This window comes from Lutra lutra, chromosome 17 (genome assembly GCF_902655055.1).
Source record: "Lutra lutra chromosome 17, mLutLut1.2, whole genome shotgun sequence".
In the NCBI taxonomy this organism is placed as follows: Eukaryota; Metazoa; Chordata; class Mammalia; order Carnivora; family Mustelidae; genus Lutra; species Lutra lutra.
The window spans coordinates 40,957,433-41,060,128 of record NC_062294.1 but is presented as its reverse complement, the minus strand read 5'-3'; the positions used below and the strand labels follow the sequence as shown (position 1 = coordinate 41,060,128).

General features: G+C 46.1%; 4 protein-coding genes, 1 long non-coding RNA gene and 1 other non-coding gene across 6 annotated transcripts; 1 reads left to right on the top strand and 5 right to left on the bottom strand.

The window, feature by feature from the left end:
- Positions 1–3,350: 3,350 nt before the first annotated feature.
- On the bottom strand, positions 3,351–3,457 carry LOC125090043 (U6 spliceosomal RNA). Its single transcript, XR_007124153.1, has one exon. It is a non-coding gene; the product is annotated as a U6 spliceosomal RNA (small nuclear RNA).
- Positions 3,458–8,231: 4,774 nt separating this feature from the next.
- On the bottom strand, positions 8,232–14,322 carry NUDT19 (nudix hydrolase 19). The gene is made up of 3 exons (XM_047711105.1): positions 13,470–14,322; positions 10,669–10,876; positions 8,232–9,759 (listed from the first exon to the last, which is right to left on the bottom strand). Exons 1-3 carry the CDS (start codon positions 14,169–14,171, stop codon positions 9,554–9,556), a joined length of 1,116 nt encoding a protein of 371 aa, XP_047567061.1. The 5' UTR covers positions 14,172–14,322; the 3' UTR covers positions 8,232–9,553.
- A 7,540-nt stretch (positions 14,323–21,862) lies between these two features.
- On the bottom strand, positions 21,863–24,533 carry RGS9BP (regulator of G protein signaling 9 binding protein). Its single transcript, XM_047711552.1, has one exon. It carries the CDS (start codon positions 24,119–24,121, stop codon positions 23,408–23,410), a length of 714 nt encoding a protein of 237 aa, XP_047567508.1. The 5' UTR covers positions 24,122–24,533; the 3' UTR covers positions 21,863–23,407.
- A 640-nt stretch (positions 24,534–25,173) lies between these two features.
- ANKRD27 (ankyrin repeat domain 27) lies at positions 25,174–78,387 on the top strand. Its single transcript, XM_047710871.1, is given in 30 exon segments — positions 25,174–25,309; positions 33,837–33,968; positions 41,512–41,622; positions 44,125–44,281; positions 45,019–45,050; positions 45,052–45,174; positions 45,605–45,664; positions 45,757–45,810; positions 45,931–45,996; positions 46,087–46,163; positions 47,219–47,340; positions 48,733–48,811; positions 49,291–49,423; positions 54,678–54,770; positions 55,751–55,878; positions 56,676–56,758; positions 57,248–57,363; positions 57,764–57,856; positions 59,226–59,423; positions 61,064–61,123; positions 61,223–61,342; positions 62,352–62,396; positions 65,296–65,418; positions 70,601–70,798; positions 72,662–72,781; positions 73,090–73,251; positions 74,237–74,348; positions 75,729–75,807; positions 75,983–76,055; positions 77,044–78,387. Coding segments are annotated over 29 exon segments (3,147 nt in total). The 5' UTR covers positions 25,174–25,309; positions 33,837–33,866; the 3' UTR covers positions 77,272–78,387.
- A 1,177-nt stretch (positions 78,388–79,564) lies between these two features.
- On the bottom strand, positions 79,565–80,344 carry LOC125089067 (uncharacterized). The gene is made up of 2 exons (XR_007123843.1): positions 80,172–80,344; positions 79,565–79,957 (listed from the first exon to the last, which is right to left on the bottom strand). It is a non-coding gene; the product is annotated as an uncharacterized LOC125089067 (long non-coding RNA).
- Positions 80,345–81,213: 869 nt separating this feature from the next.
- On the bottom strand, positions 81,214–87,321 carry PDCD5 (programmed cell death 5). The gene is made up of 6 exons (XM_047710872.1): positions 87,154–87,321; positions 86,261–86,298; positions 83,534–83,595; positions 82,711–82,802; positions 81,711–81,782; positions 81,214–81,395 (listed from the first exon to the last, which is right to left on the bottom strand). Exons 1-6 carry the CDS (start codon positions 87,217–87,219, stop codon positions 81,348–81,350), a joined length of 378 nt encoding a protein of 125 aa, XP_047566828.1. The 5' UTR covers positions 87,220–87,321; the 3' UTR covers positions 81,214–81,347.
- Between the last annotated feature and the right edge of the window lie 15,375 nt (positions 87,322–102,696).

Genomic DNA, 102,696 nt, shown 5'->3' with positions numbered 1-102,696 from the left:
ACATTTACATATGGATAGGATATAAGAATATTATACTGTTTCGCCTTTTCCCTAACCGTTCATCCATCTATGGACAGGTTGTCTCCATGTCCTAGCTATTATAAATAATGCTGTAATAAACATAGGGGTGCAGATATCTCTTCAGGATAGATTTCATTTCCTTTGGATATACCCCCAAGAGTGGGATTGCTGCATCATGTGGTTCTACTTCTAATTTTTCAGAAATCTCCATGCTGTTTTCCTTAGTGGCTGTGTCAGTTTACATTCCCACCAACAGGGAAAAAAAACCCAGCACAGGGTTTCCCTTTTCTCCACCTCTTCACCAACACTTGTTATTTGCTTTTCTAATGAGAACCATTCCACCGGGTGTGAGGGGGTATCTCATTGTGGTTTTGATTTCCTATTAATTAAACTTTCCTATTAATTACTGATGCTGAACATTTTTTCATGTACCTGCTGCCTATCTGAATATCTTCTTTGGAAAAATGTCTTTTCAGATCCTTTGTCCATTTTGGATTTTTCTGGATAAGTGAGTTTCTTATGTATTTTGGATATTAATAATATCAGATATGTGGCTTGCCTTTTCATTCTGCTGACTGGTTCTTTCGCTGTGCAGATTTTCAGTTTGTTGCTAACATCCATGTCAATAAGCCTTTTCTCTACGTCTTCTTTTAGGAGTTTTATGGTTTCAGGTCTCACATTTAGTAAAGCTTTTTATATGTTCCTAGTTCATTTTTTAAAAAAAAAATTTTAAAGATTTTATTTATTTACTTGACAGAGAGAGAGATCACAAGGAGGCAAAGAGGGAGGCAGAGAGAGAGGAGGAAGCAGGCTCCCTGCTGAGCAGAGAGCCCGATGTGGGGCTCAATCCCAGGACCCTGGGACCATGACCTGAGCTGAAGGCAGAGGCTTTAACCCACTGAGCCACCCAGGCACCCCCCCTACTTCATTTTTATGAGTGATATAACACAGGGGTCTAGTTTCATCCTTTGGCATGAGAGTATCTGATTTTCCTGACACCATTTATTGAAGACACTAGGTTTTCTCCACTTAGTATTCTTGGCTCTTTTATCAAATATTAGTTGACTGTATATGCATAGGTTTATTTCTGAGCTCTTGATTCTATTCCATTTGTCTGTGTGTCTGCTAATATGCCAGTACCATACCTTTCCAATTCTACTGTGATAGCTTTGCAATATAGTTTGAAGTAGGAAGTGTAATGCCTCCAGCTTTGCTTTCCTTTCTCAGGACTGCTTTTGTTATTTGGGGTCAGTCTTTTATGGTTCCTCATGAATTTTAACATTGTTTTTTCTTTCTATTTCTGCAAAAAAAAAAAAGTCCTTGAAATTTTCATAGGGGTTGATTGAATGGAAACATGATATGGGATTGTATGGACATTTTAACAATATTAATTCTTCCAATCCATGAACAGAGGTTGTCTTCTCCATTTGTGTTTTCTTCAGTTTTCTTCATCCACGTCTTACAGTTTTGGTGTAGAGATCTTTCATCTCCATGGTTAAACTTATTCCTAAGTATTTCATTATTTTTGATGCTCTTATACATGAGATTGTTTTCTTTTTTAGATAGTTCATTTTAGTGTATGGAAATGCTACTGATTTTTGTATGTTTGATTTTGTATCCTACAGCTTTACTGAATTTATTGATTAGATCTAAGTTTCTCGGTGGGATATTTAGGAGTTTTTACATATATTTTTCTATGTATATAAAATCGTGCCACCTGCAAACAGAGACAATTTTACTTTGTCCTTTCCAATTGTAATGTCTTTTACTTCTTTTTCTTGCCCGATTGCTCTGCCTAGGATTTCTAGTATTGTGTTGAATAGGAGTTGTGGGACTGACCACCCTTGTCTTGTTCCTGATTTTAGAGAAAAATATTTCATCCTTTCACTACTGAGTATGATGTTGGCTGTAAGCTTGTCATCTATGGCTTTTGTCATGTTGAGGTACATTCCTTCTATACCTAATTTATTGAGTTTTTATCATGAATAGATGTTGAATTTTATCAAATGTTTTCCTGCATCTATTGAGATAATCAGGTGATTTTTGTCTTTTATTCTTTTAATATGATATATTACACTTATTGATTTGCATATGTTGAACCATCCTTGCATCCCAGGGATGAATCCCTCTTGATCATGGTATATGATCCTTTTAATGTGCTGCTGAATTCAGTTTGCTAGTATTTTGTTTAGAATTTTTGCATCTATATTCATCAGAGATACTGTCCTGTAGTCTTTTCTTGTAGTGTCCTTATATGGCTTGGCTATCTGGGTACTCTTGGCCTTATAAGCTTGTGAATATTCCTCTTCTTCAATTTTTGGAATTGTTTGAGAAGGATTGGTGATAAGTCTTCTTTAAATGTTTTGTAAAATTCACTAGTAAATTTATCTGGTCCTGAGTTTTTCATTTTGGGGAGCTTTTTTATTACTGATTCAATCTTATCCCTTATTGGTCTGTTCAGACTTTTTTATTTCTTCCTGATTCAGTTTTGGTAGGTTTTATGTTTCTAGAAATTTATCCTTTTCTTTAAGTTACCCAGTTTGTTGGCATATAGTTGTTCATAGTAGTTTCTTATGATCCATTCTATTTCTTTGATGTCTTTTGTAATGTCTCCCCTTTCATTTATAAATTTATTGATTTGGGTCCTCTTTTCTTGTTTAGTCTAGCTAAAGTCTTGTTAATTTTTTTTTAATCTCTTCAAGAGCAAACCTTAGTTTTCTTAACCTTTTCTATTATTTTCCTGTCTCTTCATTGATTTTTGCTGTAATCACTATTTCCCTTGATCTACTAATTTTGAGCTTAGCTTGTTCTTTTTCTAGTTAATTAGGCTTTAATTACACTTAATCTGAGAGTTTTCATATATGAATAAATTTAACCCATTTTTATATATTGTCATGGTTGACATTGTTCCTACTTGAATCATTTCACTATAAGCCTTTGGCTTTTGTTTCATTGCCACTTAAACTGTTTTCTTCTTTTTTTTTTTAAGATTTTATTTATTTTACAGAGAGAGTGTGAGCGAGTGAGTGAGAGAGAGAGAGAGAGGGAGAAGCAGACTCCCTGCTGAGCAGGGAGCATGACATGGGGCTCGATCCCAGGACCCCTGAGATCATGACCTGAGCTGAAGGCACTTAACCTGAGCCACCCAGGCGCCCCTGAAACTGTTTTCTATCTTTTGCATTAGGGGTTATGTTTTGTTTTTGGCTGATTTGAAAAGTGACCTTCCTATTTTTAATTCTACTAGCTATTTTTGCTTTTAAAAACACGCATTTTTTAAAGTTCTTATTTTAATCACCTCGTGCTCCTCACAAGTGAGCTCCCTAATCCCCGCAAATATGGAATGCTCTATGAATCTATGTGTCATCTTTGCACAGAGGCCATGCTAATCTTCTCTGTATTGTTCCAATTTTAGTATATATGCTGACAAAGTGAGTACTTACACAGGTATTTGTTATCACAAAACCATATATACCACCATATAATATATAATATATATACCACCTCTTCTTTATCCGTTCATCAATTGATGGACGTTTGGGCTCTTTGCATAGTTTGGCTATTGTAGATAATGTACCTATAAATATCGGGGTGCATGTATGTGCCCCTTCAAATCAGTATTTTTGTTACTTTTGAATAAATACCTAGTAGTACAATTGCTGGATTATAGGGTAATTCTATTTTCAACTTTTTGAGGACCCTCCATACTGTTTCCCAGAGTGGCTGCACCAGTTTGCATTCCCACCAACTGTGTCAGAGGGTTCCCCTTTCTCCACATCCTTGCAGTCATCTGTTGTTTCCTGTGTTGTTAATTTTAACCATTTTGACTGGTGTTAAGGTCGCATCTCATCATGGTTTTGATTTGTATTTCCCTGACGATGAGTGATATTGAGCATCTTTTCATGTGTCTGTCAGCCATGTGAATGTCTTCTTTGGAGAAATGTCTATTCATGTCTTCTGCCCATTTCTTATCTGGATTATTTGTTTTTTTGGGGTGTTGAGTTTGATGAGTTCTTTATGGATTTTGGATACTCTCTCTCTTTTTTTAAAAGATTTTATTTATTTGACAGAGAGAGAGAGAGAGAGAGCATAGCAGGGGGAGAAGCAGGCAGAGGGAGACAGAGAAGCAGGCTTCCTACCAAGCAGGGAGCCCAATGCGGGGCTCGATCCCAGGACTCTGGGATCATGACTAGAGCTGAAGGCAGAGGCTTAACAACTGAGCCATCCAGGCACCCTGGATACTCTTTTATCAGATATGTCATTTGCAAAGATCTCCTCCCATTCAGTAGTCTGCCTTTTAGTTTTGATTGTTTTCTTCACTGTGTAGAAAACTTTTATCTTGATGAAGTCTGAACAGTTCATTTTTGCTTTTGTTTCCCTTGTCTTTGGAATGGGTCTAGCAAGAAGTTGCTATGGCTGAGATGAAAGGGATTGTTGCCTATGTTCTCCTCTAGGATTTTGATGGTTTCCTTTCTCACATTTAAGTCTTTCATCCATTTTAAATTTATAAAATATGTCTTTCAAAACATTTACAGTGCTTTATAGTCATATTATTCACATTTAAATATACTTCCTATATTTAATTGATTTCCACACTCACCGTTAGGACTTCTACCACCTACTTCTACTTTAAATGTTTTTGATTAATCTGTTATCCACGATATTTCTATCAATTGAATTTTTTCAGAACATGTGGGATTTTCAGAGCCCATATGTAAATGAAAATTGTATGTGACTTTCACACAATAGAACTATTGACTACACCATCCTTTTCCCCTGCTCAGTATATCCTGTTACTCCGTGACACACACTCAGAGGCCTGATTTTCTACCTTTGTGAGCAATCTTCTCTTTTTCTTCCTGAAAATCTGCATTCTTTATCACTGAAATTCAAAATATCATCCAGATATTGGGCAATTTTTGTTTTCCTTTGACAGCAACAAGGTCTTTTTACCCGAAGATCAACATTTTTATCTCAAGCAAATTTTTTATTTTTTTTAAGATTTTATTTATTTATTTGTTAGAGAGAGAGAGAGCATGAGCACAGGCAGACAGAGTGGTAGGCAGAGGCAGAGGGAGAAGCAGGCTCCCCGCTGAGCAAGGAGCCCGATGTGGGACTCGATCTCAGGATGCTGGGATCATGACCTGAGCCGAAGGCAGCCGCTTAACCAACTGAGCCACCCAGGCGTCCCATATCTCAAGCAAATTTTATTCTCTTCTCTAAATAATGCTTTTCTTCCCTTTGCCCTGGAATCTTCTTTTATACATGCCAACAATCCACATGTCCTCATCTGTTTTCCTGACACAGTGGTAACAGCGACTCAAGAACAAAAATACAACTAGAGATCCGGTTTGCTTCAAGGCAAACAGTATGTGCAAAGATCCTGAGGTGGGAAGGAACTTTGAGTAATCAGGGAACAGAAAGAAGACCCTTCTCATGGGAGTGTAGAAGGAGAAGGAGGTATGAAATTAGAGAGAAAGGTAGGGCCTTGCAGGCCACAGTAAATTCAGCTTTTAAATGTAAAGAAAAGCCACTGAAGGGTTTTAATGAAGGCAGTGATGGGACATGGCTTACATTTGGATATCGAGAGCACTTTTCCTGTTCAATAGGAGAGAATGTGTCATGAGGTTAAGAATGAAGATGGAGAGGGGCACCTGGGTGGCTCAGTGGATTAAGCCGCTGCCTTCGGTTCAGGTCGTGATCTCAGGGTCCTGGGATCGAGTCCTGTATCCTGCTCTCTGCTCAGCAGGGTGCCTGCTTCCCTCTCTCTCTCTGCCTGCCTCTCCATCTACTTGTGATCTCTCTCTGTCAAATAAATAAATTAAATCTTTAAACAAAAAAAAAGAATGAAGATGGAGAGACTAGCTCTTACATTTGTTACAGGGCTGATAGTGTCTAGGTAAAATATAACTGGGGCTCAACTAAGGTGATGGCAGTGGAGAGGACAAAAGATGGGAAATTCAGGGTGCCTGGGTGGCTCAGTGGATTAAGCCTCTGCCTTCGCCTCAGGTCATGATCCCAGAGTCCTGGGATTGAGCCCCACATCTGGCTCTCTGCTCAGCAGGGAGTCTGCTCCCACCACCACCTCTTCTGCCTGCCTCTCTGCCTACTTGTGATCTCTGTCAAATAAATAAATAAAATCTTAAAAAAAAAAAAAAAAGATGGGAAATTCAAGGTAATTGTAGGCAACAGAATCAACAGGACCTGCTAGTCCCCTAGGTATAAAGCAAAAGGAAGAGTCAAGAATGACTAATATTTTTAGCTTACATAACTGGTAGATTTCTGATATATGGAAGACTGTGCTGAGGGACCCTGCTTTAAAGGGAAAATTGTAGGTTAGGAAACAAGCTTAACTCTTTTAACAAAGAGACCCCAAAATATAGTGGCTTTTATTTTCTTTCACGTAGCAAGCAAGAGGTGAGCAGTCCAAGTCTGGCAGGCAGTTGTGTCCTAACACCTGGCTTCTGTGTCTGGGTCCCAGGAAGCTGCTCCAGTGGTCACAACTTTTAGCCACTGAGAAGGGGAAAAGACAAAATGGAGGGCAAGCAGTTTTCTTTTTCAAGGATGTAACCTGGAAGTTGCTTACCTCACCCAAGGACCGAATAAGGTATGCGAACAGGTAATGAGGGCTCTAAGAGCTAAAGGTCAGTTAGAGGAGAAGTTACAGAGAAAGAGGACAAGTGGTTGAAAAGTTGCAGAGAAGTTAAAAACAAAATAGAGGCTTGGGGCGCCTGGGTGGCTCAGTGGGTTAAAGCCTCTGCCTTTGGGCTCTGGTCATCATCTCAGGGTCCTGGGATCAAGCCCCGCATCCGGCTCTCTGCTCTGCAGGGAGCCTGCTCCCTGCCCCCCCCCCCACCTGCTTGTGATCTCTGTCAAATAAATAAATAAAATCTTTAAAAAAAAAAAAAACAGGTTTGAGAAGAGTCAGTAAATAACTACATATGCCCAAATGTGAGGGTACCCCTCTCAAAATCCCTCAGAAGAGATGTCCCCTCATACCTGAGCCCTTTGTGTCTCCCACAGGATAGGGCATGCTTATTTTTATTAACAAGGGAACTGTGAGGATGAGACACGTTAACTTGAAATGCTGATGCCCGTGCAGTTTTGGATTCTCGTGGAAGTCATTCAAAGGAATCAACAAAAGAAGGTAGGTAATGGAAACGAACACTGACTTTGTATTTATTCCTGAATATTAACTTTGGTTTCAAGAGACTGCATAGTATTATAGAAAGTGAGTTTTCCTGGCTGCGTCCTGGTGGAGATGACATGGAGTGGGGATGCCAGCATGGGCAGGAAGGGGTCTAGAAGAGGAGTAGGGACACGTGATCTGCCCTATTATTTTGTATTGGGGCCCTAGGGTATCACAACAGGTAGGAAGTCAAGTGAGTCTTCCAAAAGTAGTTCTTGGAAGACAAGGTTTCATTCAGATGAAAAAGACAAAAATATATTGTTATGAAGAAAACTCTGTCAAATTACTTTGTCACTTCTCCTAAAATCATCCACTGAACCACATAACTCCAGCAAAAAGGGTGCAGGGCTAAAAGGGTTGGGAAAGGCAGTGCTGTGCAGTTTTCCCCTCTGTCTCCCAGCCACGGAAGTGAGCCTGGAACATTCCACTACCAACAGAGTCTTCACAGCCTGTGCTGGCCTCATCGCCTTCTGTGGGATGTCTTTCTCCGTTTCAGACTCAATGTTGTCCTCCTTTGCTCTGCGTAAGCGCTTGCATCCCAGGACACCTGGCCAATCCCGTGACTGTATCTGTCCACTGCAGGGGGAGCACCTGGTGGCCGTGGGGGCCTGATCTTAACTGCTGGAACCGATTCTGCCCTGCCTCTTCTCCATGTGAACACAACATTATTCCACCAGTGCTTGGCTGTGCTGTGGCTTCTCTGGTGACTATGATACCAAGACGTGGTGGGCCAAATTGTTCCCATTTCTGCTTTCGGTAGTAGGTGACAGATGTCACTTGCTTGTCAAAGCATCGGGTTCTACTCTTAGCTATGGCACTGATGAGCTGTGTGAAGCTGTCTCTGTTTTCTAATTGGCAAAATAATGGTGTCCAGTGAGTTCTCTTCCAGCTGTAACATTCTGTTTTCTGTGAGAATGAAAGAGTATTATGCCCAAAGCCAAATCAGTAAGGAGAACTTCTGTAGGTCCAGAAGCCAGAGGGAATACAGTATATGGTTCTCAAAATGTACACATAGCACCATTCATCGAAGAAAAGCGATTTTACTTTAGATCAGTGTTTCTGAACCTTGACAAGATAATTGTTGTGGACCGCTGTCCTATTTCTGTAGGATATTTAACCACATCCCTGGGCTCTCTCCACTAGGTGGTAGAAGCAGCTCAGACTCACAACCAATAATGTTTTCAGACACTGCCAAACGTCCCCTGAGCAAAAGTGCTCTGGGTGGAGAACCACTAATCTCGATGTATTCCTCCAGCCAAGATTAAGTAATACACATATACCTTATTCATCAATACCTTGATTTTATAGGTAGGAAAATTAAGACATTTCATGAAAAATAAAATACACTGTATTATGGATGATACAGTCAAGCATCTGAAACTGAATTGATGTCTTAGCCATTTCCAATCTTTAATCAAAATAGTATTCCTCTTAAAGTAACATGAAAAAATAACCCATATTAAAAATATTGAAAATAAGCATCATTAATAAAACACCAATGAATGATGACTAGTTCTACGTCCCTCTAACCTCATTGTATTCATTAGCTACAGCTCCAGAGTAAAAATAATTATGGCTTTTGTTATGGCTTCTAGCCTTTAAAATAGGTTTCCCATCTGGTAAGCCTAACAACTAAGGCCTTTTAGTATTAAACAGAATTGAAGGTTAATCATCAAGCTAAAGACATAACAAGAAAATAATGACCCTGTCACCTGAAGGTCGTCTCAGTTTACTGTTCCCTGTGTAATCAGACACCTTAAACTAATTCCAGCAGCACGTCTAAGGGAGTCACAGATCCAGCTCCCAAGCACATCAAGGAAAGTGCTAGTACACCAGACAATGGCAGGAGAATGTCTTAGTTAAACTTTTGATAATAAAATAATACAAAAATAATACAGAAGTGGAAACCCTTGTGAGAGGATTTTTTCCCCTCAATCTGGGAACAAGATCATTATACTTGTGTGAGACTCTAAGTTTTTTGTTTTTGTTTTTGATGATTGTATTTATTTGAGAGAGAGACAGTGAGAGAGAGCATGAGAGGGCAAGTCAGAGGAAGAAGCAGACTCCCCTTGGAGCTGGGTGCCCGGTATGGGACTCGATCCTGAGACTCCGGGATCATGACCTGAGCTGAAGGCAGTTGTTTAACCAACTGAGCCACCCAGGCGCCCCGACTGTAAGTTTTGCAGAATGAAATAAGCTGGAAGTGCTGTAATACGGTTGAAATGTGGAAGACTGTACTGTAACTTCCAGGCAGGTCCTTGCGCTCTAAGCAGGTCTAGTCAACCCTCCCTATCTCCATAGGACAACTTCAAGCAGTCAACCAAGCAAGTACAAATATGCAGTGCTCTACAAATGGCTCTTACTTATTATATAGGTCTTAGGATAAACATGTTTATACTTTGACTGGATAGTCACGTGGAGATGATACACATGGCGGCTGTGTAAAACGAGTCGGTGAAATATCTTGCCTTCCTTCATGATTTCTTCAGTCTTTTTTCCAGTGGACATAACATTTTCTAAAAATTCTGAATCTTCTAAGTACAGCTCGTCTCCTGAAAAATAGTATTTTGATTCCGCAGTGTTATAAAACATAACAAAACGTTAGTGACATACACTGGTATTTATTTTCACCTGTCGTGTCTAGAACAGAGACAGGTGTTAAATAACTCTAATTTTATGAGCTTACCTAAATTTCTTTCCTTCCCCACAGTCCCATTCCCCAGCCAAGAATTTTCTTTGGGCACAAAAGTATTTATGATTGGTATTTTTTCATCACAAACTATCAGTTTTAGACTGGCCCATGACTTGTTTATCCTAGTCAATATCACTATTGGCCTTGATATCCATATATTGTTGCGTTTTAATGTGGGCTGTTCTAATAATTTTAAGGTTAAATAATCGAAATTGTCTTTACACATCAAGACCACTAAACTATCCCACTCTAGGATGAGGAACAAATATTTTCACTGTTCTGAGAACTGAGCCAAGTAGCTGCGAGACAGGTCACAAAACCCCACTCTAAACTGCCATAAAACCCCTACCTGGCACTTGTCCAACAACTGACCACTAACAAACTCCCTAATTCAAATAAATTGACAATTGCTCATAATTCAAGTTCTTAATAGAATGTACTTGAAAACAGAAGTTTTCAACTTCATACTTTATTCTCATAATTCAAAATTATAATGTAAAAATATGAGAATATATAAGAAAGAACTTTGTCAAGATCTAGTAAACATTTAAATAAATGTATATGTGTGTGTATAAAGCGAAATATTCAGAACTTTTGGTTAAAATAAACACTATGGATATTTTATAGAATTAGACCTTACTTAATAAACTGCTGTATTGTGTAAAACGACAGTAATTCATGTCTCCGTGCTGGGCAATACTTCCATACAGCCCCGTGCATTAAACGTGAATACTAAATGTGAAAAAGCACTGGTACTTCACTGACTTACCTGGTAAAAGCTCGAGCATTCCATCAGCAGTTAAAAATGTGATTGGCAGCCATCTTTCCATTCCTTCTGACGCACCATCCAAACAAAACTTGTGCAAGTCAGAGAGAGAGGCAAAATTTCCCAGTCTTCTTATTTCATAGAATTGTGGAGGTGCAAACCAAATTTCCTTTGATATGAAACTCTCAGTTGCCTCTGATGGAGATGACCACTGTGGAAGACAAAGGTTGGGGCTCCTAAGGTTTATTCCAGAGGCAATCAAAGATTCGAAATCGTTAGGTTAGTACGCAAATCTAATTGAAGTTGTAAAATTAATTCATTAATGTGACTTGCTAGATTCCTCTGAGACAACATGAAAATTTTGGTAACAATATCTGGGTTGACCCCCCGCCCCCAAGAGGTTGGTTAATGAAAAGTTTCTGAAATGAAAAATACACAGGACAGAGAGGCACCTGGGTGGCTCAGTGAGTTAAAGCCTCTGCCTTCAGCTCCAGTCATGATCCCAGGGTCCCAGGGTCTGCTCAGCGGGGAGCCTGCTTCCCCCTCTCTCTCTCTGCCTGCCTCTCTACCTGCTTGTGATCTGTCTGTCAAATAAATAAAGTAAAAAAAAAAAAAAATACATAGGGCAGATAAAAAACTAAAAGCAAAATGATAGATTTGAACTAAATATAAATACTTAAATATATAGACATATATAAATGATCTAAACACCCCAACTGAAAGGTGGAACTTGTGCTATTGATTTAAAAAAAAAAAAAAAAAAAAGGCGAGAGCATATATTGTCTACAAGAAACATACGTTAAATATAAAGACAGGGGCACCTGGGTGGCTCAGTGGGTTAAAGCCTCGTCCTTCGGCCCGGGTCGTGATCCAGGGTCCTGGGATCAAGCCCCACGTCGGGCTCTCTGCTCAGCGGAGAGCCTGCTTCCTCCTCTCTCCCTGCCTGCCTCTTTGCCTACTTGTGGTCTTTGTCTGTCAAATAAATAAATAAAATCTTTATAAATAAATAAATAAATAAATAAAAAGACAGAGGGGTGTCTGGGTGGTACAGTTGGTGAAGCCCTCCCACTCATGGTCTTTCTCTCTGAAATGAATAAATAAATCTTCTAAAAAATAAAACAAAAGTAAAGATACAGACAAGTTAAAATTAAAGGCTGGGAAAAGATACTATGCTCTTGCTAATCAAATAAAAGGGAGAGTGGCTATATTAACATTAGAGGAAATTTCAGATCTCAGGATAAGGAATATTGCCAGGGATAAAGAAGCTCATTTCAAAATAATTAAAGGGTTAATCCATCAAACTTTAACAGTCCTAAATGTCTAGTCCTAAATGTCTATGCAGCATCTTACGAGGGAGCTTCAAAATACATGACAAAAAACCTGACAGAACTAAAAGAGGAAAAGACTAATCCATAATTACTCATTAAAAATTTCACCATTCCTGGGACACCTAGCTCGCTCAGGCAGTAGAGCATGCGGCTCTTGATCTCAGGGTTCTGAATACGAGCCCCATGTTGGCTGTAGAGAGTATTTTATTTTTTTATTTTTTTAAAAGATTTTATTCATTTGACAGAGAGAGATCACAAGTAGACAGAGAGGCAGGCAGAGAAAGAGAGAGAGAGAGAGAGAGAAGCAGGCTCCCTGCTGAGCAGAGAGCCCATGCGGGACTCGATCCCAGGACCCTGAGATCATGACCTGAGCCAAAGGCAGCTGCTCAACGCCCTGAGCCACCCAGGCGCCCCTGTAGGGACTATTTTAAAAAAATCTTTAAAAAAAATTTTTCAGCATTCCTGTCAATATCTGATAGAACAAGGAAATGGCAAAGAACTGAAAGTCACTACCAACAAATTTAACCTAATTGACATTTTTACAAACACTCCATCAAACATAGCATTCTTCTTTTTAGGTGCAAAGAGAACATTCACCAAGACAGACCCATATTGGTGGCCATAAAACGAGTCTCCATGAATTTAAGACTGAAACCACATAAAGGATGTTCTCTGAGGGCATAATTAACTGTTGTGGGCATGAAATGAATTCACGCAGGTAAAGTGCTCAGAAAGGAGCCTGGTACATGAGCAGCACTGCACATTCCGGGGATCTTCCTCGGGTGAGAACCATGGAGAACCATGGGAGAGGCAGAGTGAGGCCTGGACTGTGAAGCTGGGGAAAGCAGAGAGCACTTCACCAAGGTCCTGGCTTTGGCCTGTAGGGCTAAGGGCTGGACTTCCTGGGTGCCATGCCCTCTCTGTGGGCTCTATGGCTCTGAGGAAGCTACATCGACCGGACTTTGGTTCAGTTTACAATTTCGAAAACTTAGGACTCTGCAAAAGCCATATGCATTCAGTAGAAACGTTACTTTTGAATTTTGAGCTTTCCCCCCAGCTAGCTACTCACTACTGGTAACCCTGGGCAGGAGCAATGAGCAAACTCTCAGTCAGGCATGAGATCATGAAGGTAAACCAAAGACATGCTTACACGCATACTGTTGCTCACTTCCAGTATTCAATAAATTATATGAGATAAGTCAATCCTTCGTTATAAAACAGCCTTCGTATTAGGGGATTTTGCCCAGCAGAAGACTAATATAAGGGCTCTGAGCACCATTAAGGTAGGCCAGGCTAAGCCATGATCTTAGGTAGATAAGGTCCACCAGCTGGAGCCCCATCATAGTTGGGAGAACACCTGTCATCAGCCTCTCTATCCTGGGCTTATCGGGAGGTTCCAGGCGGGCCTTGGCTACCGGCCGGGGGCCCTCATTCTCAAGTTCGGGTGGGTCCCCACTCCGGCCCAGCACGCCCTACCTGGCAGTTCACCACCTCGGTCAAGTCTGGGTAGACCGGCGGCGGCTCGCTCAGGCAGCACAAGAAGAAGGCCGTGTCGTAGCGGCGGCCGCCGGGGCGCGTGAACGGCGTGAGCCAGCCGCCCCAGTCGTGCAGCGCCCAGATGTCGGGCGTGCAGTCGAGGTGCGCACACAGGCTCAGGAAGTGGCGCGGGTCGCGGCGGACGCGGTCGCGCCAAGCGTCCAGGCCCGGTGGCGGAGCGAGCGCCCGGCCCAACTTGGGAGCGGCGGGCTGGGCGGCCCGAGGCCGCAGCAGCAACACGCCCGCCTCCTCGAAGGTCTCGCGGATGGCGCAGATGCGGGAGGCGACGTCATCCGGCAGCGCCGCGGCGTCCCCGTCGGCGGCGGCGGGGGCGTCCGGCAGCCCCGGGAAGGAGGCTGGCCGAGACCATGCGGGCCCCAGGCCGAAGCGCGGCGGCCGGTGATGCGGAGCGAAGAGGCGCAGCCAGTCCGCCGAGCTGTCTGCGGAGCTCGTCAGGCCTCCCGGGAAGACGTGCGCACTGGGCAGGAAGCCTTGGCTCCTGGAGCGCTGCAGCAGCAGCAGCCGGAAGCCCTCGGGGGGCAGCGACGGGGCGGCAGGGCTCGGGCGCGCCCAGCCGGCCGCCAGCACGACGGTGGCTGCCCGCCGCCAGCTGCTGGAGCGCGGCCGCAGGGAGCCGTTCATGGCGGGCGGCGGCGGGTGGCTACCAAGCTCGGGGCTGCGTCACGGCGGGAGCTGTCGCGCACCGATCTTACCGCCCCCAGCGGTTGTCCAGGGCTTGGGGACCCACGCCGGTGTCTTACTGAACGAGCTTGAGGTGTGGCGAGCGCACTGGACGCCGGGTGAATTCGGGCTGTTTGGCCTCGGTCCGCGCCTGCCTCGGAGGGGGCGGGGGGCGTGGCGGCGAGGCGGGCCGGCGCCGCCTCTAGTGCTTAGTTCCCAGTCCGGTCACCGGTAGGACTAAGGCTCTCACTTTCCCCGGCGAGGAATTGTCTTGTCGTTCACAGCCACCTGAAAGGAGGACCTCCTTGTCCCCACTCAGGACACGTGGACTCAGACTTTAGAAGCAATAAGGGAAAAAATATTTCCTGGACATTCTGTCCATATTTATAACTTCATTATGACAAAGAAGAGCCTAAGAAAGTCTAGGACATAATAAACCGGGAATATGATCAGTAACGCCTGTCACAAAGGATCAAGCCTCCCAACTGTGTGGGAAAATGGGCAAGAAAAGAGGTCAGTGATTTTTTAAAAGTCACAGCCAGCAAGTGTTGGAAAGAGTCTCCAAACCTATTGGCATAGTCTCAGAGTTCCCTGCCCAGGCCTGTCCTGCGAGGGGCACAGTGCCAGCTGCTCCAGGTCACACAGTGTGCACAGCGATCCCCTAGTAGCTCTAGGAGTTACATGTGCCACTTGGCATGAGAGAGTGAGTCACTTTGTTTGACACAGTTGCTTACTTCATAGCTAAAGGCAGCTGACTCTTCATTCTTAAAGATTTTTTTTTTTTTTAATTTAACAGAGAGATCACAAGTAGGCAGAGAGGCAAGCTCCCCGCTGAGCAGAGAGCCCCATTAGGGGCTGGATCCCAGGACCCTGAGATCATGACCTGAGCCTAAGGCAGAGGCTTTACCCTGAGCCACCCAGGCGCCCTAATTGAGTCTTCATTCTTATGTTCTTCTAGTCCTGCTAGCTTTACTTAAAATTGAGAAAGTCCTTATTTGATTAGAACATGGTAGGCCTTGGGGAAAAAAAAATCTTTCCCCATGTTTCCTGTTGCTTCTCACCTATAGCTGTGTGCAGTCTTTTAGTTCGGTCTCGAGTTCAGCAAGCCCAAATTCATTTCTGTTATCCATTATTTATCAGGCTTTTCAGTTTAAAATGGAAAGAAAGGGGTTCCTCGGTGGCTTAGTCGATTGGGCATCTGCCTTCAGCTCAGGTCATGATCTGGTCCTGGGATGGAGCCCTGCATCAGGCTCCCTCCTCAGTGGGGAGCCTGCTTCTCCCTCTTCCTCTGACTGCCTCTCCCCCTGCTCGTACTCTCTCTCTGTGTCAAATAAATAAAATCTTAAAAAAACAAAACAAAACCGGAAAGAAAGAGAATGTGATCTATGGGGCTAGCCACAAAAGAAAACTTGAGCTTGGACACTCCATGGTATCAGGAAAACCTGTTCAGCCTTCCTAGGAGCCAAGGCATGTCACCTGGGTTAAACAAAATACACCTGTGATTAACCAGTACCATCCTGTGCCTCCTGAATCACCATAGAAAAATTATGTCTCGAAATGTTCATTGAAAAGAGTTTTAAAAAGTTTCACAGCATTGTTTTCTCAAATATGTATGGATTCCATTTATGGGACATTTTGGAAAAGGCAAAACTGTAGGGACAGAAACGAAGTCAGTGGTTGCCAGAGCCTGGGGCAGAAGTAAAGGATTGACTAGGAAAGCACGTGGCCAGAGGTTGGGGCGGGGCGGGGGAGAGGGGACCGTTGAAAATGTCTTGTTTGCAGTGTGGTTACATGATTGCATCCCTTTGTCAAAACTCAAAACCGTTCACCTGAGAAGGGCAAAAATTACTGTATTGAACTTAAACCTCAACGGATTTGACCTTAAAAATGCATAGATTGCAACTGCCAGATAAGCCATCTGTACTTGATCCTTTGTAGCGTAAGGGCATATTTAGCCAGAGCCATTCATCCGGTTAAACAGTGATTTTGTTGTTTATACAGTAAAACTTAAACTGACCCTGCCCCCCTACCCCCCTCAGGGAACTTACTTAAAAGCAAGTCCGGGAGGGGTGCCTGGGTGGCTCAGTGGGTTAAAGCCTCTGCCTTCGGCTCAGGTCATGATCCCAGCGTCCTGGGATTGAGCCCCGCATCGGCAGGGAGCCTGCTTCCTCCTCTCTCTGCCTGACTCTCTGCTTACCTGTGATCTCTGTGTGTTAAATAAATAAATAAAATCTTAAAAAAAAAAACAAAAAAACAAAAAAGGCAAGTCCGGGAAACCAGTCCCAGGTAACAAAGCCCAAATACAAGGGTGGGTCAGGCCAGGTGGAGACATCCAATCAGTGGGGGCGCTACCGTCTCGCTAGCTACCAAAGAGTGTGGGCCTCGCCTTTTGGGCGCCAATTCTGACCAAGATGATAGGCAAGTTCAAATAGCTACTATGGGGTGAATTGTAATTCAATTGGCTACCCGCGTGTGACCTAGCATGACTGTGCAGCTTTCTCTGTGTGTTACAATCTCATTGGCTGCCTGTGTGTGGCCAGGCTCAACCACATGGCCTTTGCTCTATAAAAGTTAGGCTGTAAAGCAGGGAGGGGTCGCCTCTTTGTACGAGACCGCTTGGGCCAGTCGGTTTGAATCTTGATGCTTGGCGCAAAATAAAGCTTTGCTTGACCTTCGCTATGTATCAGTCTCACTCCTTTGATCAAGGACCCATTATTGGGGGACCTAACAGTATTACCTCCTGTCATTTTGACAAGTGTATCTAATTTTAACCTTCAAATTGGTTTTTGGCAGATTTTACCTAAGTTAATGGTGTAAATGGTTTCATATGGTTTCTTTTCCCCAATTATCCGATGTTGGGACTTCTAAAGTAGTTTGATAAATAACAACTGTGGCAGCCAACATTTATTGAGCCCTGTGCCTGGAAAAAGTCTTATCTCAATATCCTTATGAAGTATACCTTCACACCATTGCAAAGATAAAGATATTGAGGTCAGAGACATTGAAAGTCTTCAGTGAGATCGGATCTGAACTCCCGTGTACCTTATTCCATACTCAGTGCTCTTAACCTCAAGGCTACAGCGTCTTGATACTAAATTTCAAAACTTCCGATTCCCTGGGGTAGGATTATTCCAAAACTGTTTTGCTTTGCTTTTAGGGGAGAAGGTTCTGAAATTGTTTCTCATTATGCTTTGGGACCCTCACTGTTAAAATTTATATTTTAATAACACTATTATTTTCTGGATGATAAAAGCATTTAGAATTTTATTGTTATATTGTAAAAACAATATAACATTGAATTATTAAAAAATTCGTAATTCCCCCACCTTCACAAATATTTTCATTTCTGTATATTTCCTTGTAGATCTCTAGATGTCTAACAATCCATACAGGCAGGGGACATTCAACTTTGCTTTCTGGCAACAGCATATTAAAAGGAATCTTCAAAATCATTTTGCCGGGGCGCCTGGGTGGCTCAGTGGGTTAAGCCGCTGCCTTCGGCTCAGGTCATGATCCCAGGTCCTGGGTTCGAGCCCCACATCGGGCTTTCTGCTCAGCAGGGAGCCTGCTTCCTCCTCTCTCTCTGCCTGCCTCTCTGCCTACTTGTGATTTCTCTCTGTTAAATAAATAAATAAAATCTTAAAAAAAAAACAAAAAAACAAAATCATTTTGCCAATGGGAGTTGTCATTTGGCTTGTTCACCTTTGTTATATTAGCCTAAGGTTATACACACCAACAGACAAGGGTGCCCAAGATCTCATAGTACTGCAATGAAAACACCCAGACTCCTCCGTAAGAATGAGATGAAAATAAGTAAATGAAAAGAAAGCTTTTTGAGAACTCCATGTTGTCCCTGGGGACACAGGGCTGCAGCATGTGGTCAGTCCCTGCACCTTCAGTCAGTTTTTAAGAACCAAAGGTATACTATTTGAATGTGACTTTGATCTGTGTTGACCACAGCCAGAGATCACTCATGTGGACACCTACTGTCCTTCCTGGTTCCCTCCTGCATTACAAGACAAGTATAATCATACTGTACAGAAGCACTTGGGGATTTATAATCCTGGAGAATTTCTGAATATCTCTTTATGTAATGAAATCTGTGAAGGATATCAATGTTGATCAGGACCTTCACTTCAAATGGGCATAAAAAAGATTAAGAATATATATATTTTTAAATCACAGGAGTCGGGACGCCTGGGTGGCTCAGTTGGTTAAGCGGCTGCCTTCGGCTCAGGTCATGATCCCAGTGTCCTGGGATCGAGTCCCACATCGGGCTCCTTGCTCGGCAGGGAAACTGCTTCTCCCTCTGCTTCTGCCTGCCTCTCTGTCTGCCTGTGCTCGCTCGGTCTCTCTCCCTCTGTCCCTGACAAATAAATAAAATCTTTAAAAAAAAAATCACAAGAGTCAATAGCTGAATTATTTGAGGGTGTCTTTTCCAACTAAGTTATAAATGCTGCATGTTACTTTTGATTTTTTTTTATTTAATAAACAATTTCAGGTAGATGAACAGTTGACATGAAGCCTTTAATTCCACTTTGGATCTGATGCCACATACAAAACCACCCATGCTGTGCTCATGTTTCCTGATAGCAGGCAGCCAATGTGGTCATGGTTCTGAAGGCTCCAGGTTACTCACAGAATAGGATTTTCCCAGCCTCCATGATAAATGAGAGTTTCACATCTATAATTTCCCAGAATTAGTTTAGGTAGCCCGATTGCTGGGTAAAACCAACTGTTTAATCAATAGTAAGCTTTCTTGGACTCGGACTTACAGTCTGAATTTAAATTCCTAATCTAATTGAAGTACTGTAAATAAGTAGCATTTATACAAATTTGCTTTTAAGTCCATCCACTAATTCTGATATGGACTAATATCACAGTAAGTTCAGTTCATTCTGATTTTTTAAATTTATATGGAATCTTAGATAATAACCATCAAACTGTAACATTTCATTTTGATATGTATCCAAACCAACAATAGCTACCAAAAAATCCCATAGAAACAGAATAATCCTTTCCTGTTTAACTGCATTCTACTAAATGTTTTAAACTCTGGAAGGGACCTTTGAGTCCATTGGTCAGGGCTCCCTCCCTATTTCACCATGGAGGGAACCCAGGCACAGGAAGGTCAATGACTTCTCTGAGGTACTTGGAGAAAGAGGCAGAGCCCCTGTCCATCACAGCTGATCTGGCCTTGAGGGAGGAGGCACTCCCCAAAGGAAGACAGAGGCGAGTCTTAACATTTCTTTACTTCTCAGGCTAACACACAGGCTCTCAATGCAGGGCTCACACCCTTAACAAGCAAGCATTCATTACAGAAGGGAGAGCTATCTCTGAAATGCAACTGAGTAGCTAAAAATGTACCAATGTGCAGGTAGAAACAGACCATGCAGCATCACCAGGATCCTCACGCAAACCAAAACACTCTTTAACCAAAACGACTTGTCATTTGACATCACACATCTCTTATGCAGCTTACTGTAAACCTTAAGTAAACCATGCAGGTTATGCTCTAATTTTCTTTATCAAAAATCTTTCCTTTGCAGCTTTTAAAAGCATTAAGTTCTTCAAGCACACAAAAAATGAATTTGCCAGGAATTTTTTTTCTCCTGTAAGTATTAGTGTTTCCTTTTTTTTCCATTACTAGCAATAGTTCAAAGTTTCCGTAAGTGCCTTGACGTTCCAATTGTTTGTCTTCTCCAAATCAGATAAAATAGTACCGTTTTCCCAAAAGGGAAGTCAGGGATATTTTCTCTTTACAGGTATTTATCATAGCATTTAATTTCAGATATAAAGATCTATCCTTTAACTTGTATCTTTAATATGGGAAACTAGTTGTGGGTTTTTTTTTTTTTTTTTTTTTTTGGCCATAGACCCTAACTTTGACCTCATCATATATATCCTATGTTAAATATCCTGAAAAATTTCCCTGTACTTGTATCATGGTATAAAATCATACCGAATGTTTTTAGAAAATTAATGACTTTGATATCAAACACCTAAATAGAATCAGGTTTCTATCAGAAAGCAATGTCTTGAATTATATACATAGGAATGAGAGCAGAGAGATATAGTGACAACAGCCTATTGCTCAAGCAGAAGCTGATTCTTCTTGCATCACACAGCGAAAGTTCTAGTAGGCAATGTTAGAACTCTGAATAATACCAAATAGTCCTAATGCTTAAAACTTTCAAACAGAGTTGTTTAGGTTAATAGGTCCACAGGATAAATATGTTCATTGTAATTCAGCTTTTTTGTGTGTGTGGGTGCAACATTTTTCTTTTAAAGATTTTATTTATTTGGTAGAGATTACAAGTAGTCAGAGAGGCAGGCAGAGAGAGAGAAAGAGAGGAGGAAGCAGGCTCCCCGCTAAGCAGAGAGCCCTATGCGGGGCTCGATCCCAGGACTCTGAGATCATGACCCGAGCTGAAGGCAGAGGCCTCAACCCACTGAGCCACCCAGGCGCCCCGGGTGCAACATTTTTTTAAAAAGATTTTATTTATTTATTTGATTGAGAGAGAGAGAGAGAGAGATCACAAGTAGGCAGAGCCCCAGGCAGAGAGAGACAGAGGAAAGCAGGCTCCTCCTTGAGCAGAGCCCGATGTGGGGTTCAAGCCCAAGACCCCAGGATCACGACCTGAGCCTAAGGCAGACATTTAACCGACTGAGCCACCCTGGCACCCCTATGTGCACGTGCAACATTTTACCCCTAATTTCAGTGACTCGGAATTAGGTACACATCTGATTGCACATACAATTAAATACCCAAGGGTCTGCCAAGTGGGTGGAAAGGGTGACAACAAAGACATTTGTCCCAACTGCTCTCTGTGGATTATACAACATCTCATGGGCTTTTTTCAATAGATTCTGCTGAACAATTTTTTGTTGTCGTTATGAACCAAAACAACTTGATAAGAACAGAAGAGTCACTGTATTAGAAACAAGAGAATATAATTAGGGCGTGGTGCTAAAGGATAGTTTCCAACACTGGGTCACAAAAAGCCCAGCCTCCTCTCTTCTGGGAAAACTGAGATTTGGGGAAGGGAATGGAGATTCTGTATTGCAATGTTTATGGGAGGGGAATGAGGGCATGAGGGGAGTTCGAAAAATTTTATGTCATCTCTGAAGTTACCCTGAGCAGGCTGGTGCAAAAGAATTTGAAGTGGTTTCCATTCAGATGAGGCAGAAGGTGTTTCTTTTATTAGTTAAGGTCATAAAACTTTTAATCAGCTTAAGCCCTTGTGGGTGTTTTAAAACCATTATCACAGACACACACGGAGATCCCATATTTTCATCCGGAGGTACTGTAATCTGTGTGCTGAGGAGGAGGGGAAGTGAGCCGGGCTAGAAGGGTGGACCTCAGGACTGGGCACCATGGCTGCACCCCTCCTATTTGCCCTCCGAGCTCCCTTTGTGAAACTGTCATTTCCCTCCTCCTGGTCCTCTTTCCCACTTTTAGGATAAAAAATGAAAAAAAAAAAAAACCTTGTCATTTTCAGCCAAAGTCTCTGGGTTTTATGGTTTTATTCCAAATTACCCCCCCCCCCTTTTTTTGAGATTTTATTTATTCATGAGAGACAGAGAGAGGGGGAGAAGGAGGCTCCCCACTGAGCAGGGAGCCTGCCCAATGGGGGACTCGATCCCAGAAACCCGGGATCATGACCTGAGCCGAAGGCAGGCACCCAACCATCTGAGCCACCTAGGTGCCCCGAAATTACCTTTTGACAGGTAAATATGTTTTCCCCAGCTATGTTCTTTTTGCAAAACAGGCGGCCGGTGGTGGCACTGCTCAGCCTGGGACCCAGGGGTTTCCACCTTCTTTACTCACTGAGCAACAGAAGCAGGAGTCACCCAACCTCTGTTATGTACACCGTGGTTCCACTAGTTTATGCTATGACCTCCTGCCTTCAAGAAGGTCTATTTTCATAATAGATGTGTATTTACTAACTTAAGGGTGTAAGTAAAAGACCACTGTGTTTGACTCATTGGCACGTATGACTTCGTGGCCAAATGTCCTCTATAAGAAGCTGGCTTTGATAGGGCAACATATGGTTATATGGTTTTTCTTCCTCAATGATTCTTGTTTCTAAAATGCCGCTGAAATTTCCAAGTGGAAGTTGTTGCCTTCTAACCCAGTTCCAGGGCTAATCCGGTCCCATGGCATGCAGCAGTGAGGTTTACCCTCTCAGGGGTCAGTGTGAGGGTCAGGGAGCTGTGGGGCTTCCTCCAAAGCCAGCTCTCCTACTGGCCAGCAGGCAAATTCCAAGGGATAGAAAGGATTAACGGCTACAAAGAGGATTCTGCAGCCCTCCCCCCAAGGAGGATCTAAAACTCTGGTCTAGTTCTGGAACAAACAAAAGCCCCTGCAAAGGAGAAAGTGCCTGTTTGAATAGCATATGTCCTTCCCAAAGCTTGTGTGCCCTCCAGGCTGACGGGGAAGAGCCCCTTGCAATAGGCAAGTGGGGGCAGTTTCAATGTCTGGTTTCCTAAGTAGGGTCAGCACTTGTTGGGGAAGGTCACCGAACCCCAAACCCAAACGTCTTCTAGCTGCTTTTGGTAACTGATTGACGAACTCTGCCAAGAAGCTCAATGGCGTTCCATAGAGAAAGCACTTTGCACAGACTTCGCTTTGCACGCTATCCTAAACTTAGGCCCCAAAGGATTAAGGTAATATAACCTGCTTACATCTTCCTAGTTTTGTCCAGGAAACCAAATCACCACCCACACAGCAAAACAACTCCCCCGGCCCGACTTCATTTCACCTCACCCCCCTTTCAAACTAACCCACGCAGAGAGTGGGAATCTCTGGTAGCGGTGGGGGCACCAAACTCAGACTCCGTGTAAACACGCCCCAGCAGCACACGTGGTCACCCATTAACTCGGAGGAATCTGGGGTCACCGTGGGACGGTTTTCTATTAATAGGGGATAAAGCTGGGCATACATTAGCGGTAATGCCCTGGATACCCGCGCAAAATTAACTCCTCCCCGGCCAGCAAGAGGAACCATGTTCTGCTTAAGCAGATGTGTGCTTGAAACATGCATGTGCACACGCACACACACACACGGGGTTTTAGAACCCCTTCCCTTAAACGTGCCAAATCCCACTCCCATCCCCAGTCCAGGCAATTGCCGTCATTCCCGAGGGATGTCTCCCGGGAGGGAGCGGTAGTGGCAGGAGAAAGTCGTGTGTCGGTCAGCTCAGTTTCGCCACGCAGACTGCCAGGGCCACAGCCACCAGCAGCACGGCGCTGAAAACGGTGGCGGCCAGGGCCTTGTTCGGGTCGCAGGGCCCCGTGCGCTCCTGGACGGACATGGCGCCCACCGAGGAGACGCGTACGCTGGCGCTGGACAGGAGCTCGGCGCCCGCCGTTTGCCGGGCCTGCACCGTCCAGCGGGGCACGTTGACCTTCATCTCCATTTCTTGGATCATCTCGCTCACCTGAAGGATCTCGTGCTCCAGCTCGCGCAGGTCGTCAACGTCGAAGTTGCCCTCCGCCTCGTGCCGCAAGCTGCGGACGCTCAGGGCGCGCGCTGCTACGCCCGCCGAGCCGCCCGCCACGCCTGTGCGCACCAGCGGCCGCCGTGGCGCGTGCAGGGGGAACGCAGTGCCCAGGGCCAGTGCGCGCCGCATGTCGGCTTCCAGCAGGTCCAGGCAGCCGGAGAAGGCCACCCAGAGGCGCTCGAACTCGGCGCGCTCCTCGGCGCCCAGGCCCCGGTCGCGCAGCGCCGCCGTCAGCTGGGCGCGGGTGGCCACCGCCAGCTCCTGCGCCTTCCGGCGCGTCTTCTGTAGTTCCTCACGCAGGTTCTGCGAGTCCGCCGAGCCGCCCACGGTCAGCACCAGGTGGTGGTAGCATGCGGTCGCCTTGTTGAGAGCGTCCAGCAGTGCCTTGCACTCCTCCCTCGCCATGGCTGTGCGCTCTGGCGCAGCCCGGCCGCCCGCGCCCTTCTCCGTTCCACGCCCTCAGCGCAGCGGGACGCTGCCAGCCCCGACGGCGGCTCCCGGCCGAGCGGCCTGAGCGCTCCTCATGGCCCGAGACTGGCTCGGCGCTGCCGATGTTGTCGACGAAGCCTCTGGAGACCCGCGACGTGAGCCTCTGCGGACCCGACGCAGAGAGACAGCCCAGTTAGCTATCTCCCATCCCCTCATCCATCCTCCCCCGATTTGCTCGGAGTCACACGCCTAGTCTCTGCACCGCCCTCGCCTCCACGGAGGCTCTCTGCGAAGCCCGGGTTGCGGTCCCCATCCTTCTCCGGTGCCGTCGCCAGGGCTAGCCGGCCGCCGAGCCGCGCGCTCCGCCTTAGCCGCTGCCCAGGGCTGCGGGGTCGGGTTTCTTAGGATCCGCCTACCCCCTCCCGTCCTCCGAGGGCGCTTCCATCCCTTAGACAGTGGATGGGCGGGGCCCCGCGCGGGGAGGTCACGTGTAGGTTCCCCCATCTCCCCCTTCTCCTCTCCCCGTTACAGTTCGGGAATACTAGGGCTCGGCAGTTCCAACACTCCGGTATCGTAAAGACTGGGAAACGGAGGCTAAGGTTAAAAAAAGTGGGGGGCCTAGGGCACGCGATGTCCATGTGAGTGAGGGAATTCGAACTCAGGGACCCTAACTCCCAGACCCTGCCAGCGACGGAGTGGTGTGCCTCGTAGGACTGGGCACCTCCGTCCTCCAAAGCCAGCAGTAAAGGGCAGTTCGCAGGGCGGGACGGCTCCCGGATCTCTCCATCGGGATCCAACCCACTTTCCCGGACCAAGCTTGGACCCCACCTCTAGTGTCAGATCACCTTCGGCCCCGCCCCCTCCCGTTCCGGGCACGCGCAGTCGGCGACTCAAGGCTGAGTAGGAAGCACCGTGCGCCGCCTGAACCCCACCCCGGCTGGGCGGACTCAATGATTGCTCTGCGCACACGTCACTCTGGATAAGGACGGCCGCTCATTGGGCTGACCAGGTGCGGCTCCGCCCAACGGCGGAGTAAAGAGGTGGGCGGTGGAGCAGAACCGCTGTGCTGGGGTGGTGGGTACCGAGGTCCGAGTCCGGGGCACGGGAGGCGTCGCCGCTGCTCCGAAGAGGACAGGGACTGAAATTATGTAGCCTTTTAAGTAAGTGTCCTTCCTCCTGTCTCATCTCGCGCCTCCCTTCTCTCGGGACGGCTGCGCCTCGGGGCCTAGAGGCCGGGCGGGGCCCGGGAGCTGGAAGGGGGAGGGGCTCTTTCCTCTCCGCGGCCAGCGCCCCGCGGCGCCCCCAGGCTGGGCTGGCTGCCCCTGGGCGGCACCCTTAGACCCTAGCTCCTCGCTGGCTGGATCACCCCGCCCGCGCTTTGCGGGTCCCGTCGTCCGCCGGGCTCTCTCTGCCCCTGGAGTGCGGGGTGGCAAAGAATGTGCCCTCTGACCCCCGCGATTACAGGACCGGCCAGAGGATGCGGGGTCCTGGGAGCTCGGACTTGGGGGCAGTGGGCGGGGCAGTCGTTCAAGAGCTGAGTGGCCTAGGTGGTTTGCGGACTGCCAGGCGGGGCCGCTGGAGGGGGAGGATGTGGGTGGGGGTCCGGAGCTTCAGTCCATGTGGTCCCTGGGGGTGGTGAAGGCGCAGGGGAGGGAGGAGGGAATCCCTGCTTGCCAGCCTCTTGAAGGGCCGGTCTCCTGCTGGGTAAAAATTACTCCAGGAAAACTTAAGCACCAACAGATATTCCGGACTCTGGGTCTATTCAGTTCTTTTCGTTGCACATAGACTGCTCAAGGTGGGCGAGCTAGGCATGGACCTTGGAGATGTTAGGGACTTGGGCACTAGCAGCCGGTGCTGGGCCACTGAGCAAATGACGCGTCTTCATTGAGGATTTAGGACATTCAGGGAAGGAGGGGCTGGTGAGATTCAGAGGGTCTACTAGTTTGCATGCGAGCTGGGGGTTTCCAGGTTTATGGGGTTCATGGGCAGAGGCTCATATTTTGATTAGCTCACTTTCCCACCAGTCCCAGAGAAGAGCAGGGGTTCTTAGTGGGATATTAGCGTTTGAGTTCACCTTCCCGGGCATGGTATTGAGGCGTTTCAGAAGATCCAGAGCGCTGGGCCCCAGGGCTGCATCTCACTTTGTGCTCTGTCCTTTAATCTATAGATTTGGGGCTATTTGTGGCCGGGATTTGGATGTTCCAGGCCTTGGCCATTCTCCGTGGCGGAGGGTCTTCGCCACCCACTGACCAGATGGGGGCCTTAACAGGGAAAGTGTAGTTTTCAAGACAAAATGGTTAGAAGGAGGGAGAACTCATTGCTTTGGGGAGCTTTAAGGACAGCGGAGGGATATGAAGCTACAGAGATGGGTGGAAGGCGGAGTGAGAGTCCCTTAATGCCAGGAAGAGAAACTGAGAGTTCATCTAGAAGGGAGTGGAGGGGAAGTCCTGGAAGAATATAGTAGCCCACCCTTTAGTCCATGGGGAATGTGTTCCAAGACCCCCAGTGGAGTACCAAACCCTATACTTCGTTTTTTTACCCCCTATACCTGCGTACCTGTGATGTTTAATATTTGAAGTAGGCGGAGTAACAAAAATAACAAAATAGAACCATTATTAACAATATAGTGTGATAAAAGTTAAATAAATGTGGACTCTTTCTCTCTCAAAATATCTTATTGTGCTGTACTCACCTTTCTTGTGATGATGTGAGACGATTCAGTGCCTCGGTGATGAGATGGAGTGAGGTGACCGATATAGGTATTGTCATATAATGTTAGCTGCTATTGACTTCGTGACTCTGTGTCAGAAGGAGGACCATCTGTTCCAGACCCCAGTTGACCATAGAGAAATGAAACTGTAAAGCAAAACTGAGCATAAGGGGGACTGCTGCCCCACAGTAGACCTTTGTGTTGGAAAGATCGCTTTGTCGTCTTTCCTGTGGACCAGTCCCAGTAAGATCAGGAGGGCAGAGGCCTCTGAAGGAGAAGCGCAGGACGGGAGTAGGGACAGATACTTGTGTCTAGCCTCCGTGGCAGGAGAGCAGCTGGTTCTGATGTTGAGCAGATCCCGTGGGTGAGCTCTCTTCACTCTGGCTTGTCACCGGGAATCACCCTGCTAGGCAGCTTCACTGGGAGAGCCAACAGTGCTGTCTGCATAGGGCCTGGGGTCAAGGTCTTGGTTGTGTCTCCTTGTGGCTCTTGGACTGTGTTGGCCTCACGAGGGCAACTACTGGGTCTTTGTTATTCACACATCTGTGCACTATTAGTGTTTCTGTGGGGCCCTCCTTTTGTTTATGAATTGCCAGGATTAGGTTGGTGTCCCGTCCGTAACTTGATTCTTTCCTAGAGGAGCAGAGGAATGTGACCACGTGAAGATAGATCTAAAAGGATTCAGACCCAAATCCAGGGGTGGTTGTGCTCCTCCAAACTCTTCCTGCTCCCTTAGTGGTCACACCCCTCTTCCAGCTCTGAGGCCTTCCCTCTCTGTGTGACTCTCCACATTCCAGCTGTCACTGTGTTTAGCCAGCTCTGAGTATCATTTGTTTCTGGCTTTTTGCCCGTGCCAGCATGGCTACCTAGGGCCGGCCCTTCACTCTCCCCTGGATTTCCAGCTTCTCTGAGAGAGGACGTCTCCCTGGGAGCTTGAGCTTCCTGACACCCCACTATCATGTTGTTCAGTGGACGAACAGTTAAACAGCATGCCTACAGTGAGCCACGTGGCCAGGCACAGACTGGACGATTTGAAGAAAAGCTTTTGAGAAAAATATGGATAGGATCCATAGACAGTACAGGCCAGAAGGACATAAGTGACTATAATATTATATATTACATCATCCAGCTGCTTCTGTTTGCTATGAAACATAGATAATGCCTTTTTCTTTTGCATCACAAATTAAACTCTTTGGAGAATAATGCTCAGCTTTCGGATGCAGTGTGCATCTTTTTGGATGCAGCAGTAAGTCTCGTGTGGGTCTTTGGTGAGCGCCCTCACCAAAGGGTGAAAGCAGCCACAGCAGTGAGATTACAGCTGGGAGTTTATCTCTAGAAGGCACAGACATTCCTGTGCTGGATTCTGCTGAGCCAGGCTGCACGCTGTCACCAGATGGGGACACCTGACCACCCAGCCTCATCTGGGCTGGTGGGACGGTTGTAGACCACAAAACCACAAGTGTACACACCACCCTCTTGAAATGTCCGGTACTAGTTTGAGACCTTGCCTGGCGCTCCTGTTTGTAGGAGTTAAGCTTAGATAACTCATGTTCGGGGTATTTGGTACTCAGATTAATTTTGCTGGATTTGCTGTAAATCATCCTATCATTTGAGCTTAGGCAGGGGTGGAATTTTTTTTCAAGGAGTTTTATGAGAGGATTCACTCTCTTTCCCATTTAATAAGGAACAGTCAGTTTACCTTGCATGTTATTTTAAAATATAAAACGAATTTTTGCAAGTAAAACTTGTGAGGGCATTAATCTGTGTTAAGTATTTACCCCCATATAAGAATTTCATTCTGACATTGAGCACCCAATTGTATTGGATTCTTATATGTTTTAACCACTGGAACAAAAAGGTTGAGAAGAGCATTGGACAGCGCTCTTTGAATCCTTACTCCTGGATGGAGGGTTAAGTCATTGGCAACCAGGAGGAATGAAGTCCTAGAGAAAACAGATGACTTGGGGCTGAAACCCAGCGGGCTCTGTCCCATTCACAAGCAATGCTTGCTTCAAGTCTTGTGTGTTTCATGCATTTGAACTTAATGTTTTGATGTGGCATTCAGGGGCCTTCCCTCACCCTGCTGTCCCTCTCTGACCAAACTATTTGCATTCCTCTTACTCCCCTGGATTCATCTTCTCATCAATTAAAAAAAAATTTTTTATTCTTGGGTTTTCTGTTCCTGCCTTCTCTGCTCTCCATCTTACCTTCCTTCCCTGCTGCTCCCTTCCCCAGTCCTGACCTGTGCCAGCACTGCTCTGGGTTGGTTTTACTCGATGAATGCACATTCCTTGCCTCCCAGCTAGGTTGTTGCTTCCTGCATCAGAGCCTGTCCTTGTCACCTCCGTCTTGGGTATAGAGTTGTTGGAGCTCTGCCAGCATCTTGTCTGAGGAGCAGAAGGAGGGTCTCTTCCCAGCTTCATTCTGACTGACTGGCCTCCTATCGCTCCTGTGATCTCTGTCCAAGGTGTCTTTAGTTTTGCAGTCTGTCATATAGAACCGATTGTGTTAGAAACCAGAAACAATTTTGTTTTCTTGGGACTATGTCCCCAGCAAAATCACATTATCCACTTGTTCTGGTTAGGGCCTCATAGAAGGATTATTTGGGCTCTAGTAATAATTGAATTCAACAAGTCAAATACCTGAATTGTTGCAGAGCTGTCTCTGGGGTCCAGGGAGAGACTATATGTAGCCTTTTTCATGCTAGGCTCTTCCCCTAAGAGGATTTTAGGGAACTCAGGGGCCTCCTTCAGGCAGTCCCCAGGAGGGCCTGTGGCACAGACAGTTCTGCCTGGACCAGACCCAGGGAATTCAATGTAGGGCCCATGAGGCTATCTATCATGGTGACTTTTCCTTTGGGGGAAATGAAATATGGAATCTGGGCATCTGTGGCTTATGAAGTAACCCTTAATCCAGGCATAGTTATTTTACACAGCGGGTGCAGTGGTTAGATAGGCAGATGTTAGAATAAATTCTGACATCTGTGTAACAACCTCACGTGGGCCAGCAGAACCTCAGTTTCTTCATCTGCAAAACACGAGGCTCATGATATCTATAGTTATTGTGAGCACTGGTTGTAGTTGGTTGCCTGCAGTTATCATGAACATTAAGGTGGGATGAGGGTGAATAGAAGTTATCACGGTACCTGAACCAAAGATGCTCTCGAATAGTGGCTGTTTTTATCATTAGCTGTAACAGAATTCATAATGTACTTACTTATATGTGTTGTCCTGGCATTTTCCCAAGAGGGCATGTTGGACTATTGTTACGTGATAAGAAAGTAATTCAGTTTTTTATTCGTATTTCATTTATCTGATTGTGTCAAGGATAAGTTTACTTGATGCCCTTTAGTAGTTGCTAATTTTCTCTTTGAAAAATTTTCATTTATTTATTTGAGAGAGAGAGAGAGCATGAGTGTGTGCACGGGAGCGAGCACGCAGGAGTGGGGGGAAGGAGCAGGGGAAGAGGAAGAAATAAACTCAAACAGACTCTGCAGATCTCACGACGCTGAGACCATGACCTGAGCCTGAGATCAGGACCTGAGCTGAAGCCAAGAGGCAGATGCTTAACTGACTGTAGCACCGAGGTGCCCTGTCGAATTTTCTCTTTTATAAGAAGAGGTCTCAGGCTCAAGCTCAGAATGTTTGGCAGTCAATAGTATCTAGCAGAGTTTTTTTTTTTTTTAAACCAGGAGTCCCTGGTCCTGAGCAGATGGACTTCTGAGCAGGCAAGGGCACCAGAAGGATATGATGGAGTTGGGGGGGTGGGGAGAAGGAGAAAGAGAGGAGGGAGAAGGGGGGAGGACAGGAAGAGAGGAGGAAAAGGAAGGACAGAGAAGGAAGAACCATCACAGAAACATGTTTCTAAGCCTCAGCTTGCGCATCTGTAATATCTAGCAGAGTTTTACATAATGCCAGTTGTTTCTGTAATTTTTTTAAAGATTTTATTTATTTGACAGACAGAGATCACAAGTAGGCAGAGAGGCAGGCAGAGAGAGGAGGAAGCAGGCCCCCCCCGAGCAGAGAGCCTAATTTGGGGCTCGATCCCAGGACTCTGGGATCGTGACCTAAGCCAAAGGCAGAGGCTTTAACCCACTGAGCCACCTAGGCACCCCTGTTTCTGTAATTTTTTTAAAAATATTTTGTTTTTATTTATTTGAGAGAGTGAGAGAAAGAGAGAGCACAAGTGGGGGATGAGGCGGGAGAAGCAGACTCCCCTCTGAGTAGGGAGCCTGACACAGGGCTTGCTCACACAGCCCAAGATCATGACCTGAGCCCAAATCAAGAGTCTGACGCTCAACCATCTGAGCCATCCAGGCACCCTGGAGTATACTGTTTTCATATTTAAAGTTGTAATAAAGGTTCTTCTAAAAATAAATTTTAAAAGAGAGTAGGTGTTTAAAGGACTATGTCAAACACTTAACAGTAGAGCCATTGTGTGCAGTTATTGGAGGTTATAGCATAGGTGCTGTGCCCGGGAGAGAGAGATATTGGTAAACTGGGGCTGATAGACAGTCTATGAACTACTTACCAAGCTGTGTGCCCTGGCACAGGGCCATTGTACCCACTGGGAAGATGGGTGCCTTTTTCTAATTCTCATCAAGACCCCATGTGGGCCAGCAGTACATGGTGGTCTTTTGGTATGCAGTATGGCAAAAATACTGAAGGCAGCATGTAAATGGGAGTCCTGCATGACAGGTGTTTGTATTCCCCATTTCACCCCTTGAGATGGAAGCTCAGATGCTTCTTCTGTGCCCATTTTTCATATTCGTCTCTGTTAGCTCTGATAGCTTGGTGAAACTACACTCATGGTTGGTAAAGGGAGGAGACCAGGGCAGTGAAAGCCCCATTCACAACAGGAGAGAATCTATACAGAATACACAAATAATGTTTAATAAAAGTTATGTATAATCTATTTGATTTAACCAGAGGACATTGAAGAAGACATATGTGGAAAGTCATACCATGTCCATGGATGATGAGATTCATTATTATAAAGATGTTGGCTCTCCAGTCTGTAAATTTAGTGCATTTTTAAAAAAGACTTTATTTATTTATTTGACACAGAGAGAGAGACAGTGAGAAAGGGAACACAAGCAGGGGCAGAGGGAAAAGGAGAAGCAGACTCCCTGCTGAGCCGGGAGCCCGAGGTGGGACTTGATTCCAGGATCCTGGGATCATGACCCGAGCTGAAGGTTGACGCTTAATGACTGAGCCTCCTAGGTGCCCCAGTTTAGTACATTTCTAATAAAAATCCCGAAAGGATTTTTCATGGAATTGAGAAACTGATTTTAATTTATGTGATATTGCAAAAAATAGGAATAACCAGACAATTTTGGAGAACAAGGAGGGATGCCTTTCTCTGAGATACCAAAGCTTATTATGAAGCTGTAGTCATGTAAACTAATGTGGTCTAGCTCTGCTCTGTCCAGTATAATAGCCACTAGCCATATGTGGCTTGTAAGCCCTTGAGTGTGGCTAGTATGAATTAGAAAGTGATTGTAAAGTACACACCAAATCTTGAAGATTTAGTAGGAGTAGAAAAGAATGTAAAATATGGGGGCACTTGGGTGGCTTAGTGTGTTAAACCTCTGCCTTCAGCTGAGGTCATGATCTCAGGGTCCTGGGATCGAGCTCCACATCGGGCTCTCTGCTCAGGGGAGCCTGCTTCCCCCCCTCTCTCTCTGCCTGCCTCTCGGCCTACTTGTGATCTCTCTCTCTGTCAAATAAATAAATAAAATCTTAAAACACAAAAAACAAAAAACAAAGAATGTAAAATATGCCATTAATAATTTTAAAATATAGATAACATGTTAACAATATGATATTTTGGATAAATTAAGATAAATATACTGTTAAAATTAATTTCGTCTGTTTGCTTTTTCATGTGGCTACTAGAAAATTTTAAATTACATATGTGATTATGCATGTACACCATGAAATTACATTTCTCATATATTCGTTGGAGGGCACAAGACTAGACTATTGAAATAGAGGAGAGTTCAGAAACAGGCCACACATATATGGAAACTTGGGAGTATAGCAAAGATAGCATTATTGGCCAGTGCAAAAGGGATAGACTATTCAGAAAATGGGACAATGGGAAAATTAGCTTATGCCATGGACTGAATTTTTGTGCCTCCCCATTCATATGTTGAATTCCTAATCCTTAATGTGATGGTATTTACCAGATCAGAGAGGGCACAGGGGAATTCTAGTCTATTTTTTTTTAAGATTTTATTTATTTATTTTAGAGAGAGCATGAGCAGGGGAGGAGCTGGGGGAAAGGGAGGCAATCTCCAACAGACTCCGCACTGACCACAGAGCCCTGTGTGAGGCTCGATCCCATGACCCTGAGATCATGACCTGAGATGAAACCAGCTGTTAGACACTTAACCAACTGAGCCACCCACGGCCCTCCAGTTTGTTCCAATATACTTTATTCCTGAAAAGAAAATCTGAGGCAAACATGGCAAAATGCTGAGATTGGGTAGTTCTGGGTGGTGGGTTTGCATTATTCCTCTGTATTTCTGTGTATGCTTGACATATTTCATTAAAGTATATGCATATCTTTAAAATATAATTTTGGTCATGTAGAATGTTCTAAAAATAGCCATTTTTATTTTTTGCAATGATTTTGAGTTTGACAAGATTTTTTTTTTTTTTTTTAGATTTTACTTTTTGGAGAGAGAGTATGCGCTTCAGTGTGGGGAAGGGCAGATGGAGAGGGAGAAGCGGGCTCCCCACTGAGCAAGGAGCCCCATGCGGGGATCATGACGCTCCTGAACAAGCTTTCTGAACATGATTTTTGCAGTTGACCAGTAAAAAAGTCATCTTGGAATTGGTGGGTTATCTTTGATATTTCCCGTAGAGCAGAATAGTACATGTTAGAGATGCTTTTTAGAAACTGTCAGATGAGGACTTTTTTGTGTTATATAAATCTGAAAGTGGTCATTTACTGCTTTTTCTCCCCTTGTCCCAGGAGACTCTCTTTGCCCCATCTGAAGTCCATATGGCTCTGTATGATGAAGATCTCCTGAAAAATCCTTTCTATTTGGCTCTTCAAAAGTGGCGTCCTGACTTATGCAACAAGGTGGCCCAATCCCATGGCATTGTAAGTGCATCGATCCTGAGGGTCGTCCTTCTCCAACAGGTGTGGACCAGGCAGTGTTGATAAGGCCAGAAATGCCGTAGACTTTGTTTAAGCTTAGAGGGAGTCAGTTACAAACCCGCTGAGTGTAACAAGTGGCAGACCATGCTCAGTACGAGAACGAGCAGAGAGGGACCACCATGAGCGGCCTCCTCCAGGAAGCCTCTTGGCTCTGCACCAGCCTCGGGTATAATCCTCTCTCTGTTGACACCATTGACAGCCCCCGTGGACACTGATCTTCGGGTATTCGTCTGTTTCTCTCTTTCTGTGTTGACCTTGAGAGCTTCTTGGGGGCAGAAAGTGTATCAGGGCATCATGGGTCCTTGTCTGTGGGGCGTGTGCTCACTCGCATAGAATCCGGGAACATGTGAACACATTCGTGTGTAGCTTTGAAAGGCATCTCCTAAAGGGGAGGAACTGGTGATCTAATCGAGGCATCCAGATGGCAGGCTGAGGGGCGCACGCAAGGAACCACAGTATGTCTGTGGGGCCATCTGCTGCCTGCAGGGTGGCGGGCTCTTCGCTCCTGGCCTTGGTGGCTGTCTGGTGCACACAGCCCCGTGCCACACAGAGCACTTGCTGCCTTTGTGTGGCTGCTTTTCTGTTTTGGGGGGTTTTTCTTGCCTTTGTGTTTCTTTTTTATGTGTTGTCCTCTTCTCGTACTGTGTTTCTGCTTCATGGCCAAGGATTTGAACTAGAGGAGAAGTCAGTGTAGCTCAGGTTCACTTTTATCAGGTGCCTTGTCTGGACACCGGGAGCTGACTTTCACTTTGCCCACTCTGTCCCACTCCCACCACAAGCCTACTTTTTCCAGGTTCCTTCCAGTTTTTAGGATTGGTTTTGTGATTCATATGTTTTTCCCAGAATTACTTTACTTTGGTTTTTAGAGGTCATAAAGTTCAGTGTGTGTGTGTATACATGTATACATATATATATGTGTGTGTGTGTGTGTGTGTGTGTCTGTGTGTGTGTATAAAAAAACAGTTGGAGTATAACTGTTTCCAACAAGAAAATAAAAATCATATAAAGTTCACCAGAGACATTATCATCCGTTCATTTCACAGTAGTTATGAAGTGCTCCTCTGGGGAAGGTACCATGTTTGATGGGGAGGGTTCAGCAAAAAATGGGAATAAACATCACCATCTTTACCTTTATAGAGCTGAAATGCTATTGGGAGAAATGGTCACGCTCTGAGCAAATACCTACTAATTACAGTTGTGGTACGTGTCCCAGAGAAGAAATACAGGATACAAAGCAGTCATGTTAATGGGTGGGGGGGAGGCGCTAAACAAATTTGGGAAATACTCCCTCCCCATCTTTTTCTATAGCATTTTCAAAAATGCTGTCTGGAGAAGAGCAGACTACGTGTAACTTTCTCTTGCTCTTTAAGGATGCCGCGCTGTGGGGGCGCTTAGGTGAGTCAGTCAGTGAAGCGTCCAACTCTTGATTTTAGCTTAGGTCATGATCTAAGGGTCATAAGATTGAGCCCCAAGTGAGGCTCCATCCTGGGGGTGGAGCCTGCCCAGGATTCTTTCTCGCCCTCTTTACCTCCCCCCGCCCCAGCTCATGCGCACTCGCTCTCTCTTTCTCTGTCTAAAAAATAATAAAAAGGAAAATGCCACACTGTGAATACTGTGAGGGACCTGTCTGTCTTGCTCACCACTGTGTTTCCAGGAAGATGCTTTCCCAGCTGCAAATAGTGGAATCCCACTCAAGCTCACCTCAATGAAAGGGCAATTTTGAATAAGAACTTTGGCCTCTTGGTTACCTTACTTTTGGCCACACCGAGGACCAGGAGAGTCTTCTTAAACTGTGCCATCCGAGTTCCCAGTGGTGTCCTAGGTCCTTTCTCTGGCCCCTCCTGGGATCTGCAGGGTCCATGGGAAGCTGCTGGGGGCCCACACTTGGCAACACTGACGTCCTGGCTGTCAGTAGGTGGGAGAATCCGTGAGGCCGACGTCTCAATGGAAGTCTCCGTGGGCAGGAGCTGGCTACTGCTGCCCGACTCAGCCCAGTCAGACGTTGATGGCTAGCTCCTGCCCCTCCTGGCTGTGTGATGGGGGCTCCCATTCCTCCTGGTCTAATCCATAGTAGTGCCCCGTCCACGTCTGTTGAATGAAAAAGAATATTCCAGTCACCTCTGGAAGAGTACACATCATTTCTGCCACCGCCAAGAGTCCCTATCTCCTCAGCAAGGTGAATGCTTAATTTCTTTCCTTGGGGCCTGGCCATTGGGCCGAGTTTAGCTGCCTTTGAATCAGCCCTGGGAACCAGAGTCATTTAGTGGGCTCTAAAACACTGAGAAATCATCAGTTTTAAACGTGTGTCCCTCCCCTCCAGGGTCAGCTGCCCCTCCCACGTCTTCCTAAAGCCCAGCTCGCTGGCCCCCTTTCCTCACAGACAGTGTGAGTGGCAGCCGAGGGTGCAGCTTGATTGCTCCCCCCGCCTGCCCCATCACTCCTCCAGGTTGATTTCCTTCCAGAACTTTCCTTTGGTTGGGATACCTGTGCATTCAGGCGGGCGCCTCCTGCCATCACCTGCTCTCTGACTAGACGGGATAAGCTCCTTCTCCCCGTGTTCCCCAGATTCCAGCCACAGAGGCCTATAACACCCCCACACCGCTTCTACTGTCACTCTTATTCTATTTAATTAGCACCCAGCTAATTATATACTGTGGTTTCTTTTTTTTTTTTTTTTAAAGATTTTATTTATTTATTTGACAGACAGAGATCACAAGCAGGCAGAGAAGCAGGTAGAGAGAGAGGAGGAAGCAGGCTCCCCGCTGAGCAGAGAGCCCGATGCGGGGCTCGATCCCATGACCCTGAGATCATGACCTGAGCTGAAGGCAGCAGCTTAACCCACTGAGCCACCCAGGTGCCCCTATACTGTGGTTTCTTCAGTGTGGGCTGGACAAGCCTGCTGCCTCCCTGGGGCTCTTGTCCATGAGGTGGCAGGGGGAGGGTCCTCCAGGATTCCCAGGTAGATTAGGGGTGGGTCCATTTGCTTATCGGAGAAACAAAAATTACAAAGGGAGTTTAAGTTTTTTCCTCTTAATTAATTTGGGTTTTTTGGAAAGATTTATTTATTTTATTTGAGAGAGAGAGAGCGTGCATGGTGGGGACGGGCAGAGGGAGAGAGACTCTCAGTCAGACTCCCCACTGAGCATGGAGCCCAACATGGGGCTTAATCCCATGACCCTGAGATCATGACCCCAGCTGAAATCAAGAGTCTGAGGCTCAACGGACTGCCCCACCCAGACGTCCCTGTTGTGATCTTATAATTATGGGGTATGTAGGCTTTTGAGGGCAGCCTGGGAACCTGTCAGCATGTCTTCCAAGTTCCAAAGAACTTTCGAGTACAATACCTAGATGGGCCAGCTAAGGGCACTGAGGTCCATGTTCTAGTTCTTAGGATTCGTTTGGCATAGATCCAGCCAACAAACAATTTGTTGAGCATCTGCTAGGAGCCAGGCACTCTGCCGGGTTTCCAGGATTGCACAGATGAGTGGAGAACGCTGTGTGACTTCAGGGAATTCCAGAAGCTGGCCGTTGGTCTCTCAGAACGGCGGGTGTCAGGACAGAAATCACCCGAATGCTGCGGAGTTAGGAGGGGACCCTGGAGTAGTGTCACAAATGCTGATTATTGCTTCTGTTCTACTGTCTTTCCTTTACTGTTATTGAAGAATTCTTTATAAGGGACTAGGATGAAAAGTTTTATTGTTAAGCTTTAAAATAAGCAGATCCCCCACTTATGGTCTACTCGGAGGCTCCAAACTTTGTGTCATCCACATAGGCCATAGTGCCCCTGACATCTCCAGGAAGGCTGAAGCACCGTCTTGGGAGAGCCCCAAAGGCACTTGCACTTGACCCCACCTCCTATGGGCAGCTTCCTAGCTGCTCCAGTCCCCAGCTCCACTCCAGTCCCAGGGGCTGGCATCCTCACCCTCCCTCTCAGCCAGAGGGCCCAGCCGCTGGCCTCTGCTTGCAAAGAACTGCACTGGGCAGTATTGTCTTTCTGAAAATTGGCAGTGGGGGGGGGACCTTGATATTGGAGGATCCCTATTCACTCAACAAACATTGATTGGGCACCTACTGAATGTCAAGCAGTGAGATTGGTAACAGGGATACAGTGTAGCAGGAACCAGTCTTACTTTTAAGTTAGGGAAGCAGACAGGGAGGCAGAGAGGGAGGCAGACAGCTAAACAGCTGGGGTGAGGTTCTCCAAAGCACCTCAGAAGTCCCTGGTCTCTCACTGGAGTCTGTTACGACTCTTTCATCCACAGAGCAGGCGTGGGACCTTCTCTGGGCCTTCCTGAGTTTGGGTGTTAAACACCCCGGAGTTCTGGTTCATGGACTTCCTGTGCCCTTGGTTAGCCCCCTGGTCCCCAGGCTCTTCTTCCTGTACTCCCTGGGCCATGAGGAGGTTGCTTCCCAATTCAGGCTTATATTAAGGCCCACCTTTTCTTTCTTTATTTTATTTTTATCTTTTCCCCCTTTTTAAGTTTCACTTTTAGTAAAATTTAAATTATTTCATTAAATAAAAATTTTTTAAAATTTTATTTACTTATTTGACAGACAAGTAGGCAGAGAGGCAGGCAGAGACAGAGAGAGGAGGAAGCAGGCTCCCCGCTGAGCAGAGAGCCCGATGTGGGGCTTGATCCCAGGACCCTGGGACCACGACCTGAGCCAAAGGCAGAGGCTTTAACCAACTGAGCCACCCAGGCACCCCTTAAATTATTTTAATATGATTTTTAAATTTAAAAAAAAATTTTTTTTTTAAAAGATTTTATTTATTTATTTGACAGACAGAGATCACAAGTAGGCAGAGAGGCAGGCAGAGAGAGGAAGGGAAGCAGGCTTCCTGCTGAGCAGAGAGCCCGATGCGGGACTCGATCCCAGGACCCTGAGATCATGACCTGAGCCGAAGGCAGCGGCTTAACCCACTGAGCCACCCAGGCGCCCAAATTTTTAAAATTTTAATTCTTTTATTTGACAGAGAGAGAGCACAAGTAGGTAAAGCTGCAGGCAGAGGGAGTGGGGAAGCAGGCTCTCCACTGAGCAGGAAGCCCAATGTGGGGCTCGATCCCAGGACCCTGGGACCACAGCCCAAGCCGAAGGCAGCCACTCAACCAACTGAGCCACCCAGGCGCCCCAGAACGATTTTTTTTTAAAAGAAGTAATCTCTGTACCAGACTTGGGGGCCAAACTATGACCCTGAGATAGAGAGTCACGTGCTGGGACGCCTGGGTGGCTCAGTTGGTTAAGCAGCTGCCTTCGGCTCAGGTCATGATCCCAGCGTCCTGGGATCGAGTCCCACATCGGGCTCCTTGTTCTGTGGAGAGCCTGCTTCTCCCTCTGCCTCTGCCTGCCACTCTGTCTGCCTGTGCTCTCTCTCTCTCTCTCTCTCTCTCTGACAAATAAATAAATAAAATCTTTAAAAAAAATAAAAAAAAAAGAGTTGCGTGCTCTAGTGACTGAGCTCAATTGCAAACATACGATCCAAGTAGAAAGGGTAACATAATGAGCCCCATGCACCTGTCACCCAGTTTCAGCTGTGATCCATTCGCTGGCCCATCCCAGGTCGTTTCTGCCCTCTCCTGCTCTCCACCCTCAGACACTGGATTATTTTGAAGCAAATCCCAGAAAATTATGTCGGGTTGTCATACAGTTTCGTCTGTAGATACTTAGGAATGTGTCTTTAAATGATAGGGACTCTTAAAAAAAGTAACCACAAGGGGCACCTGGGTGGCTCAGTGGGTTAAAGCCTCTGCGTTCGGCTCAGGTCATGATCCCAGGGTCCTGGGATCGGCCCGCATAGGGCTCTCTGCTCAGTAGGGAGCCTGCTTCCTCCCCTCTCTCTGCCTGCCTCTCTGCCTCGTTGTGATCTCTGTCAAATTAAAAAAAAAAAAAAAAAAAAAAAGTAACCACAATGCCACAAAGAGTGTTGACAAAATGAGAGCTAAAACTTTCCCCAATCATTCTTCAGTATTGTCCGCCATCTAGTCCCTGTTCAGATTCCCCAAATCATCTCACAATTGTCCGTTTCACGGGGGGTTTGTTCAGAGCAGGACCCAGAGGAGATCCACACGTCACACTGGACGGATGACGTCCGTCTTTCCTCCTAGCCGCTGAGCTAAAGTGAAGTGCACAGGGGTGCGCAGCCCTGGGTGTGAGGCCCCAGGTGTGAGGCGTGGTCAGCGTTGACATACTGGTGGCCTTGGGAAACCGTCTCCACAGTCTTCCACTGCTTTTTCGTTTCATCTTCCGCTTTCCTCATTTTCTTTCTTTGTGTCTTTGCAGTTCGTTCTTCCGGGTCCGTCTTCCTGGAGAGTTTCCCTGGGTTCTGGCTCTTGCCGATTGCAGTCCTGGGGCTGGTGCTGATGGTGGTCCCCTGTTCACGATGCTTCCTGAAACTGATAGTTAGATCGAGATGTTGATTCTTTGAGGAGGGGCCAGGCCATTTTGTCAGCATTCTTCCAGCCTCAAGTTCCTCCTTCCGCTCTGAGACACTGGCCTGTTCGTCTGTGTGGGGAGAGGCCAAGCTGCCCTTCCTGCACAGCCTGAGGAAGCCCCAGGTGACAGCGGCTTTAAAGGCTGCTGGAATTCCCCGGGTCCTTGCAGAGGGAGCGCCAGCGGGCTCGGGGCTGAGCCTCCAGCACTGGCTCCAGGAGGTGGCATGAGTTTGTGTCAGGGCCGTGAGACCCCGACAGGTTCCTTAGCTCCCTTGAGCCTCAGTTTCCTTATCTGTAGAATGGGGCTAGTGCAGAAGCTGTTTGCCTCTCAGATGGAGCCCGCCCCGAGGATGGAGTCTAGCACCCCCAGATATCTTGGCAGAGGTGGGGATCTGTCCTAGGAAACCCTGTTTCTGTGGCTCCTATTACAAACTATAATTGCAACTAGGCTTAGAAAAAATAGCCGAGAAAAAAGACAGGGAAGGAAACTGTCTTCAAGCGGCAGTGTTTCTCCTCATTCAGGTGGCAGGATTATGTGTGACTTTTTTTTTTTAATAAGGATTTTATTTATTTATTTGACAGAGACACAGTAAGAGAGGGAACACAGCAGGGGGAGTGGGAGAGGGAGAAGCAGTCTTCCCGCTGAGCAGGGAGCCCAATGCGGGGCTCGATCCCAGGACTCTGGGATCATGACCTGAGCTGAAGGCAGATGCTTAACAACTGAGCTACCCAGGCGCCTACACGTGACTTTTTAGTTTGACTTTTCTCTTCTTTCCAAACTGCCCTGTCTTCCTCTGGAGTTGTCCCCAAGTCTGTTGAGAATAGACTGGGGCACCTGGCTGTGGGGGCGGGGGGTACCCAGCGGGTGTGGGAACAAGCCTAGAGGGGGGCAATGCCTGGCCTCTGCCCAGGTTGGGGAATCGCGGCTTTGCCACCAGGACGTCTGTCACCCCAGTGGCTGGGTTCCATCTGCCAGTAGCATTCCAGGCAGGGGGTGTCCAGCTGGAGCTGTGAGTGGCCCCTCCCGCACTCTTCACTCTGCCTACTGTTTGCAGGTCCTGGTGCCCTGCAAGGGAAGCTTGTCGAGCAGCATTCAGTCCACTTGTCAGTTTGAGTCCTACATTTTGATCCCCGTGGAAGAACACTTCCAGACCTTAAATGGAAAGGTATTCACTTCTTTGTGGGTCAGCCAGGGTCCCTCACTCAGTGTTTGGGAGTCGGTGGGGAGGGCAGGGGGTCCCACGTTTCTCCCTGTCCCTGCTGTGGTAAATGATGGCTCTGACGTTGCCGGGGGGTTGGAGGGCCCCCTGCCTTTGAGGAAAGAGGAGGTAGTAGCTGAGCAGGGCCTGGCTGGGCCTCTGCCTGGGAGGATGGGTGGGGAGGGGTGGGGAGGGGTGGGGAGGGGTGGGGAGGGTTGGGGCGGGGTTCCTCAGTTCAAGGGCCTCCTGCTGGTAAGTAAGGGAGTCTCTGGAATATCTCATGGAGGTCCTGTCGCTAAACCTGTTTTTATCCCGTGCTCTTGAGAGCTCATCAGTTTCTTGGCCACAAACAGGACATCCGGGGTGAATTTTAACTTTTTAAAAAACACTCTTAAAAAAATATGTTATTGAAACTTAAATTAGGCAAAACAACAAAAAAAAAACACAGGTGTGTTATTAAAACTTAAATAAGCCAAAGGATGAATACCCAACTTTTGTAGCAACATGGACGGGACTGGAAGAGATGATGCTGAGTGAAATAAGTCAAGCAGAGAAAGTCAGTTATCATATGGTTTTGCTTCTTTATGGAGCATAAGGAATAACATGGAGGACATGGGGAGCTGGAGAGGAGAAGGGAGTTGGGGGAAATTGGAGGGGGAGACAAACCATGAGACTGTGGACTCAGAGAAACAATCTGAGGGTTTTGGAGGGGAGGGGGGTGGGAGGTTGGATAAGCCTGGTGGTGGGTATTAAGGAGGGCACGTATTGCATGGAGCACTGGGTGTGGTGCATAAACAGTGAATTCTGGAACACTGAAAAGAACTTTAAAAATAAATAAAAATTTTAAAAAAACATAAATAAGCTGAAAAAATAAATAAAAAACATTCTTTTTAAATCCTCTCAAACCTAGAGAAAGCCCTAAGAACTCTCCTCTGCTTTTCCCCTGGTTGCTCAGCTGTAAGCACTTTGGCCACATTTGTTTTTATCCGTCCCTTCCCCCTCTCCCCGCCACAGTATTACTGCTTTTTCTGAACCTTTTTTTTTTTTTTTTTTTGCACAAAGTAAACTTTATTTGAAGCAAATAAAGACATCACTGGGAACCTTTTTCGGAAAAAGTGAGAGTGAGTTGCAGACACTATATCCCTTTATTCTAAAACATGCATTTCTTGCATAACTACTCAGAGTGAGCTCACTCAGGAAAGTGAACTGTTCAACATGCTGTCCTCATACAAATCATGCTAATTACACAAATAATATCCTTTTGTAGATTTTTTTTTCGTCTTTTTAGATCCTGCAGTGCCTACAGTTGCTGGTGTTTTTAGTTTCCTGTGACTTGGCACAGTCCTTGGGCTGTCTTTGTCTTCCATGACATGGACGGCTTTGCTTTGTACACTCTCCCTCAGCCTGGGGTTCTCGGATTTTCTCTCGCGGCCTGGAGGGCGTTTTATCACTCCGCGTGTGTCGTGACTGGAGACATATGATGTCAGTCTGTCTCATTGCGGATGTTACCTTTGGGTAACATTGGGGTCCACATTTTCTTATTTTTTAAGGGGAGGTAGAGAGATTCTGGGAGGGGGATGTTCTGTTCCTCTCCGGAACTGGCATGGGGCCGGCCAGGTGTATTTAGTGAATGCCTCAGACCTGACAGTCAGGAATTGTGTGGGCCTGTGCGGGGAGAGGAATGACAGGACAGGACACCGGGTTACCTAGACACCAGCCTGGCGGTGGGGGGTTGGGGGGGAGTCAGCAGCCCTGTTCGCCCTGCCAGTCACTGTTAGTTTGTTCTCTTCGGGGAAGCCAAATCTACAAGGAGAACAGAGGAGTCAGGCTTATCACATCTCATCTGCCTGGGCACCCCAGCTGTGGCCAGAGTGCTGAATGTGGCCGGGACAGCAGCATCCCTTCCTCCATCTGCGTCTCCTTGCAGCGCCAGGCCATTCCAGGAGGACCTTCTTCCTCCTTCCCCAGAGGGTACAGGTTTTCTTTTCTCTCTCTTTTTTTTTTTAAAATATTTTATTTATTATTTGACAGAGAGAGAGAGATCACAAGTAGGCAGAGAGGCAGACTGAGAGAGAGAGGAGGAAGCAGGCTCCCTGCTGAGCAGAGAGCCCGATGCGGGGCTCTATCCCAGGACCCTGAGATCATGACCTGAGCCGAAGGCAGAGGCTTAACCCACTGAGACACCCAGGCGCCCGGGTACAGGTTTTCTTAAGGCCCCAAGGACCAGCTTAATGCATCTCTGTCCCAATATTTAAAAAGGATCAGCTGAAGCTACAGTATGAACAAAGAGGAAAGAAAACATTTTAGTATCAAAAAGTGAAATGGAAGAGTGTTCATGCCCCCCTGCCCCAGTAAAGCCCCACTGAAGCAAAGGAGGGCAGGTCAGAAGCAGTGCCCTCTCGGGGGCCAGCCAGGGGGACTCGTCGGTCACTGCTGGCTGCTGCTGCAGTGACTGTTCTCTTGTTCCAGGATGTCTTTATACAAGGAAACAGGATTAAATTAGGAGCTGGTTTCGCCTGTCTTCTCTCAGTGCCCATTCTCTTTGAAGAAACTTTCTACAATGAAAAAGAAGAAAGTTTCAGCATACTGTGTATAGCCCATCCTTTGGAAAAGAGAGAGAGTTCAGGTATTCTGGGAGAAAACCCTTTCCCCCTGATTTGGAGAACTGTGTTCAACTTCCTCCTGACATAGCTGTTATAAACGTCCCATAAAATATTCAAGAGCCCACTAGAAGCCTGCCTGACTTTAGAGTAATTCCCCAGAGCTTAATCAAAAAGTCATCTTGAGCTAAGACAATGGGACTGGGGGCTGCTGTGTATGGTTGCACAGGTTGGGCATTACACAATCCCGGGAGGTGATATTCATACAGACCTCTGTGTGAATGTTGCCCACTGGAGTTTGTGCAGGGTGGCAGCCCTGGCTTTGACACTGGGCCTCAATGTTAGAGCCAGCTCTTAACATCATTATTGCCCACCCAGCCCCACTGTTGTGTCTCTTTGAGAGCTCATTATTTTTAATAAATAATAATTCTTCAGTTGTTCCAGGAAATTGAGATAACAATGTGCTGAATGTACTCTGAGTCCTGTATTGCCAGGAATCGGGCTTCCTCACCAGAGCCTCTTAGGTCATCCCCTATGGTCTCAAATTGTTTTGTCCACGGAAGGGGCTTCAGGAGGGCCAGGCTCTCTGGACCCTGAGCTGTCCTGTAATGAGGCTGTTTTGGGCAGTATCTTGAAATAATTCCTGTCCTCTGCTGGAAGATGGGGCTCCAGACCCTGGGGGAGCAGGGCAAAGGATGTGGTACTTCCCCCATTAGGAAACTGGGAAGGCTTCGGCCAGCTTGACCCACTGCCTCTTTTTCAGAAGAGCCTTCAACATCTTCAGATCCGTTTACCCTTGAAAACCATCGAAGATGTGAGAGAGTTTTTGGGAAGACATGCAGAGAGATTTGACAGGAGCATTGCTTCTTTCCAGCGAACGTTCAGAGAATGTGAAAGAAAGAGCCTCCGTCAACACATAGTCAGTAGCTGTTTCTTGCTTTGCCAGGGTGCCCTGGCTCAGTCTGGTTCAAGAACACAGGGGCTCCCTCCCAGTGTACCCTGAAACTTTGCTGCCTCCCCTGTTGGAAGCCTTGTTTAGATGTTTCCTTCTAACAGTAAAACTAGTAGGAGCCCCTGGAGAAAACTTGAACATGACAGAGTATAAAAATGAATATTGTTATCACCTGTATGAATCCCAAGGGAAATTCTCTCTTACCCTTCATGCATCTACACTTAAAAAAGTTGAAAAAAAAAAATCACATAACTTATTTGATAAGCCTGTATCAGGACTTAAGCTTGTCCCCGGGAAGTACATCTGGCAATGTGTTCTCACTCCAGGACATGTGGCACGTCTTGGGTTTTGTGTTGGGGGTCCTGAGTGACCTGTCTCTCTGCTCTGGGTTACACAGGACTCAGTGAATGCTCTCTACACCAAATGCCTCCAGCAGCTTCTGAGGGACTCTCACCTGGTAAGCTTCAGGACTTCCAAAAGAGAGAACAGCAGTTTGCTCACATGCCAGTCCAAGGTCTTTAACGTTACCGTTACCTTCTCGTCCTGCAGAAAATGCTTGCCAAGCAGGAGGCCCAGATGAACCTGCTAAAGCAGGCAGTGGAGGTAAGAAGCCAGGCCAGGGCAGGGAGAGGAGGCAGAGGAGCAGGTGTGGGGAGGGGCAGGGCTCCTGTCCCCTCTGCACCCTCGGAATGGCTGTTTGTGGTCTGTTTGTTGATTCCACAGATGTACGTCCAGCACGATATTTATGATCTGATCTTTAAATATGTGGGGACCATGGAGGCAAGCGAGGTATGTCCCAAATCCCCATCATCCCCATTAGAAGCCTTTATTCTTAGCTGTGTAAGAAATCTGAAGCTTTGTTAACAAATCTGCCATTAGGATGCTGCCTTTAACAAAATCACAAGAAGCCTTCAGGATCTTCAGCAGAAGGACATCGGTGTGAAACCTGAGTGTAGGTAAGAGCGTGTGCCACTGGAGCTCGGCCCCCTCGGGCGCTGGAGCCTCTGCTTCTGGAAACAGGGCTCTCAGCCGTAGGGACGGCACCCTGGTTCACTCGGTTCCTTCCGAGGAGCAGTGCAGTTCCTTGTGACCAAGATAAAGGACTGGGGTTGGCGAGGTCCCCCTCCTGCCCTTGTTGGCCAAGCTGGAGCTCGAGGGGTGGGGCTTCCGCGCAGCTGGTCTCTTGATGGGCACACCGCTCACCCAGGTGGGTCCCACATACAGACACGCACCTCACCTGCTAGATGGGCGCCTGCTTTTGAATTAGTTTATGTTTCTTTGGTATTATGAAGTGTTTACGTTGAGACTGTTTTGTTTTTTTTTTTTAAAGATTTTATTTATTTATTTGTCATAGAGAGAGAAGCGAGAGCGAGCACAGGCAGACAGAGTGGCAGGCAGAGGCAGAGGGCAAGCAGGCTCCCTGCCAAGCAAGGAGCCCGAGGTGGGGACTCGATCCCGGACGCTGGATCATGACCTGAGCCGAAGGCAGCTGCTTAACCACTGAGCCACCCAGGCGCCCCACGTTGAGACTGTTTTTAACCCCTTTGAGCTATCTCACTCTGGGGCTAAGGATTTTTTTTTTTTAAGATTTTACTTATTATTTGACAGAGATCACAAGTAGGCAGAGAGGCAGGCAGCAGGTGCGGGGAGCCGGGGGAGCAGGCTACCCGCTGAGCTGAGAGCCTGATTGCAGGGCTTGATCCCAGGACCCTGGAGATCATAACCTGAGCTGAAGCGCAGAGGCTTAACCCACTGAGCCACCCAGGCACCTGCTAAGGATTTTTTTTTTTTTAAATTTTTATTTTTTCCTAATGTTCTACTGTCCTGCCTCTTTGATGGGACATTCAGAGGTGTTGAGTCTTGCCTCTGATTGGAGCCCAAGTTTTTCTTTTAGTTTGTCGTTACCTACAGCTTGTTGTAAGCAGAGTAAATCTGAGGTGTGCTGTTAGATCAGGGAAGAAGGGCCCGCCCAGTGCGGTCTTAAGTTGTCACTTTCCAAATTATTTTGCAGCTTCAACATACCTCGTGCAAAGAGAGAACTGGCCCAGCTGAACAAATGCACCTCCCCACAGCAGAAGCTGATTTGTTTGCGAAAGGTGGTGCAGCTCATAACCCAGTCTCCCAGCCAGAGAGGTTTGTGCTCAGGAGAGGGGCCTGATGGTGGCACAGATACTTACGTCCAGGTGCAAAAGTCTGTTAAGGAGCAGTGTCGTCTTGAAGGGTCACACAGATGGGCTGCTGTGTCGCAGAGCACCCCTGCATCAGCACCCCAGAGTCTGTTCTGATGCGTGGGTGCCTAGCAACAGGGGTCTGGGGGTAGGATAGGCAAGATAAGGGCAAGAGAATAATGGCGCAGAAGTAGCGACCTCAAACCAGCCAGGCTTCCCCATACCTGCCCGGGCACCATGCAGCTGCTCTGTAGATCAGAATCCAAGCAGCACAGTTTCTTTGAGAACCTGCCTTTTCAGTAGCTTCCTGTTTCCAGAATGACACTGTCCATAGTGCAAGTCTGAGCTTGCCAAGGTACAACAATATGTATGATTGGCTTTAAACTTCCTGTCATGAGTTCTCTTGAACCTGTCATGACACTGGGACGTGGGTGTATGGCCCCATCAGGACGTTCACTGCTGGCTTCACTTAGTCCAGGGCCACAGTGCTCACCGGCCCCTTCTACAGCTGTGTTCCAGCGACAAAATTCTTTGGCCAAAATTACAAATGTTTAATCTTAAAAATGTTCCAAGTTGGTGATGGAGACACGAGGGTTCAAGTGTATGTTAGACCCTTCTTCCTAATTTTGTGTCTGCTTAAAATTTTCCCTTATAAACAGTAAAGCAAAAGAAGCTAAGAAAAAAGTAAGGGGGAGTCATATCTGTGAGTGCAGATAGGGGGTGATCATCAAAGCGTATTAAGTGAAATGAAAGGGAGTGTGTGTGGTACACTTCTAATGGCATTCCAGAAAGGGGGGGCAGCTCTGTCTGTATGCATGGTGGTGAGCTCCTGGGCTGTCTCTGGGAGGTTAGGAGGGCCGCAACAGCAGTAACCTCTGGGTGATGATTGGGCAGCAGGGATGGGAGAAACCAAATCCCAGTTTGCTCTTTTGTGCTACTCAGATGTTTTTAGACATGTGAATGGATTCCTTAAAATTTAAAAGTGAAAAAAATTAAAAGAAGCTAAACATGAGCATTAGACTCGGCAGTATATAAAATGGAAATGATCTCGGGAGGAAAGGGGTGGGCGCACCTTCACCTTGTGTCTGCCCTCATAGACTCGAACCTCCTGGGAGGTGGCAAGGGGGGTCTGCTTGGAATTTCCTTCTTTTACACATGTTCTGAGAATGCTGGGCTTTTGCTTTCCCCTCAAATGGGACATCAGTTCAGGACACTGTCAAGGAGATTGTGCAGTGGAACTTCTCCCTGATACGTATTCTTACTGGATTGTGGCTTTGTGGGTTGGATGATGGTGGGGAGTTGATGTACTTGTTGGTCTCATGATGGCTTTGAACATGTGTTCCCCCTCCCACCGCAGTTAACTTGGAGACCATGTGTGCTGATGATCTGCTCTCGGTCCTGTTGTATTTGCTTGTGAAAACAGAGATCCCCAACTGGTAATATTTTCTGTTAAAATACTTTTGCAAAATGGCAGCATTGTACCGGGGTGGTTTTAGCATAACTACAGGAAATCGCATGCTCCTTATGAGTCCATGGCTGTGTCTGTGCTGCAGACGGTGGCCGTCATCCCATTTACAGATGGGGAAACTGAGGCCCGGAGAGCTTATGTTGTTTGTTCTAGAACACGCAGCTAGTCAGTGACTGAGCGGGACGCTGACTCCACTTGTGTTTGGCTCCAAAGCCCGTCCTCTTCTGACGGGAGCCCCCAGTTCACTTTACAGTAGTCAGCTTTTTCAAAACTGGCGTACTTCAGGAAAGGACCAAGAAGTTTTACTTACGTGCTCCAGGGCTTTAAGTGGGCAGCGTCAGAGCTCCTGGAGCTAACCGACTTCAGTCACTCACGCCCATAGCGCTGTTCCTGGAGATGTGCGAATTGGGTCCACAACAGTGAAAATATTTTTCTTCCTTTTGTTAGGATGGCAAATTTGAGTTACATCAAAAACTTCAGATTCAGCAGCTCAGCAAAAGATGAATTGGGGTACTGCCTGACTTCGATTGAGGCTGCGATCGAATATATTCGTCAAGGAAGCCTCTCCGTTAAGCCGCCCGTAAGATCCCTCCTGCCCTGGCCTTCCTTTGTGGGTGTCCGGGCACCTTTGGTAGGGTTCTGAGATTGGCAGGTGGAGAGGGGTGGTTCTTCTTTTTTTTCTTTCAAGATTTATTTATTTGAGATTGAGAGAGAGCGAGTGAGCGCACATGCAGGGGAAGCAGCAGAGGGAGAGGGAGTCTGATGCGGGGATTGATCCCAGGATCCTGAGATCATGACCTCAGCCCAAGGCAGATGCTTAACTGACTGAGCCACCCAGGCGCCCTGGGGGAGGGGGATTCTTCTTCTTCTTCTTCTTTTTTTTTTTTTTTTTAAGATTTTATTTATTTATTTGACAGGCAGAGATCACAGGTAGGCAGAGAGGCAGGTAGAGAGAGAGGAGGAAGCAGGCTCCCTGCTGAGCAGAGAGCCCAATGCGGTGCTTGATCCCAGGACCTTGAGATCATGACCTGAGCCAAAGGCAGCAGCTTAACCCACTGAGCCACCCAGGCGCCCCAGGGGGGTGGATTCTTAAATGGTCTCCCAAGAACCGGGGTCTCTGCTGTCTAAGGACTGTGGGGCTTGACAGCCATCCAGCAGCCTGAAACGTCAAGCACCCAGTTGGGTGCGCAAGTTGGCAGAATATGGCTGGGATTCACAGTTAAAGGTCTGCTTTGTCAGTCCTTGCCATCCTCAAAAAAAAAAAAGCACATAGGCAGAAGGGAGAGGCTAGAAACCATGAGTTTGGATATCTAGGCAAGTGATGGGATTATTGACATCATGCAGTTTTAGGACTCACCAGCCTCATGATGATTTTCTTGGTGAGCGTTCCTTAGGGGAGGCACTTGTATTTCTATGTGACGTGTGAGATCTTACACCAAGATCGCATGGCTAGCTTGCTGTACCGGCTGGCAAAATGTGACAGTATGTGCAGAATTTCAGCAGCGTTGGAAGTAATAAGGTGAAGAGATTCCTGTATTGCACACCAGGAGTCCTGAGGACTGAGCGTTCCCTTGATCTTAGAATCTCCCCAAGTAATGATAAGTTAAAACAGCTGGAAAAAACCAGAGGCCTGCCCAGATAGGTGCACTTGGGTGAAATCATTTGTTATTAAAATCTTTATGTGTTTTCCCATCTTTCTCCCATCTATGTGCACTTCACATGATTTAAATTCTACTGTATATAGCATTTTACACTCTTTTTCCCGAAAGAATGGTTTTTTGTTTTTTGTTTTTCTGCTTGGGAGACTAATCCTTGCTTATAAGCAATATTTACAGTATACAGTTGACCTTGAACAATGCAGGGGTTAAAGTTGCTGACCCTCCACATGGTTGAAAATCTGTGTGTAACTTGTGATCCCCCAAGAACTTAGCTACCAGGAGCCTGCTGTTGGCCAGAGTCCTGAGGACATAAATCGTCGAGAAACACATATTGGATTTATTATATGTTTCCTATACTGTATTCTTAGAATAAAGTCAGCTGGGGGAAAATGTTATTAAGGAAGTCATAAGAAAGAAAACATTGCATTTTGAGGAATGTACTGTGTCTGTCCTCATCCAAGTGGACCCGTGCAGTTCAGACCTCTGTTGTTCAAGGGACAGCTGTATACACTTGCAGTGAAGACAAAAAATACCTCTCTCAAATTCACCAGCCCGGGGACGACTTATTAACGTTTTGGTGCCTATACAACTTTTAAAAAAAGATTTTATTTATTTATTCATTTATTATTTATTTTTTAATTAAAAATTTTTTTAAAATTTAAATTCAGTCAGCCAGCATATAATATATCATCAATTTTTGGTGTAGTGTTCAGTGATTCATTAGTTGCATAAAACACCCAGTGTTCATCACATCACGTGCCCTCCTTATTTTATTTTTTTAAAGATTTTATTCATTTATTTGACAGACAGAGATCACAAGCAGGCAGAGAGGCAGGCAGAGAGGGAGAGGGGGAAGCAGGCTCCCCGCTGAGCAGAGAGCCCGATGCGGGGCTCGATCCCAGGACCCTGAGATCATGACCTGCGCCGAAGGCAGAGGCTTTAACCCACTGAGCCACCCAGGCGCCCCAGCCCTCCTTATTTTAGAGAGAGTGTGTGCATGAGCAGGGGGAGGAACAGAGAGACAGGGAGAGAGTCGAGCAGACCCCACGGTGAGTGAGGAGCGACACAGGGCTCCATCCTGAGATGATGACTGGAGCCAAAACCAAGAATCGGGCGCCTAGCCGACGGAGCCACCCAGGCGCCCCTCTCCAATTCTATTTTTAACTGAAATCTGAGATTATGCTCCTCTTATTGGCACGTAGGCTGGTGGTAGGAATTGCCTGATGCCTCTCGATGGGTTCAAGGGCGGCCCTTGTCGCCTGGAGGGAGGGGTTGCCATTCCCTTGCTGCTTGCCTGCTTTCTGTGGCCTGTAGACAGCTGACACTTGGAGCCTTTGATCAGAGTGGAAGGAGGTGGCTGACCACACAGCACCAGTCGGCTTCCCACACCCACTTTGACTTCAGACAACATCTGGAGTGGGATTGGAGGAGTTGTTTTGGTTTTTCTTTTTTACTTATTTATTTATTTAAGATTTTATTTTTAAGAAACCTCGACATCCACCGTGGGGCCAGAACTCACAATCTCGATATCGAGACTGATGTAGCTTCAGCGACAGTTAGCCAGGCGCCCCTGGATTGGGGAGGCTTTGAGGGGTGGCCCCTCTTGTTCTGGTGCTGGTTCAAGCCCTGTACTGGTATTTGCCCTTGGGCAAGTCCATATCTCTTCCGTTTCTGTCCATGTCTTGTCTATACTGAAGGTGATGCTGTATGTTTCACCTCTTGCTAGGAGTTTCCAAGAATGAACTAGAGGGTTTGGAAATGCCTTTGTGAAGCATGAGCTGGTACTCCTGTCCTCAGCTTGCTTTTCCAACACCCCCGCATCTGGGTGTCTCATTTCCTGGTTCTCCGGGGCATCCTGCGTGGATGGCTTCTATGGGCAATGTGGGGACACCGCCCATTGTGCCCCTCTTGTCTGAGGTGTCTGCCCCTGGTCCTGGTCCTGCCTTCCTGGATGGGGGCAGCTGGTCCTATCAGGTGTCGGGACAAGGTGTGCCTTATCCTTACAGCTGGCTGTGGAGCCAGCCCCTTGGGCCTTGAGTGGGACAGGCCTTAGAGATGCTCTTTCCTGTGTTGACAGAACAGGTGTCATGGCTTCCTTGTCTTTTGTGATGCCAGTCTTGAGGTTCTGCCTTGGCCTTGGTCAGCCTTAGTTGCTGACTGGCTTCCTGTCCCAGTGCAGTTCTGTCTTGGAAGGTGTGAGGCCAGTGTGATGTGTCCGTGTCCCTTCCTGGGGAAGGAGCTTAGGTGGCTGTCCACACAGCAGGTGACGTTTCTGGAGAGGAGTCAGGACTCAATATCAGTAAATCAAATTTTGTCTTCCTATTGCCTCTTTATGTACTATGATGTAGCTTCACAGAAATTTCCCCCCTTAATATCTAATTGTACTTGAGGTGACCATAGATGCATTTTTTAAGCTTAAAGACTTAGAAGTCTTGTAAATAAAGACTAGCTTATTGAAAATGAGCATTAGTGGGATGATGCTAGTTTAACGTTTGTAGACCAAAAACCGGGGAAAACCTTGAAAGAATTGGTTCCCTTCTCTGTTCCAGCTTTGTGGGCTTCTGGTCTTTCTCACTGTACTGGGTTTCTCATAACTAATATATACCCCCCCTCCCAGATAGATCTGAGCTGATACGCTGTCTCTTCCAGTAGGTCATTTCTCCTTGAAGGTTCAGGCCCCAAGGACTTTCCTTTCTTCATCATTGCTCTTCATATAGTCACCCAGAGTGGAGGAAGGAAACCCCACATTTACCAGCGTGACAGTGTCTTTCACATTTCCCTGACCCTAATCTGCTTGACTGCAAATCGCTGAGTATAACATGTTGTTAGAGCTTCATATAGCAACTGGCAGCTGGCAGCAAACGGGCTCTCATTCTGAGGGGCTGGTGTGTGTTTAACGCTCTTAGGGCTGCTGGTGTGAGGGGCGTGCCGACAGAGGACCCCAGAAAGGGGCCGTCCCTTGAGGTGCCACCCAGGCCCTGTCTTTAGCTGGATCTCTGCGTCAGAACTTAGCTGTAATGGGCCTTATCCCATACCTTTGTCAGGGTTCGGTGAGTTCTTCCGGCAGCAGCTGGCTGTGGGTAGAAGCCGCCCTTACCTCCCACGGAGACTTTTTTGAGGAAGTTCATTTGTCATCAGTCAAGTTGCAGGTGGTTGGGCGAAGTGTTGAACTGTCTCGCTAGGAATTATTTCATAGAGAAGGATGCGTTTTTAGATTTGTGTGTTTAAACATTACCTGTAACACGAAGACCTGGGTTTCTTATTTAGGGGTGACCCCAATGTATTATGGGATTCGGGAAGGGTGGCCCTGTTCATCTGCTATTTTATGTTATTATTTTTATTTTTTTAAAGATTTTTATTTACTTGTTTGACAGACAGAGAACATAAGTAGGCAGAGAGGCAGGCAGAGAGAGAGGGGGAAGCAGGCTCCCTGCTGAGCAGAGAGCCCGATGCAGGGCTCCATCCCAGGACCCTGGGACCATGACCCAAGCCGAAAGCAGAGGCTTCAGAAAACTGAGATTTTATTTATTTTTTTTACACAGAGAGATCACAAGTAGGCAGAGAGGCAGGCAGAGAGAGAGAGAGAGAAGCAGGCTTCCCACTGAGCAAAGAGCCGGATGTGGGGCTCGATCCCAGGACCCTGAGATCATGACCTGAGCTGAAGGCAGCAGTTTCATCTGCTATTTTAGTAAGAATGTTCAGAAAGCAAGACTTCTCTCTCTCCTGCTGGGTGACACTGGGAAATCTAGAACAGTCTGTCAGATGGTTGTCCTCTCTTTATGCCCAGATAAAGTGGCAGGGGCTAGGGCTCTGCAGGCTGTAGAGCAGTGGTTTGAGAGGAGGAGGCCAGGGCAAACCAGGCTTCTGCCTAGAGGAGGTTGGTGTGAACGTGCTACATTCCACACTGAGTGATGACACATTCCACGTGTGCACAGAGGCAGCGTGACCCCAGACACTCCCCCCGCCCCCCATCAAGCAGCTGCTTCCTGGGGGGACAGACGGGAAACGCTTTGCCCAGCCCGGTGAGGATCTGCTCTCTGGCCCAGGGAGAGAGGCTCTGCCGACCGTGTTCTGTGAGGAAGTAGCCAGGACTGCTCCCAGGTTCTCCGTGTGGAAGGGTCTGCACAGACATGTTGTGACAAGTTGATAAAACAGATTATTGGGCTTTTCCTGCAGGAGTCTGAGGGATTTGGTGACCGACTGTTCCTGAAGCAGAGAATGAGCCTACTGTCTCAGATGACTTCAACTCCCATTGATTGTCTGTTTAAGGTAAGACACCAGCACGTCCCTTGAGGGCACAGGTGCGTGAGGGATGTTTCGTTTTTCCGCATCTCTAAGCTCTTTCCAGCAACCATCAGGGGGATGTGCTTGGTTCAACACGGAAGTTCACGTTGGTGGTCAGAGAGGGTGGTCGAGGTGCTGGTGTTTGACGTCTGTGCATCTCCCCCAAGGTGTGCTGTGCCGTGGCCGAGAGGGACAGCACGCCTGGAGCCCTGTGCCCGGGCTGTCCTCTCTCCACCTGTTCGTCAGGGTCTGCTCCGAGGTGCCCCCCTGGATGGTCTCAGTAGAGCTGATGCCTCTCCTGGGCTCCGGGGACCCGTGTTGCCAACGTTCATGGGAGCACGTGCCAGGGCGAGAGCTCAGCGCGCAGCGGCTCCCTGCTCAGATGTGACCGACCCCTGGGAGGCTAGCGAGGTGCCCTCCCGGGTGATCGGCGAGGGCTAGGTGAGGGCCAGGGCAGCATGTTCCCCAAAGCATCTCGCTCCCCAAGAGGAACACATCCTGCTGAGCTCTGCACCGTAGCCTTGTTTGTTGATGGGCTCTTTTGCTAATGCAGCCATTTCTGCTCCCCCCAAACCAAGGCTCTGTTAGGACCCAAGAGGACGGGGCGGAGGCGTGTTCTAGGGAGGAGCCTGTATCCACCCTGAGGTTCCAGGAAGCATGATCCTCCCCCACCATTGCTTTGGGAATTTTGTCCTGTTGTCGTTTTAAGCTACAGATGATTTATAGCATTTGCAGAAGTAGAGAATATAAATGCACAGCCATGTGGCCATCTCTGTCCTGTTTTGTTTCCATCCCCGACCTGCTTTCCGTGTCCGCCCAGATTATTTCAGAATACATCCCAGACAGCCAGTCATGTCATCCAGGCGCCCCCAGATATGTGTTTTTGTAAGGAGGCTCCAAACATTCACGCCTGAAGAAGAGAAGAATTCCTTTACTTTGATAGTATTTTTGACATCCCTTTGTAGCACATAGCAGCGGGTAACCAGAAAGAAGTGGAGAGACTTTTGAGCCAAGATGACCAAGATAAAGATGTTGTCCAAAGGATGTGTCACCCTCTGTGCTTCTGTGATGACTGTGAGAAACTTGTCTCCGGGTAAGAGGGTCCCCACGGAGGCTCAGTGTGTGGCATGCGGGAGGTGCAGGCCTGGGGAGATGTCTCCACTAGTTTGCTGTGGTTTCTCTTCCCCTTGTCGGGCTGTTCTGCTGGGTGTCAGAGCCTACAGGGATGGGTAGGGGAGGGACGCTGGAACCAGATGCCTCACCCTGCAGGAGACTGAGCAGGGCCTGGATGAGCTTTGGGACACTGTTGAAGAGATCCAGCTTGGGTCTGGGGCTAGCAGACCTGAGATGGGTCTGCTAGCCCCAGGACTCTGGCATGTCTAGCCTGGAAGGGAGAGGCTTTTTCCTGCCATTCCTAGGGTGTATTTTTCCTATATTTTCCATCTCTCTTTCTCTCTCTCTCTCTCTTTTTTTTTTTTTTTGAAAGAGTGAGAGTAGGGGTGGGGAGGGACAGAAGGAGAGGGGCAATCTTTTTTTTTTTTTTTTTAAAGATTTTTATTTATTTATTTGACAGACAGAGATCACAAGCAGGGCGAGAGGCAGGCAGAGAGAGAAGGAGGGGAAGCAGGCTCTCTGCCAAGCTGAGAGCCCGATGCAGGGCTCGATCCCAGGATCCTGGGGTTATGACCTGAGCCGGAGACAGAGGCTTTAACCCACTGAGCCACCCAGGCGTCCTGGAGAGGGAGAATCTTAAGCAGCCTCCATGCCCAGCATGAGCCAAATGCTGGGCTTGATCTCACAACCCCGAGATCATGACCTGAGCCAAAATCAGGAGTTGGATGCCCAGCCAACTGAGCCATCCAGGTGTCCCCCCTCTTCTTCCTCTTTTAGGAGGCTGAATGATCCTTCCATTGTCACTCCATTTTCCAGAGATGACAGGGGTCACACACCTCTCCATGTGGCTGCCCTCTGTGGTATGTGGTCTTGGGTTGGTCTATGGTTGGGCTACTTTGCCTTAAAGGGATGGAGCCAGGGGTGGCCCAGCAGAGGCCTGACTGACAGAGGGCGGCGGAATCAGGGCTGGAAGGGCCCAAGTCATGGGCTATGCCCAGGGCCTTTGCTATTTTTTTAGTGGTTGCACAGTATTCCATCCTGTGAACTAAGGAACTGTGGACTCTTCTGTGGATATCTAAGACTCCCTTCCCTATCTTCTGTTCCTGAAAGGTGGGCCAGAGCCAAGGCCCCTCCAGAGGGCCAGTGGCGGGGCGGGGGGGGTCCTACCCCAGAGTGTCCTGAATCTAGAGTCTGACTTGATGTTAGCTCAGGGTCCTCTTAAGGGGAAAGACACTTCCTGGTGTGTCCCCTGCCAGAGAATAAGAGGGCAAAATAATGGGACTCCAGGTTTAGGGTTCGGAGAGCCCCTGCTCTTTCCTTCTCCTTCGCAAAACCCCTCTGTTCTGCAGGGCAGGCATCCCTCATTGACCTCCTGGTTTCCAGAGGCGCAGTGGTGAACGCCACGGACTATCATGGTTCTGCCCCCCTGCATCTTGCCTGCCAGAAGGGCTATCAGAGTGTCACGGTGAGCGGGGTGCCATCCCTGTGCCCATGCTCCCAGGATCCCGGCTCCGCGCAGCTGCATCATGGTCCCGCTCTTGCGTCGCAACCTGGCCCTGCTGCAGCCTCCTGGGGCGGGCCACGTGTCTTAGGCCACGGCACCTCCCTGTGGGCCCACTGGACAGAGCCCTTCGGTGTGGATGTGAAACGTCGTGGCAGCTTTGAGGGAGGAGGGTGGGGCTGTGGGCCTTGTTCTTTAATCTCTCCACGTTTTAAAGGGAAGGATGAGCATGAGGGTGGAACTTTAATTGTAGCGTAGGTCACTAAGGTTGCAGGTGGCAAGGTGCGACCTCCCCTGTGAGCCTCTGGGCCGCGCCGCCTCGAGGAAGCACGGGCCTCACCTGCGCGCTCTCTTCTTTGGGTAGCTGCTGCTCCTGCACTACAAAGCCAGCCCCGAGGTGCAGGACAACAACGGCAACACACCTCTCCACCTGGCGTGCACCTACGGCCACGAAGACGTAAGTGACACCTCTGTGGCCGGGTTCCCCACTTCCTCGCTTGCCGGGAGATGCGAACGTCTACTTGGTTGAATGTCGTGCTTCATGTTGATCGTTACTGGAACATTTGGCGTGTAATTTCTTTTTAATTAAAAAAGCCTTAAATTTACTACAGCTGCTCCGCTAAAATAACAGAAATCCAAACACGAATTGCCCGTTAGCGTACCCTGAAATTAAAATCATTTTCATTCACTGCCTGCTGCCATCTGGTTCTTACCTTTGTTCACCTTCAGTTTTTACTTTTTATATTTTTATAGTAATCGTGACGATTGCATCATTTCTGTTTCCCCTTAACAGCCAACTGTGTGTGTATGCGTGTGTGTCTGTGTGTGTGTGATTTTGTCCTGACCGCTCCCTCTCCCATCTTCTCTGTGTGGTAACACTGGGGTGGGTTTACATGTACCCAAGCCCGAGGCTGCGTTAGGGGTGGTTGTGGAAAAATGAAATCGTACCCTCCCCATCTTTATAAAACCACTTTCTTCCTTGATGGTACATCATGGAAACCCTGCGGGGGTCAGTAAACATAGCCCCAGCCCGTCCTTTCATCATGACACAGTGATCTGTTGTGTGTGTTGCGTCTGTGTCCCTAAGACCACCCCTTAGTTCAATGCTTTGCGGGGGATGACTGATAGGACTCAGCATGCAGTCCCACGGCTCTGACGGACAATAGCCAAAGGACCCAGAGCACAGTCACCAAAGGGAAAAGGTTCACAGAAGTCCAGAGGAAGCCAGATGCAAGCTTCCAAGTGTCCACTCCCCAGGAGACGTACAGGACATCCTCAGTTTGTCCAGCAGTGAGTTTAACAGCAAATATGATGGGTTGACAACCAGGAAAGCTCTGTAGGAACTCAGGGCCCAGGATTTTTACTGGAAGCTGGTCACGTAAATAACACCCAGGCCTACCACACGCCAAACTTTCAGACTCCTAGAAGGAAAGCAGGTGTTCAGCCTAACCCATGTTGTTGCATGACTTAGACACAGCGAGCCGTTCTGCAAATCCAAGCTCCTGACGAACATTGCAGGTCAGGGGCCGGCCTTGCAAGCGGGCCTTGCAGGGGACAGCTGTCTCCGCTGACATGCTGTGGTCATTCCCTTCTGCAGTTGGATATATCACAATTTATTCAGCCTTTTTTTTACTGATCGACAGTTTACAAAAAAGTGATGTGTCCTGAGGAGGTAACCTTGAGGTCTGTCTCTCTCATTTCTGCACGTTCGCTTGCTGAGAGGAGCCTGGATGAAAGTGCGGTGCGGACCGAGGCTGTGGGGTCCACAGACACTGCCTGCGGCATGGCATGCGACTTACGGGTGGTATTTCCCATTTTCTTTGCAGTGTGTGAAGGCCTTGGTCTACTACGACGTGCAGGCGTGCAGACTAGACATCGGTAACGAGAAAGGGGACACGCCACTACACATAGCTGCACGGTGGGGCTACCAAGGCATCATAGAGACGCTGTTACAAAACGGAGCACCCACGGACATCCAGAACAGGCTGAAAGAAACACCGCTCAAGTGTGCACTAAACTCAAAGGTAGCTTTGTTTTCATCTCAGAGCATCAGTATCACTTAAAAAAGAAATCAATGTCCAAAGACTGGGTCTTGGCCGTGCTGGACAAGCGGTGCATTAGTGCCTGAGGCTCGAACTTGGCCTGCGCCCTTCCTGCTGCAGTTGGGATCTGGTCGTCTGTGGGTTTTTACTTATTTATACTATCTTCAGCTTTACCAGCAGTTTTTCTCAGTCTTGTTCCAAGAGCTGCTCCCACAAGGGTTGGCCCTGGCCCCTAAGTGCAGTTGGTTTCAGAGCAGGTGACGTGGTTGGGGAGGGGACGTGGCAGAGGCTCTGGTGGAGAGAAGCGGGGATGGGGCCTGCGGCGTGGAAGCAGCAGTCTGTCTTCCTGTTACTTCCGTCCTCAGCTCCGAAGTGCCTTCTCTTCTGGCTGGTTCTGACCGTCGTTGGGTACGGTTTCTCACAGTGAATCAGCTCTTTCCTGTTGGTGATTTCTGGAGCCACTTCAGGGTCTGGCAGCGTGTCGTGAAAGTGCTCTGCTCATTAGCGGGTGGGGAGCGGGGCGGGGGATTGTGTGCAGAGGCCGGTTCTCTGTGCCTTGCCTCCTGCAGCCACTCCGGCCCAGGGGATGTCCCCGGAGAAGCGTGGCCAGCCCGAGGCCATCGGACCATGTCCCGCGTGTGGTGGTTGTGCGTCCCACACGAGAGATGTCATCTTGATACCAGCCTCCGGCCCTTTCCCTTCCCGCAGACTTTGCCTTCTACCTCGTGTGTTTTACTGGCCACTCTTATAGCTCCCATCTCTGTTCCACGGGCTTCTCTCCGGGTGTTCACATCTCTTTTGAGGAGCGCAGTTTTTGTCTTTTAACCCATTTATTGAGATATGATGGATGCACAAAAAGCCGAACTTATTTAACGTGTGTGACTCAGGGAGCTTGGGGACGAGTACACGCCTGTGACACCCGCTCTGTGACCCGTGCCATGGATGCGCCCGTCACGTCCAGGTGTTTCCTCCCTCCCTCTTTCTGTCATGAGCAGTAGTACTATGTTGCGTGTGTCCTCCAGACACAGCACGAGGTCCACAGCGGCCGTCAGTCAAGGTGCGAAGCCCTGCTGCTCACCCCGGGTGGGCCCCCGCCCCGTTCCCCAGGCCCTTGCGGGGTTTCGGCTTCGGAGCAGCTGCAGCTGACGGGCCGGGGTGGTGTCACGCTTGGCCTGAGGTGTCCGTGGGGAGCAGAGGCACCTCCGCCGTGGTGGCTTCTCTCAGAGGCTCCTTCCAAAGGGAGACCGGCAGAGCAGAGAGCAAACCGCCTTCTTGGCCCAGCTCTGAGCTGTTCCTGCTCAAGACCCCGGGGCCGCCAGTGGGAAGGTCACACTGTCTGGGGACCCCTTCTGCGCCTGGGCTTCCCTTGTCCTCTGAGCCCATCGCGGGAAGCCCCAGCTCCTATTGGACAGCGGGGCCTGTAAAGTGGCTGCAGGAAGCCCCCGCTTGGTCCTTGTGGTCCTGTAGGAGCTCCCGCCCACTCGGGAGTTGGTTTCTCCGTCTTTCCAGGGGTGTGATGGGGCTGCGTGACCTTCGGAGGAGATGGACAGGCAGCTAGACGAATGGGTGACACTACTCTGGCAACCTTTCTCAGTATTTTTCATGTCCCCTTCTCCTCCTAGATTCTGTCAATAATGGAAGCCCATCATCTGCCCTTGGAAAGAAGGAGGAAGTCTTCAGAGGTGAGTGAACGGGGCTGGGCTTGGGGGCCCCGCCGGAGATTGCGGCCTGCTCTCTGGCCCTCACGAGGCCCTTCTCCTGTTGGGGCCCCGTGGCCGCAGGTCCCCGTGCAGCCCCCTCAGCACCCTGTGGACTCCATCAGCCAGGCCTCCTCCACCTCCAGCTTCTCCTCTGCGTTGGTGAGCTCCAGACAGGAGGAGCCCAAGAAGGACTACAGAGAGGTGAGGATCCCAGATGGGAGGGCGGCTGTGAGGGCAGCCCTGTGTCGAGGCGACTGGTTAAAGAGCCACGAACGATGAGGGCTGCCCAGTGGGCCTCCGCTGCCATTACTGGGCCAGTGTGTGGGGCGCGGCCCGGAGGGGAGCCCAGCCAGGAGTTCTCACCCTGCTCCTTGTGTGTGCAGCTCCTGAAGCAGCTCTTTGCTTTGAGGATAGTGTGTGTGAGACAGAGGGAGAGAGGGGTGTCTTCTAGAAGAAGTCTAAGGAAAGTCACCTGTGGGTCTTCAGATCTACGATCATTTTACAAACTCAGTTCTCCGCCCTTACGTTCCACTGCGTAAGCATCCCTGTCAGCCTGAATGATGGTCGTCCTGACGTCTTGCCAACATGTTGTGTTCTGTGAAAAGCAGTTTATAGCCTGTTTTTTTTTTTCCCTTCTTCTCCATTTAACCTGTGAACTCATCCAGCGTCAGCCCACAGAGCAGACCATCCTATGAACAGGCCACACTCCTCTGCCTGTTCCCCTGTGCACGGGGAGCCTCCCTGCCTCTGTGCAGGGCGTTCATCCCTTGCCACCCCTGAGCTGTGACCTGCACTTGGAGGGCCCGAAGAGCTTAGCTTAACGCGACGGCACAGGAGACAAAGCCAGGAGACACATTCCAGGGTCAGAGAGCCCTGGCATGGTTCCTGGTGTGCTCTTAGCTGTCAGATGATGAGGGCTGAGTACACGTGACCCTGTAGGCTTGTGCTTCATTCGCAGTGACTGGTGTCTTCCTTGGCCACATTACCAGATCACTCCCCAGGCGTCAGGGGAAGCTGGGTTCGGTACATGCTGGCGCCCTGCTGGACGGCCCAGCCGGATGGCCCAGCCGGACAGTGTCAGAGATGTGCTTGCAAGATGCTGAATGAGGTGTTAACACTCCACAGACCGAGACAAATGAGAGCTTTTGGGTTTTCTATTACTACTTTATCATTGAAATCATTTCCTAATGTTGTTTTTCCTTTACTTAAGGTAGAAAAACTCTTAAGAGCGGTTGCTGACGGAGATCTGGAAATGGTGAGTTTTTAGCAGCATGTCTAAAAAAGCTTGCTGTCGTGAGAAGAGCTGAGCCTGTTTCTGGTCTCTGGTTCAGTCAGGAGCTACGTCCTGTTCCCTTTCATATGGCAGGGCTGCATTTAATGACTATGGGGTCACGTAGGTGTTCGTGTTTTCCTGTCATGTAAGGAAGCAGGTAGTCAGAAAGCCGCACAGAAAGCCTTTCAGACGTCTGGGTTCTAGGAGGCTGCTGAGGTGTTGGCCAGCCCACCGTGTGTGGGAACACAGAGTGTGGGCTCCGGTCCCGACCCGCTAGCTGGGAGCAGGGTGCTCAGGCAGGGCGGATAGAGAGGAAGGGTGGCAGGTGGAGTGGGTAGTGCCAGAGCCCAGAGGCCCTACTGTGGCCCCGTGGAAATGGCGGGACCTGGGCAGGAGGCTGAGGTCTGAGGCATGGGAGTCCAAGGTGTCCCAGGTGTCCCAGGCAGGGTGTCCCAATGAGGTGGTGCTGGCTGTTGGCTTGGGGAGGAGAAGGCCTGGCTGGGGGGGGGGGGGGCGGTGTCTGCCCCAACCCTCCATGCAGATGCCAGGGAACATCTGGTCAGGTCATGGAGAGCAGAGGCAGCCTTCCTTAGATTCCATGGATGGTTTCCCTGGCTTGCCTTTGGCATCCTGAAAGGAAGTGTTTTCCACTTTAAAAGGAGCAGTAACGTAGGTTACTATGAGGAGCTCAGAATAAATCATCTAATGAGGGAGCTTGATGCTGCTGTGTGCTTCAGGAGGGCTTTTTGCCGATGATCCGGCTTGAGGTGGAGCACAGAAGTTACTAGAGTCTGATTATGACCACTTTGGGGATGTTCGGAATCTGACTGTAGTTTCCAGTGTATTTGCTTTTATCAGTGCACCAGACTGACACATGGTCCCTCTGGGGAGCGGGACAAGGATGTCTATACTATACGTGTCTTCTCATGAGACCGGTCCCAGGAGAACTCAGCATTGTTTGGAGGAAGCAGAGTAGGACTTCCTCAGGCCCCTTGGAGCCCTGGTGTGAACCAGTGACGTAGTCTGTGTGGAGAAGCGATTATGACTATCCCTGCATCATGAATACCCACTCCTCCTCCTTCTGTGGGTGGGTGAGGAGGCTGAGGCCATTCGTGAAGGCGGCGAGCAGAGGCAGACCACCTGGTGCCCAGGGGTCTCCACCCAAACTGATCTACCCACGTGACAGCCTCCAACCCCTGTCCAAGGCACTTGCCCCTGCTCCCCCCGTTCTTGTTCTCTCCCTTTGTCTGTCCCAGCTAGCCTGTTAGCTGAGGCTCCTGGGTCAAGGCCTTTGGGATTTCCATGCTCAGGAGTGTCTGCTGTCAGGATGTGGAAGGGATATGGAGGAGAGACTTTTGGGCTTGAAGGTGGCCTTCTTTTTTTTTTTTTTTTTTTTTTTTAAAGATTTTATTTATTTATTTGACAGAGAGAGATCACAAGTAGACAGAGAGACAGGCAGAGAGAGAGAGAGAGAGGGAAGCAGGCTCCCTGCCGAGCAGAGAGCCTGATGCGGGACTCGATCCCAGGACCCTGAGATCATGACCTGAGCCGAAGGCAGCGGCTTAACCCACTGAGCCACTCAGGCGCCCGAAGGTGGCCTTCTTGAACCTCTTGTCACTCCCCACATGCACATGCTGACTTCCTCAGTGCTCGGAACCAGGCCTAGAAATGTATTCATATTGTTTCCAGTTTTCAAATTTAATATTCTAGAGACTGTTTTTTTTTTTTAAAGATTTTATTTATTTATTTGACAGAGAGAGATCACAAGTAGATGGAGAGGCAGACAGAGAGAGAGAGAGGGAAGCAGGATCTCTGCCGAGCAGAGAACCTGATGCGGGACTCGATCCCAGGACCCTGAGATCATGACCTGAGCTGAAGGCAGCGGCTTAACCCACTGAGCCACCCAGGTGCTCTAGAGACTATTTTCTACTACAACATAAATTTGACCTTTTTCTGGTGGTCTTCAGTGTGTTTGTGTGTGGCTACTGTGTGGCTAGTGCGTGGAGGGGATGCTGGAGTGGCCTCAGGGAGCCTGAGTGTAGGTTCTGACCACCGCTTCCTAGTTGTGTGGCTTTGGATGAGATTCCCTCTCAGAGTGGGTTTTCTCCCAGGTTAGCAGGGACGAGTGGTGTTTTTTTTTTTTTTTAAAGACTTTATTTGACAGAGATCACAAGTAGGCAGAGAGGCAGGCAGAGAGAGAGAGAGGAAGAAGCATGCTCCTTGCTGAGCAGAGAGCCTGATGCGGGGCTCAATCCCAGGACCCTGGGATCATGACCCAAGCCCAAGGCAGAGGCTTAACCCACTGAGCCACCCAGGCGGCCCGGGACGAGTGGTTGTTGAAAGAGTACAATTAGATAATACAAGCCCGGGTGCTTGTGAAATGCTCTAGCACCGGGGAGTGAAAGCAGCACCACGCTGTCACACTTCTCTTTTAAGACAAAGGAATCTCTGGGGCGCCTGGGTGGCACGGTCGGTTAAGCGTCTGACTCTTGATTTCAGCTCAGGTTGTGATCTCAGGGTCCTGGGATCGAGCCCCGCATCAGGCTCTGTTCAGCTCAGAGTCTTTCGGATTCTTTCTCCTTCTCCCTCTGTCCCTCCCATTTGTGCTCGTTTGCTTTCTAAAAGAAATAATTCTTAAAAAAAAAAAAAAAAAAGATGGAGTCTGTACCACAAGCTGTAGAAATGGCAGCTAAAGTTCTCTGCATCACCAGTAAAAGGACTAAAATCACTGGTGGTTGAGAAAGTGTAGGCCCTGGTCTGGGAGCGTGCGTGCGTGCGTGCGTGCGTGCGTAGGGGAGGCAGGGAGGGAGAGATACTGTAGCTTGTAAAGGAACTAAGGGTGAGTTTGAAGCTCCCGTTTCTCCTTCCTGCCCAACACCAGGTGCGCTACCTTCTGGAGTGGACTGAGGAGGACCTGGATGAGCTGGAAGGTGCCATCAGCATAGACAGTATTGAATTTTGTCACCCCCTGTGCCAGTGCCCGAAATGTGCTCCAGCTCAAAAGGTTTGGCTTTGCTTCCATTGGTGTGGCTGGGGGTGGGGATGGGGAGGCAAATAATTCTTCTTCGTTGAGGGAAGTTGTCTGCTTCCCAGCCAGCTGGTTACTGAGTGGCTGTTAGCTGGCATCCCCTGAGATGTGGTGAGGTTTAGTTGTTCAGCTCAGGGAGGAGGGAGGCTAACACGAGTGTGGATCTGGCTTGGGCACCTTGCTTTCTGAATGGGCAGGTCAGGGAGCAGAGACATGCACAAGTGTTCAGTGTTTCAGCTGCTCTGCGGGCCCCTGAGTCACAAGGCAAGAGTCCATGGCTAAGGGTGTCTGTCCACATGGCTGCCAGTCCCCTGAGGAAGCTGCATTCGAGATCCATTGCCCACAGTCTTTGCTTAAGTTGGTCCACCTTCTGCAGGAGGACCCTCCCTCCAAATATAGAGGATCCCCTGTGTCCTTTACCCAGTCTCCCCCAGTGGTAACAGCTTGCAAAGCCACAGGACTGTTTCTTATCCAGGATATTGACACAGGAACAGTCCACACGTCTTATCCACAGTTCTTTGATTTTACCTGTGCCCAGTATGCATGCGTGTGTGTGCACGTGTGTTCACTTTCATCACACACATAGCTTTGTGCATCTACCACCACATTGAAGGTACCAACAAGCTCCCTCATCACGGGGAGATCTACTCACGTTGCCTTTTCCCACACCCATCTGCCCCCCTGCTGCCCCCTAAACCCAGAGTTAATTTTTGTACAAGGTGTGAGATTGAGGTTGAGGTTCATTTTTTTGGCCTATGCGTGTCCTCCCTTCTTCATCACTTGTTCAAAATACCATCCTTCCTCCATTGACTTGCTGTCCCACCTTCGTTGATAATATACAGTGTGGGTCTCTCTGCAGGGTCTGTGTTCCATTCCATGATCTGTGCATCTGTCCTTCCACCAGTTCCACACTGTCTTGATTACTGTAGCTAGAGGAAACTTTTGTATCAGATAGAGTCATTCTTCATAACTTGCTCTTCTTTGCCAGGATCATTATAGCTACTCTAAGGCCTGTGGGTTTGTTTATGTCTACCAAAAATCTTACTAGGATTTTGGTAGGAATTGCATTAAAAACTGTAGATTAGGGACACCTGTGTGGCCTAGTTAGTTAAGCGGCTGCTTTCAGCTCAGGTCATGATCCTGGGGTCTTGGGATTGAGTCCTACGTCGGGCTTCTTGCTCAGCAGGGAACCTGCTTCTCTCTCTGCCTCTGCCTGCCACTCTGCCTACTTTTGCTCTGTCTCTGACAAAAAAAATAAAATCTTAAGACAAAAAACAAAACCTATAGATTAAGTTAGGGAGAAATGACATCTTTACTGTGCTGACTTCATGAACATGGTATATCTCCAAATATTCTGGCCACCTTTGATTTCTTCATCATTCTGTGAATTTTGGCATACAGATCCTGCCCATGTTCTCTTAAGTGTATACTTAAGTATTTCATTTTCTTTTGAGAAATCGTAGATGGTATTGTGTATAGAGCATGTGCTTGTGTGCTAGCTATTTAACTCAATATGTATGTCCCATACTGAGAAAATTAGACTCTGCAAAACAGAGAGAGTAGTGTTGTCCTTTGTATTATAAGATAATCTGGACTTATTTTAAAAAGCTTCACATGGGTCATTCTAACCCAATAATACTGAAACGAGTGAAACTTCCATTCACATGTAGCTTTTTAGCTCACTCCAGGGTCATTTGTACATTAGGGATGTACAGCTTTTGTTCTGTCCCAATGCTGCTGGATGGGACAGCCCCAAAGAATTATTTCCCCTGTGTAGACTGCTATAAAACGCTAAGGGATTAAAAAGGCAGATGATGTTCAGAAGGATACGATGTGCAGTGACTGTACTTCAGGCCCAGTCTTGACTCTGTGGCCAGAGGCAGTTACTGTGTCTCCCTGTCACTGTTCTTGCCTTTGTCCTAGACTCTGTTGTTCCCCACCTCATAGTTCATTAGTTGTAACAAGAACTGGATTACACATTAAAATAAATGCTAGATTTATTGAATAAAATCTTCCATCCCTTTGCTTTTTTTTTAAAGATTTATTTATTTATTTGAGAGAGACACAGCAAAGAGGGGAACACAAGCAGGTGGAGTGGGGAAAGGGAGAAGCAGGCTTCTTGCCAAGCAGGGAGCCCGATGTGGGACTTGATCCCAGGATCCTGGTATCATAACCCAAGCTGAAGGCAATGCTCTACGACTGAGCCACCCAGGTGCCCCATTCTTTGCTTTCTTTATCTCATTTGGAATTTCTCCAAAAGACACAAAAAACAAAAAAAAGACATTTCTATGGAAATTGCTTCATGTCTATGACTTAGCTACCACCCCCCCCTGGCCCCCACCCTCTTCTAGCCTACGGTGTGTTTAGAGTATTTGCTTAAAAAACCTTTATTGGGGACACCTGGGTGCTCAGTTGGGTTAAGCGCTGACTTCGGCTCAGGTCATGATTCCAGCATCTTGGGATCAGTCCCACATCGGGCTCCTTACTTGGCGGGGAGGCCTGCTTCTCCCTCTGCCTCTGCCTGCCTCCCTCTGCTCACTCTTTTGCTCTCTTGCTCTCTACCTCTCCACGAGAGTAAATAATAAAATCTTAAAAAAAAAAAAACCTTTATTGAAGTACAATTTACACCCGATAAAGTCCTGTGTACCATGTACAGTGTGTTGAGTTTCTGCAGACACGTAAAAGCATGAAGCCATGATCACAGTCTAGATCCAGAACTCTCCATCACTCCTGAGGGTTTTCTTGGGCTTTCCCCCTTCCTCCCCAGGTCTGCTGTCTGTCATCACAGATCCGTTGGCATTTTCTAGAATTTTACATGAGTGGAAACCAGACAGGACACGCCCTTTTGAATCTGGCTTCCTTCTGTCAGCAGAATGTGTTGAGATCCACATGGAGTCAGTGGATTTCTTTCTTTTTGTCGCTGGGTAGTATTTTGTTGACTATATTATAATCTGTCAAATCACCTGTTGATGAGCATTTGAGTAGTTTCCTGTTTGGGGCTTTGTGAAGAAGGTTAGTGTGAACATTTGTGAGCAAGTCTGTGTATAAATGTATGTTTCCTTGGGTAAATACCTCGGGCTGTAATTGCTGGATTATGTAGTAAGTGCATGTGTAACTTGATAAGAAACTGCCAGCTTTCCAGAGTGATTTTCCATCTTCTGTTCCTGCCACCAGTGTGTGAGAGTTCTAGTTGCCCCACATCCTTGTGACTGTTCAACTTCAGCCATTCCTGTAAGTGTGCAGTATTTCATTGTGTTTTTTTCCTCCCTGCTTCTTCATCTGTTTGTTTTTTATCTTTTGAGGTTCAGTTTACATGCAGCAAAATTCACCCTTTTAACTCAGCATGCTGTTTTTCTGAGAGGGAACCTTTTTAATCATCAAAAAGTGAACTAGGGACGCCTGAGTGGCTCAGTGGGTTGGGCTGCTGCCTTTGGCTCAGGTCATGATCCTATGGTGCTGGGATCGAGCCCCGCTTCGGACTCCCTGCTCAGGGGGGAGCCTGCTTCTCTCTCTGCCTCTGCCTACCACTCTGCCTGCTTGTGCACACTCTCGCTCTCTGACAAATAAATAAATAAAATATTTTTTAAAAAAATGAACTAGATAACCAAAGTTTTCATCCTTGGGCAGTCACCTAGAATGCTGACATAGCAATTTTATTATCAAATGTAGGATTCAGTGTCATAATTCAGTGTTTGTTTTCAGTTGCATGGCTTATAAATGTTTTCTTTGTCCTTTTAATTCCTGATAGATTGTTCTCCTATTGGCCTGATGGGTTTCAAAACCACTATGAATCGATACAGATCATCTCCATGATAGATACATGTGTCTTTTGTTTTTCCAAATCTTGTGCCTGTCTTTTTTTTTTTTTTAAATTGGGTTGTCAGTGGAGTTGTAAGAATCTGCTGCTGTTTTTAAATTCTGGTTGGTACCCATGCTTTGTTAGGTCCACGTAGTACAAACATTCTCTCCCACTCCGTTACTCGCCTTTTCATTTTCTTGATCTTGTCTTTCAGAGAATAACCATTTAAAATGTGTTTTCAGGGGCACCTGGGTGGCTCAGTGGGTTAAGCCGCTGCCTTTGGCTCGGGTCATGATCTCGGGGTCCTGGGATCAAGCCCCGCATCGGGCTCTCTGCTCAGCAAAGAGCCTGCTTCCTCCTCTCTCTCTGCCTGCCTCTCTGCCTGCTTGTGATCTCTGTCTGTCAAATAAATAAATAAAATCTTAAAAAAAAAAGTGCTTTCAGTCCAGTTCATCAAACTGTTCCTTTATACTTCTTTTTTTAAAAAAGATTTTATTTATTTATTTGACAGACACAGATCACAAGTAGGCAGAGAGGCAGGCAGAGAGAGAGGGGGAAGCAGGCTCCCTGCTGAGCAGAGAGCCTGATGCAGGGCTCGATCCCAGGACCCTGGAATTATGACCTGAGCCGAAGGCAGAGGCTTTAACCCACTGAGCTACCCAGGTGCTCCCCCCTTTTTTAATTTTTATTTTTATTTGACAGACAGAGATCACAAGTAGGCAGAGAGGAAGGCAGAGAGAGAAGAAGGAAGCAGGCTCCCTGCTGAGCAGAGAGCCCGACGCAGGGCTCGATCCCAGGACCCTGGAATTATGACCTGAGCCGAAGGCAGAGGCTTTAACCCACTCAGCCACCCAGGCACCCCTCTTTTATAGTTTTTGCTTTTTGTATCTTATCTAAGAAATCTTTGCTTATCACAGTGTTGCGGGGATGTCTTATGTACTCGCTTCAGGAAGTTTATAGTCGTAGCTCTTACATTTAGGTTTATGGTGCATTTTCAGTTTTGTATGTGGTGAGCTAAGGATTCATGTGCAGTTTTTCCATGTGTGGATAACCCGTTGTTGAGACGCCATTTGTGGAACAGACTTCTTGTTCTCATTGAATCACCTTGGCATAAAGAGGGTCTCATTTCGGGGGACCTGCTCTCTTGAATATGGAAATAGTCCTTTGGTACGGCTTACCTTTCTAAAGTTGTAGGAATTCACCTGTGCGTAGCCTGATTCTGGATCCCGCTGTGATCCCAAATTGTGCACAGGGGCTCTTGGCGGGGGACGGGAGGGGTGGGCGTGGATGGCTTCGATTCCTTCAGCCCAGTTTCTTAAATACTAATGATGTTTCTCTCTCTCCACCTGCATTTGCTAGAAGCTGGCAAAGATCCCTGCCAGTGGACTTGGTGTGAATGTGACCAACCAGGACGGCGCCTCCCCACTGCACGTTGCAGCTCTGCATGGGCGGGCGGAGCTCGTCCCCCTCCTGCTGAAGCATGGTGCCACTGTGGGGGCCAGAAATGCGGACCAAGCTGTCCCGCTCCACCTGGCCTGCCAGAAGGGCCACTTCCAGGTACAGGGTCTTTCTCCTGGGCAGAGGGCATGGGTGCTTGCTCTTGGTTGAGCTGTCCGTGCTGGGAATGCTGCAGAGAGGCAAGTTTGGGGGGCGGGCCCAGAGCACGGACACATGTCCTTCCTCCCGGCTCAGCAAGAGAATGCAGAACTCTGGTGGTTCTGGGGGTGGGCCTTCCCCCTCCCCTCCCTGCTCATCCCCACCCCCTACTCCACTGCCAAGCACCTCTCAGTGGCACAGACTCTATCCTGATTCTGACCCCAGCAGGAGCAGTGTTTGGTGCTTGGGTGTTGGTCATTGAGGGCTCTGCCTGCAGCTTGGTACCTTTCATCCCCACAGCTCTTGGTCTTTGTCAGACAGTTTAGGACTTTGTTATTTTTTTAAAAGATTATATTTATTTATTTGAGAGAGAGAGAAAAATAAAGCACAAGCAGGGGAAAGGGCAGAGGGAGAAGCCGACTCCTCGCTGACCAGGAAGCCAACACGGGGCTCGATCCCAGGACCCTGGGGTCATGACCTGACCTGAGCTGAAGGCAGATGCTTAGCTGACTGTGCAACCCAGGCACCCCAGTTTAGTACTTTGTAGTGAACGACCCTAAGGCGGAGGTACAGGAGAGTGTTGGGGTCCGTTATCAAAGGAACGAGACTGAGACAAAGTGAAAGTTATGCAAAGCCTTATTCTATGCCAAGCATTAGAAGTCAGACTGACTGGCCAGGGGAACGAGACTGAGACAAAGTGTAAGTTATGTAGAGCTTTATTCTATGCCAAGCATTAGAAGTCAGACTGACCGGCCAGGGCCGCCTCCGAAGAGAGTGACCGCCTCCCGATCTCACAGGCTGGTTTTATAGGGCATAACCGCAGACTGAAGGTATGTGGCTTCTATTGTGAAGGCGTTTACTCCCGGAATCGATACCCGGAACCATACCAGGAACTACTGGGGCGTTTATTCCCAGAATGAAGTCCGTGGATGTAAACAACAATATGGCTACCTAGGCAATATGGAGTTGCTCTGGCTAAGCAGGCCCTAATAGTTAAACAGGTTTTAACATTAAATTGGCCCTAACAAGAGAATTGTGAAATGATTGACTTTTTCAAAGTCCTATATTTTTTTCTGAAAATTGCCTCTTTAAAACAATTTTTCCCTTATAGCTCTACTGTAAGCTTTTAAAGGCAGGAACCAGGGGTGCCTGGCTGGCTTAGTTGATAGAGTGTGTGACTCTTGATCTCAGGGTCATGAGCTCAAACTCCACATGGGATGTAGAGTTTACTAAAAAAAAAAAACAAAAATAAAAAAATAAAAGACAGGAACCAAATCAGGTCTTCCATCTTTCTTGTGACACCTAACATTGTACTTCAATTGCCAGTATCCCAGTCTACAGAACTGGAGTGATAATTCCAGTCCTCCATAGGGCAGGTCTAAGGATGAAATGAAAAAAAAAAAAAAAAAAGTGCCTCCCACATTGCCTGGTGGAGGAGAATGTCAGCAAATGTCTGTTGCACCCCACTTCAGTTGGTCGGCTTTCTCCCGAGAGTCAGATATATGTCCAAAAAGCCTTCCAAATAAACTTAGAGAAAAGTCAAAAGGATATCCTGTTAGAGGATTTTTTCCACAGATTAAATTTTTTAAAAAAGGTTTTTATTTATTTATTTGAGAGAGAGACAGTGAGAGAGCGTGAGAGGGGAGAAGCAGACTCCCTGTGGAGCCGGGAGCCCGATGCGGGCCTCGATCCTGGGACTCTGGGATCATAACCCTAGTTGAAGGCAATCATGACCCTAGTTGAAGGCAGTTGCTTAACCAGCTGAGCCACCCAGGTGCCCCCACAGATTTAATTAAGGCTGGAATTTTGTCTTCTCTGGGATAGGTGGTGAGGTATCTATTGGATTGTAACGCAAAACCCAATAAAAAGGATATAGGTGGAAACACACCCCTCATTTACGCTTGTTCCAATGGCCACCACGAAGTTGCGGCACTGCTGTTACAGGTAAGAGCCTCCCAGCCCTGGAGCTGCCGGTACTTGTCGGTCGTGGGTGCTTCATTTCCTGGCATTCCCTTTTTTTTTGTTTAAAGAGAAAGAGAAGCAGCGCGTGGGAGCTGGGGGTGGGGGGAGGGGCAGGAGGAGAAAGAGAGAATCTCAAGCAGACTCCTACCCAGCGTGGAGCCTGACATGGGGCTCGATCTCACGACCCTGAGACCATGACCTGAGCCGAAATCAAGAGTTGGATGCTTAACCGACTGAGCTGTCCAGGACCCCTCTGGCATTCCTCTTGATTGCACTGTTCCTCCTTCTAGCACGGGGCCTCCATTAACGTCTCTAACAATAAGGGTAACACAGCACTGCATGAGGCCGTGATAGAGAAGCATGTCTTCGTGGTGGAGCTGCTGCTGCTTCACGGGGCATCAGTGCAGGTCTTGAACAAGAGGCAGTGCACCGCCATGGACTGTGCTGAGCAGGTGAGTGCAGCTCGCTCGGGTGAAACCACATCTGAAACAGCTGGAGTCGACCTTTGAATCAGGATGCTGGGCTAAGTCTGTGTGCCGGGAGTGTACAGTGGGTTGAATATCCAGTCCTTGGTCCCTGGGTCAGAGGTGGCCTGCTCAGGGAGCCAGGACTCAGTCTTTCAGGACTCGCTTTCAAAGGGCTGTGTGGAGGTGTTCCCCCGGCCACTGCAGGTGTCAGTGCTCTGCTCCGGTCCCAGGGCACAGGATGGCTGGTCCGGGGCTCATGCTCCCTGGGCTGGGACTGTACCTGGGGTCTTAGCACAATAGAGAATGTTCTTCAGTTGTGGTTCTAAGTCTCCCGGAGTTATTCTCCCTGTAAGGGGAATTGTGATGAGCAGGTCAGCCCTCCTTCCCGTGCTGTGGGTGTTTGCACAGGGTACTGGTGAGGAGAAGGCCTCCTCTCCTGGGAGAAGCAAGCCTTCTATTGTCACCATTTTCACGTAGAGTCTTTGTTTTCGACTCCGGGTAGACAGCTGGTTGGCTGTTAAATGACATGGTGTCATGTGAAAGTCACCAGAAACCCAGCGTACTCAGGCTTATCATGTTAATTTTCAGTGACATTTCCTAACAAAATCAAAGTATTTTAAACCTTCCTTGAGCACTTTCTCAAATGATGGTAAGGATGAGTGTTTTTTTATCAAGTACTTACCATGTGCTGGGCTGGCGAAAACCCCGGGATAACTCTGGAGTGAGAGATGCCGTTCTCAGCCCCATCACACAGGGCAGCTAAGTACCCGGCTCGGGTTTCCTAGTAGAGACAGAGCCAGGCTCCAAGGGCAGGGCTGCTCTCACCACGAGGCTCTCTGGCGTCAGCTTTGCCTATACCTGCCTGCTTAGCTTCTCTGCCCAGCTGCACCAGTATTGACAGATTAAAAACAGGCTGTAACCTGCTAAGAATTAAAGATCAACTGTTAACCTTTTCCCTTTCCAATTGTAGAATTCAAAAATAATGGAATTACTTCAGGTAGTACCAAACTGCATGGCCTCAGCAGATGATGCTGGCGAAGCAGACCACAAGGAGTACGTGACTGTTAAGATCAGGAAGAAATGTAAGAATTTACATTCTCTCTGTAATTTTCAACGTGGGCACGTTTGGAAATTCATGAGTAGTCGCTGGTGCTTGTTTGTGAGTGTGGAATGTCATTATACTCACGACTGGGGGTGGGATAGGGCACCAAAGAAACATATGTTACAGCCTCACTCATCAGCTTGTTTTGCTACTGGTTTTCTGGTTGACTGGGATGATGCTTCCTAAGGGAATAAGGTGGCTACTCCAAGCCTCACCTTTGACGGCTCAGGCCTTCCCTGCCAGCTGGAGAGGAGCCGCCGCCTCTGGGAGATTCTTGTGCGCCACATGGCCCAGACCCAGGCCTTTTTCTAAGCATTTCCTGGACATCCGGGGCTCAGTGTTTCCTGCTACCTTTCAAGGTTTAATTTATTTACTTACTTTATTTGCAGGCATACAGAGATTTTTGGTAATTAGAACAGTAGTTGCCAAACATGGATAGGGCTGAAGTATTTTCTTTTAAGTTGTTATAGTCTAGATAGGGCCCATGCTCTGCTTTTTTTTTTTTTTTTTAAGATTTTTTTAAAAAAAATCTTTATTTATTTTAAAAAAGATTTTATTTATTTGACAGACAGAGATCACAAGCAGGCAGAGAGGCAGGCAGAGAGAGAGGAGGAAGCAGGCTCCCGGTGGAGCAGAGAGCCTGATGCGTGGCTCGATCCTATGACCCTGGGATCATGACCTGAGCCGAAGGCAGAGGCTTTAATCCACTGAGCCACCCATGTGCCCCAAAGATTTTTTTTTTTTTTAAGATTTTATTTATGTATTTGACAGATCACAAGCAGGCAGAGAGGCAGGCAGAGAGAGAGGAGGAAGCAGGCTCCCTGCTGAGCAGAGCCTGATGCGGGGCTCGATCCCAGGACCCTGAGATCATGACCTGAGCTGAAGGCAGAGGCTTTATTAACCCACTGAGCCACCCAGGCGCCCCCCCCCCTTTTTTTTTAAAGCAATCTCCACACCCAACATGGGTCTCAGACTCATAAGGCCAAGACCAGAGTTGCACCCTGTACCACCAACTGAGCCAACCAGGCACTCCTCTGCTCTTTTATTTTTTATTTTTTTTTAGAATTAGTTTGTAGTGGAATAATGTGACTAAACCCACTTCCACTGAGGCTGCCTCACTGCTGTTGCCTGTAGCTGGAGAATATCCGTGTATTAATAAGGATGTATGTTTCCTTTCGGGGGGGGGGTGTCACACAGTAATAAATAGCTACTGATATCTTTCTTTAAGCAAATAGCAGTGCTTAATTTTGCTAAATTTTGTTAAGCTAAGACAATTAAAAGGGTGCATCTGTGCTATACCTCTAATTCTTTCCCTGCTTTGGAAGTTTTCAGATGTTTATCCTTTTTTTTAAATCTACAGGGAACTCAAAAATGTACGATCTACCCGATGAGCCTTTTACAAGACAGTTTTACTTTGTCCGCTCGGGTGGTCAGTTTAAGTGAGTATAAACCTTGAGTTGATTTCTCTGCCTCTGACCCTACCTTTGCTTATAACTTTGTGCCCCTTCAGTGGGTTAGAGAAAATCTGCACTCACCAAATGCTGCCACCTCGTGGCCAACCAGAGCGTTTCATGCCACTTTCAGACACTGATTTCACTTTGTTTCGGGTTTCAGGGGAAGGACTTCAGGGGAGATTATGGCAAGAGATAGGAGTGTCCCTAGTTTTACTGAAGACTCTTTGCATGAGGTGAGTTATTCAATGCTGGCTTATCATCATATTTCTTAAAGCCTGGCTTTTCCAAAACGAATCCACGGTGAACACATTTCTCATTTCGTGATTCCCTTTGCAAGATTTTCTAACAATTAAGAGGAGTTTGTTAGTGGGATAGCCGGGTACCGACTTCATTTATTTGAGAAAGGTGAGGGAAAATGGGAAATGGAGGTACATGTGGAGAGAGGCTATGGCTTGTGGTGCGTGTATTTGGTGAAATGGTCAGCTTCCACGAGTGACTCATGGATGTCAGGAGGAGACCATGTTTACATCTAGAAGGGTAACAAACTTCTCCAGATGTGGTCTAGAGCTGCTCATATGGACAACTCCGCATGTGGCCCTCTTCCTACGGCACCACTTACTCAGTTACAGAGATGCTTGCTTGACATTCTGTCATGACATTAGGTGACTCTTCTCAGAAACGTGACTTTTCTCTTGTTCCTTGCAATCTATGACTTGATGAGAAACAGACTTTACAGCAAAGATACAGAAGTTCTGAATCTTTGTTATAGAGAATTAAAGCGATGTTTGTTAACCTGACTCATTTCAATCTCTTCTGTAACCTTTCGTGACTTTGCTAACAGATGTGCTGCTGCATGGGAAACCCGCAAACTCTGAAATCTGCTTGGGTTCCGTCAAGCGCTTTTCCCTTGTGAGCTGTGGGACTTCATGCAGCTTGCTTCCATTTGCTGATCCTGCGTCCTCAGCTGTAAATGGGGACAGCAATTAGTACACCCCTGTTAGTTATAGAGTCATTGTGCAAACAGGTAAAGCGCTGATGTTGTGTCTGACACATGGAGTACACACATGTCATCCTGTCCCCACGGGGATGTCAGAGCCGAAATGATGCCCCGAAAGTACCAAGCACGTTGGGTGACAAGCAGCACCCAAGAGCGCTGTTCTTGTGTGGTTCTTGTTTAAAGTGCAGTGCAAATGAACTGCTTGAATTGTACCGTTTCTTCAGCCAGGGAGGCAAAGAGTCACAGGGAGACAGGACAACCTGCCAGACCACAGCAGATCTGAGAGTGCTGACAGAGGGCACCGCAATCAGCCCGACGGGCCTGGACCGAGACAAAGTGTTCCTTCAAACAGGCGGATGCTGCGCAGACACACAGTCGAGGACGCAGTCATACCCACGGGCCCAGGGACAGCTGGCAACCCAGCCACTTCTAAGGTCACATCCCAGTCTTAGCAGTGATAAGCGGTTACTGTGTTGCTGCCGAGAGAGTCCTCGGCAAGGAGACGCCAAGCAGGAACACAGCTGAGAACTGAAATGTACTTTCTGTTGGATTTGCAAGAAAAGCAGAAAGTTCCTGAAAGCTAGCTGTTCTGTGGCTGAGGGAAGGAATGCGACCAAGAAAACGATCCTCTCTTTCCTCCCCAGAGCTAGCGCGTACACTGGAAAAGGAGCGCACACCGATTCTGGCCGTGTCCAGATCTGTAAGAGCAGGCATAGGTTTCTTCTGAAGCAGCGGGAGCTCCCTGACTACCATGCAGAGTTTCATGACCAGATCGCGACCTCCTCCTGACGAAAGGTGCTAACGTCTGTGATGTGGACAAATGAGCAAACCACGGGCTGAAAGAACTCCTTCATGTGGGATCCGCTGAGGAGAAGCAGTTAGGTTTCGTGATACCGTGGAGGCAGGCAGAAGCGACACATGGGAACGAGGAAAAGAGGACTGGGAAATGTTCCTTTGCAAAGCAGCACTTGAACCCAAAGATGCCTACATGCTGTTGTGATGTTCATTTTCATGGAAAGGACATTTAGGATCTATTCTACACTATGTATGTGGGAAAAGTTGGGTATAATTTTTCTTCCAACAAAGTACAGATATTTGATCACTGCACCTACGCACCTGTATCAGCGTCTCTCAAGACACAGCCCCTTCCGTTAAAAACCTCCCTTTGTTGTCACACCTGACGGATGGTTATGAACAAGAGAGATTTGGCACATCTTTTCTTAGTCTTTTGATTCCGATTCAAAACTTACAGCACAAACCAGGTCAGAGTTACTTTCATTTAGAATTTATTGCCAATTATTCCTTTTTATAAATTTCTATAGATTTTACTCTTATTTTTTTATGTTACTAATTGGTCTACAGCTGCAAACATGGGTTTGTCCTGAGTACATTTTCAAATAACTTTGTAATACGGAAATGGTTTTGTGCACGTTCTTGGAAATACTTGCGTATGTATAGAAGGGAGGGGCTGATTATTTTTCTACAAAGTAATTTATGATTTCTAATTTTATAATGTGCCTTGGATATGTGCCAAATGATGGGAAGGAAGCAGTAAACTTTATGATTCTCGAGTGTGTCACGGTACACTTTTTTAGTGAATGTCTTGCTCTGCAGAGAGGGATTTCTCAGCCTGTCTGCTATAAACGTGGGCTCTTTGTATGGGAAGATCTTCTCCCACTGGATGATTATACATTTTTCAGTTACCGAGGTCACTGAGATATGTAAACTGCATCATTCTGAGCAGACCATTATCCATTCACCCGCTCAGGCCTGAGTTAATCTAGTAGGTGCAGTAACTCGGGCCCATAAAAATGTCTTATAAAAAATCAGATCAAAAATGAACGTAATACAGCTTCTTAGCCCAAACAGAAAGTAAGCGCAGTTGCTTTGCAAATTTCTTTGTTCTGATTTAGTTTTCCTCCTTTCTCCTGGTTTTAAAACAAAACCACCTTACTGGCAAGTTGTTTTGGTTCACTGCCACCCTAATTAAGAAACTTCTCAGCATAGCCAGGTTGCAAAGACGCACATTGGTGTCACCTGATTTTTGGGGTGGTACAATTTCGAAAACTTTCATGTGTATCCCCTATTTAATTCTAACAGTCGCCCTGATTGGTAGAATTGTCAAATGAAGAAACAGGTTCAGAGAAAAAAGGGGGCTGATTTGCTTGCCCCATCAGAGCTGCAGTCAAATGTGAATTGGCAGTTCCCAACATGGTGTGTCCTTCCTTTGGAGATATAAGTACCTTGAATGAGACAGTTTTAGAGGAGAAGCTGTTTAAACTACTCTTGTTATCAGCAGGGTAAGCCACCTGAAGTGACCACTTCAATTATTTTTAAGAACACTTGCTTTTCTCTGCTTGCTTTCCCACTTGAAACTAAACTTGATTTGATAACTCAGAAATTGGTAATGCCCAAATTTCTACTCTGTGTAAGAATGGTTTGAATTCAAAGTACTGTCGATTAAAGTAGAAAGAATAACCACTCTCCATTTCCTAGGCCAAAATGTACTCTACCCCCTTTCTGTCTTCCAGAACTTTTATCTGTGTGTAGAGAACCACTTTCCATTCTTGAGGGTCTCTGGAGAACAGGACAAGGGTTTGACAGTTTAAGCACATTCACATAGGTATTTGCTGTCCAGACAGTGGTTATTCTGAAGGGGGAAGCATGTGACAAAAACTTGCTGAGAATGTGTTTTTATGTAAATGAGACCTAAAGCAAAGTTCACCTCTATAGGGATGTTTTTTAAAATCCCTGAAGGAAACTTGGGTTTCCGTAAATGTTTACTTATAAAGAAACTTTACTGTTCCTTTAAAAAAAAAAAAAAAAAGGATGGTAACAGTTCTACTCATTCATTCATTTGGGAATGCTAGATGCTCCAACACTTTTTTTCTGGGCCGCAGTTCCAAATATCAAGTCTCAAAAACAGTAACCTCTCAAATAAACAATTTAAACATAGATCAGCGGTATGCTAGCTAAAGCAGAGACTGGGATTGTAAACCACTTTTCCTGTTACTCTCCTGCTACTAATCCTATTCACCTCATAAAATGTTATGAAATTCCTCCTGGGGCTGGAACCTCTAAGCGGTTACACCAAACAGCCCACCTGACAGGTCAGTTTACACACAGAAGTTTCAAAACCTAGTGGGAGGGGGGCACCTGGGTGGCTCAGTGGGTTAAGCCTCTGCCTTCGGCTCAGGTCATGATCTCAGGGTCCTGGGATCGAGCCCCACATCGGGCTCTCTGCTTGGCGGGGAGCCTGCTTCCCCCTCTCTCTCTGCCTGCCTCTCTGCTTACTTGTGATCTCCCTCTCCTTCTGTCAAATAAATAAAATCTTAAAAAAAAAAAAAAAAACCTAGTGGGAGGAAAGTGCAATGTAAGAGATGCCATTTAAGTTCCTGCAACTTTGTCAGTGAAGAACTCAGAATATTTCTACCAAAATGTTTTTTTTTTCTTTTTAAAGATTATTTATTTATTTGACAGAGATCACAAGTAGGCAGAGAGGCAGGCAGAGAGAGGAGGAAGCAGGCTCCCTGCTGAGCAGAGAGCCCAACTCGGAGCTTGATCCCAGGACCCTGGGATCATGACCTGAGCTGAAGGCAGAGGCTTTAACCCACTGAGCCACCCAGGTGCCCCTCTACCAAAATGTTTAACTGCTGTCTTTTAATTAGGAGGCACTTCTCTTACCAACATGCTTGTTACTGTTGAAGTACAACTACCAGCATCTCCCAGTTACTGTGGTAATTTTCTGCAATGCAAGTATCACTCTAGTTCAGACTGTCTGGGGTAGGGATGATATTTGTCAGATCACTTGATCGCAATGCCTTTAAAAAGATTATAAATGAGGGGCACCTGGGTGGCTCAGTGGGTTAAAGCCTCTGCCTTCAGCTCAGGTCATGATCCCAGGGTCCTGGGATCAAGCCCCACATCAGGATCTCTGCTCAGCGGGGAGCCTGCCTCCCTTCCTCTCTCTCTGCCTGCCTCTCTGCCTACTTGTGATCTCTGTCAAATTAAAAAAAAAAAAAAAAAAAAAAAGATTATAAATGAAACCAAAGCTAGGCATTTTCTTAAGTTAAATGTGAGTACTACCTTCAGGAAGAATAGTTTACCTGGTTTCAGAACTTAGGTCTTGGAAATATTAGACGTTAAGTATTAAAGTTGATTCCTCTTAATCCGTGCATTTTAACTACCATGATGTTCCTGGATGCTATTTTCTTCTTACTGAAGAGTAAGCTGGCTTCTATTTGTGCAAAGGCCACTTTCCTACCTAACGCTAATGTCACAGTTACAAAGGATATATTCATGCTGCTACACATTTCGAAACTTTAGGTAGGAAAGAAAATTCAAAATGCAGATCTGTTCATTCAGCTATGGTACAAAAATAACTGCCCAAATTGTTCTATTTTGCATAACAAGTTTATTTTTTTAAAAGGCATATAGACAATAAACAAAGTAAACAATCAGATCTTCACTTCTACCCAGTATTATCTGTCCCAGAACATTAAGTTCCAGTCTCTAAACATCTTAAATTTCAATAATCGTCCTCTTCGTCAGAGTCCATGACTTTTCTTCTGTTGAACTAGGGGGGAGGGGGAAATTAAACGAGGGTCATAACATGTTTAATAAAGCATAACTCAGTTTCTGAGAAGAACAAGGTCTACCTACTACAGCAAGACACTGCATCTTTAAAACAGCTTAGTGTTTTAGATCTTGGCGGGGAGGGGAACACCAGACGCCTCAGCACATGCAAGCTTTCTCCCCAAACTTTCACCTCTTACAAAATGGAAGTGTTTATGGGCTCAAACACGTTTTTGCTACAACAAATGTATATTTAACACTTATCACTTAAAATAGCAATCTTTTTCTTTTGCCATGAGCATATGGGGACACTTACTTTAACTGTGGTTTTCTTTTCTGTTTGTTGGCTTACTTTTTCAAGGATTTCTATTAAACCTTGTTCTGATACCTAGGATAACCAGAAAGAAAAACAGTACTTTTTTTAAACAAAGTGTTTACATTAGTACACTGAACGGTTTTAATTTTCCTGGGATGTGGGGGCAGAGGTCAAAAGGGAAAGGAAGGCAAGATGGGAAGTTCTAACTATTGGTTTAACTTCCAAAAAATTTTGATCTTCTAGCTTCATTTGAGGAGGGTGGGAAGAAGCCATCAAAATTAGCTTTCGCAGAAAAATCTGAAGTTAACATTGCTGAAGAACACCTTTATCACCACTAGCTGACAATGACAACCACTTATGCCACTGTGTTAAGGGTCAGGAACAGAGACACATTGCCTCTGTGGTTGAGAAGTTTAAATGCAGGAGGGAAGTCACTCAGAAAAGATGAACCAGTCGTTGTCTCTTCCATGCATGCTCTTAGAGTAAAGGGTTCAGGGCGGGACTGATTCCCACAGGCTGCAAGTGGCAACAGGTGGTTTCAGGTGCAGGTGGGGCTCATGTGGATCTTGAAGGAAGGTCAGGCTCACCAGTATATACTCATAATGGCATTACAGCAGCACACGTAAGAACCAAAAATTTCAAACCTCATTTGCAAAGCAAGCTTAACTTCTACCTACATTGGTAGTATTTAACGGATATTATTGACAAACCTGTTTCCAGTGTAGAAGCAATTAGTTGCTTCTAAGAGTCACTGGGTCACAAACACATCAAGGTTCCATAGCAATGTCGGTAAAGGACAGCAGCAGAGGATTTTAGGAAAGGCAATTAGTTATTTAGGATTTATGGCAGATGCTACAATTCTCTCCTCTATAAACTGCCTCACTGAAACAGTTAACAGGAATTTCTTTAACCTTTCTGAAAACTGACCTTTTGAAGGTATTTTTTTGATAAAAGTTAGGTAAAGAATAGGTAAAATTGCCTCAAGGCAGTCCAAGCTTACCTTCCCACTTAGTTGTCCATATCTTGCCATCTGTATGAGGTAATTCTCTACTGCTTTAGTTTTTTCGGGCTTTACAAGTGCTAAGTTACTTACTAAAAAGAAAAAGGAGGAGTCAAAACTAAATGCACTTATAGAACTTAAAATTATGCACTGACATTTCCAAAGCACTTCACAGACATGTTTTGAGACTAGTAAGGTAGGTGAGACAGATGGTACTACTACCCCGCTTAAAAAGGGGAAACAAGTTCAGCCATGCCAACCTCAGTCAGAGCCACACAGAGGTACTGGGAGAGCCAAGATTAAACTTGGGCCCTGGGATTCAAAGCCTGATGCCTACACATACATCATTGTGATGCTCCATCTAAGGCTGCTTCTAAGCTGGGCTTTGAGTTACAATACGAAAGATACTAGTTCATTCCAATTGGCTTATTTTATTTTTCTACACTGTTTTGGTATTACGAAGAATTATGAACATACACTGAAACAGAGACAATAACCCCTGCCCAGGTCCCCATCACCCACATCAACTACCAGCCACATTTTGCAACTGACTCGATTTACAAGTTATTTCCTGTAAATCTTACCTAATATGCACTTGGAGATCATCTCCTTCATAAGAGAGAACTGAGCTGGTATTTTTAATAATAATTTAAATGCATTTCCTTAGGTTTATAAATTTCACATTTCTTAACAATATTATCTGTATTGTATTTTAGGTTAAATACTTAATCCAGAATTAGCAATGATTTCATGTATCTTTCCCTGCTCAACTAACTCAAGTAAGGGTTATGGAAGGAACTTAAAGGAAACTGAAGATGCTTACAACGGGCCCGGGCTGACTGATCCAGGACTTGGGCTAAGATACTGTTTCTCATTTCTGCTTCCCTACGACAAAAACAGGTCAGCAAAATTAGAACTATGCTGTCAGCATTCCTACTGAACATACAAAAATGGAACTCACTCAATAGGTTTCCCAAGATGGAGGCCTGGGACGCGCACAGACTGCACTACAGGCAGTGCTGTGCGGTGGCAGCACCCACAGTCAGGTAAGAGGCCGCCTCTGCCCTCAAAGCTGGCTGTATTTTATGTGAGTGTAAACCTACCAGACTGAAAGGTACCACCATTACCAACATTTATTAAGTACGCAGCGTGTGAGAGATTATAGGAATTTGTAGTGAGAATCCAAGCAATCCAAGGACCAAAAGATTAATCTGTGTGGTATGTATGTATACATGCAAGCATGTATGTATGTATTAAAAATTTTGTGTATTTGACAGAGATTACAAGTAGGCAGAGAGGGAGGCAGAAGGGGGGTGGGATGGGAAGCAGGCTCCCTGGTAAGCAGAGAGCCTGATGCAGGACTCAATCCCAGGACCCCGAGATCACGACCTGAGCCAAAGGTAGAGGCTTAACCCACTGAGCCACCAAGGTGCCCCTCTGTCTGGTATTTTTAGAGATGAAGCTGAGACCTAGGGAGGCCATCTTATGGGGGACACAGGTAATCATGGCCAAGATAAAATAAGGCCCCATGTTTCTTTTCTTCTAAAAAAAGATTTGAGAGTGAGAACGTGCACCCATGAGCTTATGTGCCCAACTGGGAGCAGGGGCAGAAGAGGGAGAAAATCTTCAGACTCCTGCTGAGTGCGGAGCCCGATGTGGGACCTGATCTCACAATCTATGAGATCATGACCTGAGCCAAAACCAAGAGCTGGACACTTAACCAACAGAGCCACGCAGGCTCCCCTGAGCCCCATGTTTCAAGACTCCGAGGTCCACTTTTTAATTCGGTAGAGGGAGTGAAATTATAACACTACAACTATCCTTATAACTAGTTCAGGTTCATAGGACAGTGGTTTCAAACTTAAGTAGCAAAAAGTTTTCCCCCAAATGAAGTCCTTTAAGGAACTTAATACACAACACAGACAAAAGCAGATCCTTTGGCTGAATTAGAAGGGGAGCTGGGGCTGGCTGTACCTACTAAACACCCCACCTGAGGAGCTTATAGCCCACTTCCATAGGCCATTTCCTTGTTGCTCCTGAGTACTTCAACCCTGCTGTGAACTACTGCTACTATATTTCATTGAATCTGAGATGCCATCAGTTCTAAGATGCACCACAGTTTTATATGCTTTTAAGAACAGCAAAAAACACCCTACATGAGTCTAACAGGAGACCCTAACTCAAAGCTGGGGCATCAAAGAGTAACATCCATAGTACAAGGTAAACAAAAAATAAGCCGGCAACACAGAAAGGGACAGCAAGGAAGGAGGCATGAATCAGCCTTGGCCCTTAGTGGAAGAAGAAAAAAGCTCCTCTGAGAGTCTGAACTTCAAGCTTTAGTCTTGCAGGCTTGCTATCCGAATTTACACTGCCTGGGGCGGGATGGGGGTGGAATCTCAGGCACAGAATTTAATTTTAAAACATTTCAGATTCGAAATGTACCCAAGTGATGGCAGAAGCAAAAATAAATCTTTGCAAGAATCCAGGACGGGAGTGATCATTTATGAGACCCATCCTAATCTATGTTAATATGGGAAAAAATGTACATCTTAGCATCAATGAAATTCATGTAGTAGTTTTATTTTCTTCTTAGCACCATCTATCTTCTACCACTAACAAGTCATGTAAGGACAGAACCTTCTCTGCTTTGCCTATTTCTGTAGATCCCGCACAGTGCCTGACCCAGACCTGGTGCTCAATGAATATTTGGTGAATGGTGGCGCCTTGGTGGCTCAGTTGGCTGAGCATCCGACTCTCAATTTTGGCTCAGGTCATAATCTCAGGGTCATGGTATCTGGAGCCCAAGTGGGGCTCCAAGTTCTCCGTGGAGTCTACCTGAGATTCTCTCCCTCTGCCTCTCCCTTCACTCACATGTGCACTCTCTCTCAAATAAATACTTCATTCATATATATATATATATATATATTTGTTGAATGAATGAATTAAATGGCAGCATGATGTGGAGAGGGGGAACTGTACTGTTCAGTAAGTACAGAGTTTCAGCTTTGCAAGAGGGAAGAGTTCCAAAGATTGGTTACATAACAATGAGAATATAGTCAACAAATGAACCTCACACTTAAATTATGTACGTTTTGTATGTTATTTTAAAAAATCACAATTAGAAGAAAAGGTAGCATGATGAGATAAGTAAGGTCTTCATTCAATAAACCTGCTGTGTATGAGGTGCCCTACCATGTCCTAGGACTAAATATCAGTACGAACTGCGTAACAGTTGATGTGTACAGAGCATTTACTAAATGTGAGGCACTGTCCCGGTGTAATACTCACATCCCTATGAGGTGGTCCTATTATGAGGCTCCTTTTAAGGTAACCATAGTTTAGCAGAAAAGCAAACAAGGTACGTTTGTGGAGTTCCACACGTTTCTTTAATTAACACATTAATAGTAAAACTACCCTGATTACTTACAGAAAAATCTCTATGCCAGGAAAAACTTTAAATTCACACGCCTATTAAAATAACTTAAAAAGAAAAAAAAAAAACCAGTTTGGTGACACCACCCTTCAAGAAGTTCAGAGCTCCAGCCCATACCTGTGCTTTGCTTCCTGTTGTGCTGCATCGCCAGGATCCTGGGGGGGGGGGGGGGGGGGGGGGCGCGGGAAAAAAAAACCCGTATCTTTTAGTCGAGTTATTTCACTTAAGAAAAAAGTAGGGACCACTCTGATACTTAAGGCTCCTGCCTTGGTAGAGATCAAATTATTACCAAATCATTAAAAGACGTGCCTCACAGAAATCAATGGGATAGTTTTAACTTACTACAAGGTTTTGATAAGCCTCTAAAATCACAATCTAGTAGAATGTTTACATGAGGGAGGGGAGTCCCTATACTACGAAACCGTAGCGTTAAGAAGAATAATTTCTGGATAGTAAAATTATTTCGGTATTTGGGAACGCTGATTCCCTTGGCGCTTCCCGGGAGACAGTCCCCCTCCCCGCACAGTAAAGTCATTAACTTGAGCACTTTATCTACGGGATTCGGGTTTAGTGTGTGGCTCCTCCCCGGGGACCATCAGCTCCATCAGAGAGGATGTTCCCCGCCGTACCCGCAGCGCTTGGCACACGGCAGACCCTCGAACAACGTCGACTACTTGGGTCAGGACACCCGAAAGCAGTCGGAGCCGTCTAGACTCGAAGCTAAGGGAACCGAGAGAGCAGAGGGGCTGAGCACTCCGTTCCGGAGTGACACCGGTCCGCGGAGGCCCAGCGCCCGACCGCCCGGGGCCGCATGCGGTCGGCCTCGCCGTCCAGCGCCCACGCGCCCTGAGGGGCCGAAGCCCCCCTCGGGGGCAGCGGCGTCGTCCTGGGCCCGCAGGGCGAGCTCCAGCCGCGGCGTTCCGAGCCTCCGCCTGGGGTCGCGCCCTCCACCCGGGCGAGGGCGGCGCCCGGTGGGGACTCGCCCGCCCGGCGGGGGCAGGCGTACTCACCCCATGCTTCGCCTGCAGTTCGGCCAGCCTCTGCTTCCTCAGCGCTTCCAGCTCCTCCTCCGCCATGGTGCGGCAGACCGGGGTCCAGCAGCCGCGACCACGCTCTGAGGGCTCTCCCGCAGCGCCTCAGCGCGCGCACGACCCTCCCCACTGCGCAGGCGCGCGCAGCGCCCAGGCATCACCAATCCAGCCCGGAGCCGCGCCTCCCGCCGCACCCAGGGCTCCGGGAGAGGCCCGATTGCACGATCGCAGGCGGTAGCGAGCCGCGGGGCTTCTGGGCACAACTCGGCCGAGCCTTCGCGACTCGAGTCCCACCTACTCGCCCCCGCTGGCGCGGCGGGCTAGGGCCGCACTGCGAGAGGGAAAGGATAACTATAAAATCAGGCTGTCATCAACAAGTATAGTAATAGGTAAAATCTGACGGTGGCTGACCCGTGCTAGCCTCGTGTTATCTCCACTTAGAGATGAGGACGCAGGGACTCAGGCAGAGTGCGCAGAGGGAAATGTCCAAAATTGCGGTGACAGATGCACAACTCTTGCATTTGCTAAAAAGACACTAAATTGTACACTTAAAATGGGATGGGGGGTGGGGATCAGGAAGAAGACAGTCGCTGTCACCCGGCCATTATGAAGCCAAATTAAAGCCGACTTGGATGCCGAGACTGGGCCCAGATAGATGGGCCTTTCCTCAGAGGTTAGAGCTGGGCTGTGGTGTGTGGTGTAAACTTATAGACAACCTTGCACCCCCCCGCCCCACACAGACATCCCCACCCCACAGACACCCCTACACTAGCCCAGAAGACATCCCCATTCTACTGACCCCAACTGACACAGACACCCCACCCCACACAGACACTTCTACCCCACCTCTCACTCCCACTCCAACCCACACAGACATTCCCACCCCACACAGACACCCCCATGGCACCCTCACTCGATGGGCACACAAGGGCCTGTGGGAGAACCTTGGCGGGGGCAGCTGTGCTATGTGAACTCCCTGCGTGGGGGGTGCCTTTAGAATGGGGGCATTGTTGTGTGTGGAGGGACACAGGCCTCTAACCCCTTGATTCATGCAAGTTATCCACCTGCCGTTTTTTTCAGTTGAGGAAAAATATAAAATTTACCATTTTAACCATTTTTAACGGCTAAATAGTTTGGTTCAATAGTGTTAAATACACCAACATCGTTGTGCAACCAATGTCTAGAATTCTTCATCTAGAAAAACTGAAAAAATATACCCATTCAATAACTAGTCCTCAAGCTCTACTTTCTGTCTCTTACGATTTTGACTACTCTACTCTATGTAAGTAGAATCATGCAGTATTTTGTTTCACTTAGCATACTGTGTTCAAAATTCATCCATTTGTAACAGGTGTTAGACTTTTCTTACTTTATAGGGCTGAAGAAAATTCCATTTTATGTATATACCACATTTTGTTTATCCACTAATCTGTCAGTGGACACTTGTGTTTTTTCCACTTTTGGGATATTGTGAATAATGCTGCTGTGAACAACATTAGCATATAAGTATTTCAATTCTTGGGTATAGAGAACCCATGTCTTTTGAATTAGACATTCACTAGACATTTTGAATTTAAACATTAATGATACTTTTGCTCTAATATGTAAACAGGCAAGATCTAACGGGGAGAGTCTACGTCTTTTGATCTCGGGGTTGTGAGTTCCAGCCCCAGGTTAGGTGTAGAGATTACTTATAAATAAAAATCTTTAGGGGTGTCTGGGTGGTGCAGTCTGTTAAATGCCAGCCTCTTAGTTTCAGCTCAGGTTTTGATCTCGATGTCCTGAGATTAAGCTTTGGCCTCTGTGCTTAGTGCTGAGTTGGCTTGGGATTCTCTCTCCCTCTCCCTGTCTCCACTCCCCACTTGTGCTGTCTCTGCCTCTCTCTCTCTCTCTCAAAAATAAGTAAGTCTTTAAAATAAAAATCTTTAAAAATAGTTAAGGGGGGGGGGGGCGCCTGGGTGGCTTAGTGACCTTAGTGACTCTGCCTTCGGCTCAGGTCATGATCCCAGGGTCGTGGGATCGAGCCCAGCATCGGGCTCTCTGCTCAGCAGGGAGCCTGCTTCCTCCTCTCTCTCTGCCTGCCTCTCTGCCTACTTGTGATCTCTGTCTGTCAGATAAATAAATAAAATCTTTAAAAAATTAGTTAAGGGGGAGGATTATAAAAATGGCAGTCTGGAGTTTTAAGGGCATCCACAGTGGAGATTCTTTGTGGACCATTTGTGAGATGAGTGGTATAATGGCTCACATGATTTCTTCTCACTTCCCAGGGCTCACAAGGAGGCACTCCTAGCTGAGATGGTGCCCAGGTGACACTCACTTGTGAGGGAGTGAGGAAACCACAGTCAGCAGGCAGGGCTTCTCACCTCCTTCCTTAAATCTAAATGCATTCTCAATGGATCAGATATATAAATTTTGAAAAAAATAAATCAGAGTTATGATAACTTCTTTACGTAGTTATGTGACTATTGTGGGGGAAATGAGAGGACTCTCCATAAGACCATCTGAGTTGGATACCCTTTTTAAATATATTATTTTGGGATGCCTGGGTGGCTCAGTTGTCTAAGCATCTGCCTTCAGCTCAGGTCGTCATCCCGTGTCCCTGGGATCGAGTCCCTCAGCGGGGAGCCTGCTTCTCCCTCTGCCTGTCGCTCCCCCTGCTTGTGTTCTCTCTCTCTCTGACAAATAAATAAATAAAATCTTTAAAAAATAAATATATTGTTTTCAATTTTCTCTGGGGTCATCAGCCTGTTCAGGTTTTCTGTTTCTTCTCAAGATAATTTTAATTTCTGGGTGCCTGGGTGGCTCAGTGGGTTAAGCCGCTGCCTTCGGCTCAGGTCGTGGTCTCAGGGTCCTGGGATCGGGCCCCGCACTGGGCTCTCTGCTCGGCAGGGAGCCTGCTTCCTCCTCTCTCTCTGCCTGCCTCTCTGCCTGCTTAATCTCTCTCTGTCAAATAAATAAATAAAAATCTTAAAAAAAAAGATAATTTTAATGTCTAGTGAACCATTCCTTCAGCATATTCTAGGCTTTCACACTTTAAAAATGTATGGCTGTCCTGTCTGTATCTGTGGTTCCATCCATTTTAGGGATTGTTGATTTGTTTATTTGGATTATTTTTCCTGATTATGCTTTCTAGCTATTTTAATATTTTGGTGTTTTTCCACCAAAGAACTCAATTTATTAGTATTCTTTTTAAAAAAAGAAAGATTTTATTTATTTATTTATTTGACAGAGAGTGAGCTTGCGCATGCACAAGCAGGGGGAGCGGCAGAGGGAGAGGGAGAAGCAGGCTCTTCTCAGAGAAGGGAGCCTGATGTGGGGCTTGATCCTAGGATCCTGGGATCATGACTTGAGCAGAGGGAGACGCTTAACCGACTGAGCCATCCTGGTGCCCCTTAAATAAAATCTTAAAAAAAAAGAGATGAAATAGAATGTAATCATTTATAAAAGAAAACTGATGGGGTGCCTGGGTGGCCCATTCAGTTAAGTCTGTCTTTGTCAGCTTAGGTCATGATCTCAGGGTCCTGGGATTGAGCCCCCCGAATCCAGCTCCCTGCTCAGCAGGGAGTCTGCTTCTCCCTCTTCCTCTGCTCCTGCCTCCACTCGTGCATGCATGTGCTCTCTCTCTCTCTCAAATAACATGATTTTTTTTTAAAAAAGGCTACTTAAATAACGTATCTATATTACTATTTCTTAATTTATATAGTTCAGACATTTTCAAATTATCTCATCCCATGGTGGGTATGGTTTTAACACACTTCCAGAACTCCTCTGTTCCTTCCCTCTTAGTTTCTTAATTCACATATTACTAGTTTTAATTCTAAAGTTGGTTATTGTTGTATCTTTAAGCAATATACTTACACTTTCTGTTTCTTATTCCATCAAGGACAGATGGTGTCTTTTCACTCTCAGCTTGAGGATGAAGATATTAACATCTCTACCCTCCTGTAAGTTCACATCTTTTTTTGGTAAATTCTCAGCTTCTATTATCTGTGCTTGTATTTCTACATCTTATTGATATTCTGATCTGCAATCCTAATGAAGTCTTTTTGTTTTGTCTATAGGTTGATTCTAAAAGTTAAAAATAGCTTTTCCAGTTATTTTGCTCTTTTAAAAAAATCATGGTAAAAGATACATAACATAAAAGTTAACCATATTAACCATTTTTAAGCATATAATTCAGTGGCATTGTTCACATTGTTGTGGAACCATCCCCCCCCCCATTCACCTTAACAATAAAAGGGTTAGTTTTTTTTTTTTTTAAAGATTTTATTTATTTATTTGACAGAGAGAGAGATCACAAGTAGACAGAGAAGCAGGCAGAGAGAGAGGAGGAAGCAGTCTCCCCGCTGAGCAGAGAGCCCGATGCGGGGCTCAATCCCAGGACCCTTAGACCATGACCTGAGCCGAAGGCAGAGGCTTAACCCACTGAGCCACCCAGGCACCCCCAAAGGGTTAGTTCTTTACCAGCAAAAATGGGTTTATTTAGGAATAACAGAGAATCTCAAATTGGGACAAATAAACTATGGCAAAACGATAGGCAATTCCAAGAAACAAAGGAGAGGAATCTTGTTTTATGGAGAAGAATGAGGAAGATGGGAGGGGCTGTTTTGAACAAAATTGTGTGGCAGAAAAGCATGAATCCAGGGTGATGGTGGTTTCTCATTGGTTCAGTTGCATGGGGGGTTGGTTTCTTATAGGAGATGCAATGGACATCTCTTTGTGATGGGGCCTGTAGTTGATGATTCTTTCCTGTTGAGGATTCTTTTGTTGGGATCCATAATTGACAGTTCTTCCGATAATTGATCTTGGATGATAAGGCTCCTCATTGTCACCTCCCTTTCTAGCTTCTGTGCTCCATTTTAGTGAGATTTCCCTTTGCTATTTTTCACACCACTATTTCCAGAACATCTTCATCTTTCTTGACTGAAACTCTGTACCCATTAAACACTAACTCTTCATTCCCTCCTCCCCTCGCCCCTGAACCACCACCCTACTTTCTGTCTCTATGACTTTGACTACTCCAGATGCTTCGTGTAAGTGGAATCATGAAATAGTTGTCTTTTTTGTGACTGGCTTATTTCACTTAGCATGATATCCTCAAGGTTCTTTCATATTGTAGCACATGTCAAAATTTCCCTCCCTTTTAAGGCAAATAATATTCCATTCGACCTACATATCATATTTTAGTTATCCAATGGACAATGGTATTCTTTCCACGTTTTGGCTGTTGTGATTAATGCTGCTGATATGATGTACAATTATCTGTTAGTCCCTGCTTTCACTTCTTCTGGGGATGTATCCAGAAAAGGAACTGCTTGATCATATGGTGATTTTATGTTTGGTTTTCTCTGAGGAATCACTGTACACTTTTCCATAGTGGCTATACTATTTCACGTTCCTACCAGCACTGCACAAGCATTCCAATTTATCCACATTCTTTTTTTTTTTTTAAGGCCCCATTTATTTATTTGACAGACAGAGATCACAAGTAGGCAGAGAGGCAGGCAGAGAGAGAGGAAGGGAAGCAGGCTCCCTGCCGAGCAGAGAGCCCGACGCGGGGCTCGATCCCAGGATCCTGAGATCATGACCTGAGCCGGAGCCGAAGGCAGAGGCCTTAACCCACTGAGCCACCCAGGTGCCCCCAATTTATCCACATTCTTGCCAACACTTGTTATTTTCTGCTTTTGGATAATAGCCATACCACTGGACATGACATTGTATCTCATCATGGTTTTGATATGCACTTAAATTAATGATGTTGAGCATCTTTTCATGTGCTTATTGGCCATTTGTGTATATTTAGAAATGTTTATTTAGGTCTTTTGTCCATCTTATATACTGGGTTAGTTCTTTTTTTGTTGAGTTTTAGGGGTTCTTTTTTTTTTTTTTAAGATGTATTTATTTGAGAGAGAGAGAGAGCACACGTGCATGCATGCGCTGGAACAGAGGGAGGAGCAAAAGGAGAGGGAAAGAATCCTCAGGCAGACTCCCTGCTAAGCATGGAGTCCAATGCAGGCAGGGCTCTATCCTAGGACCCTGAGATCATGACCTGAGTTGAAATCAAGAGTCAGACACTTAGGGGCACCTGGGTAGCTCGTTGGTTAACTGTTTGTCTTTGGCTCAGGTCATGATCTCAGGGTCCTGGGATCGAGCCCACTTCTTATTCTCCTCTTCACTTGTGCTCTTTCTCTTTCACTAGTTCTCTCTCAAGTAAAATAAATAAAATCTTTTTTTTTAAAGACTTTATTTATTTATTTGACAGACAGAGATCACAAGCAGGCAGAGAGGCAGGCAGAGAGAGAGGAGGAAGCAGGCTTCTGGCTGAGCAGAAAGCCCGATGTGGGGCTCGAACCCAGGACCTGGGATCATAAGCTGAGCCGAAGGCAGCGGCTTAACCCACTGAGCCACCCAGGCGCCCCAAAATAAATAAAATCTTAAAAAAAAAAGATTCAGACACTTAACCAGCTGAGCCATCCAGGTGCCCGAAATTGTAGGAGTTTTTAAAATATATTTATATATAAACATAGGATTTGAAAATATTTTCTCCCATTTTCTGGGTTGCCTTTTCCCTCTGTTGATAGTGTCCTTTGATGCAAAAAGTTTTCAATTTTGATGAAATCCAGCTTATCTACTTTTTCTTTTTGTTGCCTGTGCTTTTGATGTCATATCTAAGAAGTCATTGCCAATCCAATGTCATGAAGTTTACACCCTTTGTTTTCTTCTGGAAGTTCTATAGCTTTAGTTTTTATGTTTAGGTGTTTGACCTATTTTGATTTATTTTGTGTGTGTGGTGTAAGGTAAGGGTCCAACTTCTCCTGTTTCTCTTCCTCCTCCTTGCATGTTGATATCCAGTTTTCCCATCCCCATTTGTTGAAAAGACTGTCTTTTCCCCATCAGATTATCTTGGCACCCTTGTTAAAAGTTATTTGCCCATGTAAGTAAGAGTTTATTTCTGTGCTCTCTGTTATAGTTCACTGCTCTGTGTGTCTGTGTTTGTGTCAGTACTACACTATTTTGAATGCTGTCACTGTAGGTAAATTTTGTAATCAGGAAGTGTGAGACCTCCAACTTTATTCTGTTTCATGATTGTTTTGGCTATCCAGGATCCCCTGAGATTCCATATGACTTTTAGAATAAATTTTTCTATTTTTGAAAAAAAAATCATTGGGATTTTGATAGAGATTACCTTGAATCTGTAGGTCACTTTAGGGGAGTATTGACATCATAACTATATTAAGTCTTCCAATCCATGAACATAGGATGTCTTTCCATTTATTTGTGTTTCCTATAGTTTCTTTAAGCAACATTTTGAAGTTTAATGTACAAGTCTTTTGCTACCTTGGTTTAGTTTATTTTGAAGTATTTTGCTCTTTTTTAAATGCCAATAAAAATGGAATTATATTTCTTAATTTACTTTTCTGATGGTTCACTGTTAATGTCTAGAAATGCAACTGATTTTTGTGTTGATTTTGTATCCTGCAACTTTGTTGAATTTATTAGTCCTACCAGTTTTTAAAAAATGGAATCTTAAGGTTATTCTACATATAAGATCATGTTTTTTGTAGAACAGAGATCACTTTACTTCTTCCTTTCAAATTTGGATGTATTTTATTTCTTCTTCTTGCCCAGTGGCTTTGGCTAGCACTTCTAGTACTATGTGAAGTAGATATGGTAAAAGCAAGCATTCTTGTCTTGTTCCTGATCTTAGAGGAAAATCTTTCACACTTTCACCATCAAGTATGTTAGCTGTGTGTTTTTCATATATGGCCTTCATTACGTGGAAGTAGCTCCCTTCTGTTCCTAGTTTGTCTAGTGTTTTTTTATCATGAAATGATATTGAATTTTGTCAAATGCTTTTTATGCATCAATTGAGACAATTATGGGTTTTTTTCCATCCTTCATTCTGTTGTCCTGGTATATTATTTTGATTTTCATATGCTGAAACATCCTTGTATTCCAGGAATAAATCCCACTTGGTTATAGTGTATAATCCTTTTAATAGGCTTTTGAATTCTATTTGCTGCTATTTTATTGGTGATTTTTGCATCAGTGTTCATAAGGGATATTTGTAGTTTTCTTTTTTATTAGTTTGTTTGTTTTTGCAAAAACATGTATTGTCTCTGTCTGACTTTGGTTTCAGGGTAATGTTGGCCTCATAGAATGAGTTTGGAAGTGTTCCCTCCTCTTTTTTATTTTTGGGAGAGTTTGAGAAGCATTTGTGTTAGTTCTTCTTTAAGTAATTGTTAGAATTCACAATGTATTCCTAGACTTTTCTTTGTTGGGAGGTTTTTGATTACTGATTCAATCTTCCTACTAGTTATTGGTCTATTCGGATTTTCTCATTCTTCAAGATTCAGTCTTCAGTAGGTTGTGTGTTTCTAGGAATTTTAACATTTCATCTAGATTCTCCAATTTGTTGGTATACAGATGTTCCTCTTTATATCCTTTTTATTTCTATAAAATCGGTAGTAATGTCCCCTCTTCTATTTCTGATTTAGTTCTTTGAGTCTTCTTTTTTTAGTTCGTTAGTCTAGCTAAAGGTTTTTAAATTTTGATCTTTTCAAAGACCAACTGTTGGTTTTGTTCATTTTCTCTATTTTTTTTCCGTTCTCTATTTTATTTATGTTTACTGTAATCTCTATTTATAATCTCCTTCCTTTTGCTAGCTTTGGGATTAGTTAGTTCTTTTTCTAATTCATTCAGGTGTTGATTTGAGTGAGATGTTTCTATTTTAAAATATGTTTATAGCTATAAATTTCTACCCTAGCACGGTTTTTGTTACATCCCATAAGTTTTGGTATGATGTCTTTTCATTTTTATTTGTCTAAAGATATTTTCTAATTTCTTTTGTGCTTTCTTCTTTGTCCTATTCGTTGCTAAAGAATGTGTTGTTTAGTTTAGACATATTTGTGGTCTTTCCAGTTTTCCTCCTGCTATTGATTTTTAGTTTCATTCCATTGTAATCAGAAGAGATATCTCGTATGATTTCAGTCTTTTAAATGTATTAAGACTTGTTTTGTGGCCTAACATATGGTCTATCCTGAAACCAGCCAATGTGCACTTGAGAAGAATGTGTGCTATGCTGTTGCTGGGTAGAGTGCTCTGTATTTATCAGTTAGGTCCACTGGTCTATAGTGTTGTTCAGGTCCTCTATCTTCTTATTGATCTTCTGTCTGATTGTTCCTTCCATTATTCAGAGTAGGATATTGAAATCTCCTACTATTCTTAGAGAGCTATCTCCCTTCAATTCTGTCAATGTTTGCTTCAAATATTTAGGACCTCTGATGTTTGATACATGTATTTTTATAATTGTTATTTCTTCTTGGTGAAATGACCATTTCATCATTGTATTATGCTCTTCTTTGTCTCTTGTAACAGTTTTAGACTTTACGTCTGTTTTGTCCGATAGCCACTCCTGTTCCTTTTGGTTACTATTTGTATGGAATATATTTTCCCATCATTTCACTTTCAACCAATTTATGTCCTAAGATCTAAAGTGAGTCTCTTGTAGATAGCCTATAGTTGAATCCTGTTTTTTATTTAGCACTTACTTTTGCATTTTGTTATTTGTTTTATGTATGTCTTTCAACATTTTTGTTTCTTATTTTCTCTATGACTGCCTTCTTTTGTGTTTAGTTGATTTTTTTTGTAGTGACACATTTTGTTTCCCTAAGTTATGACATTAAAATATTGTTCAACAAAGAGCCAAGTAGTGTACTGTGCTATTTCTTTTCTTGTTCAAGTTTTTGCTTTTGCTGGAGTTTTTAATTGTGTCTATTTTTCTTTTCTGTTTCTAAAGCTTTGCCTATTATCTTTTAAAGTATTTTTCACCAGCTTTATTGAAATATAATTGATGTATAACGCTATGTAAGTTTAAGATTTACAACATGTTTTGCTACAGGTATATATTGTGAAATGATTACTACAGTAAGATCAGTTAACATACCCATCAAGCCTCACATAACTACCTCTGTGTGTGTGTGTGTGTGTGTGTGTGTGAGATGAAAATATTTAAGATCTACTTTCTTAGCAACTTTGAAGTATATAATACAGTATTATTAACTATTGTCATCATGCTGTACATTTTGAACCCTAGAACTTACTAATATTTTAAAAGATTTATTTATTTATTTTATGGGACACCAGGGTGGCTCAGTGGGTTAAGCCTCTGCCTTTGGCTCAGGTCATGATCTCAGGGTCCTGGGATTGAGCCCCACATCGGGCTCTCTGGGCTCAGCGGGGAGCCTGCTTCCCCCTCACTCTGCCTGCCTCTCTGCCTGCTTGTGATCTTTGTCTGTCAAATAAATAAATAAATAAAACCTTAAAAAAAAGATTTATTTATTTATTTTAAAGAGATAGAATGGGGGTGCATAGGGAGAGGGAGAGAGAGTCTTAAGCAGACTCTTTGATGAACATGGAGCCCAATTCGGCGCTTGATCTCACAACTTCCACATTACAACCTGAGCCAAAACCAAGAGTCAGATGTTCAATTGACTGCACCCCAGACCTTAATAATGTTATAATTGCAAGTTTGTGCCCTTCGCCAGATCTTCCCATTTCCCTCACCCCTCAGCCCCTGGCAACTACCAATCTGCTCTGTTTCAAAGAGTTTGGCTTTTTTAGATTCTATGTACAAGTGAGGTCATGAAGTATTTATCTGTTTTGTCTTATTTACTTCATGTAACATAATGTCCTCAAAATTCATCCATATTGTTGCAAAAGGCAGACTTTCCTTCTTTTTTTTGTGGCTAAATAATTGTCCTGTGTGTGTGTGTGTGTGTGTGTGTGTGTGTGTGTGCATGCCTGTGTGTACATCACATTTTCTTTATCAGTGGATACTTGGATAGTTTCCATTTCTTAGCTGTGTGAATAATGATGTAATAAACTTAGGGGTGCCTTTTGTTTTTCTTCATCAAAGATAATTGGACAGGGGCGCCTGGGTGGCTCGGTGGGTTAAGCCTCTGCCTTCGGCTCAGGTCATGATCTCAGGGTCCTGGGATCGAGCCCCGCATCATGCTCTCTGCTCGGCAGGGAGCCTGCTTCCTCCTCTCTCTCTGCCTGCCTCTCTGCCTACTTGTGATCTCTGTCTGTCAAATAAATAAATAAAATCTTTAAAAAAAAAAGATAATTGGACATTTCTTTTCTAACTCTTTGTCATATATTCTTGCAGGCTCCACTTTATCAGAGACCTGTCTTATAAAGGCTTTCCTCTTCCCTCTTTTTTTTTTTTAAAAGATTTTATTTATTTATCCGACAGAGAGAGATCACAAGTAGACAGAGAGGCAGGCAGAGAGAGAGGAGGAAGCAGGCTCCCCGCCGAGCAGAGAGCCCGACGCGGGACTCGATCCCAGGACCCTGAGATCATGACCTGAGCCGAAGGCAGCGGCTTAACCCACTGAGCCACCCAGGCGCCCTCCTCTTCCCTCTTTAATCTGGACGTGTTTTTCTCTAGGCCCAGAGCACAGCTGTCATTCTGGATTTCCCTTTGGTACTGTCTTGGGTTGTATCCTCTGTTTCTTGGATTCCTTGTTTTCTTTCCTGGTTCAACCCTTCATTTTGTTGAAGCACATATTCAAGTAATTCTTTTTTTTTTTTTTTAAAGATTTTATTTATTTATTTGACAGAGAGAAATCACAAGTAGGCAGAGAGGCAGGCAGAGAGAGAGGAGGAAGCAGGCTCCCTGCTGAGCAGAAAGCCCGATGTGGGGCTCGAACCCAGGACCTGGGATCATGACCTGAGCCGAAGGCAGTGGCTTAAACCACTGAACCACCCAGGCGCCCCTCAAGGAATTCTTTACGAAGAAAGAGTATGACAGGTGAATTTTCTATGTTTTTGTATGTCTGCATATTAAAACAACACTTACATTTGACATTTTGACCAGTTATAGATGTCTAAATAAATAATTTTATTATTATTTATTATTTTTATTTTATTATAATTTATTATTTATTATTCTAGATAAATATTTTTCTATTCAAATTATTTCAAATTAATAATTTTAAAAAGTTATTTGATATTTTCTTTCCAGCTTTGTTATGTCTTGGTAGTAATCTATATTTGCAAGATATATGTCATAATCTTAATCTATAAGATTAAGATTTTGCCATATTTGTTTTATCTCTGTCTACACACGTTTTTCTGAGCCATTTGAAAGTACCTTGTAGATATCATGTCACTTCATTCCTATGTGTATATATCCTAAGAACAAAAACATCTCATACATAACTAAAATACAATTATTGCACCTAATAAATTAATATAGATAAAATAATATCATCTACTTCATGTAGAGCCCGCATCATATCTCTCCAGTTGTTCAAAGAACCTTCATAACGGGAATTTTCTTGTCAGTTCAGGACTCGGTAGCATTTAGCAGTCATTCCCCTGAAGTCTGAAAGTAGACCTCTGTTTTCCAACATTTAGTTATATAAAAAATCTGATACACGTTTCTTCATAAATGGTATTTTTTTCTTGAGCTTTAGGATCTTTTCTTTTTTTCCAATGTTCTAAAATTTTGCAAAGATATGGGTCTATTAAAAGTCCTTATGCGGTTTGCTTTGTAAGTCTTTTAAACATGGACACTTGTCTCTTTCACCTTTGGGGGATTTTGTTGTATTGTTCATCTGATAATTTTCTTTCTCTGATTTCTCTTTTTCTGGAGCACTTCTCAAACTGGATCTCCTGGATAGACTTTCTCTGTCTCTTTTATTTGTGTCTTCCATCTCTTGGTCTCTAATGTTCTGGACGATTTCTTCTGGATAATTTATTTCAACATCATATTTTACTTTACAGGAACCTTTCTCTGATTGTGCCATTTATATAGTGTCTTGTTCTTGATTTTGAATGCATTAAAGAACGTTGAATATAGTTATGATAATAACTTAAAAATATCTATATTCATTTTATTTTTATTTCTTATTTTATCTATTATTATTATTTTATCAAATCAGTTCTCTTTCCTTTCAGTTTTTTTCTTTTAGTGGACCTTTTTTATGGCAGCCCTTACAAAGCTAATGCATATCTGTCTCCTTTTCTGTCTTTTCCTTTTTCCTTTACCCTTTTTTCTCCTCTTCTTCCTTTTCTTCTCCTTTTTTCTGGAATTATTACATTTCTTCATGGAGGTACTCTCTGATGTTTCATTTGTGGATTTGATGTTCTATGGCCCCGCATTCTGAACAAGGGGAGGAGATAGGACTGGACTGTCTAAAGGCAGTTTTTCAAGTAACCCTCTTATTTTTTTTAAAGATTTTATTTATTTATTTTACAGAGAGACAGAGAGCACAAGTAGGCAGAGCGGCAGGCAGAGGGAGAGGGAGAAGCAGGCTCTCCGCCTAGCAGGGAGCCCCATATGGGACTCTGTTCCAGGACCCCAGGATCACGACCTGAGCTGAAGGCAGCCGCTTAACTGACTGAGCCACCCAGGTGCCCAACCCTCTTATTTTTGACCCAGTCTCTCGCATCCTCCATCCTGCACATCTTTGGAATTCTGTAGGGAAGATCAGCAAACTCCTCTGAGATGTGTCATCTGTTATTCCTTCTCTATCAGTTTGATAGAGTCGCAGAAACTTTTTTTAAAAGCTTCCCAGGGCACCTGGGTGGCCTAGCCATAAAGTGTCTGACTTTGGTTCAGGTCATGATCCCAGGGTCCTGGGATGGAGCCCCGTGTTGGACCCCCTGCTCAGCAGGAAGCTGTTTCTCCCTCCCCCACTCCCCCTGCTTGTGTTCCCTCGCTTGCTGTCTCTCTCTCTCTGTCAAATAAACACGTCTTAAAAAAAAAAAAAAAAGCTTTCTTCCCTAGATGGACAATTTGGTGTTCTCTTTGTCATATGTGTTCCTAGTTTAGTTCCTTACTACCATTTGTGTAGGGTCTCTGGAGGGAGAAGAGAACAAAGTGGTCAGTCTGTCATTTTGAAAATAGTACCTGTTTCCTAGTCTCCAGGTTGCAGTTTTGATATCCGTGGCTGAGAAGTCACTTAGGAGGCTCATGACAGTTGGGATGGAGTGGTTATGCTGTAATAACAAAAAATTCAAAATCTGAATGCCTTAAAACAACAAAAGTTTAGGTCCTGCTCATTCTGCCTGTCCACTGAGGTTGGCAAGAGGCTCGGCTTCATGTCTTCCCACTCTGAGACCCGGGCAAATGGAGCAGCTGCCATCTTGGTGATACCAATTGCTGTGGCAGAGACAACCTTGTGAACTGCTCACTGTCTCCTTCAGTCTCCACCCAAAATTATACCCATCATTTCTCTCCATGTTTCATTGACTAAAGCAAATCAGTAGACTGTGCCTGACATCAAAGGGGACCAAGGTGCAGTCCTACCCTGTGCCTAGAAAATGAAAAGCTGGAAATGTTTGTTGAAGAAAGCTATGGCCCACCAGAAGTTTGAAACTTCTTTCAAGGGGTTGAATTCTTTTTTACTATTGTTATTTGTTTATTTATTTTTGATGGCAGTGGAGTCAGAGAATGTGGGCTTGTATAAAATCCTGAGTTTTTTTTCCCATTGTATTATTTGTGATTAATTTTGATGACGATTTTATGTGATTGGAAAAGAGGCATTCTTTATTGGTTATGGACAAGTTTTATACAAAATAGGAAGCTATTTATATCTCCTATATACCTGTTAATTTTTTTATTTATGGATCAATCAAAGACTAAAGAAGTATTGAAAGCCATAATATTGTGCTTCTATAGATTTCTCCTGTTTTTATAATTGTGTTGCATTCTTATTTACTTTGTAAATATATCTAGTAGATGGACCTAGTAGATGTACATTCTCTATCTTGTTTAAATAACCTTCTTTGTCCAAATTAATGGGACTTTTAAATTCCTGTTCCATTGACCATGTGTCTTCTTTACTCTCTTGGGATTACCAACTGCTTATTAATTATTTTTCTGGATTCTGCACTAGCTAATTTTCAGAGCAATGGATGAACTGCTCATGCTCCTACTTAGACCAGCCCCCACATTTGAACATGTTAAATATCTTATTTATTTTAGAGAGAGAGATAGACAAAGAGGAGGCGAGTATGAGTGGGGACAGGGGCAGAGGGGGAAAGAGAGGGACAAGCAGACTCTGTGTTGAGTGTGGAGCACAACAAGGGGCTCGATCACGACCCAGAGATCATGACCTGAGCCAAAATCAAAAGTGGGAGACTTAGCCAACAGGGCAACCCAGGTACCCCTGAACATGTTAAAATAAAAATAATTCTGACACTTGTTAAAATGGTAAGAAGGACTTTATTTGAGATCATGGCATGAGCTCAACCCTTAATACAACAAAGACTAGTGGGGATTTATGGGCAAGGAGCAGGGTGAGGAGGTCAGTGGATGGGAAATTTTTAAGAGGAGATGTTGAGGGTGGGGGATTTTCACTAAACTGGCCTGATGGGATTCTTAATAAAGGCAGGTCAAGGGATCAGACAGGAAGGGTTGGGGGCTGAGGAACTTGGTAAGTTATCTGGGTAGGTGATGACTTAGGATTCTTTGCTAAGACTGGGCTGGTCAGGCCAAAGACAGGATGG

Bases quoted from the DNA above. Each gene is read 5' to 3' on its own strand.
- NUDT19 (XM_047711105.1), bottom strand. From the start codon at position 14,171: ATGAACGGCTCCCTGCGGCCGCGCTCCAGCAGCTGGCGGCGGGCAGCC. The intron at 10,877-13,469 runs GTAGGGCGTGCT...TGTCTTCCACAG, and splicing joins CCGAGGTGGTGAACTGCCAG to TGGTCATCTCCATCAGAGGC. The intron at 9,760-10,668 runs GTAAGTCAGTGA...ACTATTTTTCAG, and splicing joins AATGCTCGAGCTTTTACCAG to GAGACGAGCTGTACTTAGAA.
- RGS9BP (XM_047711552.1), bottom strand. From the start codon at position 24,121: ATGGCGAGGGAGGAGTGCAAGGCACTGCTGGACGCTCTCAACAAGGCG.
- PDCD5 (XM_047710872.1), bottom strand. From the start codon at position 87,219: ATGGCGGAGGAGGAGCTGGAAGCGCTGAGGAAGCAGAGGCTGGCCGAA. The intron at 86,299-87,153 runs GTGAGTACGCCT...CCCCCCCCCCAG, and splicing joins AACTGCAGGCGAAGCATGGG to GATCCTGGCGATGCAGCACA. The intron at 81,396-81,710 runs GTAAGTGTCCCC...CCTCCCCCCTAG, and splicing joins AAAAGAAAACCACAGTTAAA to TTCAACAGAAGAAAAGTCAT.